Source organism: Apus apus, chromosome 1, assembly GCF_020740795.1.
Source record: "Apus apus isolate bApuApu2 chromosome 1, bApuApu2.pri.cur, whole genome shotgun sequence".
Lineage (NCBI taxonomy): Eukaryota > Metazoa > Chordata > Aves > Apodiformes > Apodidae > Apus > Apus apus.
Genome location: NC_067282.1, coordinates 100,680,070 through 100,824,248, shown reverse-complemented (window position 1 = coordinate 100,824,248; position 144,179 = coordinate 100,680,070). Strand labels below are relative to the sequence as shown.

General features: G+C 40.9%; 1 long non-coding RNA gene across 2 annotated transcripts; it reads right to left on the bottom strand.

The window, feature by feature from the left end:
• Positions 1–51,425: 51,425 nt before the first annotated feature.
• LOC127383859 (uncharacterized) lies at positions 51,426–127,929 on the bottom strand. Of its 2 annotated transcripts, none has more exons than XR_007889322.1 (3): positions 127,706–127,929; positions 98,600–98,783; positions 51,426–51,517 (listed from the first exon to the last, which is right to left on the bottom strand). It is a non-coding gene; the product is annotated as an uncharacterized LOC127383859 (long non-coding RNA). The 2 variants fall into 2 exon arrangements; XR_007889323.1 differs by lacking the exon at positions 51,426–51,517 and adding an exon at positions 82,678–82,725.
• Positions 127,930–144,179: the final 16,250 nt, after the last annotated feature.

The window sequence follows — 144,179 nt, the reverse complement described above, 5'->3', positions numbered from 1 at the left end:
ACACCCAAAAAATTATCAGTATTACAAAAACCATGAAAAGCAACTCCAGATCAACACATCTAAGGAAAATACAAACTTGATCACTTGGCTTAGAGAGGCACAAGAATACTGGAGCTCTGAACTGAATCCTCAGGGACGAGCAGCAGTGCAAGAATATTGGCATGCATTCTGCTTCCTCAGAAAGGGCAACTGAGGGACACAGTACCACAGATTACTGTTATTGCTTCTGCAGTGTTATCATGGCATGCTGTAGTTTCAGGCTTTTGGTGTTGTGATCTTCTGTTTTATATACAATACTAATTTTGAGATTGTGGCATGAATGGATATCCTTGGGATTTAATGGCTATTAGGTGACTATGAATGCCTGTGAATAATTTAATTCTGCTGTACACAAACAGAAGGACAAAAATACCTCTCTCATAGCTGGACTGTTCCTATGCAAGTGAATATTTGTTCCATGTATACAAAACCAGGAATAATATCTGTCTGTAAGAACATCTGTTCAGTATTTTTCATCATACCAGTATCTTGTTACAAAATCTCAAGCAATGATTGTTCAAAATGAGAAGTCCTGCAGTGATTCCCAGCAGAAGACAGGAAAGTGGATTTCAGGGGCTGCCTAGAAATTCTTGCTCAGTGTTATCTCACCAGGATTATTCAGACATAAACAAACATTGATGACCAGCAATCAAGCACCCTAGTCTCTGGACTTGTTAGACCAAGCTGTTTCATAGCTATTCAATGCTGTAATTAATAAGTAGTGACACTCTGCACAAGAAATACACTTGCTAGTGCTGGTGTTCTATCAAAAAATTAAAGCATGTTACATACTATTAAAAAGTTGTATGAAAAATGAAAAAAGAAGAAGAAATTAGAGTTGGTTCCCTGGTCTTCATGAAACCACCACTAATTTTTTACTTGTAAAACGTTTCAGCAGCTTATTTCAAAAACTTATCCTCTACAAATGTGAGGCATTAATTAAAATTCAAATAGCTTGTTCACAGTTTTCATGGCTAGAAGCCTAACTTTTTCAATAGCATTCACTAGTTAAATCAAGTTCTGTTTACTTTGAGAATCATGGGAAAATAAGAGAAAGGGGGGGACCTTGGCAAAGTGAATGAAAGCCAGCTTTTAAGCAAGGGTGTAAAGGAAGAACAGGACAGAGGGAAGGAGGAGGAGTTTTCAGTCCTACCCCATGTAAAGCTTGCTTATGTGAGTCTTCCATTGCACCAAACAATGGGATTGAAACCCATAATTTTTACAAAGTTTATCTCAATTGCTTTCTAAATTTGTCTTCCCAGTTATTAGCCAGATGGGCGAACAAGTGGACTTGCCCGGTGAGCAGCTTTTAGAAACTCTTTTGACTAATTTATAGAAGGTAAACTTTATCAGTATTACCAGTTACTTAATGTTTTTATTGAATTATTAACAAGGTATAAAGGCATAGACACTAGTCTTTCTAAAAATGGATGATGCACAAAAAGCCATCTAGAACAGCATGAAGCTGAGCAGTCAGAAGGTAGGTGGGGTGAAAGTGAAGGACACTTGTGCAACCTTAATTCTGTCTTCCTTTATGTGTGCACACAACATGATAATAGTCTTCAGTTATTGTTCAAAACCTAGGGTTATTTTTCTTCTACAAGTCAATCCCATTCAGTGCACAGGACCACTACCTGTTCAATAAGCAAATCCACCTTTATTTACCCTGCTATTCACCACAGACTTTGCTGCTGTATGCTATTTAACATCAGCTTTGAGAGAGAGTGAAAGGTTCTCCATGGGCTTATCACCACCTTATGTGTGCTGTGAAAATAACTTCTATAATATTTATAAGCACCATCTCCCTATGAAAAAATGAAATAAGAATTATCTTCATTTCACACCTGGGGAACTGAGGTGTAAAGAGAGTCAGGCTGAAAGTATTCCTAACTGTAGTTATCCTGTTCAAGTAGTAGCAAAGAAAATGAGAAACAGTTGAGAAACAGTGCCAGGAGACCTTAACCACCTCAGTCACAGACACAGCAAGGCCCTCCAATGGCTTTTGGCTAGAAGGCAACCATCTCTGAGGAAGTTTTCTCCAGCCAGGAGTCAGAGACCTTCAAAATGCTCCTAGCACTGACCATGCTGACAAAAAAACAGCTTTGCATAGCCAACAATCAAGCACAATGAAAACATAGCATAAAAAAGTAGGGAAACCAGCTTTTCAACAGTGGCAAGAGACTCACTGGATGTCTTGCAGACCTCTGCAATAGAGCCCTGGGGCAGCACTCCAGCTGCCCTTCCCTCAAGTCATTCTTCCTTTGCAATCCTCCCACATTCACCACATCATTCAGGGTCTGCAGCTATCAAATTTGATGCATCTCAATGCAAATCCACCTGAAGTGGTGAGCGGAGGAAGAAGTCTCCTGGAATAAGCATTGCGTGAACATGTATTAGATCCTCTATCGTGACTATACAATCATAATTACAGTGAGCTAAAACAGCATTGCCAAAACTAATTCCAGCTTTGGTCAGTTTTTTAGCACCTACTTTTACTATCTTATTATTGAATGCATTTTTATTCAGTTTGTTTTTAAAGCCCTAGGAAAAAATACTTGAATGGGAAAGTGACCTGACCACAGTGTGGAATGGTTGGATGCACACTACAGCACACTATCGTTTCTACTAATGGAGAGTGTAACCACAGCACTAAGATGCTCTCTTCCATATAAGCCATTATTTTGACAGTGGGTCAGTTACAAATGGCAACTGACAAGTAAGAAGAGATGGTAGGCTATGCTCAGAAACCTTTAGCTCATTACAGAGAGCCGTGTACTTGAGTTGCATACAGCTTTTGACCCATTTCCTCAGCCTTAATGTTTTATGCTTTTACACCCTTAGTTTTTTTTCTTACAAGAGTTGCTCTTCCTTCTCTGTTAAGCTTCCAAGCCCTGGCCCTCATCACTATCAGGCTCTCCCACTGTCTGCAGTTCTTCATTTCATCCCAGTCTCTAGCCCATCAGGTTTTCCAAATGCCGGATCTCATCTCCCTCTTGGGACCTCTTGCTTCAATTCCATATTTTCCCACCAAAGTGGCCACTCTTCATCTCCTCAGTTGCTCTCAGTTCTCATACTTCTCTTCCATATCAGGTTTTTGTCCTGGACTTCTTTCCTCAGGGCCCTTATCTCAGTGCTCTTACACAGATCAACTCCAGCCCCAGCATACTCCATCCCCATCAGGACAATTCTTTCCCCACTTTCTATTTCACAGTCCATCTTGTGAGTCCACTGCATACAAGTCAGGATTTTTCTGGTAAAGCTATAAGATTATCTTAAAGAGGTTCTTCAATCTCAGTTGTAATAGCCAGGGTCTGCACTTCCAGGTACTGCAGCTTATTTCCATTTTTATCTTCCACGTTGTCAAGAGCAAAGTAAAAGGGCAGTGCCTCACCTCCAAGTTTCACATCCTTATCTCATACAAGCAAAACAGAACTAAAGCTGTGGAAAACAGTCACAAACAGAGGAACATGACACTTGACAATTTAGATCCTCCCCCTTCCTACCTTCAGCAAAACATGCCCAAGGCAGAAATGTAACATTGACAATTTATATGGTGTGCTGGAGTCATGCTCAAAAGGAAAGCAGGCTGGTGTGGGCAGAGATGTTTTCTATCTATGCCTCTTTCCGTCCTTTACCCTACAGTGATCAATTCTGCTCAAAGTCCTCCAGTATGAACACGGCACATTAGCCAGGGTCAGGTGTAGACCTTTAGTACAGTTAGGCAGCTCAGGAGTTATGTCTTGTATGTCTGGTTCCATCAACCAAACTGTCCTGTCCCTCCCCCCAGACTGCTCTGTCCTCAGCCCACCTTTCCCAGCAGAGTGTTTCTGACGAGCTGGCAGGGCAGGGTGACCTGGGCATGGTCCAGCACATCCAGTCTGGATGCTTCACACTGTACCACTTGACAAACCTGGCGGGGGAGAGGAGTGGATCTTCCCAAGTATGAAAGTGGTCTTCTACTTCCTAATTTGCAGGATCAAACCAACAGAGGTGTTTACAAACTGAATTCTAGAGGATGTCTACAGGACAAAAAGGATGTTTCCTAAATTAATCTTGCAGTTCAGCTTTACAGCACCACTTAAAGTAGGCTTTTATTATTTAATACAATTTTAATTGTATTTTGTAATCGTGTATTTTTGCAAAATGCAGTTATTTTACAGTTTTTAATGCACTGAAAAGCTGACTTAGAAGTTCATATGAATTAAGTTATTTCAGTATAATTACACTTCTATTCTTTTTAAAAGAACTCTTAATCCACTTGACAAAAAAAATAATCTTTGTTTTAAAAAAACAAAGAGACAGAGCCAAAATATGCAAGATATTGTGCTCCCATTCCACTTTAAAAAAAAAAGCCAAGTATATTTTTCTAAGAAAGCTTTTGCTAATTATTCCTACTTTAATCAAATCCTTTTTTTGCTGGAAACTAACAAAATGCCATTAAGAGGACAAGACAGTTATTATCTTTCAGGTTTTTTGGGTTTTTTTGGTATAACACAATATTACCTAAGTTTCAGTGATTCTTGCTGAGTTATCCATCTCTCCTTTAAAGAAAATACTCTGTAACCATAGCAATACTTTCCCACCCTGGTATTATTTCCCACTGGCTTGTTCTAGGCTTTTGCACATAGCAACCACAGCAATGCTTGGTCCAAACTGTTAACTTCTTCTTGGCAACTCTCATCAAAATTAGAGTATCTGCAAACTACCAAATATGTGGCTTTACGTTTTCAAAACAAGATTAATACATATGTTCTGAATAAATTTAGTATTTGAAATTGTAACACTACCATGTATGATATTGTAATACCACAAATACTATATGTTGATATTCTAGATGGCACCTTCTAGCTTTATCATTTTCTACAGAGCAATGCATCACACTCTCCTTAGATAGAAAGCAGTAAGGAGCTTTGTAACAACTCATTATTATTCACTGAACTCACAACAAAACATTAGGTTCATGCCTTAAACCTTCCCCATTTTTAACTGAAGTCACATAGAAGAACACCATCTGCACCTTCTACACTGAAGCAGCTGGACTTCAGGCTCACAAACACAGCAGCGATTCTGCAAGCCCTGAGACATTTGCTTTAATTTAGACATCTAAGCACTCAAATAGCTTGTAGAAGTCAAAGTATACACCAAAGGATCTGATGAGTATGCTACAGGGGGCTGATCTTAAGTCATGTGCATCACTTGTCAACGCTACACACGTGAGCAGCCACACTAGCATGACTTACATGTGTAGTGACTTATATGTGTAGAAGACTACACATATAAGTCATGCAAGTCCTGCATGACTTGCAGGACATGCTTTCAGAAGTACAGCAAGTCCAGGTCAAACAGCCCAAGATTACTTATATTATTTTGCCATGAAGTTTCTCAAATATGAGGTGAGTATCAGTGCTTTTCTTTTTACTTTGCTGTAGCACCTATAACTGAAGAGAATTCTTGTTTTCAAAAAAAGTAAAAGTACATGAACGAGGTCCTAAGAAAGCACAACTAACAGAACTTGATTTTGTTGACCACCTTTTAAATAATATTTTAACTTGTTGCATAATAATCACAACAAAAGCACTAGTATACTTTGGGAATTACCTGAATTTTGCTACCAATTGAATTAGTTTTTATAAGTTGAATAGTAGGGTACTGTCACTGAATTGTGGTGAAGCAGCATAAAGTACGTTTTCAGGGCAACAGTGATTTAATATGATCACGTGTTACTGTGCATCCTCTCACCACACATTCTCAACCCATTAGAGTCAACAGGGCTTTTGCCATTGACTTCTGTGTAAAAATTTTATCCCTGTTCTTTATTTGTTCATATGAATCACCCAGCAATATTCCTCTAGTATGTTCTTTGTAGGGGTAGCTCCACAGGAGGAATTAGATACATAGGGCAACTACATTTCAAAATCACCCACTGAGGGAGACAATACCATTGAAGACAAAACATTTTGTCTCAGTCACTATGGTAGAAACAACCAGAGGAAGTTGGATAGATATTATAAATGTGTCCGTGTACACAATCCCATATCTTTTTTTTATATACCCATATATAAAACATACAGAATATAAATAAATATTTAAATGGCTTAATATATCTGTAAGAGCTTGCAAAAAAAAAAAAGTAACTTACTAAGCTATTATCAGCTACCTAGCTTTTCTTTGAGTCTGAAATGCTGTAAAAGAAAAAATAATATTGAAAAATAAAATTTTATAGAATTATTATTTGAGGAAGGAGAGGGAAGACTACAGGTTACCCTTCCATGTATGCTGTTTTAAGTGTTGTTGAGTTAAAAGTGTATTCTAATTTATGGACACCTCACCTACCCATACACATGCAATTCCTCTACAACTATGAGACAGTTAGGGCTACACACTAGAAGAACATGCCCTAGCCAGATGGACCAATATAGGAATATAGTATCACATTCCTGATGCAAAAAATCTTGACATCATTGTTGCCTGCTTGCTTTTTTTAAAAAAGGAGCTAGGTCTTTATGTATAAAGAAAATAAAACAAGGATCCAGGTTTGGAAAAGAAAATAAAGTTATATAATTACTTTTATGATAAAACCTAAACTTAAAAAGAAAAAAAAAAAAAAGAGAATAGGAAATTATACTTTCTTATTTTGGTACTTTGCCTTGCAGAAACTTCTGCTTACGAGTAATCTTCATAAAAATTACTTTGGCTTTCTTTGAAAGGAAAAAGGTGAACATTTGAAATTACTGTTTCCTATGATTTAGCTATGATCACTAAAAGATTAGCAGGAATGCAGAAAAGAAATGGTAATTTTATCCCCAGAGAGCCTAAAAATTAAGACTTATAACTAGCAAAGTAGAAAAGTGCCCTATCACTGTACAGTAAAATACTACCTTGTATTTTATCAGCTATTATGTTCAACTTCTGGGAGGATTTCCAGACAGAATCCTTCAGCTGAGGATCACAAATTACAAGCAAAAAAAGAGAGGCTTTTTTTTTTTCATTAATGAAGGTAACATATTTATTAAATTCTAATTCAAATAATTTTTAATATGCTGATTAAATACATAATGAAAACCAAACATTAACTGGCGGGTTTTGGTTTTTTTAGTTTTATGAAGACAGAGTGGGAAACTCCACTCTATCCCATCAAGGGTTTTCTGAATATATCAACTTCATTGGTCTATTAACAACAAAAGTAATGACACTTTATTCTAAAATAGTATAATATAATCTTCCTTGCTATAAAAGCTATTCTGTTCTGAATGTACATGTTTTGGTTTTCTCATATCTTAAAGACAGTATTTTCTAGAAGTCACCATCCTCACTTAGAAAGCTGTGGCACTTTTTGACTCCTTATTTCATTTACAGAGAGATTTACTTGGAATGGAGCCACTGACATAATTATTTGGTTTTGAAATTGTAACTCAATTCACTTTTTAAATATATATGTATATTAATTCCTATACAATTATGAAAGGATTTACAAGATTTTTAAATAATAATATTTGGCCACGGTGCTTTTCCTCAAGGCACACAAACTAACTTTGAAAACTTTTGCAGCAACTAAAAAGTAATAATCAAGTCAATGCTTTTCCACTCCCAAGTCAGATGAAAACAATGTAACTTTTTAATTTTGTTTCTGCTCTTGATAGTTCAGGTTGATATGAGTTTAGCACAACTTCAAAATTTTTTTTAATACTTCAGGTAAATCTTGTCTTTCTTCTATAGATAGGTCCTTAATTACACTCTGTTCTGTGCATGGAGTTTCCCTTTCTTGTTCTTCATTCATGTGTTTTAGAGACCTTTAATATTTGTCTTCTCTTTTAAGAGATAACTGCCCAGATGTGTATCTTTTGGAATTCATTAAAGTCTTCTCTCTAATATTTTTGTGTTTTCTAAAACTGGCAAGTAGCCTCTTTTAATTGTAAAGGCCTCATTATAGTGACCTTTCAGAGTCAATTTAAATGCTTCCCCATAAATTAAGAATTAGTACTGTTTAAATGCTAGTCTGCTCAAAGGATATTTTTTCCTTTCCTCTTTCAAAAAATCTGCTGTAACTGGCTCTCATACAGGGACAGCAAATGATCCGGTAGCCACTGAAAAAACCAAAGTGCTAAAGGCATAAAAACAAGTGTGAGCTCAGTGACATATATCAGATATTTGGGGAACGTAGAGAATATTATTTGCTTACAAATCCGTTACTTCAAAAAAAAAAATTCTGTGTGTCCCATTCCTACTGGAAAAGTGTGCACCAAAACTACAAATAAACTGGCTTTGAAACTTGCAACCCCAAATTTCAGCAGAAGAAGGATACAGCCCTGTTTGGGACATACATATTAACCATTGTGGATGCAGTGTTCCTATTAGAATGTATTATCACACTGTATCCAAGTTTATCAATCCTGGCTTCAATTCAAATATGCAGTTAGATGCCTTACTAAGTGCTTCTCTAAACTGAGCCTTCAATGCTATTTAAAACTAACTTAATATAGAAAAGAGCTATAGATTAACTGACACATCTCTTGCCTTTTTTGTTTCAATCACTTCTATTTAAGCACATTGCTCTCTGGGGAATTCAAAAGTTGGGGGGGGAGGGGAGGCAGCAGGAGGGACACGGATGACAGGGGTAGTGTAGTTGGAAATCCCAGTAAGTTGTGTTTGACCCAAAATTGCTAATTCAAACACTTGACCATTCCAGACCTCAGGTTGTCTGATTCTTTCAGGTTCATGTAATTTATTCAATAGTTAAATCTCACTCCCTGCTACTACTTAATAGGTGTTGTGCCATTTCTTGAATTCCTCATGGCAAATCATCTAGAGCTGGCTTTGAATGACCATGTGGCTCCTGGAGTTGACTTGGAAATCCAGAAAACAAGAGATGCACCAGCATTTGAGCAGCTGGCCACAAAATGACAGCTTCATGCAGGACCTCTGTGATTCAGGCAGCGGCACCAGAGTTCAGTGTGCTCTCATACCATGTCGTCTTAGCCATGAGACCCTCCTCTGTCCTTGTCCTCTGTCCTTGTCCAATGCCCAATGTCATTCACACTTTCCCTCTTTTGTGACAAGAAGAAATTTAGAGATGAGATGTTCCCAAAGTACAGCACATGCACCATTAGTGGGATGCTGGGTGATTCAAAATGATAAACGAAGGCTGCCCACACAGTCCAGCATCTCTTTTGGAGCATATGGGAAGCCTGTTTGAAGCCAGGAACTGCTGCCACGCTGCTCACTGCAAAGGTACAAAAAAGGGAACCCACTGTCTCTAGGGAGTTTCTAAGGAGGGCACTAAATGTGTTAAGACCCAGAGGCTGTGGTTGCTATGAATTCTGTTGCCCAGAGGAGGGAAGATGGAGATAGAGACAGCTGGAAGGAACCCCTGGGAAGAGAAGGTGGTCTAGGGCAACCAAATATCTGCTACAGCTTTGTGCTAGGAAACCATCTCAGGAATATCTGTGATCATCTCATCCACTACATATTCCTCATTCATCCCATAAACACCATTGCTTCATCACAGGTGTGTTTCTTCTGGAAAAAAAAAAAAAAAACAACAAAACACAACACACAACAAAACAACAAAATCCAGTACTTGCCATTTATTAGAAGATTTTATATCAACACATACATCCACAGAAGCATAATTAAATTAACACATGGAACCTTGTTTTCAGCATTTCCTAGTTCTGGTGGCCTGACTTTGCCCCCTTAACATGTCTTTTATTGTATATTGGGTACATGCAAAGTTTCTACACCACTTTAGAAGGGAAAAAATCATCAAACCAGGCAATCAAATTCCTTTTTTGTGGCAACCTACCAACACACTTGAGATGGAATAAGAGAATTAACACTCAGCTCTGCTGTTTGAAGCAGTGAAGAAACAAAAAACAGCATCTGAGTATCATCTTTTGCAGTGCCCCAGACTAGGAGAGAAAGAGGGACCCAGGAATCTTGTGTTCCAGGCAGCGTATTGGAAAGCAGCAGCATCCAACAGCTAATGACCTGCCTGTCCTTCACCTACCTTCATCTCGTCCACATTACCAGTCTGTCCTAATGTTTCCCTTTCTAGTGTTCATAGCAAGTCTGGCCCTATTTCTTGCTTGTTTTGCTGCTTGTACTTGACACGTGAGTCAGAACCACAGAGTGCCTTCACTCACCTGTCTTCCTCTCCTAGGACCCTGCCAGGGGCATGGACAAGAGTAAGAGGGTCTACTTTATCCATGCATCCCATCCTCCAATTTAAATCAACGGGACATGCTGGTGCATTTAGGATTAGAGATGCTAATATACTGTAGTATGCAAAATACACTCGCCTACCCAATCTTCCTTCTGCCTCATGCTTTCTACCTTTAAAAAGGATTGACTCCCTTCATTCTTACTCTATTTTCTGCTCTTCTCTGCCAGTCAGAAGCCATTTTCAGAATCAAGTAACTCTGTATTACCCAACATAAAGATTGAGTTTCTTTGAGACAGAACAAGAGAAATAACTTCTTCCAGGTGGTGCACAGTGCAGTTCTGGGGTCAGGGCAACCAGGCCTACAACTGACAAAAGAAAATGACTTCACATCCCAGCTGAAGAGAGCACATGGAACAAAATTTAATGAAAGAATGTCACAGCTGAGAACAAAACAAAGACGTGCCATTTTTTATAATAATGCAGATGTTAAGATATTGAAAATATTTTTAGCATGTACTAGGAAACACAAAAAAGAAAAACCTATTGGGAAAAGCAGTCCAGATCTACATTGTTCCCTTATTTTTCATGACATATACAATAGTGTGACTCGCCCCTTCTATGAATTTAAACACTTAGCTCTGAAACAAACTGTTCATTTTTCAAAAAAAAGTCAACATATTCACTGGTTTAAAATATATTTTATATGATTTTACCTGAAGCAACCTGGTTTTCTGATTTTAGAGGCCTTAATAGTCTGTAGACGGACCTCACTTCAGTCACAACCATGTCTGAACTTTCACACTCCCACTCCATTTTTAGATTTGAGTTCTAGTATGCTGCACACTTCATTCTCAAAACCTCCAAATGACATAACTCAAATGCACATCTTTTATTTTGATGTTGACTTAACACTGCACGCATTGATCATGTATGCTCACTCTTTTTTTTGTTATCATCCTTTTCCACTGCCCTCTCCTCTAGAAACTGAGTTTAACCGCAGCTGGGCAATCTACCCATCCTCCAGTTGCTGAGAAAGGTAACTGCTCCTTTTTGTTTGCATGTAATCCTGCCTTCTGCATGCACACTGATAAACTATAGCATAAGAGAGGAAGACCCACTACACCATGACAGTACCACTGCAGTCCCAAGCCATATGAAATTGTAACACCTTATGCCTTGCCCAGTGTCACTCTGGGCCATCTTGCCTGAATGTGCCCTGCACAATGGAGCTGTGCCGGGCCATTACCTTTGTCCCTTCCCAGCTCCCAGTGACATGATCAGTTTCTTACTTTGCAACTCTGCTCCCTTTCCCCAACAGGCAAAACCAAAAGACCAATGTAGCGTGTAGGGGAGGTTCTGAGTTCCCCACTCATTAAAAAAAAAAATTATTTGCTAGGGTAAGCAACTTAGTATCCCAGGGGGACAGATAAGGGAGTCCCAGTACTCCCAGTGGATTGTGTATCATCTACCCTCTGGGATGGGAAAACAACTGCCAGGAATGGGCAATTTCTGCTTAGCTAATTCACACCACTTACAAGCAGCCCCTGTTATCCCCAGCAACAACTCACACATAGGTAAGGAATGGACCCACACAAACTGAATTAGGCTGGTGGTGACAACCCATACACAGGCATAGTGTTCCTCAAGGGCAATACACAGAGTGACAATAGAGGGGCTGAAGGGAAAACAGTGGCAATAACAGGCTGCTATCTCCAAATCCATGGTCTGCATTACAGAAGCCTCCGGCAAAGAGGATTTCAGGAACAGTCTTGTCAAGCCATGTATAGATTTCAGCAGCTGAGTAGCCCTTGTCTCATTTATATTGGACAGGAGTACAGAGTATGTTTTCGTATAAAACAAGTCTTCAGGCTGAAGCTCTACAGTCTGTTGCTGGGAGAATAACTTTTTACAGGAAACCACACCAGGAACAGAGTGGCTGCCAAAGCCCATCATTACTCCAAAATGTAAGAGGTTGAAAAGAGGGTTTTAAGTGGAGACAAAGTGCACATGTCAGGGGAGCTGAAGAGCTCTGTGATGATTCTGACTTGTCAGTCATCCAAAACAGATCCATGCAAAAGGCAACATTTCCATCACATGATAAGGATAGAAATGCTGTTTGGATCTCCTCTCAAATTTGCCAGGCAGGACATCACACAGTTAAAATACTCTGGTACCTATTTACCTACTATGGCCATTATCATCATCCATGACACAAAGCTAGGGGAACATACTAGACTACTTATATGAGAGAAGAAGCTTTGGAAGGCCTGGTTTAGTCAGCTTTGGTTTACTTAAAGACTGCCAGACAGGGATAGAAAGATCTGCCAAGATCAACCAGGAGGTGAAGGACCTGATGGAAGATATGAATGCCTGCTTTAATTTAAGATGACATTACATTTAGAAAGTAATTTCAATAAACCAGAAAATTAGAAGAGGGTTATTTGACTTGTAAGCAGCTCTGAGAAGGTTTTGAAAGGCTCCAGCAAGTGGTTCTATAAATTACAGACCATAACCTTGGTTTAGCACAAGCTGTGGTACACCATGGAGTTGCTGCGTAACAGGACAGAATCTCAAAACATGATTTACCTATCATTTATGAACAAGAGGCATGAAATGTCAAACAGGCATTTTAACTCTCCCCCTCCCTCCATCAGGAGACCATTGACCAGAAGCCATAAAGAAAAATGGGGCCTGAATGTCAAGGGGTATGCTCTCAGTCCTTCAGTCTCCAGATAAACCTGGTTTTGAAGTCAACAAGCCAGGCTAGTACACATACCCTCTAACAAAAGCACCCTAGATTTGTGACTGTAGGTGGTCAAGATCACATAAGTAAGAAAGTGACAGTAGGGTATATATAGCTTAAGAAAACAAAACAAAACCAAAGCACAAAAAACCCCAAAAAACTCACTAAATGGAAAGAAAGAAACAGATTGCAAAGAGGCAAGCTGCAAACAAGGGAGTTCTCCCAAGAGCTCCTAAGGTTTGTAGAAAAAATAAGTGAACTATTTCTAGTTTTTCCTTACATAAGAGGAAAGTACAGTGTGACTTAATTGCAAAGAGTAATGTTAAACATAGGTAAGCATATATGCAGACGACTAATTTTTCAATCATTACAAAATGCAAGAAGTTAGAGAAGAGACAGTTTAGGACTTACTCTTGGGGCTCACACTGTAGAATCAGGTCTAAAGGAGTGCTAAAAGATGCAGATACCCTATATAAGCAGACTTATTTCCAACAATGTCTGGTATTTCCCCAAATTCCCAGCTGCATACACAAATAACACACAGTGAAGGTAAACCATAATGCAAATGCAAGGTGATAGCCCTCTAAGAACACAGAAGGTTGGTGCATGTCTGAAACCTGGGACTATAACCTGGATGGCAGTTACTTTCACGGAGGTGTTAGAGCACTGAGAAAATCACTTGAACACGGGCCTTGCAGGCAGTGTTATGGCAAAAAAGGATTGAGGGCAAACCCTAGACACCTCACAGAACTAAGCTTGCTGATCTTGCTTTTTCTATGTATGGTAAGATCAATACTAGAATACAGACAGTGGAACTGCATGCAGAAGCTGCTAAAAAATAGTGAAGAAGAAATAGAAAAAGCCCCAAGTGATTTAAAGGATAAAAACAAAGTGTCTTCAAGTCTGACTTAAGGATTTAAATCTGTATGAATTATCAGTGAGGATAATTTGTCTGAACAGAGTCCCAGGCCAAGTGATAGATTCTCTGTCATCCCCTTAAGTTTTCGCAAGATACTGAACACAGCAGAATTATTGCTGAGCACACTACTGTCTCCTGTGGCATGCAGGAGGTTTTAAAAGGTAGTGTGAGGATCTTTCTGGCCTTGAAAACAAGATTTTGAGGGCTGTGCTAAAGCTGAAGACTGAAATCTACAGAAAATATCCAACATTTTAAACAAATTTTGTATTTTCTATTTAAAGAAAACCACTTTTAAAGACTAAGCATTAAGTGTGGGAAAGCACAAGCATTTCCAAATGCCAAGCTAGCATGACAGAAATTTTAAGTAATAATTTCTATGAAATATTTTGTGCTCATTCTGTAATTGGGGAAAATTTATGCGAATGTCAGTCTCGCCTCCTACCAATTATGACCAAAATATTGCTTTTACTTCCCATCATTGACACATGAGTACTGGCATTTTTATTTCAAAATTTGTATGTGAGGACAAAGTGAACATATTAGTAAAAGGTTGTGGTTAGTTAGGTAAACTCCCCGTGGTAAATTTAGTTATTTCCTGATTCACAACTTAGTAAGACAGGGAAGTCTTCTGCCAGTCTCCACCTTCTCAACATACGGCAATTCATTTCAAACCAAGAAGAGTTACAAAAAGCTCCCCTTTTGCAATAAAGTAATTAATCACTGTCTGACAACATTCTTTCCTACTTTTGTGTCACTTTTTAAAGGAATTCCCCATGTTCTTTTTCTAAACTCAGATTTCAGGCATACGATTAAGTAAATTATTACTATCAAATAAACAACTCTATGCCTCACAAGGCCATGATTCTCTGCACATCTCTGCGTATGTCCACCACCCTCAATCCTCTCCCAGTATATGCAGAGAAGTTAACATAGAAAATGAAAGCATAAAAAAAGAAAATTAAAATAGGTGTAGAAAGGTGGAAAAAAAAAAAACACCTGTAAAACAATAGCAAGGTCAAGAAGTGCAAATATTAAATCCACTCACATTAAAAAAAAACAATAATGAGAAATGCAGTTAACCTATCCTTCAGGTTTCGGCAATGGGTTTCTACAGAAATTCCATGAAATACAAGTAATAGAAGTATTACAAATGGTAGCTTGGAATTTAGTTTTAAAATACACAAATAGAAACATTTAAGGTGAACTTTCTGAATGAGATTAGATAGACTAATTACTGATATGATGGGAAAGAGAAAATAATTATTTAAGAGAGTACAAAAGAGCACACAGCAAAGGCTTCATCTGTTGTCTGGTGTCTTTCTTATTCTACAAAAAGGTATTTTTGAGTAGAGACACTATTTTCTTCTAAACATCCCCAAATCTATGCATTCTGAAGCATCATGTATATTCTTAGTAGTAAAAAATAATTATTGATTCAATAATAGCCTGGAAGCAGATCTTACACAACCACACGTAAAGGGATAAGGCAGAAGGCCTCTGAGTTCTCCAATGTAGCCTTGTCTCCACAATGTTCTCAGCTTTTTCCAGAACAAGAACAAAGATGGGGATATACTACAAGAAATAAATTTCTTGAGTTAAATTGAATTAATCAGTGACAAGTTTGAAACAGCACCACATAATATTTTAGCCACATATGAGCTTCAAAAGTCTGTTCAACCCAGGAAAGACAGAAATACAGCTTTCTGCATGACAAAACAGGACAAGTTTTTTAGAACTATGAAAAAAAGTAATAACTGTATTATGAAGCCAACGACACCAGTCACCAAGCGTTTGCAGCCCAATTATGTGTGAGGCACCTTGAAAAAATGCCAGCTAAACTGTTTGGATTCTCTAATTTCCAACAGTCACTAAAAACAGAAACACGACTCAAGCACTACAACGATTGCAGGGTATATTGTATCAAGTGTACACAGTTTAATCCAACAAAAACACCCAGGCCCTGGAATCTAACAAAATAATTGTAATTCTCAATCATTCACCTTATTTCTCCTCTCCCAATACACCCAGCTGCCATGGGCACAGAGATCTAGCTCTTCACCAGTGGTCATCATACCCAGCCTCACTGCACCTAAAAGAGTCAGAATGGAGCCTCTGCCCTTCACGTACAGGACTGCAGGAACAGCAGATGGAACACTTCTGCAGACATCATCTGCAAAAGCTGTGGCTTTCTCTGGGGGGCAATTCAGAATGAAAGCCAAAGCTGGAAATTCAGAATTGCCCTAGAAACCCCAATTGCTTTCCATTAGCCAGGGAGGAAACAGTCAGTATTCCCCCTAGACTAACGATAGCCTTTTGTGAATGCCCCACCAAAGTCATCAAAGCTACTGCTGTTCAACTAATACTCCAGCAGAAATTAGTACTGCCTAAAAGAGGGGAAAAAAGTCTAGCCTGGCAAAGTGGGAACATTAAATGGATTTATTAGAAGGGGAGAAAAAAGATGAAGACAACAAACATTTCAGTAAAACCAGCTTAAGATAGATTAACATTCAGTCTAAAAAGAAAAAATACAGTAAAGTGATTGCCTTGGAAGAGAAGGAAAGTGCTAGGTTTTTCAGGCATCATACAGGCCAAATGTGTTTATCAGTAAATTTGGTGGAAAACTAAAGTGACTCCAAAGGGTAACTGCGTAACCAGCCTCTTAAAATAAGAAAAAAGAAGCTTCTTCAGTCTTAAAGTAATATAGGCTGGTGATGGAAAAGGCAAAAGAACATTTGAGATAACAAGAGCAGACATCAAAAAACCTCACTTTAATAACAAGACAGCAGCATTTCTTTCATCATATAACCAAGAAAACAGGCAATTGCAGTTCAAGGAAAGTCCTGTGCTATTTGAGAAACATTTGGTCTGAGAGATGAAACTTTCTATTAGTTCTGATACACCTCTGTATAAAATAACAAATTTGAGGGTGAAGATCCACTGCATTTTCTGAGTAAAATAATCCCCAGTTCAAACATGGATGATTGGATGGACATATTTTGACAGAGCGTGGACACTGAAGAATAATAGGGAAAAAAAGTCAGCAATCAAGATTCAGATGAAAACCGGGCATCGTGTAACAAAACTCATTTGACAAAATGACTGCTAAACGGACCTTTTAATAGCATCTGTTTAGGTATTCAGTCATCATGCTTTTTGCCTGGGCTACCTTTTCCCTTAGTTTTTTACTCTACAACTGCTTGAAAGGAGATTGTGTTGAGGTGGGGGTTGGTTTCTTCTCCCACAGAACTGGTGATAGGACAAGAGGAAACGGCCTCAAGTTGCATCAGATTGGATATTAGGAAAAATGTCTTTACTGAAAGAGTAGCCAGGCATTGGAACAGGCCGCCCAGGTGTAGTCACCACCCCTGGAGGTGTTAAAAAAACTTATGGATAGACATAGCACTTCAGGACACAGTTTACCTGGCATGGTGGTGTTGGGTTGACAGTTAGACTCGATGATCTTAGACGTCTTTTCCAAGCTTGATTATTCTATGACTACATTATTTTATTCCCTAGACCTTTTGATAATTCTTTGTCACAATTTCCTACTTCATTAAATGTAAGCAGCCTTATGGACATGAAATCTAGGCACATGTTCCTCTTTAACATTACAATACTGTGGTCAATATGCCAGGGGGATGGAATGCTATCCAGGGGGACCTAGACAAGCTGGAGAAGTGGGCCCTGTTGAACCTCATGAGATTCAACAAGGACAAGTGCAGGGTCCTGCACCTGGGCTGGGGTAACTAGAGATATGAATACAGGCTGGGGGAAGACATGCTGGAGAGCAGCCCTGTGGAAAAATCCCTGAGGGTACTAGTGGATCAAAAGCTGGACATGAGCCACCAATGTGCACTGCAGCCCAGAAGGCCAACTCCATCCTGGTCTGCATCAAGAGACATGTGGCCAGCAGATCAAGAGAGGTGATTCTACCCCTCTACTCTGCCCCAGTAAGACCTCACCTGGAGTACTGCATCCAGCTCTGCAGCCCCCAACACAAGATGGATGTGGACATGTTGGAGTGTATCCAGAGGAGGGCCATGAAAATGGTCAGAGGGCTGAAGAACCTCTCTCATGAAGACAGGCTGAGGGAGTCGGGGTTGTTGAGTCTAAGGAAGAGAAGACTCTAGGGGGAATTTATAGCAACCTTCCAATACCTGAAAGGTGCCTATAAGGAGGCTGGGGAAGACCTGTTCACTAGGGCATGTAATGATAGGACAAGGGGTAATGGTTTTAAGCTAGAAAAGGGTAGATTTAGGTTGGGCATTAGGAAAAAGTTCTTCAATATGAGGGTGGTGGATCACTGGAACAGGCTGCCTACAGAGGTGGTTCAGACCCCATCCCTGGAGACATTCAAGGTCAGTCTCGATAGGGCTCTGAGCAATCTGTTCTAGTTGGAGATGTCCCTGCTTGTGGGCGGTGGACTAGACGACCTTTGTAGGTGCCTTCCAACCCAAGACATTCTATGATTCTATACTTAAACTCTACTGCTACCATCAAAATTCTTGCTCGAGTACCACTGCCCACAAAGTTAATTAATGTCTGTGCTTTTGATAACAGCTACATGTTTTCCTTTCTAAAACTGAATTTTTTACACCATACTACACACAGTTAGGTGTGATTAAATTCTAACTCCATAAAAATGTTCCAGCTTCACAGGTTTTTAATCTTCCATAGGTTTGATCAGTGCTTTACAATGTTCCAAAACATTACTTAATGAGAAGTAAAGCACAGGAAAATTTCTGTGGGACAAAACTTTTTTCTAACTTGAACCATTAAATCACATCAAACTCAGAGTAATGATTGAACCAGTCACAGTTTATTAACAGCTCAGCAAATTATTTAAGCAATTAAATAGCCCATCCAGTTTCAAATTCTTACGAGCTTTCTAAGTTTCACAGAATCAAACAACCTATAGCAGACGTCTTGGAATGCCCACTACTTTGTGAAGGTTTCAAAACTCGTAACGAGAACTATTACCACTCTCTCCCATGCCTCAGTCACACAAATGAAAAGTAATCCTTTTTTAGGTCCTGTCTATGCCCCCCCACCCCCCCCCCAAAAAAAAAAGACAGTTCACAGTAAAAAAAAAAGAAGTTGTTTTGTTCATTGGAAGACTTGGGAAAGGAAAGATCCACAAGATCTGTTTACAATAAATTCTTGCAAGTATTTTTTTAGCTCTGTAGGACAACACTTGAAAGTTCCTATTTAAAATAGAAGTTTCTCTCTATAATAGAGCTGTGTATTTAATCCAAAACAAACTAGTCCTGATTTAATAATTTTAAGAGTGCTGGGCAGGGGGGTGGGGGAATACACAGACCAAGTACCACGAAATGCTTTACAGAAATCATCAAGAGTTCAAGCCCTGAAGAGTCTTATTTACATATTTATCTCCATCCATCTTAGTCATAATGTCTCATTTAGAGTAATGTGAAAACTCCATGCAGGAATAGGTGAACTTTTGCACGTTTGAGTCTAGATGTATAGCTAAAAAGCCATATTTGGCAGAGTTGTGAAGTACATCCCTGATTTTACCAGGTTCTCTTCCCTCAATTGCACAGTATTTCAAAATTATTTTTCTTAATTAACAAGATTACACCTAACCATTAATTCTTCCTTTTGTAACACATATAAAACAGGTTCAAATAGCAAAGGAGGTTACAGTTCTGTATCTTGCCACTCCCAGTAGCCATCTACAAGTTGCAATCTGTAATGATGGAGTAAAGTAAAAACAACTAAGAAAAAAAACCCACAATAACTGCAGCAGTGGAGGCAGAAGCAGACAAGGATTTAGAGAAGATCATCTGGACAATATTCAGCAGATCTCAAGTTTTAGCTGGACACAGAGCAGAGACATGACTGGCAGTCTTTCGGGAGTTAGAAGTTAAGAAACGTAAGGCTGATGAAAAAGGATGAAGAAACATACTGCCCCAAAATAGCTACCGTCAATGGATGCTGCAGCTCCTTGAAATTCAACCTTGCCAACACTGGTCCAAAGCCCAGATGAAGTAAAAGCCTCCAATATAAGTCATCGCTGATAGCAAACTGTTCTCAAAGCAGCAGCCAGAGCCTTGAGGTAGGTAGATGGGCAGTAGGAAGAGCTAGTTTTCAGGACAACCCAGAGTGCCCAGCCAAAGCCAGAAACAACCTAAGCAAGCATAGACACTGATCTTAAATCCTCCCTTAGCCTTGATCTTCTGCTGTAAGCTAGGGCCTTACTTCCACCTGCCACCCAGAATCATGTCCCAAGGGCAGGTACCCGTAATCTTTCTTTCAACAAATGAGTGGGACTCTTTCCTTCTAAATGGTCTGAAAGATGACTAAGTAGCTCAGGTACTTCCTTGACAGGACAACCATCTCTAAAGATGCTAACCTAACCCTCAGGCTAGCAGCTCTGTGGGATGAGTAGCCTTGCCTTTCACTCACTGCAGAAACTGTACCGCACAGAACTGGACCAGAGAAAGCAAGAGTGAGTGGAGCCACAACTGACCTTTCCGTGAGTGTACTAATATGGAGAAATGGGAAGATCCTGGAATTCTTTGTCTTTTTTCAACAACCCTGTTCCCAGGGACATTTTACATTAAACCAAGAATACAACAGAGTTTATGAGCTTCAGAAGTTACCAGTACTGGCTTTAACTCTCTAATTGATCGTATATGCATGTTTATCTGCTGAGCTAAAACATGTTAAACTGAATAACCCTCACAAGGTAATTGCCCTCAGAAAACTGATGCAGCAACTACCATTTAGGGTAGTCCAGCTTGTTCTGACTGTACAAGCAAAATAAAACCAACATTAAACTTCATTAAATGACCAGATTTGAGTCAATGGAGATAGCAAAGTTGTCCATATCTTTAATATATTGTTAAATATTTCTTCCAATTAGAAAGTATTTGTCCATGGAGTAAAGGAATGAGGGAGACAGTGTTTACCAGTTTCAGGAAACACTAAGATAAGTTGATATTTTAAAAAAAAAAACACTCTATAAATTTTGTGTAATTGGGTGATGATTAAAGGTCAAGCCCCAGAGAAGCAAAGAAAAAGCAGAGAAACAAAAACAGAAAAGAAGGCATATGTAAAAGGAGAAAAAGCAATTGGTAATGGTTTTAGCCTCTGAAATTAGGGGACTTGAAATTTCTTTACATTCTCAGGAGCCAGCAGGATGTAGAGCTGTAGGAGGTGACATCAGAAATATGTCTGTCCCTGGCCACTGAGCCTAGCAGAGACTTGATAAGCAGCTTTTTTGTTTTGCTTTCGGCTCTGGCTTCTCTTTTATCAAAGGTTTCTTAAGAATTTACAACTTTATTTGTGAGCAACACAGATTTCATACAACTGAAATCTGAACCAAGGACGGCATGTGACTTACATTTTGACTTCAGTATTATTATTATTATTATAATACAGTGCACAACCACCTCAATTATGAGGAACACTAAGAACCATCCAGATAAAAACTAACAAGTACAAACAGCTATTTGTAAGGCATGGGAGAATAACTACCGAGCCAGCCACCCTGCCCACAACAAAAAGATAAATACACCAAGTTTAGTTGATATTAAAAAGAAAAAAGAAAGTACACGTGCAGTAGTTTCATAATACTGAAATACACAACCTGTCTTCTCCAAGGATTCTGCATTAGAAAAACGTAACTGAGATAGTTTCCAAATAACTGATTTCATTCAACAAAAAACCTAAAGCAGTGTCCACTTCCAGAGATAACATTGGAATAAATATTGCTTGGGAAGTGTGCTATGGCTGGTGCATTATCTTACCTATTAAAGACTATGTATTCTGGTTTAAAGTATGGTTGTTAATAGATAGGAATATCTAAACCTCCAAGTACATCACTAGTGAAGTTCTGTTCCATAGTGTCTGGTACCAAATTACTTTCAGAAAAAAGCTTAAACTTACTGTCACCTGTGCTGACCAAAATGTCCTTTAACATCAGACTGCCAGTGGTTCAGTTTCATTACCTAACTACATTAATTATGAAATAAAGAGGAAAAGAAGATTTTTCTTACTTTTTTTTTTCTCTAGTATCATATTCCATGATAAGGAATTAAAATGAAAAAAATTCTCTTAGAAGTATGCTTTGCTATTGGTGAACAAATAGGAAAACACTAAAGAGCATTCAAGGACAACAGAAATAACTGAGCTAAGGAAAGGACTGCTTCTTCTTCCATTCTTGAGAAAGAACAGTGTGTTGGGGATGTTTGGTGAGCTACATAATTAAACCCTTCTTTCAAACAGGCTCTGCTGCTTAACTTTCCTAATTTGGAAAAGCTCCATATGATCTCTTTTTGTATGATCTTTTTATTTCAGAAAAATCTTTGATTTTACTTTTTTTTCTTAAATAGGTAAGTATTTTACTCTCATTTTTAATATACCTCCTAGCTTTGTCAGGCAATTACAGAAAACTTTGAGAGTCAATTTGAAGTTTAAGAAGTATGAAATGCCAGTTCTTTATGAACCCTTTAAAAATGGGTTTATCTAGTATTATCTTACTATGTATTTTTATCTTAGTACCACTGGGGAAAAAAGTGACCTACTAAAACCTCTAGAAAAATTGGGTCTGAATAGGTATATTCATAGGCCAGCTTTGATGATGGAAGGCCAGTTGTCGTTGTCTCCTTTGTCAGTCTGGACAGAGTCTCCTCTAGAGGGTAACTCAGAGCAGAATGGCTTAGGGTGCTCCATATCACCCACAGGAGAAGCTGGTTTGTTCCTGACCACAGAAAGCCAAAACCAACTCATTTTCCTGGGTTAATCTTTGCATATACTCTAACATCTGTTTCTGTAGCTTCTTACAGGGTATAATGCTGTGTGTGCACCGATTCTGTACCTCACAGCTGTTTGTATTAACATAAGCTCACAGGACTTACCACTGGGAGACTTTCATTTAATTTGTTCCTGGGTTAGATGACTACACTATTCTTTCTCCATAACTTCTAAATAATTTTAATACTTGAATGCTGTTTTCATGTCTAAGAGTCAAGTCATCCTTTATTCTTAATAACCTATTTTATCCACATCCTTATTGAGTCCAAGTCTAACATAGTTTTAGTGCTTGGATGTTTCAATAAGGAAAGAACCTAGGTGTAGTCTCATAATATTTATTGGAAGAGAGATTTCATTTTCCACGTTCACGGCTCAAAAAATGTATTCTTCACTTTATTATATAGGTATGCAATTCATTATATGGGTAAGCTCATCCCCATCTTTTCCAGTTCATTTTTGCATTTAGGTTTTTAATTCAGCCCATCTTAAGATAAACTGCAAGGAATAACAAATGTCCAACTCACTTTGAGCAAGCACAGAATTGAAGCTAAATATTGACACCTCAGAACAAGGAATCTCAGCTCCCTTGTGGAAGCACTAAACTTAACACATCAAAATGATATACTGAGGACTGGAACAGTCTTCAATGAAAATAGATTATTTTTTTTTTTCCTTTGGGAAGTTATTAGTACCAAGAAAAAAATCCATCCTTCTGAACATGCTTTCTTCACCAGTAATTCTGTTATACATCTGGAGTGGTATATGGTCAGCATTTTCTTTAGTTGACTGCAATTTGTCTTAATCTTACATACTAATAGCCATAGTCAGCCAGACCAAAGATACATCTATTCCCCACATTGTGTCTTCAACAAAGGCTGAAAGCAGAGATTTGGGCAAGAGCACCAGGACAGGGAAAGCTTGCAGGGATGCACCTCAGGATCCCTCCCCCATCTTCAGGGACTGGGCTTTGTGTTCTTCTAAGAAAGAGATGAGGCATCTGCACTGAAAGCCCAAACCTAGATAAACTTCTAGTATGTAGAGTAGCTCACGGTTATATATGCACTATGGAAGATAATACAACCTCTTACTTGTTCTGAATCTGTCTTTTGATAATTTTATTTGGTCCCCTCCCGGTCTTGTACTACAACAGTTGATAAGCATTCCCTGTTCATTTTTTCCATTACACTCCTATATAGATTTTTATCAGTTTCATCTTTAGCTATTTCTTTGGCAGGCTGAAGATCCTATTTAATTGTTCTTATCATCACTGCCATCCATTTCTAGTTCTATTACCTCTCCTTTTTTCTTTTTTTTTTTTTTCTTCCCCTTTTCCCTTCCTTTATATATATATATATATATATATATGGAGCAGAGCTGAATCCAGAGGTAGACAAAAGTAGAGGTGGTTGGCTGTTCTTCCCCTTTTTTTAACCAGTCCATAACATTTAACCAATGCTTAAATTTACCATGGTAAGCTCTCTACAACATTGCTTCCTTTGGAGCTAGTGGTTTACAGTCTCAATAACATCAGGATTTTTCTCCCCTGCATACATTACTTCATAGTATCAGCAGCAAGCTTTGTCCTCAGTTATTAAGCATCAGAAGATCGCTCCTTAGCTCCTCATAATTAGCTTTCATTTTTGCTATCCTCATTAACTGAGCATCACTCTATCCTCGCTCTTCCAGATTACTAATGCATATGCTGACTAGAAGTAAACCTAGTATAGATCCATATGCAACTCTACTGGTGACCTCCATCCTCTTTGTGAAAACAGGTCATTTATTCCTACCCCATCTTCCAACCAACCACCAGTCTAGGAGGGAACTTTCCTCACATGTCACAGCAGTTTTATTTTGCTCAGCACCTTCTGTGAGTAGGTCTCAGAAGATTTTCTGAAATCCGAGCATAGTGCATCAACTAGTTTCCACTTACAACCTCAACAGTGTCTTCAAAGAACTCCAGCAGACCTGTGAGGCTGTTCTGACTCTTTCCATGTATACAGAATTTGAACATGAATCCATTAGTTGTTTTCTTCTTCACTGTATTTACCAGCAAATTGGCTGAAATGAATGCCAGTCATACTTGTCTTATTCTTTCCTACAGGCTTTCTGGAAGCCCTTTTAAAAACTGGCACCACTCTTGGCACCCTCAGCGTCACTGCTACCACAGCATTACAGTGCTGTTAAACACCACCATTAACAGTTCAGCAATTTTATACTGAGAGATCTTCTACAGGTCTTGGGTGCATCCAGAGTTGGCAATCTGCTGTAACTCATATTTATAATTTTATTCTAAAAAACTCTGTCCCAGCAGCACTTTGATTTGGAACAGGTGCCTCAATAGGACCTCATGCTTCTCTCCCTATAGAAGAGATTCCATTTGGAAATCTGTGCTCCTGCACAGAGAACATGAATATCTCATACTCCTTTAGCTACAGTGCAAGCTTCTTTGAGCTCTTTTAGATCTCAGTTATCTATTAGCCCAATGGCCTTACTGTTTCTGCTCGTTTTGAAAGAGTACTTGAGCCAAACTTCTCCACCTTTTACAAATCAGGTACCAGGCTTCAAATTGTTTTACTGTATATTTTATGTTTAATTTGCCAGATTTTCACTTTTTTTTTGACATAAGTTTTTGAAGGATATCTTCGCCCCATAGAGCTTGCTGAACCATGCTAATGGTTTTTAAAAATATCTTTAAAGGGTCAAAGAAGCAGTTGTTAGGAGACAGGCAGGTGTTCCGAGTCTCTCCACACTGGCATTTTACTCTTTTGAGTGTTCCTCCTACCAGGCTTTCCATAGAAACCCTAAAGTGTCCTGCTAGCTGTCTCCTCTATGGTAGACCTTTAATGTCAATAACTTATTTTAGAACTAGATATTATTTCCCTCCATCTTATCTTCTGGTCTTGAAGTATTTGAGTAGAAACACTTCTATTTTGGTCTGACTGCCTGCTCTCCTGTGCTCCTGTCTAAACTGCAACAAGTTTACTGAGGCATTTCTTCACTGGTTTTTACATTATTTTCACCAACTTGTGTCCTACGGACAGCAGTGGGAAGTGCTTCAGCCCCAGAGGATATGTCGTCTTGATCCATGTGTCCCTTCTGCTTGTTCTCATGCAGGGTATTGGGAGATTGATGCTGCAGAGGTCTTCATTCTTAACCTTCTATCTATCTAGCAACTCAGGTGTTGCTTCCAGCACTATTTTAGTATCCTTTCTATGTCACCAGCACTTCTCCACCAGCTTCTCCAGCACTAAAAGATAATCTAGATTCCTTATGTTGCAAGCCACCTTGGCATATAGTTGGAAGGTTATTAAATGCTCCCTTCCAGCACCAGAAACACAGTCAGTTGTACTCCACTTAGTCAAGTCTAGTTGCAACTCCCCCATGGCAGGACATGTCCTTCTATCATCTAGAATCAACATCATGCAATAGTATTCTCAGAACAAAAAAATACAATCACCCAAGAGCAATGTCTCACCTACAGGACGTAATTTTGGAATAATTTTTCCTTTACAGGTTTGATGTTCTCCTACATTAGGACTATTTTCTCATAGAAGCCAGTGGCAGTCTGCCTAGAGATGGCAGTGGGGCTACCTGTCTGGAGGTTTACTTCACACATTTGCTAATTAAGGATACTTTCCTTACACATATGCTTGGCATGTTGTGACTTTCAAAAGAGTCCACTTCAGCTACAATGAACATCTTGTAATTTTGAAACTATCCCTTTGGTTAACAGCTATATTATCACTTGTGAGAGTAAGAAAATGCTGCTCTTCTCTAACTGGAGACCTGAGATCAGCCTTCAGCTTGTAAAGCCAACACCTAAGAGGCCTCAGACACACTCCTTGTGTTTTAGGCTTACTCTGCATATTCCATCCAAAATTTTCACTTTCTGCTTCCCTCTCCAGAGACTTCAATTCAAACAATCTTTATCCTTCTGATAGTCTATTGTTTTTTAAAAAAAAAATCTGCCTTTGACACTGGACTGGTTGGTGTCTGTTATTTCACTAAATAGATATAATAATTTATCTGTATTCCATTCAGCATCATTAATCCACGGGCCCAGTACATTCTCTAGGTTCCCACAAACCATATTCAAGGCAATCCCATACAAGTAAGGAGCAAGAAAGCTTAGTTTTTCTTGTGTAAAACCCATGTATCATTAACAGACATTTCTGATATAACGCATGATTGCCTCGCTGTTATTCTAGCAGCAGATTAAAGCCATCTTCATGATGGTGTGAAATGACTGATTGTGCAAGCCCTTAAACACAGTTTTCTTAAGACAACAGAACATATAACCAGCCACAACTTTCAGTTCAAAGCAGAAGCACAAGACAGTTTTCCAAGATGCAGCATCTGGTGCACTCTTAACAGAAGCTGTACAAACAAATACATCCTGCATGAAATCAAACAGTATTCTCTATAACCAAGACCTGCTGATTCAAAATGGGACCTTGCACATTTAGATTCCACATCTAGATTTCTTACCATGAATTCTACTTTCAGTTACAGCAAGTCTGCTATAATATTTATAATGTACACAACTTTCAACACAAAAGAAGTCTTGGAGATTTCCCCACACACAAACACTGTCACTGCTGTATTTACAGGCGAGGTGATTAAACATTTGTATTTATTATAAAGGATAAATTGTACTATACCGTAAAGAGAAATTCAATATTGACTAACTGATTCATCAAACGGGCCTGATTTTTCAGTTGACAGAAAATTATTCTCCTTCCCTTTCAACCATCAAATCTAATTTAGAGCAATCCAGTGTAGTGTAAATACATCAGGTACTTCGTAATCTCCAGTAATGGCAAGGAAACTCATCACAATTGCTGAATGTTATGAATCATCTTATGAATACACAACTGCTAAACACTGTAAAAGGCACTTTAACAAGTAGTTTCATTTATGTGAATACTTAAAAATTAGCACAAAGTGTCTGTAAATTGAACTCTTGAGCATCACACTGCTTAGTTACCAGTTTTATTTAATATTTTAAACACTTCATGTATTGGAAGACTCTGTTGAAATCTTGTACCAATGACAAATGACATTTTCATTTTCTGTTCTAAATGCATTAGCACAAACTAATGAACTCAACAATGTTCAACAAAGCCATAAGGATATGCTGGCCTGTACTGCACAAGCAGTTTAGCTGACTTTATCAGGACTATTAATATAAGCTTTTAAAATACACTTAAGTTTTTCTCAGTAAGAGATAACAATAATTAAAAAAAAAAAATACAGGGAAAGTAGTGCTGATGCTTTTTTTCTCCCCAGTTACACCCGAGAGGGAGTCCACTCAGATGTAACAGGTAACAAGAAATAAAATTATGGCCAGACAAAGATGGCTAGAAAAGCTCTCCCCTGCAGGACAGTCCTGAAGATCTAGATTAATTAACTTTTTTTTTTTTTGGTAAACTGGACTTAAGAACCGTGATAGCTCTTCAGGGTTCTCTATCCAAGGCACATGGTATTTTGAAAGCATTATGCTAGCACCCACAAGCTCCACTGACAGATCAGGGTCTTACTATTCACCAACAGAGATACACTCTCTCAATAAAAGGCTTACAGGTCCAGTGTTTGGGGGCCCACAAAGCTACACATGAAGTGTGGTTGGACTCCGTGATCCCAAGGGTCTTTTCCAATCTGAATGATTCTATGATTCTATAGTTCCCTGGAGTTTTTTTTCCAACAGTGAGTGGAAAAAAAAATAATTTTTATTTGGATTCCAGAACCTCAAAATGCCAAGCTACTATAATTTAACAGTTCACTGGTGACAGAAGGTTGGTTTTACATAATGGGATGCACACTCTTAGCCCATTCTAACAGGCAAGTAAGTAATTCTGTCTTCAACTGACTTTGCAACTGGGAATCACTAAAACTGGGCCAAGCTCAGTTACTGCAGGGGAGTTGACACAATGTGATTTGATCGTCTGTGGACATTTGTGGTATAACCACTTTCTCTCAGACGCAATTTAAAGGTTTAGAGAAAAAGCCTTCTTAGACTAGAATGTGAACAGTCAAACACAAAAGTATAAATATATTAATATAAACAGTGATAGTTGCACTTTGATACTTCTTACCGGGATAACTTCACACTCATCAGTTCTAAGAAATCCGCAAGCTCCAGCTGTAAGTTGGTCCCATCCTCCACGGCTTCCCAGGAATCCTGGAATGCAGACCCACAGATTAATTTCTACAGACTGTGCACATCAATGTAAACATACAAGAAAAGCTCTTCCTCCCTCTAAAGTTGCTAATTAATGAGAAAAAATAATTACTAAGGTAATCTAGTATTTCCCTTTGCTTTGAAATATTAAAGTTAATAATGAGGTCTTATTACATACTGTTTATTTTTAGTTTTTTTAAATAAAAAAGTGATGTAAAATTTTATTTTTTAAAATCTTACAATATTTAACCCCTAACAACAAATATGCATCACCACTGGACAGTTATTTGGAATTGCATCATCATAATTACATCTCATAATTCTTCACATGCTTTCAATTCTTCTGTGCTCATAAAAATCATTCGGATAAGCCATCCAGACATGCAAGTCTTTCTGTTGTATATAAAAATGCCCCATTTTAAGTATATTCAGGTTTTTAACTTCTGCTAGGTTTATCAATATGAAATCTATTGATTTAAAGCAAAAAAAAAAAAAAATTCATACAACTTGGTGCTCTGGCTCTTTATAGTTAAAATAAAGCCTAAAAAGGTGGTGAAATCCCAGCTCTCCTTGCATATTGCCTTCAAGGTAATTTTTCTCCTTTTAGTAATCAAATATAGATTTTTCCATGGCATTCTGATTAGGCTCTTACTGTGAATAAGTTAAGTGATAATTGGTCCAAAAATACCCATTGAGCCAGGAACAGCAGAACACAGTAAATACTGGGAGCACCATAGGCAGTTGTATGAATCACTTCACATACCTGTGGTTTTCCAGGATCCTGTGCTTAGTCATGAGTACACTCTTCATTTTCTTGTACACAGAATATAATTTCTGCCAATTTTTGTTCTTGGCTTCTACACTGCCACCTGTAGTCACACAAGAGAAATTAGCCATATTTTATGGGGCAAGTCCTATTACCACAATGTTTCAGATCACTTGTTTTTCTATACAACCATTTCCCTCTGCGAAAGGTGTGTTAAGGTCCTCAACCTGAGTAATTTATAATTTTCTCTGTAATAAATTTAAGAAAGGAAAAAAAAAACCAAAACAACAAGACAATTCCAACCGAATTTAACCCATGAGAATATTTAAAACTCCATGACAGAAATAGGCTTTCCAGATTTTCATACTATCCTCATTCCTTAGTGAGCACATCATAACCTTGACAGGGCAAGGTGACTTCTGAAGTGGGAACACAAAAACCATCTTAATTATTTGTTCAATACAAAAAGTTTAGTTTGCTTTGTTATTCCATCTGACAAATGAGCATAGTTTTACAGAAACATTATTTCCATGCTCAGCTTAGTTACCTTACGTAGGTTGTTAAGAAGTGCATACCAAAAAAAACAACCACAAAAAAAAAAAAAAAAAAAGACTGATGTTCTTCCAAATGCCAGCTCTCAGAACCAAAAGTGATCCTGAAGTTCTTTTATTTTGCAAGGAAAATCACTTGGAAATCACTGCAGGCTTACTGCACTTCCAGCAACACGCCACAGATTCCTCTCAATTAATCATTTACATCTAAACAACACCTGAAGACACAGTACCCAGAGCTCTCATGTTAATCCCTTCCTGAAATTAGGCTAACATAGAAAATTCAAGCCTTCCCGGAAAAAGCCAAGTTCTCTGGTGTAGGGAACAGGGGTTTCACCAAACACCGAAGTTTCAGCGTACATGCTCTGGGAGAACACGGGCTTCTGCGTGCGCATGCAACTCCCTCTTCTTCCAGTTAACAATTGCTCACACCGTCCCTGGAAGCAGCGTCCGAACGCTCCCACTACGCCTCTACCTAGAAAAACGCTCTCAAGCCAGACGGACGGACAGACACCAACCCGTCTCACCCCGCCACGGCCAGCGCACCGATGCCTACGGCTGCCCGGGTACCCGCACCCCTGCCACTACCCGGTGTCAACAGCAGCCTCGACCAGACATCTCGAACTGGAACAGAAACCGAACTCTAACGCGATTTCCCAAGAACAAGTCGCTCTTGCTCTAAAAGAAATGACCTGATTATTAATAAATAAACACAATCCCAAGCGCCGGTGAGGCTGCCTGCTCCCCGAAGCACGCGTCCAGGTAACCTTCCAGTGCTGCCACGGCACCATGCCCGTCCCCCCCGCCTTTCTTTCCCTTACCCGGGTAGGAAGGCACCCCTGGGACCCCCGACCCTCCGAACCCAGCCGCGGCCGCTCAGGTGCGCGCCGGGCGCCGCCCCGCTACCGGCAGCCACGGCCACCCGGCGCCGCACCGCCCTGCAGCCAGCCCCGCGCACGCAGGGAAGCGCGGACGCGGTGCCTCCCGCCGGGACGGTGCCGGAGGGTCACGGCTACACCCGGAGAGCCGAGGATCGGCCGCATCTGCGGGGAGCGGACGCTGCCCACCCACCTGCGTTCGCCGGACTCCTCGCGTCGTCGGCCGGTGCCGCAGGATGAGGCGGCGGCTCCTCCTTACCAGTGAGGCTCTTTCTTTCTTTCCTTCACTCCCTCCCTTCCTCCCTCCCTCCTTCCCGCCGCCACGGCGCAGCCAGGGGGAGCCGCACGCCCCGGGTGCCGCCGCACCGCCCGCCCGGGATTCCTGCGGGAGGGAGGCGGCTCAAGGCTCGGCACAGCCTCCCGCTCCTTCTCCGGCTCCCTCCCTGCCTCGCCAGACACGCTTCTGCCGGTGCCGCCGCGTAGCGCGCCAGCGAACCGAGCCCACAACCGCACACCTCCCGCTCCCCCGGCCCCCTTTTCGCTTTTTATGCCGGGGCTCCCGCCGCCGCCGCCGCCGGGCGGGGGGCAGCGCCGCTCGGCAGCCGCACTGCTGCCTGCCCACGGCCGGCCCGCCCCCGCCCCCGCCGCAGCCGCCGCCGCCGTGCCCGCACCACCGCCCGCCCCCCCGCCAGCCCACCTGTCCGCGCCCCGCCGCCGCGGCCCCCGCAGCCGCCCGCCCCCGCACCGCCCCCGCCGGCCCCGGCCCCGCTCCCCGCCCCGGCCCCCCTCACCGCGGCGGCCTCGGGCAGGGGGAGCGGCGCGGCCTTCGGCTGCTCGGAGCTTCTGCGGCTCCTGCCGAAACGGGCGGCGGGCTCGGGGGCCGCGCTGAGGCGCCGGGGAAGGGAGGCGGGGGGGCGGCCGCCCCGCCTCGGGGGGAAGAGCGGCGGGGCCGGCGTGGGCTGCGCTGCCAGAGCGGGGCCGCCTCCCACCTGTGTTCCTGCCTCCGCCAGCGCCGCGGGTGTCCACCTACCTCCCCACCCCGGGCAGGGAGGCGTCTGAGAAGCCCTTCAGGAGCTCCGGATGTCTCCTCACTGTGACACCCAAATCGATGCGTGGCCTTGGCCCGTTGCGGATAATGTAGGTGATCAGGAGTATGCTGGAAGCCCCTCTCTTGGTGACTCTCTGACAGCTGGTGGCGAGAGATGACCTAGCTGGAGATGGTCGGCTCTTAAAAATGTGTTTTGCAATGCTTACCCGTTTTGCAAAAGCCGCAGGTAAACAGAAAAAAAAGCAGGTGTTAGGAAAATGTCTGTATCGTAAGTCAAACTGCGGTGAAACTTCAGGTTGTGTACATACTGTCCTGGATCCCGCTCTGATGGGAAAACAGCCCATCCCTTACTAACAGTTCTCTCATGCTCCATCTTTTGCCTGAGGTATCTGGGTTTTTGAAAGAAATTATACATTTAAATTACTAGGTTTGTGTCTTTTTTGTTCAAATGGGTTTCACTGTGACATTAATATTAAAAGAACGTGGTAGCACGATCCAGCAGTCCCACCAAGTTAAAAGAGAGTTGGGTGAGCTGAGTGCATTGATGTAGCATCATACCAACTGATATTGTTTTCAAATGTGTAAAATAAAAATCTGTTACATTTATTCTTTTCACAACAATAGATTTCACTCTGGTTAAGACAATCTCTACCTTTCCCAATCGTTTGGTTTTTTTTTGAATTCTATATTTTGGGACCCAACCTTTTCAAAATAAGCCAGAAAGCCATGCAGTTGTCTTACAAACTCTGGTATCACATTGTAGTCTAGAATTATTAAGAAGTAAGCTACAAAAATAAAGTCACTTGCCTTTGTCTAGGTTGGTTTTTTTTTTTCAGAATTAAGGCTATTTTCCATGCCTCTTCTTATGTCCCATAAGTGAGACACCAGCCTATATCGATACTTAATGAGTAGTAAACCAGCAGTTTGTAGGTATTAGAAGCAGCAAGTATAACTTGCATTTTTTTAATGGCAACAGAGACAGGTAATTATCTGAAAGAAGTTTAAACAATTTAATTTCACAAAAGTAATAAACATTAATGATATATAAGCACATCCTCCAGCTATTTATAATGTTAAAAGAGCAAAATCAAAGCTTTTGCCAGAAAACTATAAATAAACCTGCAGAGATTAGGATAAAAATTGTTACAGGCATTCAGAAAAAAAACATCATGACTCTCCTCCAACCAATAAAGCCATTCTGGTCTTTCACTCTGAAACCTAACTATTGTCATGCTGGTGCAACAATTCAGAAGACAACATGAGTATTGAAAATTTGGGTGCCATAATTCTGCTTAAAAAGGCAGTTGTTCAACATATAGCACAAGCTTTTACATCTAATAGGTAATAAAGAATATTTTATCTCAGGATTGAATGTTCTATCTCTAGCTTTTAGTACACGAGATGTATTTACAAACATTATTGGTTTTCCAGTTTTGCCTCCCCAGCTAAATTTTGATCAAATGTAACCAGCAGATATCAAAAGTTACTGACCAGTAAATATCACTCTGAAATTCCATAGTTACCTACAGTAAGGTCTGTCAGTGACTTCAGGGACTGGCTTGTCTAGCTCTGTCTCTTCAAACAATAAATACATCAGCAACAGAGACAACATTGAGTTGCCTCCAGTTTAGAAAAAATCAGTAATTTTCCACTAAATCCTTCATAAATGTACTGTTCTGTCTGCATATGTCTTTCCTAAAACTGGTACAAAGGTATTACATTCTAGAAGAAAGTTCTTGTCTTTTTGCTGAAGCATGTCCCCTGCACAGGCTGTTGCCTTTACAAAAACAAGTCATCACTCCTTTCAGGTCTCTCATAAAGCTTCTCTTACATCTAGCCCACCACAGGAGGAATGCTCTCTTTTTTTTCTGATTTTTAAACGAAGAAAACATGCATTTGGTCACCTCACAAAGAATATTAATCAAATGCTATCATATTTGCCTTGAGTTTGTGAAATGTGGAAAATTAGATCAGTCATGTACAAATTCTCTTTCTCACCCCCCACTCCCCTCACTTTCCCACCCACTTCCCAAATAGCTCTGCCTTTTTTTCTTCAGCAATTCAGGTTTGGAAGAATGCATGCCATTGTTACAATGATTCAGAGACAAACTGAAAGCCAAGTGAAATATTGTTCTCCAAAATCTGACAGGAAAACTTATAGGATGGAAACACCCAGAAGATAAAACCCACTTTTTTTTATAATATGCTCCAAGAAGAATTACTTATCACTTTCCCTTTGCTCCCAGAATGTATACAGCAACTGCTGCACTATTGTAGTACTGAAAATTTTGCAGTTTTCCAGATGAGCTGTGACTCAGTACTCCTACTGATAGACCTCAATGCACCATCCATTTACTTTATGTGGTGGTAAACAACGTCCTGCTTTCGTTCCACCAGAAACTATTGAAACACCATCTTGTATCTGCAGGTCTAATCTACCACACCATGTTCTGCCTAACCCATCTCCCATCTGAGACCAGAGAAGGTAAAAGCTTTTCTGCTCTAGCATTTTTCTAGACCACGTTATTTCAGTTGCTACTCAAGTGTGCTGACACCTCTGAGAACATGGGCTGTGCAGGTCATCACCTGGACCGGTTGTCACAAATGCTGCTTTTTCCACTGTCCAGTCTGTATCATGCTGCTGTTTACTGGCTAAAAACCAAGTTTAAATGGTTGGCACAGAGCTCCTTCACTTTGTGTCAAGGTAGTTTCTAGACAAGTGAAGTGACAATGAAAATTCTGATTAATTTATAATCAAAATAATTACTTCAGTCTATACTATGGAAACTAGAATTTGGCATAATAAAGCCAACAGCTGCTTGAGGAGGAATTGCAATATGGGCTCTTTGATGTTCACAGGTGAAGACACACAAAGAGTTAGGATAGTGTATGCCAGTTCTGAATAGTAGCAAGGAATTAAACACTTCAGCAACAAAGTATTTTCTTATAGGAAAGCCATTTTACTTATTGCTCGTAATAGCTGGAAAAATGTCATATAAAACATTTTACATGCAAGAATAATATGCTACTGAGAAATCCGTGTTAAACAGCCCTTATGAACTATGCATGCATAATGTATTGCAAGCAGCTAGAAAGTTATCCTAATTTCAGGCACTCCTCTTGCCTCAATTTATTACGTACAGTGAAAATCAACAGAGTGCAATGAGGGTGCTGGAATAACTCAAACCTCTGTGAAAGCTCTGCAACATTCCCAAATGGACATCATGGGCAAAAGATAAATGGCCAAAGCTATGGCAGTGAAGAGTTAAAATGCTGTTCTAGTTACAACTATTATTTAGTATTAACAACCTTTTAGAGACATTTATTTATCAGTAAGCACAGAAATACACCCCAGAAAACTGGGATGGAGAAGAGGCTAAGTTAGTTGACACGGTGTTCAGAGGAGTGGAGGAAACGAGCTAGCAGTGGGAAGAAATGGTTCATAGTGGTAATGGGAGGAGTGTGGTCAGACCTCTGCAAGAGTAACAAGATTTTATAATCACACATATTGTGTCTAAATAAGTGACACTACAAAGGCTGTGTCTCCAGCCAGGGCTAGAAAACCCAGAAGGTAGCACCTGATTAGCTCCCCTAGGACAAGCTCTCCCTCAAAGAATCTGCTTTGTCTGAAATCGTTGGGAATGGACAACAGTCGCCTATAACAGTGACCAATATCCTCACATTATTTCTCCCGGGCTAAATTACCATCCTTCTATTATTAGGACCCTCATAAGCTTTTTTTCTCCTTCTTTGGAAGTGTATCTACGTTCAGTCATAAAATGTGAAAAAACCCTGGGTAACATTTTAAGAGACTTTAGCGAAATTGGCTGATTCATTTTGATGTTGTTAAAATCTTTCCAAATTCATTGTTTCAAAGATACAAACTCTCCAATTAGCTGTTAAAGAAAAGGAGAGAAATTTTCCTTCCTATCAGGTTCTTCATTACTATTTCTGTCTCTTGACAATGAATATTATCATGCTAGCAACCATCCGTCTTGAGCAAAGTAAGGCTAGAGTGTCAATTCCATGGAAACACATTCATTTAGTAAAACTCTTCTTTTTCACCTGGTGTCCTTTAAAGGTGTTTCATTTGCTGTCTATGTAACAGGTTCAGGATCACTGCAGCTTGTGACTTAAAAACATGTATTAGAAAAAATGTTATTTCTTAGAATGCTCTTCACTATAGTTCTGCTCAAGCCCTTACCATGCACTTCTACCAGTGGATTGAATTAGAGGCCAAGTGACTATTTTGCACAGAAAAATATGTGGGTTTTACTGGAACCATGTCTAAGAGGAAGCTAAAAAGCAATACAGTTTACATGTAGATTCCAATACAGCCTTTAAAAAACCTGTATTTTTCATTTAAAATAGAAGAGCTCAGCAAGCTAGGAAATAATTACAATTTTTTAATCTACTTTGCAACCTATCATAGCTGACTAAGGATTTACAGATTGGATGGCCAAGACCACATAACTCACTTGGAATTATATCAACTTTTGATCACATCAGCAGTTGAAGTCATATTTACCTTTGCATTTCTTAATCTGTTTTCTAATGCAAACATTTCCCTGGACCAGACCTAGTTAGGGGCACCATTCCTTAATAAAAGCAATGGCAATAAAATTGGCATCTATTTCTAAAAACTGCTGTGCAAATCCATATAATTTCCTAATTCGTTAACCTAATAGCTGCCACACTAATCAGTCACTGCAGTTCTCTGTAAACATCTCTTTCTGCTTGCTTACTCTTCTTCAGCAACTCCACAGTCAGATGAAAGAGAAGTTACAGGGCCCCTCATTCTGCTCTCTGCAGTCATTACAGCTCGTAAGATTACAGCACATGGACTGATTGTCTTCTGGCAGTTTGGATCTCTTTACAAGTCTTTAGAATACTTTATTAAAATTTATTTCTAATTACTTTGACTCTAACTCCCCATGCTATATAGACATTTATAAAGTCAGTGTTTTATAATAGTAATGAATAGGATAATGACATGATTAACAGCCCAAAGAAGAATTAAAGTGTCTTTTGGAGAGAAGGCACTAGAGAAATCCCAACTTTTGTATAAGTAAGTGCCAAACTTAATTATGGGTGAGTCTGATATAAATAAAATTCCAGCTCTTTCTGTGAAAATGCTCTGAAGTTGCAAGTTGTGAAATTGAGTTAACTCCAGTGCATTAATACCACTTGTTTTGTGCGCACCAAACACTTACCACCATTCAATAGATGTCTTCCAAGATATGAGTATCTGATATTCCTAAATGACAAGAATAAATACCAAACACTAAGCCAAAACAATCTAATAGAACTCTTACAGCTGGAATGGCATCTCAAATTATAAAATATAGCCTCTTCACTGGCAAGTGTTTTGGTTAGTGGAAAGGGTTTTGTCAAATGTATGGTGTTTTGCCAAAAAGAAAAGGCACTGAGACAGCGTTTTATAGTTTCATATCTAATAATCTGCCACTGTTGGAGGCAACACAGTATATATCCGAATTGTCTTTTTCTCTCTGTCAATTCAACCTAATTTGCTGGGGTTTAGATTTTAGTTTAGCCCATTCAAGAGGGAAGCATCAGCCACAAAGTTAAATTGTGACTTGGCTCACAACTTCCCCAGAGTCTGCTGATTGTCTGTATCGGTGCTTTTGGTTTAGGATCCTCTTTAGACTTCCTCTTTCCTATTCACAGCCAGAATGGGGCAAAGAGAAAGGTGGTATCTCCTAATTTGCTCCTGGTCACATCAAGCCAGGGTTGCATGCCATTTCCTTGCTTGCTTGTGAGGGTTGCATCCATGGTGAAAATCAGCAGAGCTATGATAAAACATGGACTAATGATACCTTAACATAAATTGGGCTTCAGATTTCAGGGTGGCACTTACCTAATAATGGATTTTTTGTTTACTTCTTCGTGCTGAATGGTTGTATCTTAAATACGTTAATATAGAGAGTATTCCTCATGTGAAGTGAGTAGTTTCATCACTAAGTCTAGTACAGAGTTGAAATTATTTTAACACCTTTAGTCATGGACTCATATTCTCCAATTACTTCACAGGTGCACAAAAATATCCAGATCAATAGAATTCCCTACACTTGGTTCAACATCCTTTTGCCAACACTTCGACATGCTGAATTTTAATTTGTTATCAATTATTGATTTTTAAACAAGCTACAGTAGGAGATGGAATATTTTACGGCCAATTATAGGATGAATGAATGACTCCTGAAAACAGGTTGGCCAAGTTACAAGGCACTAGCTGGTAACCACTTTATCAAATAAGAATATCAACCCACACACACAAAAAAACCCCAAAAAACCTGAGCAACAAAACAAAACCAAAAACCAGGAAGAGCAACAACTTGCAACTGCTCTTGGAAATGGCAAGTTCTAGAAATAAAATCTTCAGGCCCTCTTTCTCTCCTGAGATTAATTTCCATAAAGGTCAAATCAGTGACATCAAGGGCAAAAAATGAAAGCCGGACAAAGAATCACATCACCATTTCTGTTCCTTAGAGTTGCCATAGTTCATCTATTAATTGTTTCGACCAGTGTAGGAAAAGTAAGAATGTGAATGCCAAAGGAATGTCTAGCAGTCCGTGCTGCTCCCTTGACACAATAGGATGCTATTTCCCAATGGCCCTGAGATATTACTGCAATAAACTTCATTAATAACAACTAATAACACACAAAGATGGCCTGTCAAACTATATGTATAACATATGTCTGAATAGACAATCTCAACTGTTCCATTTTGGTTTTAAACTTAAAGCAGGATAGCTCAAAGTCTGATTCCATAAGTCTGTCACCATGCGGGTTTTTTGTCTGACTAAATATGTTGGAAACTGGACATCTAGTCATAAGGATTTCTTGAGTAGCTCAGAGGAATAAACTTTTCCATTGTCAAACCTCTTGATTCTCCCAGAGTTAGAGAATGGTTGAGACTTCTGTAACTCACCTTGTCCAACCACCCTGTTCAAACAGGGCCACCTACAGCCCATTGCCCAGGACCATCTCCAGACAGCTTGTGAATAACTCCAAGGATGGAGACTCTACAGCCCCTCTGGGCAACCTGTGCCAGTGCTCAGTCTTTTTCACAGTCAAAACAATGTTTCCTGATTTTCTGATGGAGCCTCCTGTGTTCCAGTTTGTGTCTACTGCCCCTAGTCCTGTCACTGGGCACCACCAAAAAGAGCCTGGCTCTGTCATGTTCTCTTCAGGTATACATTATATACATTGATGAGTGTCCCACCCAAGCCTTCTCCAGGCTGAGCAGATTCAACTCTCTCAGTCTTTGCCTGTAGGAGATGCTTCTGTCCCTTAAACGTCTTCCTGGTCCTTAGATGGGCTCTCTCTAGTAGCTCCATGTCTCTCTTTTACTGGGGACCCCTAAATTGGACCCAGAACTAGAGGTGTGGCCTCACCAGTGCTGAGCAGAGGGGACAGATCACCTCCTTCCACCTGCTGGCTCTTGGCAAATGGTGATTTTCTGTTAACATTTTCTGTTCCAAGTGTTAAAATTAATTTGGAGGGGTCTTGGTATCTTCTGCTCCTGGGGAAATGTGCAAAAGTGAGGTATCAGCAATGAACAGGAGGGAGTGGTGTTGGGACAAGGGACATCAGAGACCTGATTTGTGTAACGACTGAAATAAATGAGAAGGAACGTTGCTGCCAGCAGCTCCATCACAGACATCTGGGTGCCTTTTGACTGCAAAAGCTGATGGTCTGCCTCTCTCCCTGTGCATGATTGTACTAGAGTTCTCAAACAATCCTTACAGTGTTCATTTAGGGAATTCATGTTTTGTTTCTATGATGGTTTGCGTTTGTTTCTTTTTTAATTTTGCCATCCCTTTTTTAATTTATCAGGACAGTCAAGGGACATGGCATTATTGCCTTAATGCCTCCTTCCTATGGTATCTTTTTAAAAATTGCTTGGACAGGAAGGAAAATGTTTATATATATACTTAATATATAAGAAGATTATAAAAAGTACTAACAACTTCAGCATAGGGAATTTTCAGGGAAATTAATGACTAGCCAGGGTTAATGGCCCTCAGCTTCACACTGGCCTATCAAGACTTCCAGTCAGTCATTAATTCCCAGGAAATGCCTTTTGCCTCGATTGTTATTGCTTTAATACATTAAATTCAAGTTACAGGCTTGACTTAATGTTTAGTCACTATAAAGTAAGACCCAAGGAAGTGTTCCCACTGGACATATTCACTGTCAAATGTATTTTTATTTACCTTATTTCCTATAGGTATTTAAATAGAGGAACTGAATACTAATTTACCAATTTGCTCTGTTTTTATGGCTCATAACAGTACAAAAAATCATCCATACATCTTTATAATTTATTTAGTATTTCATTAAAGATATCTGATCTGAGCTCAAACATGACTGAATGTGCAAAGTATAGACATGACTATACTTAAGGATAAGTTAAAGATATTCAAAATTGATCAGAGTTAGTTTTGTTGTCTCAAATTAGTATCATACTAGTTCTATTATCACAGAAAAAGGGGAGTATGATTTTTACAAGCTCCAGCAGAAAGTGAAAAATCAATGACTGTTTTGGCACCAAACCAATTGAAAGGTGGAAATCTGATTATGCCAATTGTTCTTGTGAAATTTTTGCCATCCTGACCTCCCTCAAAGAGAAAAATGCTATGGACAGGACTTTTTTCTGTCATGTCCTCATAAACCTGAGTCAGATTTGGAAAAAAATCCTCACATCTGAATTTAGAGTGAATTCTGGTCTAGAAGCTTGGCTTTACCTTTCTACTGTTCTCTACAGGTGAGGAAAAAAAAAAAAGGGAAATTCAAATCTGATTTTGAAATATTTAATACATATTTTTAATACCTCCAGCAAAGCTGAAAATATCCTAGGTTGTGGGGTTTTTTGTCTGTTTGTTTGTTTGTTTTGGGGTATATTATATGTTACTTAGTTACTCTTTGAATATACTTGCTTTTAAATACAGCCAGGTCACCTTCCTTCAAGGTATGAGCAGAACAGATGAAGAAAACTCTTACTTCCCTCAACAATACGTTCATACTATTGGCGTTTATATTTCAGTCAATGGCCAAATAATGTACTCTTTCCATTACGGAAAATACTTGCACGTGGTTGAAAAATGTGTTTCTGAACTTACTTTAGCATTTCATAGACAAATCTATTTTTTCGTGCTACTTCATTAAAGCCAACAGAGTTATGATGGGAATAAATCTGACTTACTGCAATGTGACTGTATACTAAAGTGAGATTTGATTTGATGTGTACATAGAAGTACATCAGAATCACTACCAGATTTCTGCATTAAGCTTTCAGGGATCTGGTAAATGTCATGCAGCCACTGTCATACATTGTTCCAGGCAGTATACATTCAAAAGTCCTTGACATGTGAGATGATGCTAAGTCAGGCCAAAATATGAGGAATAAAACCTGCTTATAAACGGATTCAGACAACTTAGTCTATATTTTGACTGATACTCTCTTGATGAGTGACTTTGTGTAAGTCACCTGAACTGTCTCTGCATCAGTTTTGCTAGACTGTAAAATGAGAAAAATGCTCAGAAGATTTAAAAAAAAAAAAGTTATTGTCTCTTTGGATGTGATACTCCACACTGGCAGTCCTGCCAATGCAGTGCTTGTAGTGTAATTCTGTACTACAATCAATTCCCCATTCTCTGGAATCAGGGGCTGGGACAAATTGAGCACTGGAGTCACACAGGCATTGGAAGCATAGTGCAGAGACTCCCATGGTATTAATCCATAGCTGGCTTTGAGTCGGAGCCAAGGAGGCCAGCTAGAACCCAGGGGGTTCATGTGGAGCCGCTGGTCATCTCTTCACCCAGCAGTGGACTATGTGGATGACTTGCCTCACATAATAGCTGGCTGGATGCAATGGTAATGTGGCAAAAATCTCCCAAATGGTCCAGTCTGTCACTGTTAAGGAATACATAAAATGTATTTAGCCCATACTAATCCCATCTCAGGAGGAAGGGAACGAGGAAAAAAAGCCACAGGTAAAGAAGAAGAGGAAAAGTAGCCAGCATCCTGAATGAATATGGTTTGCAGCCACAAGAAGTTCCAGTTTGCCTGCAGGCTCAGGCAGATTTCAGTGTGTTGGTCCACCATCTGGCTCTTGTATGGATGGTACCTTCGTAGCTGGGATGAGCACTTGGATTGCATGTGAGCCAAGTGGTAGCTTCAGATACGAGGCATAAAGGTGTTGTACCTTATAAAAATCTGCAATTTTGCATCTGCTTTCCCAACTGTATAATCTCACCATACAGGACAAACTGCTTTATGTTCTCCATTCTTGAAACCAGTGTTTCTTACCTTTTCCTGATGAAACCTTTGACATGTATTAGGCAATCCATCTGGACCTTGACATTCCTGGTGTCAGCTGTGCCTCTTTACAAAGCTTCCAACTCCACTTCGGATGTGCCACCTTCCCCTTTGTCAGTTGACTGTTCTTCCCCTGCCTTGAATACCATCCTTATCGTTGAATCTTTGCTCGGCGCGAGGACATGATCATGGACATGCATCGCCCCGTGGCACAGAGAAGAGAAAAAGTGGTGGCTTTGCATCACAAAGTGAGCCACAGGCTGTTCTGCATGACATAAGTGAGCACCCCGCAGGAGACACGTCCCTGGCTGCATCAGTCACAGCCTCGCTCCGCTCAGCAGATGCACCCTCTCCTGGCCCTCACACTGGGCACTGAAGCAGGGCATGACCCTAGCGTTGCAGATGTGCAACAAGATGTGGAAGCAAAGAAAGTCTTGGAACAGGCACAGAGAAGAAAGTTTCTAGTGAGAGTAGGGAGAAGTTGACAACAGGGGGATAACGAGTCCTCTCTGAAGAAATCCAGCGAATACAACTGGTGACCACAGCTCTCAGCACCTGAAATCTATTTGATTGTTTTCAGTAGGAAGAAGTATGGGGAACTAAACTGTCATTGCATTCTATTTCAAATTCTGCCTTTTGTGGTGATGGAAGTAACCTTCCAGACATTAGCTAAGCAGGAGCCCAGCATGGGGAATTATGCCCAACTTCTCAGACAGCCTGAAGCGAGGGCTCTCTGCATGGCTGTGAGATGATGCTATTTGTCTCAGTAGGGTGTTCAGGCTGAAGGCTAATGATGATAATTGAAATGTCAACATTAGCTGTTTAATTGCACAGCAAACAAGTATCATTCATCTCTATAGCTTTTTTATATTTATAAAAATAAAGCATTTAATTTACTGTGATAGGCAGATGTAGTGTCAACCAACTGCTGGAATTGCTACGGCTCTTCACTTCAAAACTGTCTGAATCAGGGATTTGCTTTGTTTGTATATGGAAAAAAATCCTCAGCTTTCCTATAGATATCATAAAAAAACCCATTTCATTGCTGCTAAAATTGCTTGCTCTCCCCCCAGCTGGCTGCAAAAGTATTCAAATTTAATATTTTTTCATCAATCGCTTATTATTTATTAAATTATTGTATAAGAACAATTAATAATTCATCGTATAATAATTTACTTTATATTAATTTCTACAATATATTTAACTTTTCCTCAGCACAAACAGTGGCATCAAACCAGAAATTGAAAAACAGAGGACACTTTGAGGTAAGTTGCATTGAATCTAATAAAAGCTAATGATAATAATAAACAAAGAGCACAGCTACTCTCTGAAGGCACTGGCTTGCATAGAGAGCACTGAAAAAAGCCTTAGGAGAGCCTGACTCACAGTTTTGTAGTTTCCCTGAACACCAGCCTTGGCCAATGTGTTGCAGGGTTTTTCAAACAATGCAACTGTGTCTAATTAAAACATAGTCCTCGCTGATCCAGAATGGGGAGATGATGTCTCAGGGGCCACAGGGCACCCTGGCCATCTGAATTTCCCCCTTTGGAAGAGCAAAGCCCAGGCCAGAGGTGTGAAACTTGGGCACGGCGCAGCAGTGTGCTGCAAGGCTGTGCACCAAAGGCACATCCCTGCCATCAGACACCTTTCACACCCTCCCTCTCATTTCATCCATTCTAAGTTTTTCCAAGACATCAAAAGCTGGTAATACTGCTGGCCCAGTCATATTTTCCTCTTGTCAGCTAGTCCTATTTCTTTGTTTTTTTAGCAGGCCTATAGGATTGTATCTGCTCTCTTTTATCTTTTTTTTTTCCTTTTTTTTTTGGTTATGTTTCAAATGAAACCTTGCTAAATACAGCCTGAAATTGCAAATAACTTGCTGTGAAGCTATAGTAAGCTGTTCAAAAGAGCATTTTGGCAGTAAAATTATTTTTAGTCAATTATGTTCTCTATCTCTGTCTCTCTTATCGTTGCCACTGCTCTCTAAGTAAGCTGCTTGTTAACAGGTAGCTCACAGAGGCCTTGATGTGGTTTAATGTGCTCTTTGCCTTCTAAGGACTCTATCTGCATGTTTTGTTTGCATACATCTCTTATTAGGCTAGGTCACGCAACACCAGGGTACTGTACAATTCACCCAATAGACAAATATACACTGTTACATAGTTTTGAGTTATGGTTTTCAGGCTATGTCCTGCAGCCCAATACTGGGGGCCCACCTTTTTGAATATTAACAATCAACCAAGATCTAGCCAAGGATTTTGGAGGATGCCAGCCCATCATGGTTGAAAACTGCTTTGACAGACTATCTTGAACAGAGATTTTGTCTGGTAGGATCCGTTAACTGAAAAACAAATATTATGTGCTCTTTCTGGGTGTCTAATACTTCCTTACTTTATTTGGTTTCCTAGAATCATTAAGGTTGGAAGGGACCTTAAAGATCATCAAGCTCCAACTCCCCTGCCATGAGCAGAGAACCCTACTACTAGACCAGGTTGCACAAATCCCCATCCAACTTGGCCTTAAAAACCTCCAGGGATGGGGCATCAACAACCTCCCTGGGCAACCCATTCCTCTTCCTCACCACCCTTATAATGAAGAATTTCTTCCTAATATCTTCCCTCTCTCAGTTTAAAACCATTACCCTTTGCCCTATCACTATCTTCTCTGTTGAAAAACCCCTCTCCAACTTTCCTGTAGCCCCCTCAACTACTGGAAGGCTGCTATAAGCTCTCCCTGGAGCCTTCTCTTCTCTAGGCTGAACAGCCCCAACTCTCTCAGACTGCCTTCATAGCAGAGGTGCTCCAGGCCTTTGGTCATCTTGGTGGCCCTTCTCTGGACCCTCTCCAGCAGCTCCATATCTTTCTTGTGCTGAGGGCACAAGAACTGTACACAGTATTCCAGCTGGCGTCTCACCAGAGCAGAGCAGAGCAGAGGGGCAGAATCACATCCCTGTCCCTGCTGATAACACTTCTTTTGATGCAGTCCAGGATGTGTTTGACTCTCTGGGCTCCAGCACACACTGGCGGCTCATGTCGAGCTTCTCATCAACTACCACCCCCAAGTCCTTCTCCTCAGGGCTGCTCCCCAGCCATTCTCTCCCCAGCCTGTATTTGTGCCTGGGGCTGTGCTGACCCAGGTGCAGGACCTTGCACTCGGCCTTGTTGAACTCCATGAGGTTGGCACTGGCCCACCTCTCCAGCCTGTCAAGGTCCCTCTGGATGGCAACCCTTCCCTCTTAGGTGTCAGCCACACCACACAGCTTGGTATCATCAGCAAACTTGCTGAGGATACACTCAATCTCACTGTCCATGTCTCCAACAAAGATGTTAAACAGCACTGGTCCCAATACTGACCCCTGAGGGACACCACTGGACACTGAGCTATTGACCACATTGACCGCAACTCCTGAGTCGCTTTTCTGTACCACAGCTCTACCTGAATCTTCCTCACGCAGTGCTGCACTTTGGCAAAATCCAAGTCTGATAGAAAAGCTTAGCCTGCAGTGCCTGGGTATGGGGAGTGCACCTCCCTTGTGAAATTCACTGCCATCCACTACCTTTCTTCATATGTTCATATTTACACAAAGGCAGCCTTCATGCTCCCCATTCCATTTGATCTTTCATGTTTTCCCTCCATACTGCATAGTTCCTTTTTATTCAAATCCTCCCTATATCACTTCCATTGTGCATTGTAGATGCAGTTCCTTAACATAATGAACTCTCTCACAGCTGTAGAAATTACCACTAAATTGTCAGTTCTCTTTCAAATGTCAGGATTAACTGTTACCCAGCTGGTCATCTGAGCAGGAAGAACTACCTAATGGGATCATTTGCTGCTGCCTGGTGCATGGGAGGTGTGAGAGGTTTCTGCAGTGTAACCAGGCAGCACAAGGGCTTGGTAGGTTGAGAACAAAAAAATCTGGTTTATTCTTTTCCTGATTAAATAGCATCTCTGCCCTATAAATGTATAAAGAAGAAACAATGAATCTGTGGCTTGTTACAATCTTCCACTAGTAAATCAAGCCCTCCTTTTTTACAGAAAGAAATACTTTCATGCTTTAGTGCTAGAAATAATTTGTTCACCAAAAAAGTGGCTGAGACTTCAGGATCTGTGTCTTTTCAAAACAAATATTCCAGTTTCACAATACTTGCAACACAGCCAGATCAATGCTAGCACGCAGCTTCATGTATGGATCACTGGTGCTGAAACTGCTCTTGCTGGAATTTTTGATCCAGTTCCATAAAATGTGTAGAGAACCAGACTTTTGAAACTGTACATTTCTGAACTCAGGAAACACAGATTTCTGGTTTGGATCCATACTCATTCTAGAAAGGACATGCTAGCTTGAAATGGATTGACTAATGCTGTTAAAGATATTACAGGCTTCTAGTGTAAATAAATTCTACAAATCTTAAAAAGTTTCATCCACTGTCAGTCTTACTATAGCATTTCCTCTCCCAGAAAAGAGATTATGGCTTTGAGGAATTTGTTTCAGTTAGTTGGCTTGACAGTTCAAACACTTCCCAGTTTAAGACAGCTGTGTATCATTTACAAATAAATATACAGAAAAAAAGACCTATACAGTTATTTGTAATCAATTTAGATAATTAGCTGTAGCTATTATTACATGTTAGGCTGTGGATGTATCCATTTATAATTTGTTGATCTTGATTCAAAACATAGGTAAAATCTCAAGAAATTACAATCCGACTTTAAGAGTATGAAATTGAGAAAGAGTATTACAACTGATCTGGAGGGCTGTGCTGGGATTTGACTGCCTGAATTTATTCCTGGGGAAAATATCAGCCAGAAATTACAGTTGGAAGACCCAGAAGGTATTGCTTGCTATCATTTATTTTTAGGTAGTACAAGGACATAGCATAGAGATTATCCCTATATAAATGTAGGAGAACATTAAGATTGAGAAGCTTCCATTACTTCCCAGAAAAAAAAAAACACCACATTATTTATGATCCACTAGGAAGAGCTACAGTATGTTACACTGAACACTTCACTGTTACCTTCTGGTAAGGAATTATGGGCTCAGATACCTTTGCATTTTACTAGAGCCAGTCTTCCTATTTTGTAGGGTCAAGACAGCTTTTGCTGATACATTGTGTCTACCCAGGATTATAAGTAACAGACTAAAAAAACCAAACACCTGAAGACTGAAATGGAAGTATGTACAGTCCATTATTGTTACTAAAATGGAAATACAATTTATCTCTCTGTGCATCCCTCAGTAGGTTTCTGTTCTATCTAATTGGTCTGAGAAGTGAAACCAAGTTGCTTGCTAGAATATCTGTTTTCACATATGAATTAGTCTAATGGAAACTCCATTTAATCTTTCCCTATTTGTAAAACTTCACAGACTGAATACAAATTGTAACTTTAAAGTAAGTGCTCTTTTTAGTGCCATACCAACGTCAAGTTCTGCTAACTATGAGCTGACTATAAGCTAACTTCATGATGATGATGAGGGTGCCAAGATCAGGTCTCTAATACTTCAAAAACATAAAACTCCTGCAGTTCTGTACCTGCGTATTAATTCTGATTCCTAGCTTCTCTCCTGGAGAAAGAGGAGTCAGTTCTGGCTCCATTGCAGCCAGTTGCAAAACACCTGCCAACCCCAATATGGCCATTCACCCACAAAAAAACCCCCATGCTACCTGTGAAGCTTCTGCAGCAGGGTGTGCAGCAGTGCAGCATGTCCCCAGCTGGACCTCTGTCTGCTGTGCTGCCAGAGCAAGAAGGGCAGGCTGTGCCCTTAAGTAATTTTAGTTCTCTAATCAGGGAACAGACGTAACTCTAGGAAGTTGCTACAGTAATGGCTCTAGCAACTTCTCTCTTCTTGCCTTTTCTTTAGCATGCTTGACCTCAGTATGGAGACTTGTTTGTTTGTTTGTTTGAATTAAAGGTGCAAATACTTGCATATTCCCCAAGATTTAATCTGCTATGTAATAACCTTAGGAAAAGAAAAAAAAAAAAAAAAAAAAAAGGAGAGGATGTTGTTTGGAGGTTTGGGTGGTTTTAGTGTTAAAAAATGAATAAAAATATAGCGCTATTGAATAATACTATACTGATTAATGTGTATATATACCTGTTCATGTGCATGCATCCATATATACATATAAATGCACATGCATATGATCTGAGTTTGCATGGCCAAGCATTAAATTGCAGGCTATCTCTCTTGAGATAAAGCTATTTTTGACCTTTTTTAGCTCAGGATGATACAGCCTTCACATGGCAGTTGAACTGAAGGAATGTAGCAGCAGTGTCAATCCGTGTCATGCATACATCATGGGACTTAGAGTGTCATTCAGTCTACAAGAATAGCTCACTATATGCTCTTACAGAGGAAACACCAAAATCTAAATGTGGATGTACTGAAGCAGTGATTTTTTAAGTCTTTGTGTGTCCAAAATTCACTTCTTTTGATGTCAGTCCAGCCAAGTATAGTGTCATGGTCATATGCCTCTCACAGTTAACTTCCTCTTTGATAAAGTAATGAAACTCAGCTGAAAATGAGATACTCTGTGGTTTAAGAACTTATCCAAAATTAAAGCTGTGTACTATCAGAGCTGTTTTTTAAATAAAGGATTTTTTTAATTCTGAAAAAGCATCAGTTCCTGCATGCATTTGCTCATGCTTTCTCTAGGGACAGCAAAACCCTTTTCAGGAGCACTGCTGAAGTCCACAGAAAGCTGGGCAGAGGCTTGGGGCAGCACCCAGACATAGGCTCATGGAGCCAGACCAGCCATGCCCTGTACCGTGAGTATCTTCTCACCCTCTCTCTGTTCACCAAGACTGAAAGTGAAACATATTTACAAATAACAGAATTGGCTGTACAATGGGATTACTTAAACTCTTTTTTAAAAACATGTGGGCTGGCCCCCTCTCCACCACAAATGTTATAAATAGCTTGCTTCCTGGCTGTAGTGTTTACAAACTGAACTCCTTCCACCACCTCCGCCACCCCCACTTTCTCCCTTCACAAGCACATGCTACTTCTCCCAGGACTTCAAAGTTTGTTTCTCAAACCCTTTAGGGAGGACATGAGGGAGGAAAGACAAATAAGTGTGTTCACATAGGTCAAAAATGCCAATGAAAACCAAGGCCTTTCTTGTTGTTTGCTGGGACATGCTGGAACTAAACCTCAACCTGTTTTGAAAGTAGCACAAAATATTAGCTGGGAGATGCCCTGCAAAGATTAGAAACCTCAAACTTCAGAAATCCTTCAGTACTGTTTAGGTGACACTGAGTGGACTAAAATTCACCCAGGTGTTGCACAGAGGTAGACACTTCTAGCTTGCATCCTAATTAGCTGTCTCAGTGATGTTCATTTAAACTCCTTTTCCAAGGCTTTATGCTCTTACTGACAGGCCAGATAATGAGTGACCCTGAGAAAACCCCTCTTCAGTGCCTCTTCAGTGTCTTCAGCAGCCTATTGGAAAATAAAATACTCCCAAATTTAAATGCAAAAGCCTTACTTCACACTGCATACGCAAACATAAAATACCTTCTAGCAAATGCTTCATGTCCGGTGCTTTACGCACAAGGCTGACGGGTTCTCTTTCTGCGTCAGAGTCATTCAAATCCAGAAATAACTAATGAGACATTTCAAATGACCCACCATAAGCACTTAGCAGGTCGAGTGAACAAACTTAGTGGTAAGGAGATATCTCTGTCTCTTGTTCGGGAGTCTCCCAAATGCTGACTTGTTTTTTTACCTATATGAAGATCTGATGTCACTTTTCTGTGTGGGTGGAAAATGCTGTACAAAGGTTACACGAGTTCTTTCATCCTTGCTCATGAAAGTAAGCTCATATTGCATTTCCAGTAACTAAGTGCATTACTATAACAGGTTGGGGATTTACTTTATGCATATGTGTGTAGCTCTGGTGACTAAGTGGCCATGTGTTCTCTCCTTTCCTCTTAATCTTGCTCAAATTATTGCTTCATCTGAATGTTCTTTTGGCTTGAGTTTATAAAGACAGCACAGCAAACATTTCCAACTATCAGTAAGTAGGACCACATGAACCTGTACCTGCTCTGCATGCTACAGAAAGGAGCTTTTTGGAAATTAAATTGTTAAGTGTAAAGACTTATATCCTGTAAAACAGCTGATTTCTTCAACCAAGTACTAAAGCAGGGAGCCGTCGCTGGGTACAGCAGAGGAGCAGGCATTTGCATGAGCATAGGAAAAATCCCACTGGCAGTAGTTTAATACTAAGTAACTGGCTATGCATTTTGCTAGGTGGAGGCCTACAAAAAGCTGGAATCACTAGAGTTACCTCAGGGGAGATAATGCACCAGAACTATCCAAAAGCCTTTGATGCAGTGTTTTTTTGTCTGTTTGTTTTTTTCCAGAACGGCTGTTTAACACACATGGCAGACTGGGATGCTGGAGAAATCCTCCTGGCTGAGATATGAAAGCCATGAATAAGTTACACTCAGAGGTGCAGCTGAAAGTTGAAGGGCTTTACGCAAGTCATTTTTTGCTAGCGTAGTTCCTGTACCGCAGGAGGGTAGGTGTATCAGCACAGAGATCATCACAGCTGCCTAACAGAGGCTGTGCAAGCCAGGAGGGCTCACAGCCTCCCACACTGCCTACTGCTGCCAGCTTTACCTGAGCTAACAAGTTCAAAGGCAGCTCAGATGTGCCTGCATGAGCTCTGGTAACAGCTCTGCACCAGCAACTGGAGCATGGTATAGGGGCATGAAATGGAGAGTAAGAACAAACAACCTAGATGGTCTGCACAGACTGTGGCAGGAAGGGTGCCTCATGTCTTTTAGCAGGGCTGTTGATGGGAACAGACTCCAGAAAGAGCCATGTGCTTTTGTGGGAGCATCTACAGAAAACACACACACACATGCACACACACATGCATATATAAAAATATTGGCCAAATTCATGGTGAATAGCCAATTCAGGTAAATGGCAGTCCAGTACATACTGATAAGTAAAAAGCAATGGCCACCAATAGAACCAATTGGAAGGACACAGACACTTTATTTACTTAAAAGCTGTGATGCTCTGAAAAAGGGTTGGACCACTCCTGACAACAGTTCTGCAGGAAAGCTTCTGTAGAGTAGGTCATCTGTGGGAAAGAAAAGAAAAAAAAAAGGCAAATGATGTATTATGAGGTGTAAGAAACAGGGTGAAAAATACATTATAAGCAGAATAATGTGATAGGTAAATGAATAACACACTGGCAACTGGGATCCTGTGTTCAGTTTTAGTCAGTGTTTTAATAGGAAACACTAATTAAGTCCATTTAACTTAAAGGCAAAATAAGAAGGAATACATTAGAGGTTGCAATATGATGACTTTAATACAAATGAAATATCCTGTGTTCCTATTCAACATTTCTCTCATTCAAAAGGTGGAGACATTACATGATAAAAATCCATAAGGAGTGAGAGAAGACTGCCTTTTCTTCACACAAGACAAATACTCTAGAACTCTTTGTTCTAGTAGGATTAAAATGGACTGAACGTTTATAAAGAAAGTAGAATATGCAAGTTCATTATGTTCAAGAAATATTTTTCAAGAAGTTATGTATACCATCTTCCGATTAAACAGATCTCAGGCCGCTACCATATGCCAATTCCAGCATACACTGAGGAAAGGAAAAAGGAAGTATGAGGGAGAATGCCACGAAAATAGTTTTTCTTTAACTAATTACATACTACTTCAGATATAACAGCTTATGCCCTGTTGATATTAGATGCAAGAGTTACAAGTTTTTCATGAAAGCAAGATTTATCCTTTGCCAATGGCAAAACTTCTAGCCCTATCCTTGCATTTCTATAAGCCAGTGAACTTTGCATATTTACATGTGGGGAACCTATTCCAGATCCAGACCGGAATTGTGTCAGCCTGGTTCCTCAAGCAAGAATAACACCAAAGAGAAAATCCAATTCTGGTGTAGAGAGGAGAAAACATTTTCCTGACAAATTATTTAAAAGAAAATAGTAATACTGAGGGCTATTTGTAACTGTTCAGAAAAAAACTGAACAAGTCCCCATAGAGACAGACTGGCAGGCAGAGTGAAGGAAACACTGCAGAGCTAATTAATTTATTAAATAAATCCATGGTTTATCAAATGATCATTGCTCCATATAAATGCCATGAGCAAAAAAAGGAACATCAGATCTTTCAGGAGCATCGACCAGCATCTTTTTGGGAGGGTAGAACCCATATAGTATCAAACCTTCAGGAACAAATGACTCATGACATGCTGCAAGTATTGACCAGATTTTTCCAAAACCAGCTTTTCCTTCCTCCTATCTTAAAAAGAGAACAAAATATAGCAAACTCCCCAAATCCCCAAGCCCACAAACAGTACAATGAGAGAAAGAAAAAAAATTAAAACTCTCCGTCTTCGTAACCCAGTTCCTCCTACATGCATTTCCCACAAACTGTCAACATCCCACAGGAATCTACCCACGTTACACATCACAGCACAATGCTCCCGACAAAGGCATCTCAACCCATGATGTTTCAGGCAGCCTTTCAAGCCGCCTTCAGTGCATCTGGGTTCAGCAGCTCTGTAATTAGGTGTTAAGTTTAAGTCATCCAGGAGTTTACACAGGTAGATATTTCTTTGGCTGTTCAGCATGATTTATGCCTGCATGATCCAGCTGGAATGAACAAAGGTTTGTTCTATGCAGAAAATGAGATGTCCCATAACTCTAGTAAGCTTCTGTTCAGTGAAAAATCTTATGTTCAGGTTCATCCCTATTTAGAATATCATTTAAGCAAGCATGGGTAGCTCAGCGGTCCTCTCAGTTCCATGGGACTAAAGCATGCATGTAACTGCTCTCCTAAACAGGCTTTAATTTATAAACACCACCAGTAATAATGCTAATTGTAATCATCATAACAACATCTGCTCTGTTTGACAACACCAGACTTCAGAAGTGAACTATGATAAATTATAAGCATAGGTTCTTGCCATAAACAAAGCAGGAAATGTAACATTGAGAATAATGCTGATCCTTGCCAGTACAGTTTCCTTTGGTACATGCCAGAGTATTGTAGGGTTAAAATGGCCATTCAAAATGCTTCTTTGATTTCTGGTTATCTTTCAGCAAGTAAGTATTCCTACTGACCCAGAGAATGGAAGGCTCCATTGTGTATTTTGTTTTAATCTCTAACATCAAGGGTTAGGACAAAAAAAGAGGTGGAAAAATATCACTCTAGTAGACCAGGATGCAAAAGACAAAATATGTTAAAGAGCCCTTGTGACTGATGCCACAGGGAAGGTGGAGTTATTGAATACCTTTTTCGCTTCAGTCTTCACTGCAAAAGCCAGCCCTCTTAAATCCCAGACCCTGGAGCTAAGACAGTAGGTCTGGAGAACGGAAGAATTTCCCTCAGTAGAGGAGGACCAGGTTAGAGGCCACTTAGCCAAACTCAACATCCATAAATCCATGGGCCCTGTTGGGATGCATCCCCAAGTTTTGAGAGAGCTGGCAGATGTTGTTGCTAGGCCACTCTCGATCACCTTTAAGAGGTCATGGAGAACAGCAGAGGTGCTTGAGGACTGGAGGAGAGCTAATGTCACTCAAGAAGGAGGACCCAGGGAATTACAGGCCAGTTAGTCTCACCTCTGTCCCTGGGAAAGTGTTAGAAAACATAATTGTGGACATCACAACACATGTGAAAGACAAGAATGTAATTGGGAGAAGTCAGCATGGGTTCACCCAAGGGAAATCATGCTTGACCAACCTGATTGCCTTCTATTACATAATTACTGGCTGGCTAGATGAGGGGAGAGCAGTGGTTGTTATCTACCTTGACTTCAGCAAGGGTTTTGATACTGTCTCCCATAACATCCTCGTTAGGAAACTCAGGAAGAGCGGGCTTGATGAGTGGACAGTGAGGTGGATTGAGAGCTGGCTGTGTGACAGATCTCAGAGGGTGGTAGTCAATGGGTTAGGGTTGAGTTGGAGGCCAGTAACGAGTGGTGTCCTCCAGGGACCAATACTCAGTCAGGTCTTATTCAATGTGTTCATCAATGATCTGGACGAGGGGCAGAGCGTATCCTCAACAAGTTTGCTGAAGATACCAAACTGGGAGGTGTGGTTGACACTCCAGAGGCCTGTGCTGCCATTCAGCATGTCCTGGACAGGCTGGAGAGTTGGACGAAGAAAAACTCCATTAGGTTCTGTAAGAGCACGTGAAGGGTCCTGCATCTGGGTAGAAGGAACCCCAAGCACCAATATAGGTCAGGGGTGGATCTGGTGGATAGCCGTTTGGAAGGTAACGATCTTGGAGTCCTGATAAGTTATCCAGGAGCCAGCAGTGTGCCCTAACTGCCAAGAAGGCCCATGGAATCCTAGAGTGTGGCCAGGAGGTTGAGGGAGGTGATTCTCCCTCTCTACTCTGCCCTGGTGAGGCCACAGCTGGAATGCTGCATCCAGTTCTGGGCTCCACAGTTCAAGAGAGACAGGGAGCTACTGGAGAGAGTCCAGAGGAGGGTGACAAAGGTGGACTGGGGGATTGGAGCACCCCTCTTGTGAGGAAGGGCTGAAAGAGCTGGGACTGTTTAGCCTGGAGATGAGAAGGCTGAGATTGTCAATATATACGAGTACCTACAGAGTGGGTGCTAGAAAGATGGAGACAGGCTCTCCTCAGTAGTTCCCAGTGTCAGAACGAGGGGCAACGGGTACAAGTTGGAACATAGGAAGTTCTTGTGGTTTGGGCCCAACACAACAACAAAAGAAACAGCCCCATGGCCACTAACTCAACTCCGCACACACAGACATTCTGGGATGAGGAGGACAAAGCTCCGGGGTCGAGACAAAGGACAAGGAAGGTTCTTCACCAATTAAGGTCCCGGGCAAAACAGACTCAACTTGGGGAAAAAATAGTAATTTCACACTAATCAAACACACACAGGACAGACACACACAGAGCAGGGCTTGCATATGTTACCCCACCCCTCCCTTCTTCCTGGGCCCAAATCCCTTTGTTCCCGGTTTCTCTCCCTCCTTCCCCCCAGCGGCACAGGGGGACAGGGGATGGGGTTTAGAGTCACTTCACAGGCTGGTGGTTCCTGCTGCTCCTTCCTCCTCAGGAAGAAGGATTCCTTACAGTCCTTCCCCGCTTCCCCACAGGGTCCCTCCCATGGGAGAGAGTCCTCCACAAACCTCTCCTTCATGAGTCCTTCCCACGAGGTCCGGAGCTGCTCCAGCCTGGGCTTCCCACAGAGTCAGGGGCTGCTTCGGGAACAAACTCCCCTGGCACCGGGGTCTTCCACAGCTGCACAATCAGAGTCCACTGGCAGCAAATCCTCTGGCCACAAAATCCAAGTCCCCTGGCCAAGTTCACCCCTCCTGGCGCCTTCAGGGAATGTTCCACCATGTCCATGAGTGCAGGGGGACAGCTGCCATCTCGCCATGGGCTGCAGGGAAACTTCTGCTTGGGCACCTTCTTCCCCTTCTTTCTCACCAACCACCAGCACCGCTCTCCTCCCCCAGCACAGCTCTTCTCCCCCTTAAGTGCCTCTCTGCTCAGGTGTTACAGCTGTTCCTTCATATGTTAATGGCAGAGGCCCATCTATTGTCCCTCTAATGGCTCCTTCGCTGGGTTTGGAGCAGGCGGAGCTTCTCAGCTTCTTACCAGAGCCACCCTGGGGCCCTTCCTCTGCTACCAAAAAACCCACCGAACCAAGCCAGAACATAAGTTCCATTGAAACATGAGGAAAAACTTATTTACAGTGAGGGTGACAAAGCACTGGAACAGGCTGCTCAGGGACACTGTGGAGTCTCCATCTCTGGACATATTCAAAACCTGCCTGGGTACAGTCCTGTGTAAAGTTCTCTAGGTATCCTACTTCCAACTCCAGCAATTCTGTGATTCTGTAAGACAAAATTATTGGGTCACGTCAGCTACCAGTTCTACAGAGGGCTGCAGAGCATGTTTTCAGATATTTTGCTCTCAACATCGGTATGTGTTGAGAGAAGTGATGTTAATGACTCCTCTCATATTCCCAAATATTTGCCCAGAATGTGAGTAACAACAAATTTGGCAGTCACTTCTTGATGTTTCAGCACCTATCATACTTAGTGCAACTCAGTAATCTAAACATGCATCTCCCTCTGTTTTCACCACACATACCTTAATTGCCACAACAACTGACTTACATTGTTATCTTGTAGGTGTATTAGATGACTTCCTGCAGCCCCTTCCAACTTTGAGATGAACTTCAGATACACTGTAAGCCAGACAACCCACTGCAGCTCTACGGCTTGCAAGGCACTATTAGGACTGGTACTCTGATATTCCCTTTATTTATGTAATTTACCTTCCTATATATTTTGGTTAAGAATTTTGACAGAAGTATAGAACCATTAGCATGCAGACCTCAGTGTTGTTTAAAGACACCTGCCACACTGCAGTAGCTGTAGGTGACCACCTAACCACAGTGAGATAAAGAATAATAGCTAGTGATTGCTGTAGTGGCACGTTTTTCCAGGTGAATTTTTGCCTTTCTAAGTTTGATCTTTATTCACATTTCCCTGCCTTTCAAAGAAAAATGACAACATTTTATTGCTGGTTAATTTTATGAAATAACTTCACTCTTGCATCTGAAGCAACCAATATCTTTGCACTTACTATATAAATGGGTGTGCATATAAATAAAGGTATATGCATAACAAAACATATTTAGGTATCTTGATTATGTTCTTTTGCCAGGAAATATTCAAACTTACAAAAAAACCCCAAATGTAGTGGTTGAAAGACTCACATTTCTCAACTGATATATGGTAAAATTTCCATTTGATCTTTACTGTGACCTTATGAAAACTACAACATTTCAGGAAATGTTCTGATCTTTCTAGTCAGTGTGTTTTCAGGTATATCACCAGTTTCTTATTCCGTGGAAATGCAGGGGAGGAGAAAAAGTACTCATCTCATTTAGTCATTCAACACTGCAATTAATTATATGTTCACATATCTAATAACTTCCTGGATTTTATTTGTATGTTAATATTATGTAAACCAAATTGAAAGACAAATAAAAGTGAGACTTCTAAAATATGTGAGTCATCACTGAATAGACAGAACAACAACATATAGATGGTCTACCAGACGATTGCAAGCTTCTAAGCCTTAATATCTGCCTGAGCGCAGCACCAGATCTCAAGGTTTATAAGTGACTGAAACATTAATATCTTTATATATATATATACACACATATATATAATTACCTCTAAAATAGCAAGCTTGCAACCCGTCCCCACTTATTTTTTGAAACTAATTTTTTTAATTGTTTAAAGTACTTTTGCAGTACCTTGAAATGAGTGAAATTGCAATGGACCCTTGCCCAGCAGACATGCTTGAGATGAAGACTTGGGGCCAGAGTTCTCTGTGTTGGCATCTTATAGCTCCACAATGTGCTTAGCATTGTGGGATCCCATCCTTTAGGTCCTCTGGCTTTGCCAGTTCTGTTATTACACCCTTGCAAGCTGCTCAGTAAAACACGGGGTGCCTCTTCCCCTTGGCCAGAACTGTCTTCCCTTTCTTTTCAGTGGAAGTCAGCCCTGCTTGTTGGCACCTTTTAGCCTTGCTTTAAAACAGTTATTTTTAAAAGCTGCGTTCATTTGCTTTGCAGTTTTTTTCTCCTTATAGGAGGAAAAGAGGAATAAAAGCAAATTCAGCCCCATTTGAAGGAGAGGCACCACTTCATTTCTATATGCATGTAGATCTTGTGTCAGGACATTGCTTGAGGATGTGGCACAGAGGGAGGAGGGGGGTGCATGAGCTCCAGTGTAGTTCATGCCCAGCTTATGATCTAGAGAGGTGCAGCAACACCTGGTAGATGGATATACTCAACCAACACCTTTCCCATAGCATAGCCACAGCTCATGGAAACCAGGAGGGAGAGGGGATAGTGATGGCAAAATGGACGTATGGGGTTGTCCACCCGTTGCTGTTTGTTTGCTTTTTGTAAAACTCATGGTGACATGCAAAGCCAGCATAAATTATTATGACTTATCATATCTGCAATTATTAGGAAGTGATGTTCCTAGCTTCAGTCCTAATTACGCTGACAGTAATTTCAGATTCTCTTTAACATGGTATAAGGGACTGCACAAAATCTGCCTATGGAAATAAGCAATGAGGATAAAGGCGTGAAATGAGATAATTGCCATCTGAAACAAAATAAAAAAATGTTACTACTCAGTTTCCTCAATGACAATTAAAACTTTCATCTGATTGCCATAATTTAAGCATCTACTTAGGAACAGAAGCCATTTTGTTCCTTGTTAGTCCTGATTTATATTCTTATAACAGCTCTGGAATAAAAAGACGGACCAATGACCAAATGGAATAGCCTGCATAGCCTTGAAGCAAAACATGCTTAAGATTTAAATTCCCTTTACTGCAGTACCAGTCTTGTTAGGATGGATCAGCTCTTTTCTTTCATTCAAAACAGGGACAGAGGCAACCAAGTTCAGGTTCAAGAGTCTTTTGAAAGGCTCTTCAAGCCCACATGCTTTTCTCTGTCTCTGTGGTGTGAGAGCAGTGGACTCTTCAAGATCTCCCTTGCTATTGTGGCAAACCTGCTATTAAAAAACTCTGGTGGGAATGACGAACAGCAAAGGTGCTCCCATTTTTCAGGTAGAGAAAAGTTTATTGTCAACGAAGTCCTCCACAGAAAGCAAAGGAAGGAAGATCATTGCCTGAGCAGTGCTGTAAGATGACAAAGCCTGCACTGCAGGTGCATCTCTCTTTGCTTACTACTGACAATGAAACCTGAAACCTTCATCTTTTTTCTTGAAAAGGTGCATTTGGATGGTTCTCTAGGAAGGGAGGAGCCATTTGAGCACATTGGGGTGGGACTAGCCTGTCTCGACTGTTGATGCCAGCAGCCAGCCCCCGGGTCTCTGCACTGGCTGCCAGCCCGCCCCACTCTTACAAAAGGAAGACAGTCAGGGCAAAAGGTGGGGAAAGAGCCATTAGAAGTGATTTCAGAATGATCACATCTTGCTGTGTTTATTTCCAATTATTTTCATAAATTCCAATAGCTAAGTTCCTAATCTCAAAGATTCTGAAATACGCAGCAGAAAAGTTATTTTGCCCGGACTGGGATGCATTCACCACCCACGAGTCATTACTTGGAAACCCCATAACAATTAAGCCTTTTATTAAAATGTTTCAGGATAAATAGTCAATAGATTTAGACCAGGTTTCCTCCAGTTTTTGCCAGTTGAAACGCAAGTGTTGTGTATCCTGAGGGACAAGTGATTTGTTGCCAATAATTTCAGAGAAAGCTCCTAGCAAAAATACTTTCCATTACTCTGTACTAAGCTTCATGTCCCAGCTCTCTGTGTTGTGCACTCTCCCGAAGCGGACAGGTGAGACAATGAGCAAGCTCTTTGTTGTTTTGGGGTATTTTTGTTGCTTGTTTGTTTGTTTTTTCTCCTTTTAAACAAAAACACTTCTAAAATTAATTCTTACTAAAAAGAAGGCAATGCCTTCTCCTTTAATACCATTAACTCTGTGGGAAAACAAATAGTTCCACAGAACATTAGCAGCAATCAGAGGGCAAATAATCTATACTCAATCGAAATAAACGTAACAGATGACACAAATCTGCTTTCACTTACAGTAAATGAGTGTATATAGATATCTACATGAGTAAATAGGCTTCTCAGAAGGTTCTTCTGGAGAAAACTCATAAAACTTGGAAATGCCGAACAGGTATCTTTATGTCCCACTGTGCAGTTGCTCATAAACTTCACGTACATTTACTGTAAATGTAACATTGCCACTGATTATCACTAACTGAATGCAAGCCAAATATTTCTTTGAAACCATCACATAAGGAATACTTCTGCAATATTTTAAATAGCTAAAAGTAACCCATCATAGATGCAATTAAACAAAGCCATTTGTTACTGCATTATTCAAACGTCCTGCTCACCAGGCAAGGTGTACTTTTCTCACAATAGGCTAATCCCAGCAACACTGGCCTCCTTTTTGCAAGTTCTCCTCCTGCATTGTTCTAGCCTAGCAATCACTCTGCATATTGACAATTCTGTTCAAATAAACATGCTTAGAAATGAGGTTCCTTGGCATTTCCAGAACTTGAGAGTATTTTAAAGTGCACTTCCCAAAGCTTTTTGCACTTGAGAAATCCTCAGGTGTAATTTAAAAGAAGAAATGTGAATTCTCACAATATGAAATGTATGCCTTGTGAAGAATATAAATTTTGCAACCTGTGGTGTAATATCCACTCAAAATGTGCTGCTGTCATAGAGCGAGTCACACGCTTTTTCTCTTGAATAGAATATTGTTCTCTGAGCAAGTCACTGGGAATCAAAGGGTTTCTTAAACCAATAAAGTACTGTACAACAAGCTCAATAAAAACAGAACAGGGTTTGAAGAACTGTAAGCATTAAATAAAATGGTAAGATGGGAGATGATCAAATAGTAAGTTGTATATTTAATTCTTGAGTATTTAAGAAACTCTCAGCCCGGCTTACTTACTTATCAAACACATTTTAATGCTGTTTTGCAAGAGGTCTTTAACCTATTGAAAATTAGCTTTTCAATACATTTCTCTTGCCCTTCAGGCCAGATAACTGCAGTAAAAGTGTATTGATCAAGGAGTAAAATGATTGTCTTTCCCTGCACCTGACATTTCTGCAATTTTGTTTTTAGTAGGTTTTTCTTTGATTTACACAATTATTAGCTGCTTTTATGCCCATAAGATTGTATGACAGAACAGTAGGGATGCATATTTAGTGATTCAGCACATCTCTATCATCCTGCTTTTACACCAGCATAAAATCAGCATAATTCAGTGATAAATCAGCCCTGCAACAGCTAATCCTTCACATCTCAAGAAGCCATAGTTACTCTGTTTTTTCAGATACTCTTACTTACTGTCATAGTTGTTCTCATAGTTGCTTTTTGTTTTTTAATTAAACTTACTGTTTCCTTTTTTTTTCATTCAGTTACATCTTGTGAAGTCAGTATGATTTCCAGAGCACAGAAGCCTCAATTTGCCTAGTTTTGGGAATATTCATCAGACTGGAGGATTTGATTTTGCAGATCCCCCGTCAGAGGTATCTCCTAGCTATGACTTACGAAACCCAAATGCTCACATTTGCTCATCATACAGAAGAAAGCAAAACTGAATTGATATGTGTAGCATAAGAAGTAATTTTTTTATAACCAGATGCAGAAAGATAGTTCTGGCTCCTGTGTGTACTTGCAGAAAGGATACCTCTCATCATGTTAGTGTTGACAACAGCGAGCACAGCACTGTTGCAATGTCTAGGCTGCCATCACTGTTAAAACTGCAGTTTTGTGATAGCTGTCACACACATTTTGTTTACAGCTGGCTTCATGTGTTTTCAAATCAATCCACAGCTCCTGCTGTAAGGCGACATTTGCTTCTTAAGAGGAGAAAGATGCAGAGAATCATGTGGAAGGTGAGACACCGTGACCACTTCCATCTCAGGGATGCGATCTCACAGCCAGAGCTCATGATTTCCCCTCAATATCTCAGAGGCACTTTCAAAGTAGCTTAAGTCCATCTGTGTCCTACCTGCTGTGGTTCCATGCTCCTGTCCTACCTGTTCCATTCTACCAGGTGGATGGGCCCTTGCTTCCCTGTGCAGCAACTAGGGAAATGCATTTCTGCCAATGCAGCTGAAAACAAGGACTGCAAGGAAGCACTGAGCTTTCCACAAAGTCAGCTCCTGCATATCCCGGCATCTGGTGCAAGGACAGGATAGCAATGCATGACAGGAGTGGGCAGGACACCAAGCTGCCATAGAGCTTCATCTTCTGCTTATGGTTTAACATCTTGCTGAGTCCTGCCAAGAAAAAGGGAGGAGATCCTTCTTCTCATCCTCTCTCCTCCCCCAGCCACACTGTCCTGCCCCATTCCCCTTGGGATAAGCGTAGCAATCAGATAGCCCTGGGCTAAATCAATTAAAAAAATTGACCCAGTGGAAATCTAAGACTGCATATAAATAAATATGTGAATAAAAGAAAATTTTGCTGCCAGATATGTCAACCTGTCAACTGAGCTGACTCGCCTTAAGGCAACACCAATTGACAAAGCCAATATGAGGAGGGAGGAGAGTACCTACAGCTGGGGAGAGGGGGCAGGGGAGAGAGAGCAGGACCTTCCTTTTCAGTGGAAAGTGGGTGCTGGCTTGACAGAACTGCTTTCAATATAAAAATATCCCCTCCATCTCTGTCATTCCTGTGGTTTGGATGGAGGGGGGCTTAACAGTGGGCAAAACTCACAGAGGCAAATTTTAGCCCCTGGAGGTTCATCCACTAGGGTTGATCCTCTAAATCAGTGGAGGGAAATGGACTTCTTTGGGCAAGTGACTGAGGATGCTCTTATCTCAGCTGTGATTGTGGAAGGAGCCCAGAGACATTACTTCTTTCAGGGACAAGGTGGCCTGTTTGAAAATCTGTAATAGCAATGATTTCCTTCTGGTCTCATCACAGATGTCTCCAGTTTTCCATCAGAGGACTGAAGGCTGGTAGAATGAGCTTCACCCCACTGACCAAGGCCTTGCCTCACTGCTCGCTTCCTGGTAGCCCCTGCAGAACTCCTCTATGACCTCAGGAGTCTGTGGACCACAGGCTGAAACCTCCAACCTCATAAAATGACCTGCTCAATTCCCTCCGCACTGACAGGGCAACACAAACAAAGAGGGAGCAGTAATAGTTCTGAGCTATTGCTGCCACGAAATTACAGATAAATAGTTAACAAAATGGTTCTTTTTTTTTTTTAATATGTGTATTTAAAAATATATAATATATTTATCTAAATGAGATTATCCATGCTTTTTACTACAGAATCATGATGCTTGCCTTGCACTTTCCCCATGACAACTTGTATGATTTATTATGACAAACCACTAGCCCCAGTAACAGCAGACACAGATCTTTGGCAGGAAAAGTTGTTACATATTTTAAAGCTCTTTTATAATAAATATGTATATTTTCAGTCCAATCTGAGGTAGAAAGACCCCAAAGTTTTTCTAAATGGATAGAATCTTGATAAGTTAAGAAAAAAAAAAAAGAAACTTCTGAGCTTTTCATACAAAAATTTAAATTGAAATAAAATTTCAAAATGGTTACATTTTGTTATCATAGAATTTCACCACAGCTCACTGAGTTTTGTTCAACTCTAGTTTTTCACATACTCAGTCTTTTGTCCTCTAGTTTACACTGAGCTTATTTTGAAGGGTCAGTTGCCACCTTTTCCTGCTACTGAATTCAGAAAGATTCCTCTTGAAGCAATCTTGCCTGTTTTAAACATATTCTGAAATAATTTAGCTGCCTATTAATTAAACTAAAGACTTTAGGATTGCTTTGCCTATGCAGTATGTCAATAGGTTCCATTTTCTCTACTTAATGAAATTTTGAAAATTTTGTTTGCATGGGTGCATAGGAGGAAATGACCAGTGGCTCTTAATTGGGTAATATTTTGAGAGCAAAAAATGTGATATGTCTGGTTTTGCTTTATGAAATTCTTAGGTTTCAACAGTCCTAGATCAGATGTGTATAGTCTGTCAGTATAGTTTACTTCAGCCGACTCACCATTTTTAACCAGTGAAAAGCCCACCACCTGTGCTATGTGCCAAAATATTGTAAATAATATATATGGAAAAAAAATACTATTAATGTAACAATTATTATTAATGTATAAGACATTGCTAGATTATTAAGGTCTGAGTATACAGAAGGAATTTGTATAATTAAGACAATTTATCTGTAAAGAGAATGAGTGTTTGAAGTCACCCATTATATGTATCACACAACATCAAAAGAAATTATAACTAAAACCCATTAAAAAACACAATAAAAAAGAAGGAAGGATACATATCCCTACAGAGACAGGATAATGGAACTTTGGAGCTTTTGAAAGTTCTTAGATGCTAGATATTACAACACAATGTTTTATTTATTCAAGATTTATTGTCCAACATCACTATGAAGACCAAGAATGTTAAGGGAGGAACTCAGTGAAACTTACAGGACACAGCATCATCTTACTTACTTTGTTTTAAATGTCTGCTCACTACTGTAAACACACAAGACCTCTGCTTTATTTAAAGTTTTTCTGGATAATTCAGGGCACATAATTTAATCTCCCCATGTCTTTGTTTTCTACTGGCAATAATACACTGATCCGTGTGTTAAAGAATTCTGGGATATGGTACTGAAACAGTATTAAGTGTTTGATTATCCCTTCCTGAGCATCACTGCTCTCACCTCAGGACAGCACAGAAATGACAAATACACACTGTTGTCCAGCTTACTTTCACCCTACTTAGGAAAAAAAAGTTTTGTTAGTTAAAATGTGTTGTTCACTATCACCAAACACTAAGGGTGAAACTGTGGTTTCATCAAAGACAGTCTGTTTTTTGCCACCATCCTTGATGGAGTTGGGTTTTGTTTGTCTTTGGTAGGATTCTGTACAATGCGTCATTTCAAACTACACTTACAATGTATTTCACTAATGTATCAACTTATAAGGGGAAAAAAAAAAAAAGTCCTTTGGACTAATGTTGCACATGAAGAAGGCTCTGAGAAGCAGCCCTTTTTTCCAGAAAGCTGATGGATGGCAGTCTGCCTTAAAATTTACAACAGAAGTAAAATGGCAACCTAAACCGTAGACGTTATTTTTACTCTAAAATACGCATCTTTGTTCTTCATTTTGGTTGCTATTGAGGTATCAGATTTTTAAATTGTTGCCCAAGAAAAACAAGCAGTTTATTGCTATTCCCTGCTTCTGTTTTTTCCCAAGCTACAGCAATCAAATGAACAAGAAAAGTCATTTGTACAAGGTGGAGTAGATATCTGTTAACATGCATGCTGATTTTATGGTGGAGTAGAGGGAACGTAGCTTTAACTGCTCACTGAAGAACACTCTTAAACTTGCATTTATTTACATAGCATCTCTGGCATTTAGCTGACTGAAGAGAATTGATTAGCAAGAAGGCTGTTAAACAGCAGTCCTATAGCAGGCACTGCACTGAGGATTAGAGGTTTACTTCACTAATTGGTGCCCTCCTGTAGTCTTTATGAGTCAATTCTAAAAAATAAAGGAGCACTGCAAACTGCGCTTAGAATAAAAGCAGGGTGATCCTTTTCACTGCACAGAAATCCCATAGCTGAGCTCTTTCAGAAACGAGTTCAAGATTTTCCGGCCAAATTATCCCTCTCTGGTGAATTTTTGCTTGCAGTGCTGTATATTTACTGCACTGCATTAAGTGCAGTACTTAATGCATCAGCAAACCCCAGCTAGCATGGCATGCTGAAAACCAGACCATGTAGCTGCCATGGTAGGCATGATGTTGCCTTAATTGTCCACCATGGCTGCCTAGGATGAAGAAGCTACACACCTCTGTGAGAGCAGAGCTCTGGCACAGCCCCTGCTCAGCAGCTGGCTGGCAGCAGCACTGCACACAAGGCAGACAGGTACAGCTTCCACCCCAGGGAGACAGCAATGCAAAGGCTCGTTATCGTGTCATCTCTGCAGATGTACAGCCTGTGCACCTACAGGTTTGAATGATGCCGTGGGAGTGTGGCGGTGGCTGCGAGGTGGGACCTCCAGGGAGGAGCTCCAGCACAGAGGAGCAGGCATCGCTCATAGACAAACTGAACTTGTACACGGAGGACTGAAGAGGGAAAGAGGGTTCAGCGACTTTCCCCTTATGTTTTGAAGAATGTTTTATCATGGTCAGGAAGAATAAAGCTCTCATCTCTGTGGTTTTAACAATAATCTGAAATAAGGAGTTGTGCGTGCTGAACCCTGAAGAGCAGTGCTAGTACTAAAATGATGGGCATGAGGGCTGGGCTGTCCAGCTCCAGCTGGCTCTCGACAGTTCCCAGGGCCGGGAGAGCACCACTAGAGGGCTCACGGAGTGTTTGAGGGGTTATGACAGGTGGTATGTAAAAACTATTCTCATTTTACTCTCTATTCGTCCATTTCTACATGCAACATATTTCAGAACTGAACCTGCTATAACATGCCTTTGCTTTAAAGTCAGCTTCGCAGACTCTTACAGGTTCATTTCCATATGGGGGCACCAACACCCTCTGACCTCTCTGTGTAAACAGGCCTTCCATGTAAAATACTTTTGGCCTGATCATGCCGCTCGCTACTCAGGAGTTACTAACTAGAGGCAGCCATTTCAGTCAGGCAAGATGACAACTGCCATTACCAGTGCTTCCAGAGGAGTGAATGGGTTCAGTGCATCAGGTATAGCAGTATGGGAGTATCACCTATGCCAGTGCTTCAGAAAGAAGAGAAAGAAAATTTAACATTCTTTCCTTTCTTTTCTCCCCATAGGAAACAACCAAAAAAATCTTTAGTAAAGCCAACCAGAAAGAAGACAACTACAATCCCCTTCCCAATCAGGGGAGAGCTGCCCAGCAGAGAGGGACGTGGGGGTGTTGATTGACGGGGTGTTGAACATGAGCCAGCAGTGTGCCCAGGTGGCCAAGAAGGCCAACACCATCCTGGTCTGCATCAGGAATAGTGTGACCAGCAGGACCAGGGAGGTGATCCTGCCCATCTACTCAGCCTTGGTGAGGCTGCACCTTGAGCACTGTGTGCAGTTTTGGGCACCACAATTTAGGAAGGACATTGAGGTGCTGGAGAGGGTGCAGAGAAGGGCAGTTAGGCTGATGAGGGGTCTGGAGAACAGGTCTTATGAGAAGAGGCTGAGGGAGATGGGGCTGTACAGCCTGGAGAAGAGGAAGCTGAGGGGAGACCTCATTGCTCTCTACAACTACCTGAGGGGAGGTTGTAGTGAGGGGGGTGTTGGCCTCTTCTCCCTGGTGACCAGAGATAGGACAAGAGGAATGGGGTCAAGTTGTACCAGGGGAGGTTCAGATTTGATATTAGGAAAAATTTCCTCTTAGAAGGAGTGGGGAGGCATTGGAACAGCCTGCTCAGGGAGGTGGCAGAGGCACCAGCCCTGGAAGTGTTCAAAAAAATGAGTAGACATGGTGCTTCAGGAGATGGTTTAGTCATTAGGGGTTACAGGGCAGACTGTTGGACTTGATGATCTTGAAGGCCTTTTCCAACCTTGATGATTCTATGATTCATATAAATTATGGGACAACAGGCTGTCAGGCAGATGAAGATTTTGGTATATTGCTCATGTGGTCAGGGAGGTTGGCTATCCCTACCACAAAATATGAAAGCTATTTGTAGCAACTAGTAAATAATGCTAACTACCCCTAAAATATTCTTCCCCTTAAGAATAAAAATTTACCTTTGTTGATGGGGGAGAATACAAAACTAGTATAACAGGTTTTCTTTTTCCCCTCTTACCACTCATTAGCCCTGAGGACCTTGTTACAACATTTGGTGTTGAGAGTAGAAATGTTCTAATATATAGCCCCAAACTAAAAAATGTGAAGGCAATAATCACAGGAGTACTTCAACACTAACTAAAATGAATTTCCTTCTTTTTTCTACTCTTTCTTTTCCCTTTCCTCTCTGAAAGAGGCTGCCAAGGGAATTATTATGATTACTCTGCATATTTTGCAGATGGTTGGCTGCTGCACGGGGTTCTCAAGAGAGGTCAACATTCTATAACATCCAGCTTGGATGCTGCCCTCCACACCAGCTGAGCTATGGAAGTCCTTAGTCAGCAAAGCTTTTGCTGACATGCCTAATGGAAGTCTCTGGGAAAAGTCCCCTCCTCAAAGCCCAGACTGAAGCACTTTCCTGAGTTGGGACTTTATTCTAATCTCCTATAACACAACAAAAATACTCCAGTTGCCAGGAATGGATGTTGAATAGGACTTTTAACTTTTTAAAACTATTTTATATATACATACATATGTGCCCAGACACACATATACACATAGGAGTTGTAACTTTGTTCAGAAACTATGAATATTTTCAGGAGTTAGGATATTTTCAGGAGTTTCAGCTAAACTCAAGAAGTTTTCTTCTCAGGGTTATGGACATGGGCACTGTTTGTCTCATGCCAACAGTGTGAGGACAGTAAGTTTTCCTGCCTTTTGACTTTGCTACATGGTGTTCAGACAAGGTGTCTAAAGAGCCCATATTCACAGGATGGGAGCAAGAAGTATGTGTGTTTATTTAATCTGTAGCATTTTGGCAAATAATTGTTAAACCCACCTTTCTGGTGCCAATCCACAGTGAAGGGGAGAAAACGAGGCAATACTCACTGTAACACTTGCTTGTAGGGTCCCCTGCCATCCATATGTATGCTGATAATGTACACACACTGTAATTAGTCCCTGTATAGGATTGGACTGATTAAGGATCAAAATAGGAATAGCAACTGCCCCAAAGGCCCTGTTTATCCCTGCAAATGTAGCATCTTACAAGTTTGTTTTTCAGATTTATTGTTTAAAATTATTTTGAAACCAGTAACTTACAACAAAGATTTATCTGGCCATCTATGTTAAAAAGTCATAGTTGTTATAATCGGGGGTTGTATAAATCTTGGATTTCTAAAATGCAAATTATGCTAGAAATTGAAGGATACTCTATAGTTTATTTCAAGGTAGGCGTTTTAGTTTTTAACATTTTTTCACAAAAATGCATATCACTATTTAAGTATGATGAGGTTAGCATAAACCAACAAAAGCGAAGAAATTGTAACCTAAGATTGATGGTACATTTCTAACTCATGCTGTTGTGCCTAGTTATTGCAAGACTGCCAACCTGCTCATGATAATTACATGCAGCAAGCAGCTTGGGGGGGGAGGAAATAATTGTTTTGGGTTTATATTACTTTCACTGAACTTTACTGGCAGGATTGATTCCTATTATCCTTTTTTATTTTCTGAGCTCATAGAGCCTGCAAACTCAAATACAAGTCTCCTGATGGATCAGGAAGAACAAGGCAAGATTTCCCTCCAGACTCTTCTAAAGCATGACAACAATCTTGTTCCATTCATTACCATGAAAACATTATGCTTGTCGTGGTTTGGGCCCAACACAACAAAGGAACAGCCCCAAGGCTGCTCACTCAACTCTCCCAGCCCAACACACACACTCTGGGACGAGGAGGACAAAGCTCATGGGTCAAGACAAAGGACAAGGAGGGTTCTTCACTGATTAAGGTCCTGGGCAAAACAGACTCAACTTGGGGAAAAAATAGTAATTTCACACTAATCAAACACATCCAGGCCACAGACAACACAGAGAGTAGGGCTTGCATATGTTACCCCACCCTTCCCTTCTTCATGGGCCCAAATCCCTTTTTCTCTCCCTCCTTCCCCCCAGCGGCACAGGGGGACAGGGGATGGGGTTTAGAGTCACTTCACAGGCTGGTGGTTCCTGCTGCTCCTTCCTCCTCAGGAAGAAGGATTCCTTACAGTCCTCCCCTGCTTCCCCACAGGGTCCCTCCCATGGCAGAGTCCTCCACCAACCTCTCCTTCATGAGTCCTTCCCACGAGGTCCGGAGCTGCTCCAGCCTGGGCTTCCCACAGAGTCAGGGGCTGCTTCGGGAACAAACTCCCCTGGCACCGGGGTCTTCCACAGCTGTGTAATCAGAGTCCACTGGCAGCAAATCCAAGTGCACTGGCCACAAAATCCAAGTCCCCTGGCCAAGTTCACCCCTCCTGGCACCTTCAGGGAATGTTCCACCACGTTTCTCCATGAGTGCAGGGGGACAGCTGCCATCTCGCCATGGGCTGCAGGGAAACTTCTGCTTGGGCACCTTCTTCCCCTTCTTCCTCACCAACCACCAGCACCACTCTCCTCCCCCAGCACAGCTCTTCTCCCCCTTAAGTGCCTCTCTGCTCAGGTGTTACAGCTGTTCCTTCATATGTTAATGGCAGAGGCGCATCTAATGGCTCCTTTGCTGGGTTTGGAGCAGGGGGAGCTTCTCAGCTTCTTAACCAGAGTCACCCTGGGGCCCTTCCTCGCTACCAAAAAACCCAAAAAACCAGAACTTTTCTCTTGCTTCTCTTTGCAAACCAGTTTTGGCCACCCTTGTTATTTCCAGAAGAAACACCAGTCAGTCTTGTTTCTGTTTGTAGACAGCAGACAAAAAAAGGAAGGAAGAGACAGGGAAAGAGCTGTGTTATGAACAGTGACTGCAGTTTTTTGTTGGTCTCCTTTTTACTGTTTCCTAGAGTTCAAAAGCTCCTTTCCATTCTCTTATTGGATATGAGTATAGTTTCAATCCCCAAGAGATGGTATCTAGAGAGGAGTTTAATAACTTTTACTGTCTCATTTTACACTCATATGTCCTTAACCCAATTTAGATGTTTAAAGCTCCCTGGACCAGCGATTTTCTTTCACTCAGCATGTACACACTCCCTAGCACTACAGGGTCCCACCTCAATGGAAAACATTAAGTGCCTCTCTGATACAAATGCTAAATAATTGATCACAAATCCCTAAATCATACAATGCAGTGTAATTTCTTCTCCCTGATTTTGTTATGCCATTATTTATATCAGCATATGATATTGAAACAAGAAGTTTGTGATGAAGTCTCAGAGATGCTTTGATTTAATGTGGTTACAGGGACTATCATTGTAAGTGGGAACAAATAGCTCTAATGGATTTTCTGGTACCTTGTTTTCATCATCCATAATAGACTCTCTTTTGCACTGGTCGGAACTGTAGATGTCCATGTGTTCTGCACCCAGACTTCAACAGATCTATATTTTATGGCCCTACAGTAAAAGTAATTGCAGCTTTTGTAATGTCTGTGTGCTGCTCTGACTGAAAGCAGTAAATTTGGAGACTTCTGGAAAGTTGAGGTGTTTTGGTTGAAAATGCATGAGCTGAGATGAGCTCTGCCTGCACAGCCAGTTGGTTACCAGCCTCCTTTTAATGAGGGCACATTCCAGAGATCTAACTTCCTTTTCCTTTGCCTATACCAAAACATAATACATTTTGGAACATGAGGGGTTTAAGCTGAAAGGATTCGGCCCATGAGGTTTTTCCAGCTCAGAGGAAGTACAAAATTTGGAGGCTGGTCCAGAAGATGCTGACAGCTGGAACCACCAGTAAGAGCAGTAAGCTAGCACGGTTACTTGCCCTTTTCCCAAATTAGACCCTTCAACTGCAGCTCACAGTTGATAAAAATCAAGAATCAATTTTGACTCACTGTCTGACCTCAAATTAGGTTTTGAAAGCCACACAACAGTTCTTGACAATCTCACCATAGGAAAGCAGTAACTAAGGCAATCAGAGAAAAACAAAATAACTTCCTTATTTTGTGTGTGTGTTGAATGACAGGGTAATTATACCATCTACCTAAAATGTGAGGGCTCTTCCAAGCGTTTACACCTACACAACTCTCTACAGGGCTGACTCTTGCCCCCATGACAACTGCCAGCCCTGCTGCAAGAATTTGGCCTAAGGAGCAGGAGAAGGTAAGAGAGGAATGGGGCTTTTTAAAGGCACAAATGGCCTCTAAATGCCAGTTCTGCCATTCATGCCTCTCAAGATAAAGAATAACTTTGTCATGCTATGGCATGACATATGGCAATGTTAGCACTATCTTTTTACTGCACGTGATGAATGGGTTAATCCTGCTATTATCAGAATAATTAACCTTGCCTGACACTCCATGCAAAAAATCCAATATGCAGACACATGCACATAAAAAATCCACAGACACGGCAGTGCTTCATAATATTTTGTTATCTTTTCTATGTATAATTAATGAAGAGACTAGAGAATCCAAGAGAACCAGTCAGCATTAAAATAAGTAGAAAACAGAAAGTTAAGGTATCTGGAGTTCAGTCTTAGCTACTTCAGTGACAGTATAAATTGAAAGTCCCCAGCTGAGAGATAAACAAGGTACAGTTGCAGCTGGCAACAACACAGATGGCACTTTCTAAATTATCTGAAACCATTTTTTTTATAATATTAATTATATGCTCTTTGTGACTAGTCTGATTTTAAAATGTTACTATTTTCACAGGGTAGTCCTTGACCAGACTGCTCCAGCTGTATGAACTGAAGAGAAAAAGATAGCTAGCTTTGACCCTTGGTATCATCAGGCTCCTGAAAGCAGCTGTTCAGCATAAAACCCTATACATGGCTAGGCAGGAAAAAAAGCTATGCTTAGGTCTCATGAGTAGGCAGTTAGACAATCCCTGTACTAATAATGCAATTTTTTATTTTCAGAATTACACTCCAAAATTACAGACTTTTCTTGACCCAAACAAAGAACATGCTTCCTCTAGATCAAGAAAACCATGTGAATCAAAGTTATTTTCAAACACTGTACTTATTGGTGTAAAAATAATTACCTGCCCTCCCGAAACACACACATGATGTTCTTACAACCTTTTTTCCCCCAGGTTGAATATTCATTCTGAGGCTGCACAGCTGAACATACAAAACTTGTTGCATGCTTGGTTCAGCTTGCTATATGGAAAATAAGCGGTAATGTTCTGCTTGGAGCTCCTACATGGATCAATGGAGGCTACCCCTCTGCTGCAACCTTCCCTTGGCCTAGAAACCACCAACCTGCTGTGGCTCAGAAGCTGTCTTCAGCAGGCACCATCTCATACTCTGTTGAGTGACAGCAAAACTTTAGTATCTATTTTCAAAAGAGACCTGTGGCACATCATGAAGAGCTGGCAAATTACATATTCATTTTGCAACATCTGCAGTTGAATGTGCTATAAAGTGGTTCTGTGTTGCTTCAAATTACTCATGAGGAACTGGTGTGTTGGTACCTGGACCCGATATGGGACTCTGGGGAAATGACTCCTACAATATCACTGAATCAATTCCCAAATAAATGTGTGAACTTGTCCTGATGAGGAGGAATATTCTGTTTCTACAGTTTTTGCAGCTGGAACACAGAGGGAACAAACTAAAATACAGGCCAGAAAGTAAGCAAGCAATATGTGTGCTTGTGAGCACCAGGATAAACTCATTCTTCTGAAGCATATAGTCAAGATTTGGAAAAGTGCAATGCCCTTGATTAATCAGGCCTTACCCATTAAGTCATGCCATAAATAGCAAAAGAAGAGCGACAGAAGTGGCACAAAATCCATGCAGGGTCTGGAGGTGGAGAAGGCAACCAGAAGGCCATTGGGCCAGATGTCCCTGAGGAGCTGTGTGTGGCCCTGGCTAAGTCACAGAGGACATACTCAGTTGGGACAGATACTCAGTTATGGAGACTTGTCCTGGCCTCACAGACTTTAACTGAACAGCTTAAGGCAGCAGCAGCAGGATCTGGTCCTTTGAAGGCCTGAACAGAGATGGGAGGAGGACTGTAAGGGAGAAAGCCGTTATCCCAGGGAAAAAGCTGTTTACTGGGAAACTCTTTGTGTTCTTGGATCAATGTGAAAGGATGTTACATTATATAGAGATGTAAACATTACATACTTGAGAACCTCCTTTTCCCTACCAACCAAAACCCTAATATGTGATTTCTGTTACTCCTGAATGGCTGAGGGTGGTATGCCATACTTTACCCAGTTACAGGTGCCACTGACATTAGCAGCTCCTAGAACTGTCTTTCACACAGAATCTCCAGTGCAGATAGTAAGAAATGGGCCTAATTCACTTCTAGAGGAAGTAGACTTTTTTGGGATGTTTTCATGAGCTCATGGATGTTCTTAGGTGTTCAAAAGCCATTGTGCAACCAATCAGGCCACTCTCCTGTGCTTTTTTGTTTCCTCTATTCCCTCCATCCCAGTTATTTTTGTAATGTCCATTTCATGTCCCTTTCTCTTTCTGAGCTCTTCTGAGTAGTTACACCTTTCCTGTTCACACCCAACCTTCTCAACAAGGATTTGGGGAGTTGCTATTTTGGTTTGCCTTTTCCACTGTGTGCATTTCTTTTCCTTTCTTTGGCTTTAAGGAAGAATGTACAATTTCTCAGTCTTGGTGAAATATCATCCTCTACACATATATTTTCTGCACTATGTGATATTTATTTGAGAAGTATGTTTCCAATATATCTTAATCTGAAGATTCAAAAATCATTATGCGTTGCTATCCAATTTCTACATCTCCATAATTATCAGTGATCTCACAATGTAAACACTAATAGCTACAAAAAATGAAATTAGAGAAAGCCAGTACCCTTGCATCAGGTATAGCTTTCTGCAGCAGGGCAGAAATTGATTTCTTTTAATATTTTTTTTCCCTCCTCAGTGCTTACTTGGGCATTAAAACCTTTCACCTTGCTAGACTTTGGCAAAGGAAACCAGTGACAAGAGGGACAATAGAATCTCTCCTGGATAACTTCTTACAGAGATATAATCATAGAATGTTAGGGGTTGGAAGGGATCTCTAGAGATCATCTTGTCCAACCCCTCTGCCAAAGCAGGATCCTCTAGGGCAGGCCACATAGGAACACATTCAGGTGGGTCTTGAGAAGGAGAGAAAGAGATTCCACAACCTCTCTGAGAAGCCTGTTCTAGTGCTCCGTCACCATCACAGTGAAGAAGTTTCTCCTCATATTGAGGTGGGACTTCATATGTTCCAGCTTATACCCATTATTCCTTGTCCTATTAATGGGCACCACCAAAAAAAGATTGGTCCCTTCCTCTTGACACCCACCCCTCAGATATTTATAGACATTAATAAGATCCCCCCTAAGCCTTCTCTTCTCAAAACTAAACAGCCCCAGTTCTCTCAGCCTTTCTTCATAGGACAGATGTTAATGTCCCTTAATTGTCCTCTTAGCTCTCCATTGGACTCTCTCTAGTAGATCGCTGTCTCTCTTGAATTGAGGAGCCCAAAACTGGATACAGCATTTCCAAGTATAGTCTCTCAAGGGCAGAATAGTGGGGGAGGATAACCTCCCTAGACCTGCTGGACACAGTTTTCTTAATGCACCCTAAGATACCATTGGCCCTCTTGGCCACCAGGGCACATTGCTGTCCTATGGATAACTTACTGTCCCCTAGGACTCCATGGAGTCTTTCTCCATGGAGCTGCTTTCCAGCAGGACAACCCCTAATCTGTATTGGTGCCTGGTGTTATTCCTCCCCAAATGCAGGACTCTACACTTGTCCTTATTGAAATTCATGAGGTTCACCTTTGCCCAGCTCTTTAGCCTGTCTAGCTCTCATTGGATGGCAGTACAGCCTGGTGTGTCAGCCACCACTCCCAGTTTTGTATCATCAGTTGCTGAGGCTACACTCTATCCCCTCATTCAGGTTGAATGTCAGATGAAGATATTGAACAAAACTGAACCCAGTACTGATCCCTGGGGAACACCACAGGTCACAGGCCTCCAACTTGACTCTGTGCTGCTGATCACAACCCTCTGAGTTCTGCTGTTGAGCCAGTTTTCAATCCACCTCACAGTCCAATCATCTATCCCATATTTCTTGAGTTTTCCTATGAGGATGTTATGGGAGACTGTATCAAAAGCCTTGCTGAAATCAAGGTATATCACATCTACTGCTCTCCCTTCATCTACCCATTTGTTCATGCCTTCATATAAGGATATCAGATTAGTCAAACAAGATTACCCCTTAGTAAATCCATGTTGGCTACTCCTGATAGCCCTCTTTTCTTCCATGTGGTTAGAGATGGCCTCCAGAATGAGCTCCTCCATCACCTTTCCAGGGATGGAGGTGAGGCTGACTACTCTGTAGTCACCTGGGTCTTCCTTCTTGCCCTTTTTGAAGTCTGGAGTGACACTGGCTTTCTTTCAGTCCTCAGGCACCTCTCCTATTCTCCATGATTTTTAAAAAATGATGGAGAGTGGCTCAGCAACAACATCAGCCAGCTCTCTCAACACACGTGGATTGTACCTCACTAGAGCCCATGGATTTGTGCATTTTCAGTTTATCTAAGCAATCTTTAACCCAATCCTGACTGCTCACTGGAGACTCTTCCTCCCTCCAGTTTTTCTCCCTTACTGCCAGTGATATTTCAAATATAAGTGCACTCAAAGACCATGGTAGTATCACCTGTCAGGTGATATTAATACTAACACCCTTAATTATTTTCTTTCAATCTAAGAGTAAATGAACAAAATCTACAATCTACATAGCAGATCAGAGATTGTTAGGTGAATTGCAGGATCTTGAAAGGGTTCTCACAATCTCTTTGGTACCTATCTGCTGATGGTCACATCAACCCATCTTCTCCACCCAACAATGGAATTTTACCTCAGTCACCATTACTCTCCCATCAAAGATGACCCTTAAGTTAAGTCTCAAGGGAGCTCTCATGAAACTATACAAAGCAGGATCACAGACACGCTGCTGGCCAAGGCCAAGCCCATCAGCAGTGGTGTTAGCACCACTGTGATAACGAATTTAAGAAGAGGAAAAAACCTACACAACAGCAACTGTGGCCAAAGAGTTGAGTGAGAATATGTGAAAAGAACAACTCTGTAGACAACAAGGTCAGCAAAGGAGGAGGTGGAGGAGGTGCTCCAGGTGCTGAAACAGAGATACTCCTTCAGCCTGCGATGAAGACCATAGTGGGGCAGGCTGTTTACCTGCAGCCATGAAGGTCCATGGGGGACCAGGTGGATGCACCTGAAGAAGCCTGTGACCCCACAGGAAGCCCATACTGGAGCAGGCTTCTGGCAGGACCTGTGGACCCATGGAGAGCAGAAACCATGCTGGAACAGGATCCTGGCAGGACTTGTGACCCTGTGGGGGACCAGTCTACAGGACTACATCCAGTGGAAGGGACCCAGACTGGAGCAGTCCATGAAGAACTCCAGCCCATGGGAAGGATTCATGCTGGAGAAGTTTGTGAGAGACTGTCTCCAGTGGAAGGAACCCCAGGCTGAAGCAGTGGAAGAGGGTGAGGAGGAAGGAGCAGCAGAGACAACATTTGAAGAATTGACCACAATCCCCATTCCCCAACCCCCTGCACTGCTTAGTGGGAGCAGATAGTCAGTTCAGGAGAGAAGTTAAGTCTGGGAAGAAGGAAGGGGTGGGACCAAGGTGTTTTAAGGTTTATTTTTTATTTTCTCATTGTCCTGTTCTGATTTTGACTGGTAATAAATTAAATTAATTTTTCCCAAGTCAAGTCTGTTTTGCCTGTGATGGTAATTGGCAGTGATTTCTCCTTGTCCTTATCTGGACCCATGAGCTTTTTGTTGTATTTTCTCTCCCCTGTTCAGCTGAGGAGGGGAGTAACAAAGCATCCAGTCAGAGTCAACCCACCCCAGTTCACTAGCTTTTCTGGAGGAAAATTTTGTCAACAGCAAGAGATGACTGGAACCCCCAGATAGTATATATACTTAGTGAATATTAAGGAGACTGAAGACATGGTTCATATGGACTCTGCCTGTACCTGTGGCATTTCTCCAGGGACTACTGTGCTCACAGGATTCAATGTACATTTCTAGTGCTTTCAAGACTGCTTGGAAATAGTCACCCATGGAACTGAACCTAAGGTCCTGGACCTCTTGATCTAACTGAGCTCAAACTCTGCAGCAGAGAACTTGGAAGTTTCTGAAATCTTTATTTTAAAGGGATCTTTTGGCTGGGCACATGCTTTCCAATGGGAGCAGGGCAGGATTCTGGGAAGCCCTCTCCAGAGTAGTGGACATGTTGGCTGAGCCAGCTAGTCTGAGGCTCAGCACCCTCTCAGTCACACCATGAAGTAGTCTGCAGCAGTATGCTGTCAGGGAAAGACAAGACTTGGAACAACCACCAGCCACAGAATGAGACCTGTTCTTTGGCATCAAAGATCGTGAGAGGTGATTCCTAGTTTGCTATTCCCTATTTCAATCATTCTGCAACCGTATTTCAATTGGTTCACAACTTCAAAACTGTTGTTTGTGTTTGACTTATAAATATGGTGTAAAGTTTATGTTTGGGCTTTTTTTTAAGGAGCTATTTGTGAACTAGAAATCCTGTGTTTTCAGCTGTGGCAGTTACAGACTAACCCAGCCACTGATGGCTACAATATTATCCTGTTCTTTTGCACACACTTCACGGTTTCTATCCGGTATTTCTCATTGTACTGTTCAATTGTAACAGGACTACACTTCAGCTTATTTGTGTACAGGGCTAGCCACAATAAGGCCCTGTTTCATAATCATGTTGAGGTAATGCCCAAGGCTCTCACAAGAAATAATAAGTGACACAACAGAACTGTGCAGAGTCACACTTCTTTAAAGTCCAGCTCTATTTGAGGGACACGAGAGCATAGATAAAAACAGCCACAGGCAGCAAAGAGCCCCTTCTGAAAACAGCTCCTGGTAACTTATTCAAGTCAGTGGTCATAAAGAACAATAGGACAGCTGTTAAATAAATGGGATGCTTACCACTGCACACAGAAAACCTAAAAATTTCAGCAACAAACCCATTAGCCTTTACTACATGAGTGGTACAGGACCTGCTGTTTCAGTAATGCTCTGCTGGGTCACATAAAACCTGTAGAGAAAATGCAGGGAAGTCTGGCATCCATCCATTCCTCCATCTGTCTGGAGGCAGCTGGGAAACTGCCCCAATCAGTCTTCAGACTCAGGGATGCTCTAATGCTTCAGCCAGTGCCAGTGTATGAGAACTGTTACACAACCCATGTGTTCATAAGCCTCAGTTTGAAATTAATGCCTTATATCATCTCTCATTAACAATTAAAATAAAAGCTCTGTTTTTTACAGCTGTTTCGGTCAGCCCTGCTCCTAGGATGTATGCTCCCGAAACAGTGAAATCACAGATCATCAGCACCATGTCTGGATGATCTTATCAGCCTATGATCATATCCAGTGCAAGCTTTTTTAAGCAGGAATTTTAAAACTGTTTTCTACCACATTCCAGTGGCATCAGTAACATACGGCTCCATGAAAGACGGTGGAGAGCATATTCTGAAAAATACATGGTGTATATTAAAATCACATCCGTAAGGACACATCGAAACATAAGGCAAAGACATGATGAGCCTGGAACTACGTTTTTTCCCAAGTGCTTTGGTTTGGGTATGGTACTGGGTTTTTTCTCTGCACTAGATAGTCCTCCTAATTTTTTATTACTTAAAAAAACCCACCTAAAATAAAACAATCTAGGAACGAAGGAATTAGATTAAGTCTTTCCACTTAGTTAATTTCCATGATCTAATATTTCCCTCATGTTCTAACACAGCTCTGTTCTCTACTGATGACATCAGGACTGAGGAAGTCCCTTAGAAGGTGGTTTCAATTAAAGACCAAGACAGACCACAAATCACTTAGTACCCCAGACAAAATATACTCTGTTTTGTGTGATTGCAGGTGAGCCAGAAGCTGTAACAAGAACACTGAGGAAACCAAGTCCCTTTGGATATAGATGATCAATAATGTTCTTCACAAAGTTCAAAACCATTCAGGACATGGTGTCTCACCAACTTGTACTGTAATATTTTAGTTACTGTGGATCTCGTTTCTGCCAATATCTTAAACAGCAATAAATAATAAATACTTGCCTGGGGTATACATTCCCTACCATTTATTCTATTATCCAGGCAGTGGCAACAGCTAAGAAACAACTACCATTTAAGATAACTAACCACTTATATGTTGCTAATTATGAGCATCTATGGGTAACAAGGATCAAGACCCTTCCATTCTGGATACCATAGAAGAAAAGTTGGCCAGATAGCCACTGCTGTAGCATCTGCATAAATGAGTAGCAGCAGGATAGTCACCAGTGGACTTCCTCCCCTCTCATCCTGCAAATAAAAATGTTACTACAAAGACACTAGACACAAAAAAGAAATGGACTATCAAGTGGGCTGAGCTTGTGTGGAGGAAAGAATAGAGGAAAGTTTTTTAACAATATGGGGATTGGGGTTTTATGGCAGCAAGGTAAAAAAGGTTGATTTTGTGGGACTGATTCCTGGTATGTCGTCCTGTTGTTTTGATGCTGGTCTGTATTGTACGTTTGCCAAAAATGTCAAAGTGCAAGATATAAGATTTTGTTTTATGTCCATCTGTTCTGAAGGAAGTAAGCCAAAGTAATCCACCGATTCGGTAGCTGATGTGTAACCTCCTTTCTCTATTAGACTTGCGTATCTCTGCTTCTCCTGCACTTCCAAGAAACTGTGAACTGTCTTATCCCCAGGAAATAAAACAAAATTGCAGAAACAAAAAGCCTTATTGAGCATTTGGGAAATGTTCTGAACAGCACTGCCTGTCTCCTGCGGCAAAATGCTGCAGCAGAGACAGACACAGTATTGGTGGAAACGACTGCCAGAGGGATGTTGCAAACTACATACAAATGTAGAACCCAGTGTGACTGTTTCTCTGACCAGAGAGCTGAACACAGGAACACACTGAGAAAAGCACTACCATGTGCTGGATGTGCCCACATTACTAAATACTGAGTAGCAGCAAGAACAGGGCACGGGAAGCAAGAGAAGAATAAACGTATAATATAAAATAATGAAGCTAAGTTGCATATTCAGTCTTTTGGGTGACTGCTAGACATGAGTAAAGAGGAATACTATCCTTGTCCCCAAAACCTGTCAGATTTTTTATTTTCAGATCCTTCCTCACAGAAATCTCAAAAGAACTTCAAAGGAAAAACAGGATCTGTACGGTGAATGGTAGAAGATGCTGGACTGAACAGAACAGCTTTGCCCAGTTGCTTAGAACGAGGAAAGGACTCAGACAGTCTATAATCACTTTAATTGGAATTAGCCAGGACACAGAAATAATGTTCAGCTGGTAGCAGGATTTGTATACACTCTTAAGAGGGTAACTTTTTACAGTATGATACATCTAGGTAGGAAATTCATTGGTAAACGCACACTAGGTGTTGCCAAACCTTGATTTCCTGACCCCAGGTTTCCCACCTCTGTGGTTGGGATCCACCTGCAGAAGCAGCACTGGCAGAGTGAACATGGATAAGGCCACTAGGGTGGTGATACCTTCACCAAGCTCCCTCTTCTGCCTGCTGAGAAGAGGACAAGGCACCTCCATTGCAACATCCACAGGGACCCCCCTTAGCAGTCACAGCCTGCTAACTAGGTGGTCCTGCAGGGTGCTACAGGTGTATTTGGAAGAAGCCCTAAACAACATCTCTGTCGCCCTGCCTTTTAGTGGCTCTAACATGAAGCATGAAAAGGAGGATCAAGCTGCATAACAGTGGTTCAGATCACCTCCCATGCCACTCCCAGCCTAGGGAGCAGCAGCTGGAGGCTAGTTTCTCACTTCCTCGAAGGAAAGTCATAGAATGATAGAATTATTTTGGTTGGAAAAGACCTTTGAGGTCATCAGGTCCAACCATTAACCCAGCATTGCCAAGTCCACCACTAAACCATGTCCCTAAGCATCACATCTACACACCTTTTAAGTACCTCTAGGGATAGTGACTCCACCACTTCCCTAGGCAGCCTGATCCAGTGCCTGACAAACCTTTCAGTAAAGACATTTCTCCTAATATCCAATCTAAACCTCCCCTGGCACAACTTGAGGCCATTTCCTCTTGTTCTGTCACTTGTTGCTAGGGGGAGGAGAATGACCACCCCCTTGCTACAACCTCCTTTCAGGTAGCTGTAGAGCAATAAGCTCTCCCATCAGCCTCCTTTACTCCAAACTAAACAAACCCAGTTCCCTCAGACACTCCTCATTAAAACTTGAGCTCCAAACCCTTCACCAGCTTCATTGCCCTTCTCTGGAAATGCTTCAGCCCCTCCATGTCCTTCATGTGGTGAGAGGCCCAAAAGTGAACACAGTATTCAAGGTGCAGCCTCACCAGTGCCAAGTACAGGGGGAAAGGGATGGCTGCCGGGTGTAGGGCTCTCCCTGGCAACCCCTTTGCACTCCCACAGACACCCTGCCAGAGGGCATGGTCTGCAAAGCCCATGCACAAGCTCCATGCACTCTCTCTAATCTCCAAAGTGAAGATGTGTCAGACTTGACCACAAAAAAGTGTGCAAACTCTCTTGCCTGGGCTCCTCTGAGGTATGTGCAGCTCAGGCCCCCAGCAGAAGACACACCCAAATGCTGAAGTGGCAGCAGCACTGAGACATTGCTCTCTGCAGCAACAGAGTCTGACCCATGTAAATTATGTCTGTGTGATTTCCTCCAGCTTATCATCTGATCTCGAGCTCACAGTCAAACTGAACCATAAGGGTTACAGGTGAGGGAAAGAAAAGTGCTTTTGTTCTCCCTTTGCACCCCTTCTTCCCACCTTCCAGCCTACCTCACCAGAATCAATCCAAAATTACAGAAAAAGTCTTAAGTTAAAGAGCAAAAAATAGGGAATATGGAAAATGCCTGTCATAAAGGAAGGTTAGTCATAACCATCATGAAGAAGCAGGGTGATTATACACACTTCACACACAACGACAGAAACAATAGGATTACTCACACAATCTCAAACTCTAATGAGGCACATCGGTTACACTCCCACAGCAACCTAGAGAAAGAAGAAGAGTAAAATCTGCTGGGTAAGCCTAGTAAGGACTTTGTGAGACAGCCACAGCTAGCGTGTCTTACTTACGATATACCACAAGCCTGCTAGGGACTGCAGTCCAGGGTTACTGTATGTGATCACCAACCCAATGGAGAGGGGGAGGGAATATAGATGTAGCTATCCTTCTAGCCATCTCAAACTCCAGGATCATCCTTAGAATAATCAGTTCAGGATGAGAAGTTAGGTACAAAACTGAAAGAGGAAGCTCATTGGTAGTTTTAATGGATCTTTGAAGACCTATTGTTCTAAATAGATTATGTACTACTTGACAGATTTCCCTCTGGGGTGGACATCTTTGTGTGAAATTTAGAAAATTACTGGGAATCTTGTGGGCACAATTAATCTCATTCTATTACAGAGGTTTCAGCTGAGGGAATTGTTCTCTCCTCATCAAGCAGGCCCACAGGAACCCCAGGCAACTGCACTGCAGGTGCCCACAGCAACTGTAGATGGATCCGTCCCATTTTTCTCAGGAGCTGAGCTTACTTCACAACTCTTTTTACACACCTGTGTAAGCCTTCAGATGACCGTAACACTTAAGTGCATGCTCAAACTATCTTGCTCCTGGTAAAGGAATAAAGCTTTCCAGGACAGATTATTTCCCATGCGAGACCAAACTCATGGGAAAGTCCAAGGCTTTGAAATCTGAAATCCTTGCTTTTCTGTGAGATTGAAGTAATTTAAAATCAATGGTTCATTCAGACTTAGAAAAATGCTTCACTACAGCTTCATAGAATTTTCACCTTTCTATTTTAATGCTTAAAAAATAAATCTGAAATGTAAGCAGAAAAATAAAACATGATGTGAACATCATGTACCTTAATTATGTTGGAATAAACCAATTTTTTTTGGTGGAGATGTTGGTGAAATCAGTGTGTTCTGTCAAATTTATCAATTTGTGTTGAATCAGCACTTTCTAAGTGTTCATTTGGCTCAGGACTTCGTATACTCTTTACACCTATTCCATTTCAGCAAAAAAGCTTTTCCAATGCTTTTGATGGCACCACAATAACTTCTTTATAGCATTTCTATTTGAAATTCCCTTTACTTAGATTGAAAAAATAATTATGTATCTTCATTTTTTGCTCCTTGCCATTAGTGCACCATCGTCTTCATAAGAAAGAAAGCTTTTTGTCTGCTTGGAGCTCTTCAGTGCGAATAATCTCAAGGAAAACTATGCAGAGGACTTCTTAGTTTGCATTTGTCCTCCTTTGAGTGCCTGAGCTCTCCAAACGTTAACTGGAACATGGACATCAACCCAAACTTTTGGTAACAACTCATTGGAGTTTCTGCTTATTATCACGCCTGATGTTACAATCCACCCTTTTTTCGGAAAAGCAGTGTTTAATTGACCAAAGAAGAAAAACAAATGCTTCCCCATGGCAAAAATTCCATGAACAGTTTGGATGTTTTCTATGAAGTTAACAAGCACTTTAGTCAGTATTTGTAAGTCTCAGACACTGTTTTTTGAATGGACCAAAGTAAAGAAGAGGGTTTGAATAGGATTTTACAGTTTCAATGTGCTCAAGGACACTCCAGGCTAAAATAGTATTTGTTTTATAACATTACTCATAAATAAATGAAGTTTTTAAAGATAGTCTTTATACTCACAATAAATCTAAGTGACATTGGTACAACAAGAATGACAGAAAATTATTATCTTCCAAACTTACAGGGAAGAGTGACAGGCCATTCTCTTGAAACCTTCTTTTTAATATATTTACATTTAATGTGACCCTTCAATCAGACTACGTGTCAAAACATTAAGTGCGGCTTTATGGGCTTTTGGGGGCTCAGTGCAGCTGCAGGGATACAATTCACAGATGATCCAAATACAGGAAAGGAAAAGGATTCCCATTTTAAATACCAACATAATTTACTGACTTCATGCTAACATAGTGTAGGTAAACATAAGACTATGAAGAGGTGGTTTAAATCTTGCTCTTACCAACCAAATGAGAACATTAAATCAGAAAAATAAAAGCAAAGCAAACCAAAACACCCCCCAAAAAAACAACAACCAACCAACCAAAAAACCCAACCTCTTCAACTTTTCATGTTTTGGGGATAGCAAAACCACCTGCAAGCTGGAATCCAGGTTCCAAAGCCACTGAATTCTTGAGGCTGTGTCAGCACTGTCCTTAGGATCAATGAATCAAAGACATACCACTGTCTCACAAGCAAGTTCCCTGTTGATTTTTGTTGTTTTTTTCTTTGCTGCTCGCCCTAAGGGGGAGCATTCCAGGAAGTATGTTGCTCTTTACATAGAAACATGATATGGTAAGCCTGGAAGGAAGAGATGCCTGACTGGGACAGGTTTTGGTTACTCAGAAGCTGATGTTTTTCCCGTCATTCTGATATGATGTCTAAATGCTCAGATGTACATGATTATCTGAAAACTGAATGCTTAATACACCCAGTCAAAATATGAGTGTATACATGTGATTTTGATTTGTTTGAACATAGAGAATATAATTCCTAACTCAGAGTTTACTGCAGAAATTGAGATCATGTTCAGACCACATTAAAAAAATAAATACAGAGTAGTAAGACATGTTGCCCAATCTGTATAGTGTCAGGCAGGTTTCATCCTAATAGAATGAGTTCTTCTGAATCCTGATTTTCCTAGCATGTTTTAATTATTTCAGTTTACCTATTACATTTAAGGCCCAACTTTCGAAAACGTCAAATTCTACCAAGAAGTAGTTATGGTAGAAGATTTAGTGACATAAACTCCTCGATACTTCAAATATCTGCAGTGCAGCCAGCTGTGACTACAGTTTTTAGTAACGTAGGAACTACTGTTATCTAAGCCTGTTGAGAACACCACCAAGGTGACCATCTCTGGTTCAACCAAAGCATAAGCCTTTCAGCTCTTGCCTACTACAAATATGTCCTATTTGCTTACATTGTAGGCTAAGAAAAGAACTTTACTTCCTGGTCTATAGATAGATACCTACTAGAAAAGCGAGTTAGCCAGCTGATTCTTCATTTTGGAGAAGCTACTGAGCATATTTCCTTAGAAGAGGAACAGTTTAATCAATATTCCTTAAAATTTCCTGGGCTTAAACTTACAGACCTGAAACCTTCATTATCTTCCTTATCCATGTTGTGAACTTCTGAAATGTACCTGAGTAACTGAAATTTGTCAATACTGCTCATTTTGACAGAGAGCTAGAAAACCTATTTGAGAAAATCTTCTCAAATGAGTTTTGGGTTTGAACAAAATCAAAATTTGAGGTCGAGTTTTGCCCTCAACCTTCTTTGCATGCAATCAACTCCATGTTTCTAAATTAATTCACCTGGGAGGAGAAAATGGTTTCAGAAATCTGACTAGAATCAGAGAGCTAAGAGACTACTCAAATTAAAGCCAAGAAAACATTCCTGCACAATTCTTAAGCAGTGAACTAATAATAAACAACCTGAATACAGAAAAAAAGCAATCTTGACTAATTAGGGTTTACAATTATTGGTCACTAACTAGAAATTAGCAACACTGTCAAAATGCTATTTGGTTTTCCATGAAAAATTGGTATAGCTGGAAAAATGTTTCCATTTAATTTGGATTAAGCCTAATGACAGGTTTGTGTTGTTTACTGTACCAATTATTCAAAAGTGCAAAGTGTTTTTAAGGATTCCCAGAAGCCCTAGAGTATTACAAATTTTAGTTCAAAGGACTGTGTATTGGAGAATTCAAAACCGTAAGTGTTTTGCTTATAATTTTCCTGTTTTAAAAGCATCAGGCAATCTGAATGAAAAAAACCTTAATTCTCTGCAATCTGTATGACGAGTTATATAACCCAAGGTATGCAAACAAATGAAGAACAGAAAGCAAAAGCTAATGTTTTGAACCAAATGTAATTAATTATTGAATAATTAACTCCGATGCCTACAATACCAGTACCATGCTCTCTTTTTAATAAACTGTAAATTCTGTGTTTTGATTAGTGGTGTGTTTGTCCCTCATAGTTTAGACTATTCTCATGGTGAGCATATTTGGCATGAGTTTTATGATATAAAAACAAGAAACCTTTGCAAAATTCACAATTTGATCCAATCTTGAGTTCAGATGACATCTGCCAGAAGCTATAGGTGTTCAGACCTACAGGTCAAGTTTTCAGCTGTGATTTATATGCAATTAGAAAATCAGTAAGTGAAAAAATGTGCCGTGAACTAGCTGTATGAGCTTTCCCAACACAGTTTGCAGGCTTTTAAGGGCATATCCACTTCATCGATATCACAACTATTTTCAAAAGCATTTTCAAAGGTTAAGAAAAAAGAGACTATTGCTGTGTCATGGACAGGATGTTGAACAACGATGTTTTAGTGGTGATAGTGGTATACATCTTTCACCATATCTATTTAGTAGTTATGCTTAGGCAGCAATAAAAATGAGGAATGGATGATTATTGATTATGGGACGAAGCCCAGACTGTTGTCTGAACAGTTTGTAATCTGAACTATGTAGACTACTGGACGCTCATCTGTGGTACAGAGCACCGTAAGTTTAACGGAAGGAGTTATTTCAAACAACATCTCTTCTGCTTTATCTCAGGCTGAAAAAGTGCATCCACCACACTAAACTAGTATATTATTCCAACTGAAAATGCTGCTAAGTTATGCCTAGGTAAATAGGAGCTACTCGAGGTACCTTTTAAAGAATTCTTAATTCATGCAATTCCAGCTTATTTGGCATTGACAATACAATTTCACACACACAAAAAGTTATCATTCACTCTCATATCTTAATTTAATAGGAAAGAATTGTATTTGAATCTGCATTCCATTCTTTCCCAAATGTTCTCTGTATCACTTTCCACTGCATCAGGAAGATTTTACTTTTGCTGCCATTGGGTTCAAAGATACTCACTACACACTTTTGAGAAGTACCTTGCTTAATTTTGCTATACCCCTACATACATCAGTTCCAAGGCATTTCTCCTTTACTTAATCAAAATATGTGTGTATCACTGTCAAAGGATTTCTTAGGTCTATGAGCAAATTCTAACCGGGGCATCTCTACAGTTCTGCAGTTCCATGAACACCATGAGAGATCTATGAAGGGCAAAAATACACTTTTCCTGGTATGAAGAAACCTAACTGTGCCTCTTAAATAGTATCTAGCTTTTAAAAACATTTAAATACATTTAAACTGTAAATGTCAGAGTGTGTCCTGCAGAAAATAATTATGAAATTAAGAAAAAAAGATATTATTGTCTTTTCTGCACCCTGAAATGCCTGGGAAAATCTCTCTTCCCATCTCCCCTATTTACTTTAGGGTGGGATATATAGAGGAGTTTTCAAAGGCCAAACAAAGAACTTGTTTATTAATAACAGTCTTCTCAGACTGATGGAGAAAGTTACAGGCATTTAGGTAACTACAGCATTATGAATAAGCACTCAGAAGACGAAAGCGTAAGTGGAGTTTTCATATAATAGTACTACTGGCTGTTCATCCAAGAAATTTTACTTGCCAAGGGCCAAAATCATGACTAAAGACACACTTCAACCTCATCCAACAGCAACACACAAATGAATAATGTTTCTGAGTCATATAAAGTGAAGCTGAATACTACAACTGGCTGCATGTTCCTTCCTCCACTCATGCTTTAATTGTGCAATCAATAGTAAAATGTTTAAATCAATAATTTTGAAGTTGTGTGCTCAAAGCTGACACCAATGGAAGAGGTTCTGCAGGCTGCGTAGTGCCAGAGCTGCATTTTTGTAGTAGTTGTATCTTACTTTGTGTGCATCAATCTATAGATCAATACATCTGAAGTAAAAACCCACTACATTTTCCCATGAAAAACATAACCCTTTCCTATGCCTTTGGACTCAATCAGCTTTTCTGTGTTGACCTTAATTCCTTCACAGGGGATGAGCTTGCTCAAGGAAAACTCTCCAAACCTCACAAAGGTACTTCTATCTAGAAATAATTCAGACTGAGCAGGGCTCTCAGAGCTTTTTCAGCTCAGTGCGTTTGCCATTCTCTATGCTTTTTTTTTTCTTTTTTTTTTTTCCAAATATGAAACATAGATATGGCTTGCAAATAAGTGCTGTTGTGGGGGAAAGAAGCAGCGTCTATATAAACTGAGCTAGATGAGGATGGGGTGAAGCAAAAGGCTGAGAGGTCAGTCCCTGCCCCAGCAGCATCCCCTGGCTGGCTGTAGACCCAGCCTGGGCTCTGTGGTCCATGCAAGGTGAAAGGCTGCAGCCCCCACGCAGCCTTTGCACCAGCCCTGATCAGAGCAAAGAGCTCTTTTGTTGAGGATCATGTGAGTCAGACTGCTGCTAAAGGAAATAATTTTGTTTACAGAAATGGGAAGGGAATTGCAAGAGCAATTAAAATCATTTCTTGTTTCATAATACAAGCCATCTAAAGAATGGCTGCTAGCTGCATTTCAGTCTCAGGTACTTAAAAACAAACAAACAAACATTCAATCAGAAAAAGTAACTTATAATTTCACTGAAGATTGTTAGTAAAAGCAATCTTTATTTAGTGCCCTCACATCTAAGAAGCTGCTGTGCCTGGCAGGCACCCAGTCCACATTCTTGTTACTGGGGAGCAGTCCCTTCCCGGCTAGCTGGAGGCAGTGGGTGGACCAGGATCTCTACAGGGGTTGCTGCCTACCTGAAGTTCTACCAGCTCCTGAAGTCTGTGAAGCCCTGGCATGTGCATGAGTACGTGGAGGATAAGAGGAGAGGTGAAACATGAACCTATCACCCACTTCTTACCAAGGCAGTTTTTGGCAGAGCAGTCCCAGACCTCTGGAGGAACATATGGAGATATACTGCATGTTCTCAAGTCTGGCCTGCCTCCAGTAAGGTGCATCTATTTCATGATTTGTCCATGGATTTAATCAGTAAACACAAGTTTTGTAATAAAGATGTCTCAGATAAGCCCTGACTGGCCCAGGAAGGGGAGATTTGACTTGTTTTGTTTCAGGGGTTCTTTTAAATTTTGTAACTGTGTCTCTGCATGGCAGAGCCGAAGTCCAAATACATTCAACCTGCCAATAGTGCCTGTCAAGTCCAGAAACAATACCAAGATGCTGATGTGAGCCATCATAGTTCATATTCCTGAAGACCCAAATGGTTACAGGGAACTTTTCAAGCAACTGGCTGGGAAGGAATAATAGTCTCTCTCACGCACGCATACAAATGTACAGTTCCATGGAGTAATTCTAAAGAGCCACATTCAATAATGTATGAGCTGCTCATGGACATTTTGCAGTAGGAAAAAGCAAAATCCACAATGTTACATATTTCACTGTGAGTTGTTTGTTAAGTCTTACTGTTTTCTCTCTGTTTTAGAGAAGTAAAGTGATCTCCCCAAGGACCCTTTGATGCATCTGTGGTTAAATAAGGAGAAATATGGTATCCTTTGGGACAAAGGGGTATAGCATGAAGACACCTTCATCCTTGCAGACTCCATCCTTGCAGACTCCTAAACAGACCTGAAATTCTGAGTAAACATACAGGTAGCTCTTGTTGTGGTTATTTAAAAATAACTGATAAAGGTTGATAGAAGTGCTGATAATTAGCATGTATCAGTTGCAGAGTATTGTGATGGATTCTTCATCACTGGAAATATTTAGATCAAAATTGAATATGGTTTTTCCCAAAAGATTTATTGTAATTAAAACATGAGTTCAAAGAAGTCTTGAGACCTATACAGGAAACCTAAACAGATGATCACAATGACCTTTTGCTATGATTATGTGTACCACCAAGGCTTCACGGGGCAAGACTACCCTAACCTGGGCACAACGTCAAAGCAAATGCTGGTTCCACAAGGTTCCACAGAAACATGAGGAAAACCTTTTCCAATATGAAGGTGACAGAGCACTAGAACAGGCTGCCCAGAGAGGTTGTAGACTCTCCTTCTCTGGAGACATTCAAAACCCGCCTGGACAAGTTCCTGTGTAACCTACTCTAGGTGCCCCTGCTCTGGCAGGGGCGTTGGAATGGATGATCTTTTGAGGTCCCTTCCAACCCCTAAGATTCTGTGATTCTATATGTCTGTGCTTTAAGGGTTTTCAGTGTAAGACTGAGAAAAGAAGCAACAGAGAGCTACAGGAAAATACAACAATCTGAACTATACAACAAGGCCAGGACAGATTCTGAATCTGTAAACACTTTTAAGACACTGTGATCCTCTGAAGGCTCAGTAAGTTTCAAATATTATGTGAATACATTATATCAGTGTCAACTTCTTAATCTTTTCTTTCTGGGAAAAAGAGGAGAACACAGGAGAGGAGAGGAGAGGAGAGGAGAGGAGAGGAGAGGAGAGGAGAGGAGAGGAGAGGAGAGGAGAAGAGAGGAGAGGAGAGGAGAGGAGAGGAGAGGAGAGGAGAGGAGAAAGGGAAAAAAGAGTTGACACAAAGCAAAACTGTTACACAGTAACTTTCCAGTTAATACATACAACAAGGTAAATCTATTAAGTCTTTCTTTCAGTCCAGGCTGGCTATATCAACTAAAATAAAAAGAACTGCTGTTTTCTTTTGAACCAATGCAGGCTGACACCAGAATTGTGTTGGATCTCGCAGTCTAGGTTTAGCCAGGTCTGGACAACACCTGCAACATGGCCTTCAGAAAATAGTGAAATAGTGTACATAAATGTCAGAGGTGGCATTGCACTGGCTAGAGCAAGGAGAGGCCTCTGCAAGATAAAATACTGAAGACCTGTCTCTTTGGTCTTCTTAAGGAATCCACATGATTCTTGATCTCTTTCCAAGAAGACTTTAGCCGTGGTGGAGGATTACTAATGACTGCCATACCTGTCAGATGAATTATATTGAATCCCACAAATAAAATGTTCCTATGAATCTGCAAAATATAGCATATATCTATACTAAAGAAGATGAAATTAAATTAGATGTTAGTTTATGTTATCAGGTGTAAATTATGTAACAGGATTTCAGTTTAACTACCAAAATATTAGATATAGCTGAATTTAAAACCAAAACCAAAACCAAACACAGAAACAAAAAAACAGTTTAAATGAAACATATCCTCCAGTATTATTTTTTAGTTATAAATCATTATGCAACTATGAAACCCTGAAACTAGTTTAATTGATAAATAGTGCATAAGTTCTCTATTAAAGCTATTTTCTAGAATCTATCTGCATTTTTTAATGGACTATAACACAGGTTTATTTATAATAAATATATAAGCAGACATATATCTTCAGGAATTAAGTATCATTAATGGTAATGGAAAGGACATATCTTGTGAAATGTATTTGGAAATCTCCATATGTTAGTAACACTAGACAGAAAAACAATGATGATTATACTCAGCCTAGAACACTGCAGCCTGAATCCCCAGCATGTTAGGAAGAAATTTAACAGCATTATTGTCTTTGGGTAGTTTTTTAGAAGCCACCAGGAGTGGTGTTGCACCTGTTACCCTGCAACTGAGGCAAATCCAGGAACTACACAGAGTTTCCCCAGACCTAGCATCCAGCTCCCCACCAGTTAAAAGACAACTGGAGGTGTTTATTGCTGCACTTCTGAGGCTGGTATGTGCATCTCTAACACATGAGAGCCTGGGTGTCCTCAGCTCTGGGTGTAGTCTGAGGTTTCCCTGTTTGACAGTGGAGATTTATTTATAGAGAAGTTACCTTGTAAAATGAAACATCTATAGCTTGTGTTCCAGGCTCGGAAAGCATTTTGGGATCATTTCATTCATCTCTTTATTTCCCGTTGCAGATCTGACTGTGTTTTTAAGTGCTCTTAGAACCTTATGCTCTTCTGTAGCTCTCTGAGTACACATTCTCTTCATAATAAAAAAGGCAATTAACAAACTGCAAAATAAATATTTCATCATGGGAAATATAATTCTATGTGTACATTACAGAAAAAAAAGAACAGAAATCTGATTTTGGATGTGGTCACTTAATAACACTATTTCCATCCATAGCATTAATTACTTGCTTCATGTAGTTGCTGGAGTGGCAACTACAACCGCGGAAAAGATTTAAATTGGAAGGAGTGATGGAAAGAGACAATAATAGAGGAAGAAACACTGTGTATTCTTTCCTCAAATATTTTTTGCTTTCCTTCACATCTTCCCTTTTTCTTTCCTTCCTTCTGTATTTAGGGTTTCCTCCCTATAGTCACCAATCTAATCCACTATGTTAGTAACTCCTGTCTTTAAAGTATGGAATTTTCTTTCTACTTACACCCACCACCTGCAACAAGAGGAAAAGAAAAAGGATCCTTTGCCTCAAAGGGCAGCACTGTTGTGAAAAAATGACTGTGTAAAAGAGAAATCCTCTCACTGAACAGAATTTCTGTGTCAAGGGATATATGGTATTTTTTTTTGGAGAGCAGCAATCTGTTATCTGCTAGCTAGGGAAGAGCTAGCATGGCTGAAGGAGTGAGCTCAGACCTCTGCTCTGTCTTGTGACTCTTTAACAGGGCCTGGCTTCACAGGGTGATGTTCACTGCCGACCAACCCAGCAAAGGGTCTTGACGGTGCCACCATGGCATGGGGCAGCTGAGGGCATAGCATGACCCAGAGAAGATGCTGGAGTGGGCACGGATCCTTCTGGCAGGGGCGAGGAGGGACCCAGGGACTGAGCAACCTCCAAGTGGCATTGCATGACACAAGATGGAGTGATCTCACCAGGCATGTGATCCCTTTCCTCGAAAGGGAGAGGTACGTAGGCCACGGACCTTGACACCTGTCTTCAAGCCCTGCTCTGATTTAATCTGCATTTAATGCTTGTGATGATGGACAGGGTACAAAAATCTCAACTTCCCTTGGAGACTATGATAAAACTGAAAGGTCTGGCAGCCAGTCATGCTGTGTTTTAACTGGTAAACCAAAGCTCTTTATATAGAAACCATTAAAGTCATAAACATGAAACTCCACTGTACTGTTTTTACAGCCACCTTTCAGAGGGAGCAACAATCTAAAGTTAAAGCTTTTTGTGAAGGGGCATTTTATGACTCCTGGACTTCAGTCTGTTTAGTTTATCCTCACAAAGGTAAAAAGTGATCTGAACATGGTCTGTAAATACCTCTGAGAGCAGAGGGCTTTTTAAACTAATGGAAAAGGGGTAGAGCAAGATCCAACATCTGGCAACTACACTAACTACATTTGGGAGCAAAGGCATGCATTCCTGACAGTCAGGCTCACCAACCAAATTACTTGCTCAAGGGTATGCTGGATTCTTTCTCAGGTGAAGCCTTGAAATTGAACCTGTGTATTCTACTAACAGAAGGTAGAGGCTCAACCAAAAAACCAGTTGATAAAAATCTATGGCTTTTGTCAGGCAAGATGATAAAAAATAGTCCTTTCTGGCATTAAAACTGTATGCTGAGCATTCAGTTCAGTGGCATAAAGGGAGGGGTATTTAATTTGGAAATCCTTCAATGAAGTGTCTCTCTTTTACTTTCTTTTTTCTCAAAACATGCCTGTTCAGGAAAAAATGTGATACGGCCACAGTGTTCATACAAAGGATTAGCATTCACTATGTTCTCCAGAACAGTTAGGTATTGTTGAGACTCTTCACTTCTACCAGAATATTCCAGTCAGAGGAAAAAAACAATATTAGAAGACCAATTAAACAAACTTCATTAAAACATCTCATGCTGGGTAAAAATAGCTCAGGTCAATAGTGAAGTGTTCATTTTACCTGTCCTCTAACAAGCAAACTCACTGATTTTGGAGGTCATGTGCAAATACCTGTGGTCTGAACCTCAGATGCTCATAAATGAGTTTCACAATTCATGTGGAAATGTCATTCCTGAGATATTCCCAACTCCTGTGAGCACTCTGAAAAGTCCTGGAATTAAAACTGTTCACAGGATGCTGTTAGAAATAGCCACGTTTTCTTAATGTCAGAGATCTGGTGCAGAATGTGGTTTAATTTTTCTCCAGGTTGCTATGACTGCTTGCACATCCTTAACCAACAACACACCACCCTTTTCAATATTTTAGGTTTGTGTACTGGGTGCTTTATATTCCCATGCTCCAGGAGAGGCCAGCATTATCAGCATCTCATATGAGCTACATGCACGTTGGGATAAATTATTTATGCTGGAATTAATAATCTATAAAGATAGCTGGGCTGTATTATATAGATTACAGAAAGCAACTGAAATGTCTCCATCATTGTGACAGATTACTTTGAAAAACAGATGTAATAGAGTGTTAGTCAGGATAAGAGGAAGCTGCTGTAAGCATGACCAGAAATTATCTCACATGAGATTTGGCAACCTGGAGTTAACAACCTAGGAAGCATGGCATATAAATCAAGTCTGCCTTGCCCTGCTCTTCTCTTCTCCACCAGCCTTTTTGCGATTTTGTGATCTGACCTCTTTGGGAATGGATAAAATTTGCAGTGGTACTGGTATCAACAAAAGGACTTTGGATGAGCGCTTGCAGTCCAGTTGCATTAGAGGCTGTAGTCCTCCACACGGCAAGGAATTACACAACAGCCATTTTCCCTTTTGCAAGGTGCTCTTCCTGCAGATGTAGCTGCTGCTGGGGGGACAGCCATCCATATGCACAAAAAGGCTTCCATTGGCTTTCTTCCAAAGAGCACTCCTTCAGCAAGCAGCCCATATACCTGGGTACAATGTTTCAGCGAGCCCAAGCCCATAGTTTATTCCACTTTGGACTGCAAATTATGAAAACCACAGTCAGCATTCCCAGCAGCAGCTCAGCACTAAGCCTCACATTCACTGTCCTGCAGGATGGAGTGCTAATTATTCATATGGAATAATAGCTCTCACATGAAGTAATACATTGACTCTACTCCAAAATCTAGCTTGGAATTTAAAAGATTATGAACAGTGCCAAGAAAACTACTCCAGGGCAAAACAACCCTGAATCTTCAAGTTTAGACAAGAGCCTTACTATAAACAAACAAAAGCATGATATTGTTTGACTTGGTCTTTGAAATTATCAGTGGGAGATCCATTTTTTCATGAAACCCTCCAAACAAGAGGGGAACTTTTACCTCCATATTGTAAAGACAACTACCAAGTATTACCTAGGGAGCATTTCATAAAACATGTTGTAATACATACTTTCTGTTGTACAGGTATTGAAGCAATCACTGCCAGCTCTTTTCTGTAATTACCACTTAAGGATGTCCTTGAGACCCTAGAGACTTAGCCACAGGGAACTCTAAATTTCATTCTATCTTTCTCTGGATTGCCTTTAAAAAAACACATTCCTTTGGCCATCAAAGCCAAGTTCTCACTTTGTGAAGACAAATAATTTTAACATACAGTGTATTCTTCCCTCATGTTCTCTGTCTTCATAACAGGCATTTAAGGAACAGTTACTTCATAGCAAAAGTCCATGAAAACTCTGTGCACAGGTCTGCCATACAGGAAACTCCTGACGCTCAGAGCTGAGATTCTGTAAGGTATATGTAAGGTACAGAGGTTAACGAATCTCCTGGTTGTGTGTAGCTAAAAATCAGGCTAAGAAACTGGTAAACTGAGTTGACTTTGAACTGATGACATAGTGCCATTTTCTCTAAATGTGTGTCAAGTGACATCATAACTGGTTTCCAGTTCAGATGTTCCTGTGACCTTTTGGTTTGCGCTCATAAAGTTGTGAGAAGTAATTCAGACAGACTTGCACAATCACAATAGTTCGCAAATACTGCTCAGTTCCTTTGAAAATACAGACTTCTCAGTGATACTCCTGTGTCTTACTGACTCAGACTGCCTCAACTCTGGACATATATAGATAACAAGCAAGTGAAATGATGCTGCTGTCTAGAAAATTTCACCTCCTTGTTACAGAAGAATTCTCCAAGATGCCACCATCTCCAGCTTCAGCTGTTCATCTTATAAAGTTACTGCAACTTGTAAGTTCTGTGATGTTGACCTTGAAAATTATGATTCATAGTTTGGCTATGATATTTGGTTGCTTTCAGATAACACATGCTTTAACTATTTTACCCTGTCCTGAGATTAGTCATACATTTCTCAGGGATAAACAGTAACTTCAATAAGAATTTTTTAGCCTCACTTCTTACAAGAAGCAAAGACAATGTTTTCAATCCTCACTGGTTTCAAGGTGAATCACAAAATAACTGTGTTGAAGCTGCAAAGATTTATGTATTTCATTGTATGCATGGAGGCTGCCAAACTGACATCAACATGACTGCACATGCATCATCCATCAAAAACCTGTGCATGTTTTTGTAGGATAGAGAAGCACAAGTGGATGTGGCACTTAGGGGCATGGTTTAGTGGTGGACTTGGCAGTGCTAGATTAATAGTTGAACTTGATGATCTTTTCCAACCAAATGATTTCCAACCAAATGTCTTTTTCCAACCAAAATGATTCTATGATTCTAAATAATTTCATTTCAAAATATATTCAACACCTGTAACTCTGACTGACTCCAGCACCTCTGTATCTTTAAATGCCTAGCTGTTGGGCTACTTGTGCAGGTAAAAATTTGAAAGTCTTGACCAAAAAAGTTTGGCAAACCTTAGATTAAAGCTGGGATTTTGCATTAAAGCTATACCCCAATATGTTGCTATACTCACCAGAAAGGTAGCATTCTGCACTGTGGAAGCAAATATAACTCCTTGCTCTACATCATTGTTTAATAAAAATTAAAAATTAGTGATAGGGAATTACGTCCCACCTCATCATTATCTCTTACTTGGGAGCTGCTTCCTGTTGTCAGTGAACTCAACAGTTCAGCAACAACTGACTGCTGGCTTTTCCAAAGAAAGAAAGTAGTCATTCCCTAGATTATTCCCCTCAGTCAGATGCACTATATCGTTTGAGATACAGAAGCTTAACACAAAGAATTTATTACTACCCCTCTTCATTCACCACTGTTTTGATACAGCAAAAACCCCAATTATTTCTTTCCTGGGAAAGGGACATTCCTACTTGTATATATCATGATTTAACTTGAATGTGAATATGATAACATATCCTGTGCGTATACACGTGTGTGCACATATGGGTGTAAACTACATAACCATCAGTACAAGGATGTTTTCATTCAGGCCTTCAGATAATATAAAACATGATTACTGTGTTGGACACAATGCAACTGCAGACTTTCAGGAAAATGAGTAGAGTTTTTCGGTTTCTAAGAAAGTAACAGTAATAATTGTTGCCAAAAAGTCTCTTTCACCAATGGGACAAAGCTTTCCAAAAAAGAGGCAGTTTACATACAGAAGCATGCAGATCAGCTGCTGCCTGTTCCTACAAGGTACATTACCAGGGAAGAGTCAAGGCCTGATGCATAGAATCATGGTACCCTAGAATGGTTTGGGTTGGAAGGGACCTTGAGGATCATTTCATTCCAACCCCCCTGCCATGGTCTGGGGCACCTCCCACTAGACCAGGTTGCTCAAAGCCCCATCCAGCCTGGGCTTGAACACTTTCAGGGATGGGGCATCCAGAACTTCTCTGGTCAGCTTGTTCCTGTGTCTCACCACCCTCACAGTAAAGAATTTCTTCCTAATGTCTATCCTAAATTTTATCCTGTTCCAGCTTGAAACAATTACCCCTTGTCCTATCACTACATGTCCTTGTAAAAAGTCCCTCTCCAGCTTTTCTGTAGCCCTTTCAGGTACTGGGAGGCTGCTGTGAGATCTCCCTGAGCCTTCTCTTCTCCAAGCTGAACAACCCCAACTCTCTCAGCCTGTCTTTGTAGGATAAGTATTCCAGCCCTCTGATCATCCTTGTGGCCCTCCTCTGATTCACTCTAACAGTTCCATGTCCTTTTTGCTTTGGAATTGGACACAGTACTCCAGGTAGGGTCTCACGAGAGTGAAGTAGAGGGGGAGAATCACCTCCCTTTACCTACTTGTCACGATTCTTTTGATGCAGCTCTGGATACAGCCAGCAGGATATCCTGTGGATTCCAGCCTCAGGATACAGAAGAATGTCAGAAGATGATCAAAACCCATCAGTTTTCCCTGGTATTCAGAGCATGTGGCTAAGTCTCATGTCAGATACCATATCAGGAGAATTACGCCATTATTGTAGTTCTGAAAAATATAAAAGGAAAAATAGGAAGCTAAAGTGTGATGGCTGGAAAGAATATTTAAAAGTTACTTGGTCCAGTGGGTATTTTCTTTTGTAATGAGTATTTCTAAGAGAAAAAATCTTTCTGTCCCTGCTTACTCAAAAATTATGGAAGTAAGAACTTCTCATGTTAGGGAAGCAGGACCTACTTTTCGTATTTATGAAATCCTGGACTTGCTGAGCTTTCCTATGTACACTCTTTGAAGTGAATACCTTTCTATCAGCCTCACTGCATGTTTTAAAAATTAGAATGAAATAATCCTAAATAATCTCAATTTATTTGTAAAGTAGTTTATGGGAAAGTCTTTTACACTGAACATATCATCCCCAGATATCCATGTCCAAGATTCCTCTACTTCTCAGGGATTGCAAGTGCAATTTTTTGCTCTATAGATCTCCAACCCTTTTCAATTATCCACAATTATTCATGTGTATAGGTCACTGTAGAGCATATATGAATTTTCTTTACTTATTGACCTTTTTGTGAACCCTTGAAATACTTTCTGAACCATGAAGAGTTCTTAGACAAAGAGCTGAAAACCATGATACTAGAGGAAAGAGTCATAGCTTAGGAAACCTTACATTTAAAAATTAATAAATAAATACATAATAATAACAAAACCAAACAAACAATCAAACAAAAACCTTATAAAACCAGAGATTTTTCAGGAATGAAAGTGGAGATCTTTCCATATTCAAGTTCTGCGGTTTAAGAAAATGGCCTCCTTTATTATTATTTACATTAGATTAGCACCTACATTCCAATTGACATTGGCAGAGTCAAAGAGATGATGAATTTTTCTTCTTATTTAATATAGGAGTAAATACAGGCACTGCCTTGATCATCTCACCATTTTAAAACTGGACTTACTTCACCCGTATCCATTTTCACAACCAGAATCCAATTCATTAAGAAAAATCCTCCCTTAGGAGAGCAACAGAGAGAAAGACAAAATGACTTTTCAAAGGCAAGTAAACAATCAGCATCACTTGTAGGTAACTTGTCTTTTCTCAATGATGGTGGAAATAGAAAGGGAAGCAGTAAGTTACATTTCAGCCCTCTGGCCTTGCTTGGTGGGACCAGTCAGGAAAATATCTAAAACTTACAACTACATATTTTGAAAGACCCACTGTTGTGTCATGGCGCATTTGTGGGGAAAAGCAGTCTGTAACACTGTTAACATGTTGTATTTACACCATTAAAGGAATACTGTGTTGTATTTTTCTTCTTCTTTCCTTCTTTCTCTACTTCTTTCTTTTTCTCTTTTTTTCTCTTTCTTTCCTCCCTCCCTTCCTCCATTGTTATAGTCCTTTTTTTCAAGACCACAACTAGTGGCCATGGAAAATGACCACAAGATCACTGGCAAATTTTCAGTATATGCTAAATGGAATAATTTGGGTAACCAACTCTTCACCTTCTCATCATTCTAAAGAATTTGCCTACAAGCAAAACCAGAGGGACATTCAAAACACATTAACCACATTTATTATTTTTCAAACTTTCCCATAGATAGGCATTTTTAGATATTGCCTTTAAAACACAACAGTGCTTGTAGACCAAAGACCATTTGTGAAAAATGCTGTTTTGTAGGAAAATATGGGATGAAAAAATTTGCTATTTTCTGTGGAATTGCAATTCCCAGTTTGGACAAGCATACCTGCTTCATCTGGGAAGGATAGGCAGATGCTATCAGGGATCCCTGGTAAACTGAGTTGACTTTGAACTGATGACATAGTAATGAAGGTTTTAAATTCCTGAGACATCCAACTGTCTATTAGCAGCTTTTTAAACCTACTGCATACACACTGATACTAATCTGCTTATTACTGCAGAAATTCTAAACATAAACATTATTATGAAATCCTGTTTTAGCCACCAAGAAAAGTGAGAGATTGAAACACTAGACACCTTTTCTTTGTCTTGTATTCCACGTGTGAGATTGGAGTTAGACATAACAGCCCTGTAACCTGCTCTGGGAGAAAGATAAGCCCTTATGGGACAAAAACAACAGCAATTATTCAAACAATTCAGACTGAAATGCCTTCAGAAAAGATAGCTGAGAAAGAGCGAGGGAGAAACATCACAACTGAGGAACAGAAAGTACAGGAAAGTGTGGTAAGAACACAGCTGTGATCCTTTGTCAATAAATGGTTTCTTTCTTAGAAGGTTAATTAAAAGGATAAAGTTTTTGTAATACACATTGGCACTATCAGTGAGAAAAGGGTTGCCAAAAGGGACAACCCCTTCATCCTATAGAAAAGAAGACAAATGTCTCTGACTATAAGCAATTTTGAATCATCAGGTGTTACTATCAGGCACTTTTTCCTACCTTGTCTGAAGCAAAGAACAATTACACTGTTGATGTGGTATATAAGCCCACTTTCCCTGGTTTGCTTAGATTGCTAAATGTGACTGCCTTCCCTCTTTCAGGTTTTTTTTCTGGACTGATTGTGCTCTGCAGCCTGATTTCCACTTAAGTCTGCTCAGGAATAGGATGCTGAAACGTGATTGTTTCCACTAATAGAGGCTGCCAGTTTTTTAGTGCCACACGCTGCTTTATTGAGCTTCACCCCGAGTGCAAGACTCAGCTGGCAGTGAAAAACAGGAAGCATTTTGGCACACATTTTCCCTTTGTGGGGTGAGAGAGGAAGCAGACGTGAGCCCTGGCTCAACAGTGACACAATTAAAATGGAAACAGAGAGCCTTGCCCTTGGTGTGGCATGAGATCAAACCTGGGTCACCCCTGTAGGCTACCCCACTGCCAAGACCCCCCATTTGGACTGGAGACAGACAAGAAATGTCCATGTTAAAACTCACATGGATGTGGTCTCTGGGGACCTGAGCCAGCAAAGTCAAGGGAAGTCTGTCTGCCAAATTCCACAAAGTCTGGATTGAGATCTATATCCTCCTGTCTATTGAGCAAGGATCTTTCCAACTAAGTGGATAGAAAAAAATTGTCAGGTGAAGATTGCTGCTGTATTTGCTGCTATGAGAGTCTTTAAATGCCTATAGCATTTAAAAGATAGTGGCATCTGGATTTACACTGAGCCAGCTGCACTATGTAATTTACATATATTCTAGACTCAAAAAAGCAAGGTATCTTTTGGTAGTAATTCCTGTAAGTAAGCCCATTTCAGGTGTTATCAAATATAGGATTGAATTTTCCCAACTGTCTAGACACTCTCCAAATCCTCTTCACAGCTGTGCTTGAAAGCAGCCATTGTTAATTCATCTTCATCATTCCTCTCTGATAGTCAATCAGGCCAAGCTGAACCTAGTGATGTTTTGGTACATAAAACTCACTGTATCCACGAGGAGAAAAGAGGCTGACTGTCTTCTTGATAAAATTAATCATTAGGTAAAATATCCAGGAAAATGCTATTTAAGTGGACCACCAGACTGAAAAGCTCCTTTCCAAGGTTGTATTCCACTAGAAACCACCATAAAGAAGGAGAGATATGTCCCATTGGGATGCATATTGCTTTCTCTGGCTATCCTCATCTACACATGGTTGCATACAGCCTGGTAGAAAAGCATGCACCTTTTTCCAAATGGGACCTTTTCTTCCTCTTAGCTTATGACAGGCTAACCTTTTCCCCTGTGTAGCTGCAAAGTGCCTAGAAGGCTGTTGAAAATTTTTGGATGTTAGATTTTGTTTTTCATTTGGGATATTTTGTAATAGTAGCAAACACAGGCAGGGGGACCAATCTTTCTTTCTTCCTTTGGTAAACAATATTAAAAGCAACTTGGAAGCTATGCAGTTTTAAGAACAAAGTATTATCCCATTCTACACCTTAGAATATTTTTTTTTTAGTGTAAAATGAGTGAAAGTGCATAAGAGAGCATTTTATCATGACAGTATTAAAATATGTTTCATTACGTCTGTCAGAATTGGATTCATGAGGATAAAATCCATCCTGAGAAGAAACATTCTCCTGAAATGGCAAAAATTAGATTTCTGAAAGACAGCAAGTTGAAATTTTTATCATCCTCATTAAAAGCCAAATCCTACACTCTTTACCAATGGACAAATAAAATTTCCAAGCTAGTTCCATATTGGTGTTAGCACAGTCAGGATATCAACTCTTTCTAGCAAGGGATACCCTTTCTGTCATAATGCCATGGACAGTTTCTATCTAAGGCAGTGTCATTCCAACAGCCAATTATTCCCACTTAGTGAGCAGAAACTGTGTAACAAGATATGATGGAGTTTCCTGAGATGCAGTGGCAGAAGTGATTAAAAAACCCACTTGGCAATGCTCATCAGCTTCTGCATATTGTTCAGATGATCTGCTAAAGATTACGTAAAACTCTTCACCTCTCTCACTGCAGTGGTTGGGCTTCATCCACATGCAAGGACTGAACATTCATCAAGAACTGTTTGGTGTTTTCTCAGTGTAAATAAAAGGAGAAAGCATTTATACCGTAAAGGCATCTGTAATCTGTAGATCTCCAGGTAATTTACAAAGAAGTCAAAATGTCCATCTGGCAAATGGGAAAGCAGAAGACCAAAGATGAACTGATCAAGCCATGGTACCCCAGCAGCAAAGCCTGGAGAGCCCTAAAGCTAAGACCCCTAACAGATGGCTCAGAAGGAACATTTCGGGAACAAATTCCAACTCTGTTTTCTGTCTCATAACAAATATCTCCTTAAAAAGAGAAGTATTGATCAATAGAAAATAAGATAGGTGAATGAATGGTAGAAATATGACATTCAATCCCCTTAAAATGAAAATAAAAGCAATGTAGATGGTCTGCTCACATGTCATTCACAGGTATGAGTCTATAAAAGCCAGTTTTGCAAGAGTTTGTAGATCTTTTTTTTATGATTGTGTTTCAGCTTCAAATCTTATTGGCTTCTGCCCACAGACTTGTCATCTCTGGAAACTCCGTCTTGTGCTAAGTGTAGGCCCTTTGAGGTCTGAAGCACACAGAATAATAATTTTTAACAGGCAGAAAAGAACTGGGAAGGGAGAAGAAGCAGAAGACAAAGCAGGAAAAGTAAAGAAAGAAAAAAAGAAAATTGAGAGAAAGTAAACAGGAGAATGAGGAAGATTAAGAGAAGACCCACAAGAATAAAAATAGGAGGAGAGATAGGGATATTTGGTTTTAATTATGTTTATTGTAGTTCTTCATGCACAAAATTACAAAGTGAAAACAACATAAACATCTTTGCTGCAGGCATGCTAGGAAACAATCCATAAAGCAAGAAAACATTATACAGGAGCTTGTAGTGACTTACTGCATTATTCACTATGTAGTAATTGCCCACAAGAAATTAATGAGTCTTTTTTCAGTTAGTTTGGCAAATAACTGGAAAGACTTATAGGCTTCTTTGTTGTAGATTCTTTAGCTAAATAACAGATGAGACAACCAAGACCTTTAGAAGCTGGTTGTAAAACTAAAAAATTAGATATGATCTTTGAGACCTCACCTAGAATACTACATCCAGTTCTGGTGCCCCCAGCACAAGAAAGATGTGGACCTGTTGGAAAGTGTCCAGAGAAGGGCCAAAAAATTATCTGAGTGCTGGAGTACCTCTCTTATGAAGACAGGTTGAGGGAGTTGGGGTTGTTCAGCCTGAAGAAGAGAAGGCTCCAGGGGGGACCTCATAGTGGCCTTCCAGTACCTGAAGGGGGCCTACAGGAAAGCTGGGGAGGGGCTTTTTACAGGGGCTTGCAGTGAGATGACAAGGGTATTGGTTTTAAGCTGAAAGAGATTCAGGTTAGTGATCAGGCATAATTTCTTCAGTGTAAGGGTGGTGAAACACTGGAACAGGCTGCCCAGAGATGGTGTGGGGGCTCCATCCCTGGAGGTGTTCAAGGGCAGGTTGGATGGGGCAGCCTGCTCTGGTGGAAGGTGTCCCTGCCCATGCATGGGAGTTGGAACTCAATGATCTTTAAGGTCCCTTCCAACTAAAAAAATTCTTAGATTCTGTGATTTGCAAGAGAGGCACCCCTGCCCCAGAGCAGGACCCATAGTAGCAGGGAGGATATATTCATATAGCAGGAGACAATCTCTGCCCAGGCAACTTGCAGAAAACAGTGGAGAGAAGAAAGAAGCTGTGCTGAAAAGCACAAGTATAAAAGATTTTAAAAGTTCAAACCCCAAATCCTGACAAATTCACAAATCCATCTATAAAGCTGGCCCAGCTTTTGGCTATTCAGACATTACAAGGGACAAGCATAACAGGAATAATCAAGTAATCTAGGCGTGACAAGTTTTGACAGGGTAAAGTCATGCTGCCCAGAGGACTGCATTCTCCTCCCTGCTGATAAGGGCCAACAAGGACACAAATGCCACAATCTTTCCAATTCATCCTATTTCCGTTCCACATTTAGGGCTTGCAGCCATATTCCTAAACCCATGCTCATTTTATTTTTTCTCTTGAAGAAGGAAACTTCAGTAAACCCTTTGACCCAAAGGGCTGAATGGAGAGCACCTCCTCTCCACATCAGATTTCTTTATTTTCCCCTACAGTTTGGATGATGATCACAAAGATTTTTTTCTTTTCATTTCCTTATTACCTGATTCTACCTTTGAACTTTTCTAATTTAGAAACCCATGGCTCTTCAGTGTCTTCATTTCAGATCTCCAGCTGCTGGATTTTCTGTGATAGCAGCAGACAAGTTTAGGATCAGAACCAAACAACTGAGGACCAAATCTTGTTACATGTTAACAGAAGGATATTCTTTCTCCTTATAGCATTGACATCATATATTCAAGTTTCCCGTCAAAACGTCCTTGAAATCTGCTGAGTGTTATCCTTGCCAAACACATTGTCACAAAACTTCTGTGTGTTTCTAACAAAAGCAACTGAACTGGTTGGTGAAACTTCTGTCTAAATAAATAAATAAAATCAACAAACTATCAATACCCAACATCAATGTAAAATCATAAGGAATCCTCTACATTCCCAAAGGAGATGTGTGTGTATAGGTTTATCTGTGTGTGCCCATATCCTGCCCAGCATGACTTGGCACCTGAGCTCCGAGGAGCTGGCACACCTGCAATGTCAGGAGTGCAGCGGGTGTCACAGGAGGAGCCTCACGAGTCACCACATGGGTAGCGATTAATTGGCACAGCACATCACTGAAGCTCAGGTCAGCCCTGGACTATAGGGACCAGCAGACTGAGCATCTTTTACAGAGCCAGCCGCCTCTGACAGTCATTAAACACACCTGCCCGACTGACCAGTCAAACATGATTGATGCATGCTGCTTTCTGGAACAGTCTGTCTTCTCTTATGTTCTTAACCTGCTGCACTAATACTGTATCCCTCTCTTAAAACCCTCTATCAGAGCCAAAGGGTGTCCATGGAAACCTTTCTTGCTTTACACTAGCTATGCAGTCTGTTGTTACACTTTCACATCAGATTTGTTACTGGTGCTTATTCTCTTGGAATGAAACAGTAAACTTGTCTGGAGACGTCCTGAATTATTCATAGACAACATGTACAAAGATAAGTCAGGGCATGAGATGTACCTTGGTATTGAAGCCAACATGGTGTTTAAGGGTGAATTATGTTCGTGAGGCTTTGTGGAAGAGCTGCATCTCAACCACTGTGAGTGACTAGGAATGGGGAAACAATCATTAAGACCTGCAAGACAATTTGCCTTTGACAATGGAAGTCAGGAAAAGTTTTGACACAGCAGCTGTCTTTGCCTCACTCTGTGAACACAGGCCTGAAGTCACCTCCAGGTTTGTATTTAGATTTTCAAAGGAGCAATTTTGTGGGCACACAGAGGTAAGTATATCTGATAGTACTTAGACAGCTAATAACTTCATTATGCCTGTCAAGGAAGTAGTTAGATGACTAAATATCATTGACTATTGGCTCTGGAGCTGCAGATGGAAAACCACACATAGAAGCTGGATAAACCAGTCAATTCCAGATTTGTTATTCAGCATCGCTTTTGAGCTTATTTTTTCACAATAATGCTGTATTCGCCATAAAAATATTTGTGCCTTACAAACAATTTCTGCCTTCCTCTGAATTCTGGAACAGAAAGAACCAGAAGCTAGTATTTGTGAACCATTAGTGGACCTGCCTTGGAAACAATAGGTCCAGTTCTGACTGCACATCACTCCACTACACCTCCTGTGACTTTGATTTCTAGTCTTAGTCTGCAGGATCAGAAATGGGCCCATTTACAAAGTCATCACCTAATCAGCTAGTCATGCTTTTCTAAAAAAACATGTACATCTATTATTCTGAGAAAAATAAAGTTAATTTCCCCTTGGCGATCTCCATCTGTGAGTATGTGGACTGGTAACACCAGCCTTCACAAGCCTCCAGGAGTTTGTCCATGAGTGTCTCATCAGCACTGCAACAACAGGCACTCCACACATGAACAGTGGAAAGACTTTGCATGGTAGTTGCATGGGAGATGAAGTGATTCCGTTCTGGAAACATTTCTGTAAGCATGTCATCCTTGTCCAAACTGGAAAAATGTTTTTGAAATCACAAAAACTTTGAAAGAAGAGAAAGTGGTTTCTGACCCAGCTATAACCATTAGCAGACTTAGGGAAGCATCCTAATTTGAAGATGTTTGTCTGAAAAGCAAGGTCCCATGGGTTACAGCAAAAGCTAATGGATTTCAAAATAATACACCTACCTCCCAAAACCACTGTTGGTTGACCAGTTTCACCACTGGAAAGAGACTTCTGTTTATAAAGGACATGTTCCTATTTAGATTAACTAAAACTTCCCTCTGTGCTATCTTTATTTTAAAACCAGATTTATACCAGTTAGCAATTCTTCCCTGAAGCAGCTTACAGATCTGTGCCATCGCAGTTGGCGTCTGACTTTAAGCTGTCAGTTATGTAGCACTGCAAGATGCTTTTAACTTGAATTATATATATAACTTATATTTAAATTATTTCAGAATTGTGTATAGAGCCTTGTTTTTAAACACTTGTTCTCTTTCTGGAGCTTGTGTACACGTGCACAGTTTGTGAGGAATCCAAGAATTTCATGATTCTAATACTCCTACAGAACATGACTAAATATTCAGCAACGCTTCAAATTAACTTAGTGCCCCACCCCAGCAGATCAGCTCTTCAAACAACCTACATTCCTTCACCTGGGAGTGGAAGGAAATCACAAAAAAAAAGTAAATAAAGGAGTGAGATGGAAAGCATTTTTGCTGTGAGATTTTCCTGATTCTCAACTCCCTGAGAAACAAAGCAAAGAGCAATGCTTGAAATGTCCCTTCATCATGGTAGAGAAAAACTGCTTACAGATCAGAAGGACTGTCCATATTCATCTTGACCAATACCTTACTCTGATAGGCCACTGAATCCAGAGAGAGATCTCAATGCCTAATATTTTAGAAACATAACAGATACAAGTGAGATGCCCCTTACAGCAGCACTTCTGCCAAGCTCTCACTGTGGGCTGTAGTTGAGGGGAGGAAGAGTTTTCAGGGTATTTTTTTCTGCTGTTTTGCAGAAGGCCATTCTTCTCACTCAGCTTGCTCCCCCAGACTACTACATAAAGCAGCACTAAGCTTGAGTTCTTGGTTCCCAATGTAATTTTCACACTTAACCTATCTTTTGGGGGTGGAGGGTTGAGTGGGAACCTAGTTGCACACATATGCATATTTGAGAGTATGCTTCTCCATCTGAATTTGCCTTTCCATATGTATTAGGCAAATATCTTGATGACACCAGACCTTCCTTCCAAGCTATCTGAAGTGATTAACTCAGGAATTTTGAAAAACTTTTCCTTTTTTCCCCCTGTAATGATTTGATTACCATAAAGCAGCCTGCTAGCAGACAAACCGATGAATTTTGCCCCATGCTGACCAAAGCCTTGGTGCAAGGTCCATATTTTGCCATTTAGCTTAAAATGAAACTCACATGTCTATCAGTCATAGCTGAGAGCACTACTGCTCTTCAGCAGAGATTTTTGCCTTCTGAGGAGGTGATATGTGTTCCATACACCTCTGAATCACATTCTGCCTTTTAGATTTTGCTATGCAATGATGACACAGCAAATTACACCCTTGTAATACAAAAGGATAATATTTTTCTAGCAAGAGTTCATATGGCTGTGACCAGCTGGTCCAAAATGGTTAGCAATGGTAGGTTCTCAAAAGGCTGCTGGTACTGCAGCTCCTCAGAATCTCTAATTCCCAGTTTTTAGGCTTGAAAAGAATGTAGCATCTTGCATGAAGGCTTTCCACTCTGGATCATACAGCCGTGGGAGTTTCAGAAGAGTGTAAGTCTGCTCTACTGTAAGAAGCTCATCTTACATCTTGTGTCTTGTTCTCAAGATGAGACAACATCTTTGACGACATCTATGTCTGCACGTTGATGATGTGGGAGATAGTGCTACCCCTAAATTCTCTGCACCTCAAAAATGTGAGCAAGAGAAACTCCATTGCACAGCATATGCTGCTACTTACTTTGACTTGACACTGATGGATGCATTCAAGTATTTACAAGCTGCCTGATGAGATGATTCAGAGAAAGTTTGAAAGAAACAGCACGGCTGACACCCCTGCTTGAAGGGGGAGGAAGTGGGAGGGAAAGATTGCCTTGAGATCAGAGTTTGCGGTTTTTTAAAATGCTGCTGCTTCACAAGCCTACTCTTTGTGCTGGAGTAATTATGTGGGTGTACTAGGAAAAAAAGCTAAGCCCCTTGAGAGAGGTCTGGCTGTGGGGAAACCCATATTTATAAAGCTTGGAGAAGTATAGCAGCTCAGTAGTCCCAGAGGAGGACATGCAAGCCTAGAGCAGTTACTGGGACAGTTTTGGAATGGTTTGAGGAGCAGGTCAGTCATCCATGGGCATTGAGCTCACCTTTCCATCCTCATGCCTGTACAACTCCTCCCTGCTGGGGACCTCCCCCATTGTCTGGCATTGCACAAGATCAGCAGGGTTTCGCCTCTAACTTGAGGGCTGCTTTATTTGAGGGCTTCTATGACCATGTAAGGATGTGAACAAGAGTAGGGACTGGAAGGTCAAAAAAACATACAGATCTCTTCGTCCTAACCCTGTGTGGGGCTGGGCCCCAGAGATGTGCCCTGGTACTCACCTCCACCAGGCACTCTAGCTTGGAGGCAGGCTAGACCCATGATAAGGGACAGAGTAGCTGTCCTGGAGATTGCATCTGTCATCACTGACTCTTTAGTGAGCAGAAAGCAGAAAGAAACATGCATACTGTTCTGTGAATTACCATTTTTGAGCTGCTGGGCAGGAAATACCTGCATCAAGCTGGGAAGGCACTCCCATAAGCCATTGCATTTAACTCTTTTCCTCCATTTTCCAGGCAGTTTGTGCAGGTCACAGAGCAACAGCATAGAAGAAAAGCCAGAGGAGCTGGCTTTCTGCACAGATGCATAGAGGAATGATGCAGCTTTACTTGTCTTTATACCACCTACCCATGTCACAGCACAGGGAGGGGAGGAGCCTTTGTGAAGGCAATGGTCCAAGAGAAGAGTGTGGTTAAAACCAGGACTTCATTCTCAAGACAACCATCCTCATACTATAACCAGCACTGTAAGAAGTCCCACAGGTAAAGGGTTGCCCAGGAAGAGGAGGAAAAAGACCATTTCAGCTACCAAGTGTATGCTACCCCTCACTAAGTCCTAATGGGAATTTTGTAACATACCCCTGTGCAATGACAAACCAAGGATGGGAGCTTTTTCTTGTATGCATTGCTGTTTTAATGAATGAGATAAGCTCCCTTCAGAGTCCATTTTGGGCAGCTCAGGAAACAATCTGGGAATTTCTAGAGCACCCTCTGTCTGCAGCTCTCACCAGCATGCCCGGGCAAGCTCCACGCCACCTGTGGGGGCCTGGTAGAAGTGCTGCTGTGGAAGTGGGAGCTGGGCCTGGGTTAACTACCCCAGGACCTACCCAGGTGCTGTAGCAGAGGCATACCCTAACTTGCAAAAGGAATGTGATGTAAAAGAATTATTCTCCACCCAAGGTAATATCACATGCTACTATTTATATTCTTTTATATCCTCTAGGGGATTGAATACTTCTGGATGCTTCCTGTTCCTTAAATATATATATATATAGGGGGAAAGATTGAGAAACTCCTGGAAAATCCTAAGATGGCTGTCTTGTTCTGAAGAAATTAGAGTATTTATCTCTCTCAAAAGTTTTTTGTAAAAATCTCTAATTACATTACAAGATCTTTCATTTCTGTGGAATTTCATTTTTCTGTCAGACTTCACGAAAAGGGATATTTTTCTTGTCAATCTTGTGGAACTACAAAAAAAAAAGAAAGAAAAAAAAAAAGACACATTTTCCTGACACACTATGGTGGTGAAATTTCGTTTGGAATGAAAGACATTACAGAAATGTAGGTGTATTGTTATTGTTGAAAATAATTTTATGTAACAGAAAGTTGATGGATTTGTAAGTCTTTTTTGGATGTGAGATGTAGTTGTTACTCATTTCCCAGTGCTCACAGAACCAGCTGCCCCTGCTAATGCCAATGGGAGAATGTTGATGGACTGCTGAGGGAACCAGTTTGGGCCACCAGTACCTCAACTTAATTGTTCTTTTCTTTTAGGAATACAAAAGAGCAACACTCTGACTGGCAGAGTGCAGTGAGGAAATAACCTTAATTGCTAAAGCAGTAGAGCTTAATACAAAGTATGACACATGAATAAAAACGAGGAGAATGGAGCCTCTAGCTGAAAAAAAAAAAAAAAAAAAGTGCTATATGAGGTTTTAAAATGTTCCCTTGCATGCATATATGCAGTGTTTTATACAGTAACCATAAAAATGACATGGTTGTTTTATACCTTTCAAGCAGAAGCAACCTGTTTTGACTTTGTAGCACTTGGTGAGTCATTACAGAAACTGATCTTACTAAGGCTTTGCCATTTCTTTTGTTCTTACTGAGATCACTAAATAAAAAAAAGGCTTTGGTAATATGTATGCTGAAAACAAAATAATGTACATGTGCACTGTCTCCTGATCCCTGCCATGTGCTGGCTTGGGTAGTGGGCTTGCTCTTTCTTAGTCATCACCAAGCTAGTAGGCACTGGCGCCAGAGCCCCACTGGAGGCACAATATGCTTCCTCCCTTCCCACAAGTCCACGGGGTGGAGAAATGAGGGTGTCCTTTTGCTTCTAGGTAGGCTTAGACACTGTGTGAGCTGGTGTTGCTGGTGGCTGTGTTGGCACCTGGCTGAGCTCAGCACACCTGGCCATCCACCATGTCCCAGAGTACACCAAGCCCCTCAAGTCAGAGCTGGAGATCCAGGTGCCATTGCCCATCACAGGTCCTTGGGCTCATGCCCTGGCTGAGACCCATTTGCTGAGCCCCTCTGCCCTGCAGAGCCCCAGGTCTGTGCCATCCCAAGCCTGGCCCTCCAACCCAGCTGGTGTAGAGCTTCCCTTTTAAACTGAGCTCTGCATGGGGAGCAGCACAAATTAAAGCAGGAAGACAAAGACACCAGAAAGACTTTGCCCATAGTCCATGATCATACCCTTGCTCTCCTTAATAATCAAGTACCAGAAATGAAAGCACTTTACAGGAAGAAAAGCAACAACTAACCTATAAATAAAGCATTGCAGTCCTTCTCTGTGTAATTTTTCTTCCCCCAAGCAATCCGCTAGTGTTTCTGCAACACAGGGGTTATCAACTCATGAGTGGGAAAGGAGGGGTCTGATGTGAGCGTGAGCAGGTTGTGCTGCAGATGACATACTGCAGAAAGAACTGTTACCCACATCCACCTCTTCTACAAGATGTGGCACATTGAATCCAAAAAAATGGGAGAGGTCCCTGCAATATGGGATCATCTTATCTCTGAATCCAAACATCTCTGCATTTTATTTACTTACTTTTGAAGGCTGAATAAGCAGCTAAGTGTGCAGAGAGGCAGCAGGGTGTTCATTTGCTTTATTGTTCATACCTTCAATTTTACTCTGTCTGGTTGTGTATGTTATTCTGTTGCTGTGTATGAGTGGACTCTCTCATGGTGTCTGAAAGCTCGTCAATAAAAATAACTGCAAAAAGAAAGGAACAGCTTTCCTATTGTGCGGCACTTTCAAGTTATCTCTTGATAGCAAGTGGTCAGATGTCACCACTATAAAACTGCAGTATTCTGGGATAATGTATAACCCAAACAATAAATCCAGTATTGTATTCCTAGTCTTTCACATCAGATATGCAAGACCCAGTGTCACTGCTTTTTCCTTCAATTTAACCAGGGTTGGTCTGTCTGCTTAAGCTGAATGTTCTACTGACTCCTACTCCTTTCTAAAACTAACCCACTTCATCTGCTGCCTGAATAAAAAGCTTCGCGTTAGTCACGACGTCTTCCTGCACTATTTTATTCACAAAGTTTGACAGAAAAATACATGTTACGAAACCAACTTTTAATGCCTGTTGGAAATAGGTCCAAACCTGCCTGGGCAGCTGTCCTCCTGTGAAACTGAAGGCAGCATTAAGAGCTCGAATGTGTTGGACTCCTACTTGCTGTGTTGCGATGCAGAGGTACCCGCTTATCAAAGACCATCATGCTGAGTGGACCACAGGCCTCTCAAAGCCAGTAATTCACCTCTGACAGTGGTCAATAGTAGGTGCCTTGGGGGAGGAGAAGAGGACAAGAAAATGTGGTGATTAATCCCACAGTATGTTCCCACCTTTTTTCAATCTGCTGCTTACTGAATTTTCAAGCCAGATGTGCTCACAGTTTTAATAGCTTTGGAAGTGGTTTCTTTCTAGGATTTTGGTAATTTTATGAAGCGGTAATTTGGTGATTTTATGTCAGACTTTCCACCCCACAGCTTCCTAAGTAATGAGTTCAACATATTCAAAGGTCATACAATGCATAAAACACTTTTTAAATGTGCTTCACATCTTCAGATAACACTGGAACAGATTGGCTGAAGAGGCTGTAAGATCTGCATCCTTGGAAGTATTCAAAACCAGGCAAGACAAAGCCCTGACCCAAGCTGGCCCTGCTTAGAGACAGGATTGGACCACATTACCTCCAGGGATTGCTTTCAGCCTAAATTGTTCTGTCTTTATAACTTCTCAGAGTGTCCACCACCTTTTTTAGCATTAATCAGTGAAACACTGCTTTCTTTTCACTTTCCCTTTATCCACTCATCATGTCTTTTATGATCGCATGAACCACCACAAACCAACAAACCCTCTCTGCCCTGGCCAGGTCTCTCTTTTCCGAATGTAAAGGGGATTATGCTATATAGCTTCTCCCTGTAGGGGACATGCCCCTTACCTTCGCTCACTTCTAGTCATTCTCTGAGCTGTTTAAATTCTACTTCATCCCTTCGGAGACAAAAAGGAGGGACAAAAACTCCCTGCAGTTCAGGATGTGAGCAAGCTAGCTAGACTTGTCCTGATAATCCCAGTCTGGTCAACTTTCTGAGAGGCACTGGGTAATAAGTCAACACTTTCTCTGTAATGACTCCTATTTCTCTCTCTTGATCATGACTGCAGTCCCATCTTACAGCATACTTACTCCTCTCCCCATGACTCCTCTTCAACCTTGCACTTCACCAGTTGAGGTAATGCTGGTGTTTGTGGGGCTGTATGGTAAGCCAGACAGCCTCAGCAGCAGTTATCACCAAAACAGAAAAACCTCTAAGAGGGGAAAGCTGCAGCTCCTTGGCAGCCTCAGTTGCCATGGCTGCTGGCCACTGCAGCCACCTCTGCTGCTCTGCCCTCTGCCCCACAGCCCTGCCCCTCTCCTGCCGCACCTCCAGGGTCCCTCCGTCCGTGACCTGCCACCCTTCAGAGCACTCACCCAGCAGAAACTAACCCCTTGGGGGGGGAAATAAAAATAAAATAAAAAGGAACAGGTAGTTTTCTTCCAGGTCAACACCACAAAAGAGCTATGCAAAGGAGCGGGAAACACCTGAGCCAGCACATAGAGGAAGGCTGGGACTGTGGGAGAGGGGCAGACGGTGAGACCAGGCTGCAGCAGAGCCATTACGTCAGCTTAGGCTGCTGTGGGGCTGCAGCTGGACACATGGTTATCAGAGAGGAGGTCAGGGAAGCTGATCCCCTGAGGAAGGAAGCTGCTAATGAGCATCTTTCCTTCTTCCCTTTCTCACATGCAGAAGTGCAATGCTTTTAATGGTAATAACTATTATATATCATTATTACATTATGGTTTGTTTTTTTTTTTTCCCAGCAGATCCTCATCAGCTTTACATAAAGTCTGTCCTCACAAAGCTGTGTGAGGTATATACCATAGAAGGCTGTCTTACAGGTAAATAAGAATTCCTTCATGTAATATTATGGGGAGGAGAATCAGGAGAAGCCTAATGCCTAATGCAGCTGTACATAGTACATGCTTAATTCCTTTTTGTGCTTTTCAGGTTCTTATCAATAGCTGAGATGGTTCTCTTATCTTGTAGTATCTGTAGCCTTTCTTCCAATTTCTCTTCCCTAAGTAGAATGGCTCAGGTTAGATGCCTCACACAGATCAGGAAAACAATTTTCTGTCTGGGACAGAGGACTCCACTTTTTCACATATCTCTTCAGAAATCCCTTCAGATTTCTCTTCAGAAATCTGCAAAAGATACTCCCTGCTCTTCTAATAGGTAAGGGGACATCAAGGGTCTCTGCTCTCTCACTATGGCTCCTGACAGCAATCTTCATGGGCCTGAGTCAGAAAAGCATATCCACATTTTTTTAAACCTATCTGTGTTCAGGAAAGCAGTGTAATCAGGAACATTTGTACTCACATGCAAACCCCTTGTACTGCCAATGAACTCTTGTAGAAAGTGAGCATCATACCCACAAGACAATAAAAATAAAGTGGACCACTTTGACAATAAAGCATTGTAAGGTAACATAATTTGTGGGACTTTCTGTCTAAAGTTTAAAATAGTCATCATATTGACTTTTTGTATGATATGACTTTGAAAATGATATTTGCTCATGTAATTAGAGACTGTACTGACACAAAGGAGTCAAATTCAGACTCTGTGTGCAACCTGAACATTGTAGTTTTCTGGCATCTGTTTAAAATGTATTCTCAGTGCACTCTTTTATAGGTTTCTTTCCTCCTCTCCTAGTCAATATTCTAAGGTATTTTAAAAGTATAAAAAAGTGCAGAAGGAAAAAAAGAGAACTATTATCCCAACAACCTTAGCTGTGCCAATCCTACATACCTCTAAATATTGGCAGGAGAAAATGTCTTCTTCACACTCTGAGAGCCATGAGCACACCAAAGACACCACCAGCAACAACCATTTCTAGTTTTGCAAAACCTGATCGTAACCTGAACCACCATCGCAAACTTAGACTGGCCCACCAAATGCTTTCCACCAGAAGATCCCTAAGCGAGTTAAGAAGAAAGGCAAGCGTTATTGTCCCCATTTCACACTCACACAAGGGTAATGGTTTCCAGAGAAATGAAGGAACGTATCTTGAGGAGAGAGGTCAGGAGCAGTAAAAAGGCTCACCTAACCCCCCAAACCACGACCATCTCCTGGAGTATGCTGCCTCCTATGGAGCTTTCTGTCATCAGAGGACACCCTATCACCCTGTTACAGCACCCCACTCCATTCCATTCCAGTAAAAGCAAGAAGAGTAAGATCGAGGCCCCTCTCATGCCTAATTTTTTTTTTTTTTTTTTTTTTTTGCTCTGTAGTTGGCTTCCATGTAAAACAAAACCTACTTCTGCACCAAACATTACCAAATAATGTAATGTAAGCCACTCGCACTGAGCATCATAGCTCTGTCTTGACTCAAGCCACTGGACATTTAGACCATGACTGCTGTCTAAGGCAGCTCTGAGACCTCTGATGGAGCAGCACCCCTTTCCCCTGCATCGAGCAAGGAAGACATGGTGTTGGCTCCCACTGTTCCTCCAAAGCAGCCAGGCATACCGTACCTCCCGAAAGAAACGGCAAGAGCTTTCTCTAGGCTTGCCCAGGGAAGGCCTTGCCCTGAAATTGTTGCAGAGAAGAGAGCTGTACAAATAATTTTTCTGTTAATGAAAACACGACTTGCAGAGCAACAGGCTTGGCTCCCAGAACACAAAGATAAGGCAGGATGCGGGAACTGCTTTCCATCCTGGCCACAAACCCAGAACCACATCCTCTCTCTCAGGAATGACCCACTGTTTTTTCCTCTGTTGCCTATTACAGACCATGAGGATGGTGGATGTCCCACTCCAGGCTGAAAGGGATTGTTTACCCTGTTATGAATATCATGCCTCGGCAAAGTGGGATTTTTCAGCAGCCCACAACTAGTCAAATCACAGCCTCTGTAACCAGAGTACAGAGATGCACTCCTGCTCTGCAAGGGCTCCCTTTCCATCCTGCAGCAGATTTCTGCTTCTGATAGTTCAACAATGGGCTCTTCAAAACAAAGAAATACAAATGCAACCACTTTTCTGCCCCTCTTGTTTTTAACTAGACAATGGTCTTTTCATATCCTCCAGATTAAAACATGATGAGATGGCTTTGCTTAAACCTGTACGCTAATATACATATTTTCATGCTGAGGCAATGTTGAATGAGCTCAGTCCTTCCTAACTGAACAATTTCTATCTGACAGGTATTGCTTAAGTAGGTTCCCAGTGATTAAAACCCAAACCTGAAAAGATACCCTTCATTATTATGGCAGCAATCCTAGTAAACAGGGAATCATGGTTGAAGTGCTAACAACATTTTGTTTATTCCCACCTTCCCATATCAGCAATCCCACTAACACCCAGGACAGGCCTACCTTTAGGTGAGCAAGTATTGAGCATTCAATACCACTGGCATTCAGTTAGCAGCTCTTGTGCAAGCTATGGAAGGGCTCAATTTCTGCACTATTATTCCCCCTGAAACAGGACAAAACTCTACAAAAAACAAGCCTTTTCACAGCTGTGATGAAGTCACACTCTCATATATTCTAACAAAAGAATGAAGCCCAGAAAAGTCAGAGTTGACAGTATAAATTAATCCTTCTTAATATTTGCCTAGCAGTTTAATCTCCAATACCACTAACCTACATTTGTTTAAAAACAATCAACTGGTCTCTATTTCAATAGTAGTTTTGTATGCTCTAGAATCAATTTTCCCTATTTGTACTCTCTTCTGTCCCTTCATGAGTTTAATCGCATTATTTAAAAATGCACAAGAACTATAAATATCAGAAAAAGCAAACCTTTCAGCCATGAGGCTGAGTGGAGACATGCAGATCAGTAAACACATTTCCTGAGTAATAGCACACTACACAGTTTGTAAAATGCAATTACGCAGTAGCAGCTCTTATCAGGAAACTTATTTACACTGATTCCTTGTAGCAATAGATCAAAGAACTTATTTTACTGACCTATATCTGTACTTAATTGTACAGCAGTTTCTTACATAAATAAGCAAGTCATCTTCTTTTTCTGAATAATTTCCTACTAATGGACAGCAGTTTTCCTGACATAGATGCTTTGCAAAGATTAATTCTTGAAAATTAGAATAGATGTCTGAATTTAATATAACTTCTCTTTGGAAAATTGCAGACATCAGAAGCACTGGCTGTCTGTGGAGGAAAAGAGCCATACAAACAATCAGGTCATCATCCTGAGAAGAGACTAGCAGGTGGTCAAATCTCAGAAATAGCTAATTTTTTTTCTCCTTCTATTTTCTCTTTTATCTGAACTCACCTATAGAACTGTCTAGAAAAGTATAATATCCATCCATAAAAGAAAGACAAGGAGCACGGGAGGCACCCAAATCCTGGCTCCCACTCCTTTAGCAGCCAGGGGTACACAGGGTTTCTCTACTTCCCAGCCATTCAACCAGGCTGCCATTGAAGCAGAACTTCCAGTACAGCTGAGCAGCCAGTGGTGACTCCTTTATGGGGGATTTAAAGCATTTTTTTTTCCATTCTGCTTTACAAATTCCCCACAAACAGTGTAAAGGCTCCTCACATAGGATACACCACCTCTGGATTTTTGCCCTCCATGCAGTCCTACTCATTTTAGGGAGCTAAATAATCTGGCTGCTTCACCACAGTCAGGAATACCTGCAAGCACATCAGCAGCAATCAACAGCAGGCTCCAGACAGCATCAGATGTGGTTTTCTGTGATTATCTGTAGCAGAGCAGCTGGGCTGAGAAGAGGAGCCACAGGGATGAAGCTTTATCGAAGACTGAGTGAGAAGGTCCAAGTCCAGAGAGCAGCCCAAGAAATGGGTCCTTCTACCTCCTATTCTCTAGAGCTGGTATGGAAATTTTTACAAAATATTTTTTTTTTTGTTACAAAATGCTGAATTTTTAAAAACAGAGGTTCTAAAGGACATGTAACTGTTAAAGTGAAACTTTCAGTAAAAATAACAGCTTCTGTTGCCCCAGGAGCTGACATATATACTCTGCCAAAAAGTTTCAGTTTCAGGACCAGCATCTTTTGATAGGAAGAAGAAGACATCTTCAAGCACATCCACTAGCATGGTTTCCACTTTTTAAAAATAAAAATACACTTGGAGCAGGAACATGCATCTTAGTCTCCCTCATCCCAGAGGAGTGCTCAAACCCATTCCCACACAGCCAACGTGTCTTAGAGAAGCATGAGCAACTTACATGGCCAGTTCTGTTTAGGGAGACCCATCAGAGAGCAGCTCATGGACTGGTGTCAGAAGAATCCCTCCTAGAATGCGAGATATCCGTCTCAAGCAAAATAAATGTTTAAACCAAATTCTCCCATAGTCCCAGTGTGAGGAACAAACACCAGGCTACCACCCAGTCCAGAACAAACTTGCTCTTTTCCCTATCTGGAGAATACTTCTAGAAGTCTGCTTCATCCTAGAACAGCATGCAAACATTTCTCACCTCGCTCTGTTGTCTAAATTTGTTCTCAAAAATGGCAGAACCTGTTACACTAAAGCTTCCTTTGACAAACGTATAAGTAGGGTTGTAAAATGTTAAATTCTGGATTACTTAAATAATTACTACCTTTACAGTGAATTAAAAAATGCAGGACATCCTTTTGTGTTAACTCATCTTTCAAGCAAGGAGCTTTCTGTGTCTGGCACAGGCTTCATTTAAGTGGCAAAATAAGTCACCTAACTTGGTTAAAGTTAATAACATCTGAGGAAGAAAACAATCAATTCAAGTTCAAATTGTGAAGGAATTTTGTCTTTGAAATAGTTTTGCATGCCATCAAAAACAAAACATCATCTGCAAGCTTCACAAAACCCTGAACGCAACTATCCCTGATCTCTGGCTGTGATGGGAAAAGATATGATACATTTATTAGTTGAATTGCATGTGGTGTTCTGTGTCAGCAGACACTGCCATATGTGGCTTGCTTTGTTGTCATTTCTTACATAGGTGCTCTGAAGTCTCTGACATTTACCAAGCTGTGCAGGAAAGCATCATGCATGTGCCATTAATTCTAAGAAGACGTGTTGCTGCACTTCTTCTGAAAATTTCCATCACAACTTCTATTGTCTAAGCATTTTGCATTTTCAATGAGTGATGACACAGAGGTAGAATAACAACTGATTATGGTTAATATCTGAGCTTGCAGAATGTTTGAAGAAGTCATTTTTTTCTCCAAAGAAGGACAGAAGCTTCTGTTGAAGCTGTTGACAGAAGTCAACAAAGGCAACCATGGTTTGAATTGCTGAAGAATAGTTTATAACTGTATCTACCTGCTTCAAGTAAAGATCCCTTTTAGTATTGTTCTGGGAACAAAACTTGCTTTGGAAGCTGGTTGGTTGACTGTTGATTTTCTCTGACTCAGCGTATTTCAGTGCTATTGATGAACAACTGCTACCAAGGAAATCAAAACTTTTTTACTCAATTTCGCGGACAAAAATGAAGGGCACATGAGCTGGAAAATATGGGCCAGTAGTTTGAAGTAAGTGGAAAACATTTAAAATATTTTAGACACTGTTTTTAAAAACTCACCAAATTGTTTTGGTTTAAAAACAGAAATTCTGTCACTGTACCTCGCTTTCTTCTACAGGCCAGGCTGTCTGGCCATGCTCCCTTCATGCAACACCTCACAATAATCTTCACTATTGTTATTATTAACTTAAGTAAATAATTTTTTTCATGGAAGAAAAGAACAATTCCCAGCTACCAGAACACTAAAAAAAAAGTAGTAGTTACAAGTGTTGACTGAAAAAAAAAATGTTTCAAATGATCTGTTAATCCATATGTGCTAAACTGTGCTTTGAAATGTGTTAATGTGAGTTAACTAACACATTTTGAAAACATCACCATTTATTTTCTCAGTCCACATATATCCTACAGGAGTTAATGAAAAATAAAGGGGGAAGCCCATGATATTAAAAAAGAATTCAACAGATGCTGATGGATATAGTGGTCCCAAAGAGGTCACTGTTGTCCACACTGACTATATAGGGCTGTAGCTTCCTTTTACATAGGGATGGTGGGGAAGGTGACGGTTTGTGATGTGCCATGTAATTTAATGTCAGGTGAACTGTAGCCTATTTTTGACACCAGAACCTTGCATTTGTAATGACCGGGTTGTTCATTTAACATGTACTGGCTTACTAAGTAAAGTAAATTAAAGACTGAGGTGGCAATGATGATAAGCAGTAAATTTGTTTGTTCAGTAAGGAGCTGAAATGTGTCGGCTCATGCTTTGATCAAGTTAAATTGCGAGGTTTCAAAGTGCACACAGGAAATGCTCCAACAGATAAACTTTGTCCCTGGAGGTTCGTCCCAGCCACTTTTCAGCCTTCTGCACTCTGTTATCTGTTTCAGCAGTTCTGTAACTTTAAACTCAGAGAATTCATGGCGAAAAGTGACAGTGATAAAGGTCAAGAGTTGACATCTAGGGTGATGGACAACATAGTCTGAGTCTTAAGAGACAGGCTATTGGGCAGGTTTTGGTCCTTTAGAAAAAATAAATAAATGAAAAGAAATTGAAAACCTATGAGGTTTTAAAAAACATTTGGTTTAAATGTAGTTAAGGTGATAAATCATTACTGCAAAGTAGTATCCCCAGGTGCTGTGGAGATCAGCAGTATGATGCCTGGCTTGTGAAAGACCTGAGCCTCAAACTCAGTTGACTTCAGATCAAAGAAGGAACAAGCTTTCCCTTAAATGCTCCCCATGGACAGGAGTTTATAAATAAACACTCTCTTACAAGGGGTTTCTCAGCTGTCTGAAATGGTGCACTGCAGCCTACCACTCTGTGAGACCACTACCTAGCAGGTTATTTTTGCAAAGCTTGTAGGAGCTTGATTTTCTTTGAGAGATCAATTGGTTGAAATTTGTCAATAGGTTCAAAAGATTTTGGGGGTGTGGAAGTGACGGAGATACAAGCGTATGCAGCACGATTGCATAAGACTCATTTCTGCTGGAATCAGGTTAAAAAGTTGCAGCAATATAAAAATAAATAATTGAGCAGGCATAATTCCTACAAAATACCAACAGCTAGCCAAAAAATTCATTTCTGCTGAGGGCAGAAGGAAAGGGGAGAGCTGTCATTTTCCTTAGTGTTTAGGTATTTTAGCCTATGATATCTAATTTATTTCACACATAAAAACATTTCTTTTCTCTCTCAGAAAAGGAACACCGTATCATCTCATCATAAGAGGGAATAATAACATATCCCCCAGAAATTGGCAGAAGAAACAGCATTTTTCTGTTGCTAATCACTCATTTAAATCATTGCAGTAATACAGATTTATTAATGGAACTCAATGTTACTACTGCTGACTTTCGTCCATCGTATGCAGTGTTTAAAGCTGACAAGTTATTTCACTGTTAAGGACATAAATGCAAACACAACTACATAGATCAGAGAGTTGCCTACCTCTGTATGATGAAATATTCTCCGACGCCACAATACTTCAGTGTCCCAGCCTAACCTTAAAAGGAACTAACTGGCAAAATCACACTCTAGTTACTAAATCTGAATTACCTACCAGCACAGTTAGTGCACAGCATCTCACATGTGATTCAGAAGCTAATGTCTATAGAATCCCTTGCAAAAATACGTTGCTGAGGTGGCTTTTCAATATATTTTAAAAGTATCTAGATTATTTTAAAAATAAGCCAATATTCTAAGAACAGTAAAGGTTTTGCAATATTGAAGAATATAATAATGTCTTGCTTTATTGATGACCTGTGGCACCATAGAAACAGATATTTATTTTCTCATTGATATAGGACTAGCTAAAAAATCCTGCTGTTTGGCAGAGCACAACCCTTAACCCAAGGAAATGACCTATTGACTGAAAAACAACAGCAAAGCTAACTGGTCTGCTACTCCAGTTAATTTCTCTTATATACTTCCCTTTTGCAGGAGTTAAAGATTAGAAACTTCAAGTACAATCCCAGGATCCCACAAATACATTCTTCTCTCAATTTTCAGTTTCGTTGTTTTCTTGAACAGTGTTGTCTTCCCTTGTATCTGGTAGTCTTTAAACCCTATCAGATGTAAGATATTTCCCTTTAAGGAAGAACATGTGAACAAACAAGAGTTTTTCATTTTCTGTGATAACTTGGGATGGTGACCATGACTGCTGCCAGTTACTGTGCCCAGGGTAATACACCATGGTAAATACAGTAAGAATTTGTCACTGAACAGCTAGGTTGCAATTCAAATGGTTGCTGCATGTTCCTTCTCTTATTTAGTATCTTTATTCACACTCCTATCTCTGTACCGTCTTCTGGACAATCCCTTTGTGCTTACCATTTTCCTGACCCCTTCATTATTCTATGTTAACTTCTTGTTAAAGACTTGCCTGCTGTGAAACCTAGAAACTTTCTTCCTTCAGCCGGTGAGATCTTAACTTAGAAAGAACAGTTATAGCAATAATTCACCTGGGGGGAAAAAAAAATACATAACACAGCTGCTTAGCCATGCTATTCAGCAGTGCTATTTTTTTTTTCCTATTTATTTATTTTTTAATTTAGCCTTCTTACTAAAATTTTTCACTTTTTCTTTAGGAATGGAAGTTGGAAGCAGAAGTTTTGTTCTCATCTTTTATTGAAACACATAACGCTGATTTTTTATGCAAAAGTAGTTCTAAATTTAAAGGAGAAGTAATTCATAACCTGAAATAATTTTTATTTAGCACTAACAATCACTCCAGACAATTCATAGCAGTTTTGACTGTAAGTTCACAAGCTTAGCTTCTGGCTTGAGATGGATCAAAACCACTCCCAAAATAAACTTTCCTACAGTATTTCAATCAAGAGCATAAAAAGAGCTAGAGGCAAAAACCCTTCTAAGGCTGTTGCACCAAGGCAAGAGGTCAAAGTGCTTGTACAAATTGGTAAAGAAGTCATGTTCTATCAGTGACACCGCAATTACGGAGGTTTGATTTCTGTTTGTAGAACAAGGTCCTCTCATTGATGGAGAACCCACTAGGCATGGAAAGAAAGGGATCTTTGTCTGAGCAGCAGCATATGACAGGCATCCTTGTGACCGGCTGACTGACGCAGCCCAGGCTTCCGTCAGCTGGGCTCTCCTGGCTCTTGCTGTGCTCCACTCCTGTGAGCTGGAGCCTGCTCAACTCTTCACTGAAGAAAAAACAAAACAAAAAGACCCAACCCACAACAGCAGCCTTTGAAAGAGGTGGCTGTGCTCAGAGTCAAAATTAATAAAGAAATAACCAACTACAACCTTCTGGGCAGTGCTCGGCCTGGCTGTTCCCAGAACAAGCTCATTTCTAGACTGCAGCAGGGATCTTTCTCAGAGCTGAAGGGCTCTTTAAGGAAGTGATTTTTATTTTTTTTTTCCTCAGGCATTACAATGGGAAAGTTAAAAATCAATGAAATGAAGTAAAGCCTTTTGGCTGCTGCTAGTTTAGCTGATGCCTCCTCTAGCAAAACACAAGGCTGATGCAGTGCCTGAGAGCTTTTCACAAGAAAAAATGTGCTTCTCTGCACAAGATTTTACAAATACAACCTTCCTTCCATATGATTGTGAGTAATGTTGTGCTTCTGAATGTTTACATTTCCCAACTATCAATGGATATATAAGGGACCTAACACGCCTGATCTCCATAAGGCTGGGGGAGTGTTTACAAGTGCTTGGAGAGCATGCACAAGAGCAACTCGGGTGGATGGTTCCACTCAAGGGAATCCTCTGTTGAAGCCAGGGACAGCACTGAACCTGGAGAGAAGCAGACAACTAACCTGAGCAAAAGTGGCACCTTAATTTTCAGCTGGGTGTAGGTACCTGCGGTTTACACTGCTGACTTGCTAGGTCTGAGGGAAAATCTATAGGCAAAAGAAGGAAAGCTGGACTAATCTGGGATTTACAGGGACAGTCTTGCCCTCATGAGACACTACAGGAAATGGATTATATGGAAGAATAAATAACATGTTAGATCAATAAAACTGGGAATGAAAATACCTTCAAAATTGTGTTAAATTCTTGGTTTTTTTCTGAGGAGTGTGGCACAGAACTTACTGGCTGGGGACAAAACATTGGAGGAGACTGAAGGAACTGCAGATGACACCCCAAGAGGAAGAGAAGTGCCTGCAGGCAGGAAATAGAGGTAAAAGAGCCCAACTCCAACCCAGTCTCCCCAAAGAAATTCAATTAAGTTCTTGCAAGGAATAGAAGTTGAACTCTCATCCAAGGCAGAAGCTAAAAGAGGGGCTGGAGAGCTGCATTGCTCTTCTAGGCACTGAGCCAGCAAAACAAAAAATGTTGCACGGATGAACTTCCCAGCCACTATGGGAGGACAGGGTGAATGCTGTATTTGTAAGTGGTTCAAGAAGAAGCAATAATTATGTGAAGGAAGCACATGGCAGTGTAGTGTTTTGAAAATCCTCTCCTGGTAGGTATTTCCCTGTGTTCTTGCAAGAATGGAGTGGTACAAGTGCCATTAATAAAAAACCTCCTGCCATCAGAGATCATGTAAGGATGAAATTCAATACTGCCCTTGGGCATCTCAGAGGAGGCCAGATGTTTTTGACAGTATTATGTGTAAGAGGATTGACAGACAGAACATTTTAATAAAAAAGAAGCAGAAGAGGAGTATAGACAAAGGCTGCTGCCCTATCAGTCAAGGCAAGTGTACAAAGTTCATCATTCTACAAAATCTATCTCGCTAGCCAAAATTTTAGTCTTAGAGTACTGAAAAGCAGCCTTTGAGCAAACTGTGCAGGGATAGCCAGTCCACAAAGGATGCGGGTCTTAGCAGACTGCCTGAGAAACAGAAGTAGTTGTTGTGAACCTGAGGATCAGGAGTGAGACAACAACATGGACAAAATTATTCTGTCCACAGACAACCTCCAAAGATTGATCCTGTCCTGCCATAATTTTACAGCTCAAGTTAGGAGGTGACATCATCTGTATCATGCACACTAAAAAAACCTATGAAACAGCACGGTCAAGATGAAGAGGGGGCATTGGCCCAAGTCTGTAGACTGCCTACATGCAACTTATTGCTGTTGTTGAAATGACTCCAGCAAATCACCTTCCTCTTAACTTGTATTCTTCTATAGCTACAATGGAGGAACCAGAAAGAGAATCGGAGCTCAGGAAAGTCTCGTCTCTTTTTTAAAGCACAGAGTTCCCAAGTGCACAATTTTGAAACTGTCTCAAAATCATATAATAATCTGCCCAGATATGATTTCTCTGGAGGCAAAGCAACTACAGGCACTGTTCCTCTTTTGTTTATGAATGGACCTGGATCTGTATCACCATGTTGATGGGATGAACATAATTCTTTGGCTATGGAGGAAGTCTTTAAGCAAACTACACTTGGAAAACTACCTTATCAAAAGCAAAGCAACCCAAACTATATACATACCAACTTAAAAGGGAAGAAGAAAAAAGGTTCTTCAGCCTCAGAATGAGACATGGACAACATTTATCACAGAGCCAGCTGAGGACAAGACCATGCACAAAATCTTCAAGGCTGTCAGCACAGAGGCTATGGCAGCATGCTCCTGGCATTGCAACCCAGGCAAGGGAGAGCACTAGACTAGTCAGTACTAGACAGGGCTGTGTTCAAAGACATGGGATGGTGATTAGGGAGAAAATTGGTTAAATAGTAGCTACAATGGTTAGGGATTCAAAAAATCAAGAAGGCCCAGACGTGTTTTAGAGCAGGCTCATGTGAAGATCAGCACTGCAGGTGCTCTTAAGGTTAAAAGCAGATACCAAAATGCTGATCAAGAGGAGAAAAAGACATCACGGGAAATTGTCTGGGCCTCCAACAATCCTCAATCCCCAGCAGGAGAGAAGTACTTCTTTATTTACCCTGAATCAGAGATTCACTCACACCATTTTGCAAGACAGTGTTATCACCAGTGGCAGCTCCCCGTTCTGGCCTGCACACCTCCTGGAAATGGCTTGTTTCTGAACTCTTGCCTTTCATTCCCTGAGATGGCCTTGCTACTGCTAGTCCCATAGCTATACACAGCACATCCATTTCTGCCAGGTGCAATCAGCCTGACAGAGCAGGGCAGACAGCCACAGCTCAGCATGCAAAACACCAAGCAGTTCATATAGTGCCATCTTGGACTTGGTACGTAAAAACTCAGCTCCAGTGCACCCACATCCAGTGAATCAGAGACAGTGCAAGCATGACAAGAGTTCCACTGCACATGGAGGCAAAAGCAGACTGGCCTACACTTCCCATGGGGGATCACAGAATTGGCTCAGAGGAGATGGCACTTGGCCACTGCTCTGCCCAGGAAGACCTAGAGCAGGCAGGGGCCATAGAAGAACACAGCTGAACCTAGCAAGGGGAAGCACCAGAACAAATGCCAAAGGGGCTCTAGGTCACTGCAAACACTCTCCGGAGAGTGGATGTCCTTCAAATGCTTTTAATTTCCCTTCAAAATTATACCTTGGCTCCACGACTTTAGGCCAGAGAGTGAAGGGAGATGTGCTCAGCAGTACCCTGTGAAGGACATGCTGGTCAGAGATGGGGGCTGGGCTGCTCCTCAGCGCTCAAACTCACTGGGCACAGGGAGACCAACAACTCACTACTCACCAGCACACCCTGCTTGACCATCCTGCAGTGGCTACTGGCTCCTCCTTCTTCATCACCAGCTGCCTGGTTTCTCAACCACAGGACTCAGCCAGGCTGCACTCAGAGCATGGGACCAGCCCATCTTCTCCTCTGATCAGCTCTCAGCTGTGGAGTGTTCCTTCATCTTCCTCAAAAATCCCACAGAGGTCTAGCAGACAGGGAGAGCAGCACAGGGCTGGCTAGCCCCAGGCTTCCTGGCCCTTCAAGAGGAAAGCAGCAGGCCTTCTTACACCATCCTTCAATAATTTACTAGACAGGCACTAACAGCTTCCCCCTCTGTTGCAACAAGCAAGTCAAAAACAGTGCAGACAGAAGCATCCATCTCTGACATTCCTGCAGGTTTTCTGTAATGGATCATTTTTGATTAATTAGAGAAACAAGTTTGAAACAGCCTTCAGAATACTTGGTGTGTGCTTGTGTCTCAAAGTGGAACAGGAAACCAAATCTCTCTCTGTAAAATATGAACATAAAAAGGTGTACTTATTCTTTCCACTTTCACAGGGATACTCTTCTCTCTGTTATCCACATAGAAAATAAAAAAATTATCTAACACGTTTGTTACCATGTTAGATGTTAAAACGCCAAAAAAGTTTCTTATTCTTCTTTCCCTCTCTTTACAGCATACAATTTCTCCTGTATGCTCACTGTCTGGAGTTTAATCAGTTAAAAACTGAGCCAGTGACTGGCTTCTTACAGCTTATTACCATTCTGACAGTTGAAGACTGCTTGTAAGTACAGATTATCTTTGACAAAGCCCTGCATTGCTAAACGTGGTACCAATCTCAGCCTGCACAGGCAACACCACTTCTGGAGTCTCTTGAAGAGCAGTATGCACACTGAAGAAAACGTCTGAAGATGCTCACCTGGAGACTTTTTGTTCATTTTGTTACATGTTGCCCAAACCACAAAAAAACTCAAAAACCTGTTGAAGACAGTAACTTTGTCCCCCTTTTTTGTTGTTGTTGTTTTATTATTATTATATTTTTCTTTTTCTTTTTTTCCTCAGGAATTAGTCTAAGGTCTTGCACACTTTCCCACGCTCACAGATTGCAGGTTATAAATGCGTGGGAGTAATGCAGTTTCGATCAGTCAGGTAGGCTGGGTTTCTGTTAACTGGCTGCATACCTTTGAGCCCTATCAGCACGCAGTGATCAGTGGAATTCCTGGCATTTTTGTCATAGCATCGGAGGCAGTACTTTACAGAGTAAATACCAACGACCTGCTGTTATGTCAGGGCTCTGTACTTACCTTTTATTTTCAAGTCAAAGGTTAGGCCTATTTATGTAAATCCTCAGCCATGGGCCAAGTAATCTGACCTCCTGGTTTTCATTCTCCTAATTGTTTCAGGTATTTTTCTTGAAAAGTTTGGTCAGTTAAAGCTTGGAATCTTTTTTAAGGCGCCTTTGAAGGGCTCTAGGGGCTTTCATAGCCCACCCAGTTTGCAAAGTGGAAACATCAGTGACCTGATGCCCTGGGCACTTATTTAAAATTCATTACCAGGAAATAAGGTTTTGATATATAGCTCCTCCATTCTGAAGAATTTCTTGGGGAACACATGCCAGTTTTTTTACTTTGGATTATGTGATCTCTGAAGCCACATAGAGAGGCAATACTCAGTTATGCTCCTGTTAGCCCTTCATTTCTAACAAGAACATTATTTGTAGATAGTTATATGTTGGCCACTGCTTACAATTCCTTTGTTACCTCACACTTTGCAGTGACATTTTATTCATAAAAGGGTATCCAAAACTGTATAACATAAACAATAAACTTACTGGCTTCAACTCTCTTCTCTGAAATTCAGCACTGGTTATATTCTAAGATAAAAAAGCAAGTTTAATAATTTCTGAATATGACAGAAATACAGCCAGTTTAGTCATACATCAAAGAGTACAGCTACTCTAGATTTTTTGCCTTATGGCTCATGGGCATGGAAGCTACATATTTCCCATACGACCAAAAGCAGCCATAGGCAACTCCATTGTGGGAGTTACTCTCTCACTTTTTTCAGGTACAATAGAACTTGAAACCCATATCAGATCCTAACTTCCTTCTCTGACCAATGATAATCCACATAAAATGTATGCTATCACATTTCAGCATTCATTTCTGCCCTATTCTCACTCCCATTAAATGTCACTTTAAGGTATGCTCTGGAAAACAGTAATTAATATAAGAAGAATCTGTTCTTTAAATTATGCTGGTAGCAGAGCTCATGTTGCCATCTGAAAGCAAGACCTCTAAACTGGAATTTGGCTCCTGTATTTTAGGCCTACAGGGTCTGAATGAACAATCAGAGGTCTGAAGTTTCAAATTCTGAGGCATTCATTATATGGCTAATTCTCCAGGTGTATTCCTTTTAATTATTGGAACAGTCATTTGTCTGCTGCTGGTGAAACAGGGATTGCAAGGAACCAGGCTAAGTGAAAAGCACCATTTACATTCTTCACTGCTGTGTGCTATTGCCTTGAATTACAATGTTCATTTTTTCAACCCTCAGGTAACTATAGCCTCATTCTGAGGAAAAGAAAAATATTTCTTGCATCCCATACCCAGCAAGAAAGGAACACTGAAAAAACATTAAGGAAGGTCACGTCCCTCCATCTGAAACTGTTAGTAGCTAAAACAGGTCATCTGGGCTGGAGTTAACAGAAATTGCCAAGGCAAACAGATGAGAGACAGAGGCTTAAAAAAATGACAAGGGCCAGCAAGTGGAAATAGAAGTCAAACTGTCAGGAAAATTGAAATCACAGGCAGGTTCTCAGCCCTTCATAAAACATGTAACCCACACTTTGTTTCTAGGGACTTCTCCCCACCTTTCTTGATTTCACAGGCCACTTCCCATTCTCAGCTACAACTGCTCAAGATCTCTTCAGCAACTATAACTATTACTTACATGCCAAATTTTGAAAATACTTTTACTTTCTTCTTTGAACTGAAGGAATCAACACCATTTGGTAAGACAAGTTCCCAGGGGACACCATTTGACACCATGCTCTGAGCCCTGCTTCCTATTAGTAATTCCAAAGTGCATATTTTTATTGATACTTTTGGACCCCTTAAAGGAGAAGTTGGGCCCAAATCATTGCCACACTGAGCTCTTTTGTGTTTTCCACATGTCCATCTTCTTCACATAAAATGGAAGTGACTATATAGTCTATCTATGCCCAGGGGATGAGTGATGTTACTAAGATCCATCACAAGCACTTCTAGAGTATGCAGTCAAACTCTTGGCCTTGCCTCCACTGAGACTGAATGTGTACCATATGTCTGGATACAAAACAGCTAAAGGAGGGCACAGAAGAAGGTCTATAGGGTTAGAGACTGGGAGAGCTTCTCTCCTTGAGCCACCGTTAGGTTGAAGATGAGACATTGACATCCACCCACTTGCCTTCCCAAGATAAGCCCAAATTAAGCTAGGGTCTCCTCAACTGCACTGAAGTGTGTCTTTGCATCTCTCTATGTGCCTTCATTACCAGGACCTAAGTAGGGGTCATTCAGGTGGTGGGATTTAACCCTTCCAAGATGGGACTCACAGCATTTCACAAATCCAGGTGGACACATTATGTGAGTGCTGGGAGCAAAGTCCAGTCTCTCTAAGCACAGTCTGACCATGAAGGAGAAAACATGTCCATCAGTATGCAGATGCACTGCAAAATAGTTTCAGTTAGAGTCCATAGTAGGATAAACTTGGATATAAAAACATAAGGGGACTGGAGATCTGTAAGAAGATGCAGTAGAGCAGGAGGAAGGGTGAACTGCTGTAGGCTGAGGTTCCCCAAGAGTCTGATTAATCCAAGTCCTGCTATTTCCTTCCCATCCTAGCCACAAATTCCAGCTAGCTCTTGTGTGCCAGTATTAGGCCTTGCTATGACCCTGCTGTGAGCTGGTTCAGAGAGTTAAAACCAGGTAAAAAGTAACTCTGCAGGAAAATGCAGTCTTCAATCTATTTTGCTCCCAGAACTGGCTCTTGACAACATCAGACAAATATCAGTGCTGGTAAGGAGAGAGGGAGCAAGGTACAACACCAAACAGTGATAGCTTTGACCTGAATGGTCTTAGACATGCACCCCTAGACAAAGAGCTAAACTAGTCTGTGTAACATCACAAGCATGAAATTATTCCTAAGCTGCTGCTCACATTTGCTCACATTTCCAGTTACACAGCATGCCTCTGCTTCAGAAAGGAAGAGTACATGAGGACACATCTTTCTGAGGCAATGAACATTTTTCTTCCATGCAGGAAAAAACACCTTATTCTGTACAGCTCTCAAACACAACTACCAGCTAAGCCTACAATCTGTTTGACCCTTAATTTTTTTTCTGGGCCCCTAACCAGATGAAAGTGCTGAACTCTTGAGGGCTGTCCAGCAGGACTTGAACAGCTGATCAGATCTCTGCCAACTTTTGCAGGCTTGTTGAAAGACAAAAGACCATTCCAGTTCAGCTCAGTTGGGCTAGCTAAACCACAGCATTTACAACTGGGTTCAGCAGGTTTTGACTCATTGCTATTGTTCTTAAGCACATGGTAGACACAACTCTTACATGCTTCTTTATTTGTCATTTCATTTTCATAGAATCATAAAATGGTTTGAGTTGGAAGGGACCTTAAAGATCATCTAGTTCCAAACCTTCTGCACAGACAAGGACACCTCCCACTAGATCAGGTTGCTCAAGGCCCCATCCAACCTGGCCTTGAACACTTGCAGGGGCTTCCACAACTTCCCTGAGCAACCTGTTTCAGTGTCTTACCACCCTGTCATTGCCTCTCATTCCTCTGCCATTCCTGGCAATGTTTAATGGGATTGTGTTTTTTAAACACATAGCTCTTGGAACCAACAGTTCATATACAGATACTTCTGCTTCCCTCCTTAAACACCCCTTTTCTCTTTAGAGATAGTGAGATCTTTTACCGCTTCTCACTAAAAGTTGTATGAGCCTTGGCATAACCTTTGCCTTACTCGAGAAAATAATATCATTTTATTTGATGTCCCTGTAAGCCTGTGTGGAAGTCATAGATAGAGACATAAGCCGTTTTCCATTGATATTTCATTTACCAGTGTAAAGTTTTTAATGTACTTACCTCCATACTGTAAGTTAACCTAAGTTTTCCCACTTGCTCTTTCATGAGGGTTTTCATTTTGTTATATACAAAGCTAGTCCTGGCTATGGTGCACCCAGCAGCATACCCATTGACTTGGTTATCTTGTTTAAAGCACCATCATGATTCTCAGGGCTTTTATCTCAGGGTATTTACTAGTGCAACACCACCAGTTGTGTCTTCTTGGTCAAGGGCACAGAAAATGTATCCCATGTCCTCTTGCAGCCACAGCATTTTGTACACTTCCCAAATGCTGCCCAGATCCTATAATTACAAATTATAGCCTTGGGAGCCCCATCTGGGCAACCATAAGCACGCTGCCTCAAATCTGTGTTCACTGGGCACCAATGTACTCGCAGCCCTGATCCCCCGACATGACCTCTGGCTGCCCTCTGCCTACAGGATAGTGAAGTCTCCAGCACAGCTTGCTGCTTCCATAGCCATCCCAACCAGAGTACTGGCTGCACTTCAGCTGCTTCCCTGTCCCTGTGCACCTGGGCTTCCTTCTCAAGGAACGCAGATCAGGTGCTGGCATGGTGCACACTGGCGTGTCCCCACAAGCAGATGCACAACCAGAAGCCACAGCTGTGTGTTGCACTGCAATGTATCCTGCCATGTACACACAATCCTTGTGTTTGGAACAAAAATCTTGCCTCAGAGAAGGTGTGAGGACAGCACAAGAAGAAACACCCATGCAAGCTTACACAGCTTCCTTAATCCCGTGACACAGCCTCTCTTAGTTCTTGATCTAAGCACTCTCCTTACATCCACATGCCTTTCCTTGCTTTCACTCTCTGCCAGCGGTCTGAACAACCAGTTTGGGCTTTAGCCAGAAGAGCACACCCAAGAGAAATGGAAAGGTTTCCAGCCCCGTCTCCACACTGTTTGTCTAGTGTGTGAAATGAGGCTTCATTTTCAGGGAAGATATTGGGGTCACAGCCAGTGATGGAGATGACCTGCTTTGGGAATTACTTTTACTCTCCATTCCTTACTCAAGAGCCAAACCCAGACAGATGTATTACTGCAATATCGCAACTGTCCCAGTAAAACCTGCCAGCCCTGCCAGATCTTGGCATCCCTCCTAATACCCCTGGAACCATTCACCCTTTCTGGCTGGGCTGCTGGCATGGGAATAGACAGAGCATCTCAGCAAGCCGCGCTGGGCCATCCTTGCCCTTTGGTACATGTGCAGGATCAGCCCATTACAGAGGGCCATTTCAGCATATGCAACGCAATTATGTCAATATCAAGACACAGTGGATTTCTCTCCAACATAATTGCATCAAATCAAGAAAAATGTTCTACTTCCTACAGCGGTAAGTTGACTCCCTTCCCTCCCAGGTACAGCATTAACCTTCTCCACTCCAGCAACCTACTCACCAAATTGCTAAAAGCTACTAAATAAAAAGATTTTTAACTGATGGTGAAACTGGGCTAAGTGAAATGATGAGCATCACTGCTATAGGCATGAATTTTGGTTTGGATTTCTGAAGTAGGCAACCACAATTTATATATATATATATATATATAAAAATATATAAATATACGCATCTTTACTTACATGTTTTTGTACATTACACAGACTATGGTCCTCCTGTGTGTGAGCATGGAGAGAATGACACAGCTTGTGAATCCAAACTTCAGATGCCAAATAGAAGCTGAAGAATTTTTAATCCCTTAAAAATGCTCCTTCCACAAACTAGGAAGAAGTAAATGTTGCTGTATTCCCCCAAAGAGGACAGATTGCCTGAGGGAGATTCCTTCCACCCTGGCCTCTGTTGACAAGATCATGTCTCTGGACTGTGTCAGCTGAGACATCATAGTTGAAAGCAGCTACAGTTTTGAAACTTAGAGGTGCTAAGACTGTGAAAAGAGGAGCTAGTGCCAGCTCTCACAGGATGACTCAGGACATTTCAGTTTTCTCCTGAAGAGCTTTGGATTTAATTTGTTCATGTTTTCACATATAAAAATGAAGCAGATTCAGAAGTTGAGGTCTGGTCTGCATGGCAGCAAAAAAATGCTTGACATGCAACTTGAGTGAACCCTAGAGGCTCAATATACGGAAGGTGCCTTCTTCAGCAGTAACTGAAAATACCGTGTTTATGTTACAGAAAAGATGCAGTCCTTGTTTTTTGAAGGCAATTTCTAAAACAATTTTTCACATAAGAAACACAAGATAAATGTGAAAAGAAACTGCAATTTGCTGGGACCTGGCAGAATTGGCTGCAGCGCTGCATGGACATTTTCTGACCTATTTATAAAGAGACAAAATATCTCCCCAAAAAAGTCTTCCTCCACGCATTTCTACACGAGCATGGCTTATATCTCTCTTCTGAGGACAGACCCTTTTTTCCCTAAGATAATTGTCTGGCCTCCTCACAAGTGAAGTTCTTCTGCATTTATTCCTCCTTAAACAAATATACAAACAAATCAAAGGGAGATATTTTTCTACATTTGTTTTCTATCTGGCTACAAATTAATCAATTTACACTGATAGGCCAGAGGCAGATTTTTGGTTTTCTAAGATCTTATCATTCAAATCTTAGTTTATACAAAATGAGCAAGAGAAGTCAGCTATGCCTTAGTCATTGCTTTCAGGGAAAGGGAGAAATTGAAATAGTTTTCTAAAATCTGGTTTTTATTCATGTCAGAGGCAAATTAGTTTTCTTTCACCCTAGCAAAGCAAGGTGTAGAACCATTCCATCACTAGACTCTTTTAAAAAGGACTTCAGCCAAAGATATGAACTGTGCCTTCATTTTCAATCTATAGAAGAGCTACAGAAGTGCTTCTTTAAAGGAAAGAGGCGTTAAGAAATGTTATTGAAATGTGGGAAAATAAATAACTTTAATCCCTTGTGATCAATATCACTAAAGGCAAGGGTATTGTCAGAAGCATAAATCTGAGACAGAGCTGAAACTCCCCCTGTTGGCATCTGGTAGGCAAGCAAAGGCAGTACCTGAAATCTTCAGAAATCTCTGGGGATTTCTTTAAAATGAGCAGGTACAAATCTTCAGCTATTTGCTCCTTAATGCCAGCCAGGAGAGGGAAAGTAGCCAGATTCTCTAAAATCTGTGCCACCGTCTCCCACTGCACCTTGCGCTTGACAAACTGTGAGATCTGAAAGTGGAATGTACCCACATCACAGTGCAGGCTGGTGAGGAGAAGCTGCAAAGAAAGAAGGAAAATTAACAACAGGGTGCAGTTCAGTGGAAAATAAAACATTAAAGGAAAAGAAGCCTCAAGCCATGCTGAGAATCTGGGGAGGAGGGCGTAATGTCTGCTCAGAAGAGACAACAGGCATCAGGCAGTACTTTTGCTAACAGCCTGTGCATTTACCCTTGGCTTCACAAGGCACTGATGACACCAGCAGTCAACTTGTCCGCCGTCAAAAAAAGCCTCACAAATAAACAAACTGATCTATGTAGCTGATTCCTATCCAATGACAAGGGAAAAAAAAAATTGGGAAGAGGAAGAATTACAGGTGTTAGTCTGGCTAAGAGCAGGAAATTACTCTAAAGTCACTAAATCTACCTAATAAGCCCACTCACTTTGTGTAAGGAAAGCTACATATCCTGAAAGGATTCTTCAGGGACCGAGTTTCAGTCATTCTGCCAACTGCATTTGCTGCCATTTAGAGCAAATTCCTACAGTCGTTTCTTCTTTTTCTTCTTCTTTTTCATTTTTTTATTATTTTTTCCCCTGCCTGTCATAATAAGCTTCCCAGACCATCTTTATACACATGGATTAGGGTTAGCACAGGCAGTACTGTTTGCCTGCAGACTGAACATATGCCGTGGGTCTTCTTGTTCCTTCCTTGTATCTAAGGGTTCTTCCAACTCTCTGAATTCAGAGGAATGCATTTGAGGATGCCAAAGACAAGAACTAACAAGACTGTTAACACTGCAGAGCCAATACAACTGAAAGAAAACAAATCAGCACCTATTTTGCTACGTGGACCAGCACCACCTACATCTGCTAACCTGCTGAGTGTAGTGACAGTACTTTTGACATTATCCACGTGGATATTGTTTGGTTGTCAAGTGTTTCTAAGCATTGTTTGCCATACAGAAATGTATGGCAAATGTAGGCAGGTTGCTGTTCCAAAAATGTTGTGGAAATTATTGCATAAAAGTCCTCTTTATATAAAACAGCATTACCTTTACATGGTTGAGCGAGTAATTAATGTGACTGTGGAAAGGGCTGGACAGCACAGCTTTGCGACATGTGAGATCTGGGAGGAGACATTCCACCCCACCCTCATAAAAAGCAGGAGATACAGAGGATTGCCTTAAACTGTGTTCAGTTAGTCTTATCAAAGGCCAAAGTATTTAGCAGTTAGGGTCAAACTCTGTGCCTCAATGCATATTGAATGTGTCCTTCCTCTGCAGCAGTCCTACAGACACAGGTGCAGACCCTCGAGGAGTGAAGTGCTGTCCACGAGGAGTACAGATGGCAGAATCTCATTCTGCTGGATTGACCCTGCATTTCTCCAGTTCCTGCAGTAGCTGTGCTACACTAGCAGGAGGTCTGCTCTGATCTTTCTCTTCTTGTGAAATCATTATCCCAGGAAAAGCTAGCTAGTCATTAAATGTTAAATGAAATTAAACTCAGTACATGCAGTTGTTCTGACTTTTTTTTTTTTTTGTACTGACAGAATTTTATTCCTACTTTTCTGATAAAAATGTGAAGAGACTAGAAAAGAGTTTTAGCACTACACTAAGAAGCAAATATAATTTCTGGCTGTTCCCCCAGGGGAGGAAGAGTTAATCACAGGCACACTACCCCACAATGTACCACATCGTGAGCAGGAAGCCAAGTTCAAACATCATTCATACTGCCACAGTACCCACAAGCACAGAATTTCTCACCTCGATGCAATGGCCCTTTGGCCTCCCCTCTTTTCAATCATGTTTGTGACCAAAAGGGAGCACACACACACTACTCATATCTGACACAGCTTTAAGGAGTTGACCTATTGATCCTCCTGCTGTGACATTTCTGAACTGGAGCAAACCCTATATGGACCTTGCCTACGATGGAAATTGTATTTAAACCAGTCATTTTATGATAAGCCATTCAGAAGAGTGCTTGGAGGTCCTATCAAGCCCCCAGAGAGTACAGGGGTGACAAAGGCATTGGAAAAAAGCCAGCAGATGGCAGCAGGCAACTAGCATAGGAAGTGGGACCACCTGCAGGTGCCTAGGGCAGGAGGTCTCTGCAGAACGGCCCCAGGCAGCTGGATGTCCTGAGTGGGACTTCCATCCTGAATATCCTGTATGGGGGGCACCATATGCACTATACAACACCTGTAGAAGCATTTGTTAGTCATCTAATTTCGACTGCGAGGCATTAGCAGTGGTTGTTCCAAGACACTGATGTGCTAGAAGAAGGTGTCCTAAACACTGAAATTGTAAGGCACCAGCTGCATCAGATGAATGTTCACAAGTCCATGGGGCCTGATCCCTACTGAAGGAGCTAGTGGATGTTATGCCATTAACTCCCTCTATCATCTCAGGGAGTCTGGGGGAGGGGCGTGTCCCTGCTGACTGGAAGCTGGCCACTGTTATTCCAGTCTACAAAAAGGGCATGAGGGAAGATCCAGGGAATTACAGACCTGTTAGTCTAATCTCAGTTCCTGGAAAAATTATGGAGAACAATATACTTAGTACTTCTGAAAAGCATTTAAAGAATAATGCAGTCATCAGGCACAGTCAACATGGGAACAGAATAGAAAGTCTTGTTTAGCTAATTTGATTTCCTTCTATGTTAAAGTTGCCAGTCTAGTGGGTGAAGGGAAGGCAGGGGTTGTAGTTTCTCTGGATTTTAGTAAGGCTTTTGATACTGTCCCTCACAGGATCCTTCTGGACAAGTTGTCCAGCTGTGGGATGAGAGAGTTCACCGTGTGCTTGGGTGAAGAACTGGCTGGATGGCAGAGCTCAAAGGATTACGGTGAGCGGGGCTACACTGGCTGGTGACCCATCACCAGTAGTGTTCCTCAGGGATCAGTTCCGGGGCCAGTCCTATTCCATGTATTTATCAACGACCTGGATAAAGGAGTTGAATGCATCAAGCTTGCTGATGATACCAACCTGGGGGGTGTTGTTGACTCTTGAGGGACAAGAGACCTTGAAGAGGTATATAGATTGGACCATTGGGCTATGATTAATGGGATTAAATTTAACAAGTCCAAATGCTGCATTCTGCATCTAGGATGCATAATGTTGGACAAAAGCATAAACGGGGAGAGAAGCGGCTGGTGAGCAGTCCTGCAGAAGGGGATCTTGGGGTGCTGGTCAACAGCAGCTCAACATGAGCCAGCCATATGCCCTGGCAGCCAAGAGGACAAGCTGCACCCTGGGGTCATACACTATGACCAGCTGATCAAAACAGGTGGCTATCCCACTGTATTCACTTTTGGTACAGTGCTCTGTGCAGTTCTGGGCCCTGCCATATAACAAGGATGTGAACATCCTTGAACACATCCAGAACAGGGCAACAAAGCTGGTGAAAGGGCTAGAAGGAATGTATTATGAGAAGTGGCTGAGGACTTTGGGCTTGTCTAGTTTGGAGAAAAGAAGGCTGAGAGGCTACCTCATTGCTCTCTACAGCTTCCTGAGGGTGGGAAGTGCTGATAAGGAGGTGCTGAGCCTCTCTTCTTGATTTCCAGTGGTAGAACTCAAGGGAATGGTTCAAAGCTGTACCAGGTGAGGTTCAGGCTGCAAACAGTTATTTACTGAGAGAGTGGTCAAACACTGGAACAAGCTTCCTAGAAGGGTGGTTGATGCCCCAGCCTGTCAGTGTTTAAGAGGCATTTGGACAGATGTGAGGAGCTCACAGAGCCCTGTGTTGCTGTTCCTGAGAGCAACAGTGAAGAGTTGAGAGCAGCAGCCTCAGCAGTTTTGCTGTGGTCATGAAGCTCTGTTCTGAGAAATACATCTCATCTCAGGAGGAGAATGGCCACAAAAAGTTGGAATGTGCTTTCACACCTGATCATGAGCTGCACACAATGAGCAAATTTCCTTGCAGCATCCATCATACTCCTACATGGAAATGCTAAGGCTACCATGCTGACCTGGCCTAAAGACCACCTGAGCATCCACTCTCAATTCTCAAATACATTTACCACCAAATACCTAGTTTTACTTGAGGATTGCTTTGGATGCTAATGCTTTCATCTTTCTTACTTTAGAACAAAGTGTTTGTAGTTTCATGGGTTGTGTTATTTTCTGAATGTGCCATGTGTAAATGGATTAACTTTAGCTTCAGCCTTAAGTGCTTCTGTGGAAGCAGTTCAAAGTGAAGGAACTTTGGAAAATAATTTTCTGGAGTGCTTCAAGAAAACTGAAAATCACAGTAAGAGATTTTGAATTATTGGAAACATGAAACAACTTAAATGCTTGAAGCTGGCTTTTTCAAAGTTCTTCTAAGTGTTCAGAGAGAGAAATATACAACATAATACACCTTAATGCTTTCACTAGTTCTTTAGTCTCAGATCAAATGCTTTAAATTATTACAATGCTATGCTTTATTCATAAAAGGTGAAATTCATTCATTCTGCATAAATTTTGACTCATCAATCAGGGCAGCAAGTAGGAAATAGAGGGAAGATAAACTGCACTGTTCAAAATAAGCAGTATAGCCGAGTGATTCAGAGCACTTAAAATAAGGCTCTTGTTCTGAATCATCCTCTAGAGAAGCCTCTTTTTCTTCAATAACTTCAAGGGGAGTTTAGGATGCAAGTTTTCGTTGGCTGAAGTAAGCATTGTGAATTAGACCTTTCACTCAGACCATCAGCACCCTCACAGATCCATAATATTTTGCTTGCAGATCCTTTAGCTACACAGCTTCACCACAGGGTTAAGCAAAACCAGAGTGCTTTCTGCCAGTCATCCACATCTAGAGCAAATTCTCATTTTCCTGAATGTTGCAATCGTCCTTGAAAAATGTAGAACAAGATCAGCAGGAGAAAACAACAACTTGCAAACAAAGGAAAAAGAGAGAAGAGCTGAATAGACAATAAAAATACCAGTGCCAAAGGACATTGGTCTTTGTTGCTGTGGCAGCATGACACAGAATCTTTCCTGTGTTCTTACTGCAATAAGTGATGAAGAAAAACCTGCCCACAAACATATGTATATATATTCATATTTGAAATACATCAGTTTGACCATATTTGCAGTCAGTATGTATCCATTTTATCTGATCATTCAAGCACTCACCTTCTACCAAGCTGTACATTTAAGAGTAAAATTCACAATTTGCACTGCTTGGTGTGCTACAGAAGCCATTCACTCAGAGAATAGAAATTATTTCACCACAAATTTGCAACAGTAAATATTTATATCTAAGCATTTGTAAATGATGTGCAGTACAAGAATAATTGCCAAATCAATTCAAAAGGCAAAACTGAATAAATTAATGGCTATGAATTATTCATGAATTTTACTTTCTCATATAGCAAGTTCATTATTTCTCTGTGTAACCAGTAAGCAGCTAATATGTCTGAGTGCATTTAAAATATCGATCAGTCTTCTGGATACACTTTTCAGAGCATTTAATCAACAGATAATTTCAATAAATATTAAACTTGTATTTGGGAAAAATATAAGAAAACCTGGGTTTAGTGATAATGCATGCTTATTACAGAGTATAAGGAAAAAGCGTTTGAAATTTATCCAAAATATCAAGAGAATTTTCCATCGCTATCAAGCTCAGGTGAGTGTAATAATAAAAAGCTCAAGAATTAATTGGCCTGGAATCTTGCAGACTGGAAGGACTGAATTCCAGAAAAGAGATTTCATTGATCTTGAGCAGATCAATCCAGAAGACAGAACCTAAGAATATTCCAACCAGCCACACTGTAGAGAAGCCATAATTTTCTCCAAAGATCAGAGAAATGTCACATTTCTTTTGTAAGGAAGAAAAGCTACAAGCCACACTTCTTAGCACCTCAGCAAGCCTGGGAAATCCTGAGAACAGCACGGATGCAGGAAGTGACAGCAGCTCCTGGGAAAGGTTTGCTGTTCCATTGTGATTCTGTGATGGGGCTCAAGGACAGACCAGGGATGTTGGCCTCAGCTGCTCCACTTGGATCCCTTATTCCCACAGCTGGGCATGGGTTTCACCCCGTAGCCCCTAAGGAGCACAACCTTGCTGACCATCCCATGCCATGGCCCAAGCACCGCATCTGTGCTGAGACTGCCCAGGAACCCAACACATCTCAAGAGCTACCTACTGCTACCTTCAGCTTTCCCTGGGACTGTGCATTAAGTCCCGTCTCTGACTTCAGGCAACAATTTGGAACAAACATTCTGTAGGACTATGTAATTTGTGCACTACTGGTAAGGAAAAACAAGTGCAACACTCTCTCTTGGAGAGATCTTACTAATTACTAAGGTAAAAATACCAGGAACAAGTTTTGGAGTGATGGGGGTCTGTCAGCTAAGTCCGTCAGAAACACTTTTGAAGTTTTGCAGAGGCTGAGGCTGTGGATAAAGATTTTATATTAGATTGTTTTATCCCAGTTATTTCCATTTATTTTCTCATGAGTTGTTCAGCTGTGTATGTGTTTGTGTGAGAGAAAAGAGGAAATAAAGTAAAAAGCCTAGCCTGTCACACTTAAGTAGAGCTGCAGAGAAGGTCCAGCCTCAGATCTTATCTTCAGAGGGAGATACCATTCTAAAGTTAACCCATGTAGCAACTTCAAAAAGTAGGTTGTTGATGACAGCTTCTGGTTATGAGACCAGATAGCCCAACCTTACATATTACTTGATAGTATGAGGAGGTGTGTACATCTGCTCTGCTTATAAACTTCAAGTATGTAGCTATTTTCAAATAAGACAGGCTTATCTGTGCAAGCAAAGCAGTGAGCAGAGGCTACAACACAGAGGGTGTTTACAGATAGACACAGATGTTTTGCTCAGCTAGCCTGCTTCTCCATGCATCACTTAATTTTGATGATGTATACAGATTAACAAAGGAAACGCTTTTCACTGTGCACAAATCTATGGGTTTGAAGGCATACAGCAATACTGCAAGCACCAGAAATTAAGCAGAATTATAGAAATAAAAGGCTGTGAAGGACTACAAGGATGCCACGTAGCTCAGACCTCCTCTGATGAGTCACGAATTCAGATTAATTAAAAATAAAAATCAAATGTTCATCATCAATCTATGTCATCCAAGTCATTTGGAGAGATGCAGCCACAAAAAAAATGCCTTAGTCTGGGTGGGTTTCCTTGGGCTCCTCCATAGATTGTGGGAGTCCTAGGAAGACTTCCCTGGATGCTCTCTGCAGCACCATGTCTCTCTCCACTGAGCAGTTCTCTCTCCACTGAGCAGTTCACTCTCACAAAGCAAGTTCAAGGAGACAAGGAGCTCCATGCTACACACAGGCTTTGTGAGCTGTTACAATGGGGCTGTATCAACTAATTCAAAACAGATTTGGAGATGCCTTTAAGCTGTCTGTCATAAGCCAATCTACCTAGTCAAATGTTTCACTTTACTAAGAGCTAGCTATAAGTAATGAGTTCACATTGTAAAAATAAATGGAAGACCTATGCAAAGAATAAGTGGACATCAGACCTAAATGAGACATTTATAGCAGAATTACTGTTAAAGGAATTCTAACACTACTGAATTATTTAAAATTCAACTTCAGCCTGGGGTGACATTTCCATCTTTTACAATACCGTGTTGCCGACTAATACATACTGTTGTTCTACTCTCATACCAAAATCTTCCTCTGCCATACTGCTGCTTAGCAGACACCACCCGTCTGGCATTTGCATTCCCCTTCCTAAATGTTACAGTTGGTACATTGAGCAGCCTTTCTTTTATTCACTTATTCATCTCTCTGTCTGACCAAGTTCATTTTGAACTCTGATCATGCCCTCCAGAACATCTTAAACAGCACCAACTGAAGTGTCAAATTTTAAAAGCATCTCTACCCATCAGTCAAATTGTTTGTAAAAGAGAGATTTTTGCATGTCATTGTATACCAGGAGTAGCATTAGATGTATTAGAGACTTGCCAGCTTGATAGCATTGGCTCTCTTCTCCTCTTCGGGAATAATTTCTAGCCATTTGCAAAACTGGCTGACAGCGATTATCACTTGGCAATCCCATGAGTGAACTAAAAAATCCATGGGCATATGGATTGCAGGACAGTTGTATTTTTCATAGAGTCTGGAGACCATTGCAGGCAGGAATGTGAGGAATCTCCTGACTGAATGTCATTTGTGAGTGTGTTTTAGTTCGCAAATCTCTAGTTTAAAAAATGGACCACATTCTGTCATCACTGACTCAGGGGAGACTTCACTCCTGGTAAGTATGA